This window comes from Cervus canadensis, chromosome 25 (genome assembly GCF_019320065.1).
Source record: "Cervus canadensis isolate Bull #8, Minnesota chromosome 25, ASM1932006v1, whole genome shotgun sequence".
NCBI lineage: Eukaryota > Metazoa > Chordata > Mammalia > Artiodactyla > Cervidae > Cervus > Cervus canadensis.
Window position 1 is genome coordinate 23,283,135 of NC_057410.1, and position 144,179 is coordinate 23,427,313.

General features: G+C 40.9%; 1 protein-coding gene across 1 annotated transcript; it reads right to left on the reverse strand.

Moving 5' to 3' along the window:
* Positions 1–45,976: 45,976 nt before the first annotated feature.
* Positions 45,977–95,186, reverse strand: LOC122427838 (asparagine--tRNA ligase, cytoplasmic-like). Its single transcript, XM_043447550.1, has 2 exons — positions 95,065–95,186; positions 45,977–47,346 (listed from the first exon to the last, which is right to left on the reverse strand). The coding sequence occupies exons 1-2, from the start codon at positions 95,184–95,186 to the stop codon at positions 46,872–46,874; spliced, it is 597 nt and encodes a 198-aa protein (XP_043303485.1). The 3' UTR covers positions 45,977–46,871.
* Between the last annotated feature and the right edge of the window lie 48,993 nt (positions 95,187–144,179).

The window sequence follows — 144,179 nt, forward strand, 5'->3', positions numbered from 1 at the left end:
TAAAGGAACAGGAAAAATATTTTTTCTTGCGATAAGAACTTAGGATTTACTCTCTCAACAACTTTCATATGTAATGCATAGTGCTAATTATATTGATCATGTTGTACATCATACCCCTAGTACTCATTTATCTCATAACTGGAATTGTGTATATTTTGACTTCCTACCACCCCCAACCTCTGGTGACCACAAATCCGACACCGTTCTATGTTTGTTCACGTAGTTTTTTTTGTTTTGAAATATGGTTGACTCTCAACACTCTATTAGATCCTGTAACACAGCATTGTGATTTGATATTTCTATGCTTTTCAAAATGATCAGCATGATAAGTCTAGTTATGCTATATCACCATACAAAGATATATACAGTTATTGACCATATTCTCCTTATATTGCATACTTGTGATTCTTTTGCTACTGGAAGTTTGAACCTCTTAATCTTTCTTGCCTACTTCCTCTCTCTCCCCACACACTCTCCTCTGGCAACTGCCTATTTGGCAACTGTTCTCTTTATCCATGAGTCTGTTTCTGTTTTGTTTATTCATTTGTTTTTTTCAGATACCACATATAAGTGAAATCACACAGCATTTGTCTTCCTCTGCCTAACTTATTTCACTCAGCACAATATCCTCTAGTCCCATTCATGTTGCTGCAAATGGCGAGATTTCATTCTTCTTTATGGCTGAATAGTATTGCATTGTATGTATATATATATATAGTATTGCGCTGTGTGTATACATATTTTTAACATCTTCTTTATTTATTCATCTATTGATGGACACTTATGTTTCTTCCATGTCTTGGCTATTATAAACAGTGCTGCCATGAACACTGTGGTACATCCATCTTTTCAAATTAGAGTTTTCTCAGATACACGACCAGGAGTGGGATTGCAGGATCATATGGTAATTCTATTTTTAGTTTTTTAAGGAACTGCCATTCTGTTCTCCATCATTCTCAAAGATGAAGTGATGTCTCATTGTGGTTTTGATTTGCATTTCCCTGATAATGAGTGATGCTGAGCATCTTTTTATGTGTCCTCTGTCCATTTCACTCCCTTAAATATTTAAAAAAGCTGACAGGAGAGAAAAACAGAGAATGGGGGTGGGGGGAAGCTGTAAGAAAATATACCCAAATGTAAACAGAAAGTCACTCTCGACAGTAGAATTATAAATAATTTTGATGTTTTTCATGATAGTTTTCTGAATTTTCCAAATAATATACAATGAGCACATAGAGGAAATATTTTTAAAAGAACAGGAGAAACTGTTCTTTTAGTAGACACGTTATCTCAAGAACATATCACAATAGTCCTCAGACTATCCTGATAATCAATTGATGAAACAATTGAATAGAGCTAGAGATGGATGAATACTGGAGAACAAACCTAGTTAGCATGTAAGATGAGGGACACAAGGTATTTCTTTACATATTCCCTACTGCAAACTCAAGATAGTCTGAGGCAGCTTAAACATGTAAAAGACAAAGACTTATTATTTATCTCGCTTCCCTATCCATTTTCTAAAGAGGTTGGGCTCCTATGAGAGGACATATTTTTAGTTGATTTCAAATATGGGCTGGGTATGTAGATCCAAGGCGGAACGTGGGGAAGAGCTGTTAATAAATGCTCTGCAGAGAAAAGAGAGGGGTAATCAGAATGAAGGTGAGAAAGACCAGGTGAAAGGAGCTGGGACCCAGAGAGGGAGCTTGGCTGTAGGGAAGCACCAAGGAGAGCAACCCACCACACTGTGCAGATCTAATGGGGAAGAAGGAACCTTGAGAGCTGATAGGTCGGGCAAGAATCCCAGTAGGTGGCTGTGCAGTGGGCAGTGTAACGCCCTTCTCCTTCCATGCCAAACGGTCTTTAGGGAGAACTGCATTCCTCACTCATCTTTTTATTTATTTATATATTTTTAATTGAAGGATAATTGCTTTACAGTATTGCATTGGTTTCTACCAAACACCAACATGACCTCACTCATCTTTTGATGCTGGTGGATTCTTTCTAGGGAATGGGAAGAGGTTTTGTGTTCTGTATCAACATTAATAAAGGGTGAAAACAGACTGTGTATGACAACAGGTTGTCAACATACATGCAATTTTAAAATGTTCATAAGTGGATAAATAAAGCAAGTCAAAGCAAATGTTGGTTTGAATTGTTCTGAATGCACAACCCAGGCATCAAGGGGGCTTATGTCTGGAAACGGTGTCATGTATGGTCAGGAGTTTGGGCCCTGGTACAAAGCAGATCCAGATTCCAGACTAGGCTGTTCACTCACCAATCCTGGATCTTCTGAATGCTCATCCATAAAGGGAGGATAACAATAAAGGTTGAGATAACACAAGTAATGCATTAAGACAATGACTTATTCACTATTGGTAGTTAACATCTCATGATAATCAGTCAAAGGTGTTCAGTCTTCCTATGGTCCCTAATGCTGACTGTCTTTAGAATCTTTAATTTCTTCTTTTTAATATTATTATAAACAACAGCTGTTATTTATAAAGTACCAGGTGTGATGCTAGCACTGGTTATATAATATTTCCAGTGCTCACAACAACACGCAAGATGATTGTTATTTCTCCTTTTTTCAAATGAGGTAACTGAGGCTCAACACAATTAAATTAACTGACCTAAGCACACACAAGCTTGTCTGACTTCACTGCCCAAGCGTCTATCAGTCGGAATCATACCTCAGGGTTCAGTGGGAATTCAGATCACATGATCTACCTTTTACTTAATAAATGTGAGAAATGATTCCTTTTTAATAAATTCTATTCTCCACTTTTAAGTTGCATTCTTAATACAAACTTGAACTACCCCTTCTTCTCTATCTCTGTGTTCTCTTGCCCTCTTCTTGGCCCTTCCTTCCCAGTCACTGGTGGAAATGGGTAATGGGAGAGGACCAGAGGCCAAAGAGGAAAGCTGGATGGAACGACAGGTGGATGTAGAGGCCTCTGTGGTTTAATCCACCCATAATTGCTCAGCTGTGGATATTTCCTCCTCCTTGTCAATGCCTGATTCAAGAATGGCCAATTTTGACCAAGAAACATGTAGGGAAGTCTGCTGGGGTGTTTCTAGAAAAGGTTTCCTCCTTTCTAAGGAAGAGATGAAGGAAGAGGTGACCATTCTTCTACTTCTGAATTTTGTCTCTGGACTTATCTTGCTACCAGCTTGAGATTGGAACAAGCTCTGAGGATGGTCATGGGAAGATGGAGAGACCTCTGTCCCAGGTATATTCTTGGGCCACCAAATCAATCACATGGGTCCAGCACCCACATGACCTGAGGCTTGCAGTTATGAGAAGTAATAAGTTCCCTGACCAACAGTTTGAATTGAGCTTACTGCTAAGTGAAGCCAAAAGCATCCCAATGAAGATGTGGTTTTATGGATGGTGTTGTCCAGATTTGGAGGAAGTGAAGGCTTCATGGAAGCATTAAGTCCTTCAAGAAGATAAGTTTCAGAGAGTTGTATGTGTGTGCTCAGTTGTGTCCGACTCTTTGCGACCCTATGTACTGTAGCCCACCAGGCTCCTCTGTCCATAGGATTTCCCAAGCAAGAACACTGGAGTGGGTTGCCATTTCCTTCTCCAGGGGATCTTTGTGACCCAGGGATCAAACCTGGGTCTCCTGCATTGGCAGGCAGATTTACCACCAGCGCCACCTGGAAGGCCCTTTAAAGAGTTAGTGTGTACTAAAATGAGTTAGTGATGGAGATTTCTTTTCCAGGCTTCTAAAAAATAGGACAGATTCTCATTCTTCTGGTAGAATTTCGATTATGCCCATTGAAACACAGAGAGAAGGACCAGAACAGTTGATCTCTAAAGGGTCAGATTTTGAGAGGTCAAAATGCATGTTTTAATAACACTCTGAAGCCTGAATTTTATCTTTTTAATCTTTCAGCAGCAGATATATCTTGAAGTAGCTTTTTTTAATATTAAAAAGAGAATAAAACAAAACAGAGATGATCAAATTCTACTATTATGTAACCTTAGTGTCAGGGAAATAAAAAATATATATTTTCTAGTGGAAAGTACTTAAATGCCAGAATCTGACTTTGTAATGCTTTCCATGAATTGCCTCCATAAACTATTTCAACTCCAAGCTAATGTAGTCTACCCCACTTCCCTCCCTATATCATATTCCTCGATAGGTAATGGCTAGGTTATGTAAGGCATTTTCTTTAAAAATTATATTAATAAAAGTATGAAGTCTTAATAAACTTTTATTATTATCTTGAGGTACAAGAAATTTCTGTAGCTGGGGGAACTTTGACAAATACTGGATCAATTTAATTGAAGTAATACAGCACTGGACTCTCAAGAACTGGGATGAGCGGAGTTGCCTAGGTTAAGCAACCAGCTGCGTGATTCACATTGTGAACTCCTTGCAGGAAATGGTCAGGAATAGCCCCTTGTGAATTATAAAACAGAGCAATCACCGGTTGCCCGCAACTTGAGACTACTTAGGCAATGTATTCACCAGGAGAGGGCCTGATGAGTGATTAGCCATGACTTCTAATGATTGACTAAACCCCTGAGAATTTTGCTGAAGTATGGCCAATATGGAAATACAGACTATCATGAGGGCTTGAAAGTCTTGTTCATCCAGTGTGTACTATGGAGCTTCTCACAGACATTGAGGCAGGAGATAGATGGGCTCCAGTTTAGGCATTTATAACCAGCCTCTTGATTGCACTTCCTGAGACAGGAGGTAGGTGGGCTCCAGGTTAGGTATTTACAATCAGCCTCCCATTTGCACTTGGAAATAGAAGTAACAGTGGAAACAGGGTAAATAGCCAGGCTTTGTCTCCTGAGGACACTTTAAGATAACAGCTATGGCAGGAACAGAGAGGGGCCAAACCTTGTTTGAATAAAAGATGAAGAGGTCACATATTTCCCATCCCTGGGGCAAGAGAGGCATTGCACATGCGCCAGAAAGATTCCTTAGGGATCAAAAAGAAGAGGGGACCACCCCAGAACAGGTGATGCCAAGGCCCCCTATAGGCCTCTGGGTTGAAATTCATCTTGGAAAGAAAGTTACTCAGGCATGTTGGGGAGAGCACTAGGGCAGGGCAGGTGTGGATAAAGAAACGAGGTAATTGGCCAAAGGTAAAGATGCAGAACTACCCTATATAAATGATTTAACCGCCTGTTTACTGCTTTGGGTAATTTCTCAATGCATTTCTCAACAGAGGCAAGGGCTAGGGGAATTTTGCTTCTAGTCTCTAGCCCCTGCTGTACTAGAGGTTAGGATTCCTGGTTTTCATCCAGGCTACTCAGCTTCAATTCCTGGGCAGGGAACTAAGATCTAGTTTCAAGCCAGGGCTCACTGCTGCCTCTCTGGGATCAGAATCAAGTCACTGTACATGGCACTGGAAACATTGAAACAGAGGGATGGGCTCTCTCTTAAGGATTTCATGGTTTAATGGCAGCATGTGGTATCACACTCCTAATAAAAAAGCTGCTTCAAAACAAATGGAAGGTGTTTTCATGGAGATGCAGATTGTAAGTCATGGGATGGTGGGATGGACAATACCTATCTGTTTAGGGAGGTCAGAGAGGACTTTACAGAGGAGATAACTCTGGAATTGAGATCTATATATTAAGTTTTAGGAGGACTACGTGGAAGAAAACATTTTAACTAGATGGAATAGCATCAGCCAGAAGAAATTGCCTGGAGGTTAAAAAAAAAGTGGATCACATTAATATCGACTCAGTGGGGGCATAGCACACAATGTGAGGGAGATAGAGCTGGAGTGGCAGGAGTTAAGTTCTAGATGGTAAAGGACTTCATAGGACGTGTTACTGAATGCAAATTATTGTACTTGATGCACAGTGAGGACAAACAAACCGAAATGTCAGGTTTGAAGCAGAGAAAGCTTCCTTGCAGGGCCATGAAAGAACAGGTGGCTTATGGCCCCTCCTCCAACCCCTGAAATCCCAGAAAGGTTTTAGCAAAGCATTTTTTTTTGTTGTTGTTGTTTTTTTTAACAAGTGATAAATGAACAAAATGTATTGCATCCATTCAATGAAATATTAATAACAAAAGGAATGAACTTGAGACACATAAAATACCAATAAATCTTTAAAGCAACATTTTTTGTAGAAGAAACCAGAAATGAAAAAGTATACAATATATGGTTCCCCTCACTTGAAATTCTAGAAAAAGACTTAACTAGTTAAGAAAAACAGAAAGTGTATCAGTAATTTCACAGGGTTGTTGCTGTTGTTTATTTGCTAATTCATGTCCAGTTCTCTTTGAGACCCCATGGATTGGGCCTTCCAGATTCCTCTGACCAAGGGGTTTCCAAGGCAAGAATACTGGAGTGGGTTGCCATTTCCTTCTCCAAGCAAAGCATTTTTTAATGTCAGGCAAGGGAGAGGGGTTGCAGGGTGTGTGGTCAGCTCATGCATAATTCTCTGGTTGATGTTGCAGTAACAGGGCAGTTAACATTATTAATCATTGGGCCCCAGAAGGTGTGGGGTCTACCAATCATCACCTAGTTAAATTTTTCCATTTGGCGGTGGTTTTTAGCATCTGAAGAACTCAGGAAATATGAATGAGATACTACTACTGGGTGCTTCAGAAAGGAACTACAGCAGACGATATATGGAAGAGGAATCTGTCCCAGGAAGGCCCCAGAGGGCTCTGTTCAGTTAGAGACATATGAAGGAGTGAAGATTATATTCTAGGGGCAACAGAGAGCTATTGCATAGTAGCATTGCATTTTAGAAAGATTACCCAGTCTGGGGATAGTTTGGAGCATGGATTTTAAGGAGGCTTCATCAAGAGGCGAGGCGATGCCTTGAGGAACTGTTGTATTTCTGAGCCAGGAAAGCAGTGACAGAGGTGGAAAGGAGGAAGCATGTTTTAAAAATACCAGGAGAAAGAATCAGCAGGACCTCTCTAATGCTCAGCAGCATGTGACCAGCGCTTGTTCTCCTTCTTGCAGTGCTCTTCTTACTTGTCTTCCATTCTGGACACTCACTTCTTAGTTTTCCTTGTATTTCACTGATTGATCCCTTTTTGGTTTCAGAGGCCATTTCTTTAGCCTTTTCCTGACCTCTAAATGTTGGCAGAACTTTGAACCCAGTCCTGGGCCTCTTCTCTTCTCTCGCCACTCTCCCTCTCTAGGACATCTCATTGAGCTCCATAGCATTATCTGTATATTGATACATAGCATTATCTGTATATTGATACTGGTTCCAGCCTCTCCCCTCCTCTCTAGTCTTGCCAACCTTTCAAATTTAACATCCCCACAGGAGCACTCCTGGCTTCCCCTGCAAACAAGTTCATTCCTCCCATAGGATTTTGCATGTCACTAAATGATACCACTGTCCACCCAGCTGCTTAGGGAAATAAATTTTTTTTAAAAGCTAATATGTCAATAGAGAAGAGTCTTAGAGTTTCTCTCAAATCAGTGAAGGCTGCCCTGTTGCATAAAGCAGGTGGGCACCACTTTTGTTGCCATCTGTGCAAATGGTACCCCTTTTTCCTGCACAATGCAGTTGCCCTAGCATAATTCTTTCATTAAAAAAAAAAATCAGAGAAATATTTTTAAGTGAAATTTCATTGCTCAGTATTTCACACAAGATGTCACCTGACAAGGTAAAATCAACACTTACCTTATACTTGGACTTCATGAAAACTGAAACCTCCTCCAGTAGTTGCTAGCTGGTAATTGATACTGAATTTTGCTAAAGGTTGCACTATAGGACTCCACTTACACTGGCATTTCAATAAATACTGAAGGATTGGCTCATACGGCAGGCCACAGTCTCATTTAGCTGATAAGAATTATTTTCTCTCATTTCCACATAATGTTATCCCTATTATTTATTCCATTTATGTTTATCCAGGTCTTACTTCTTCATTATTATGAAAGATTCTAATGCCTTGTCTGCAATAGAGAGCCCAGTCTACTAGGACACCTACATTAAAAATCCTTACTAACATTTGTTGATACTAATATCATAGGTACCAACAAAAATATACCATTGCCTGTGACTTACTGACTGGTGATGAAGCTCTGCTTAGTGTGGAGGTATCTGGCTTAAGAATAAAGCAAAGTCAGATTTGCATTTGACTCCAGCACTCAGGGATGTATGACCTGGGCAAGTTAATCTCCGAAACAAGTTCCTTCATCTGAAAATAAGATCAAATTCACTGAATTGTTTTGAAAACTAAATGAGGTTAATACAAATGCCTGGAAACTAGACAGCCCTTCATCACCGGTAGTGGTTTGGTTGAATTATTACTAGTTTTTTTTTTTCATGACTTGAGATTCTCAGGCCACCTAATCAATCAGAAGTGGTGTCATCACAGTTGATCTTCACGGAACATCTTATCCTGGAACACTTAGCTTGAAAAATGGTCAAATTCCAGCTCTCAACACCTAGATTTTGTGATCTGTTCTCATGAGAAGAAGCTAAGCATGACTCAGAAATTAATCCAAATGTGTGGGTGATGAAGTTGTTCCCAATCTGAGAATACATCTACACAGGAAATGAAAAGCTGAGCAAGCGTGGAGTGAATTTAGAGACACGTGTTGCACCAAAATATTAAAAACAGTGTGTGCATCCTTTTGGGCTCTTTATCTCCATCCTTCTTGAAGAACGGGGACAGCATATGCTTCTGAACAGAGTGTGTTCCTCTTGTCAGAACACCAGGAGCATTCCATGAGGAGCAATCAAACTGACATTTTAAAAATCGACTCTGGCTCCCTGTGACACATCCACAAATCAGGAAGGCTTGAATGGTTCCGAATGGAGAATTCCCTATTCACCCAACATTCCAAACAAAGTGCTCTGTTCAAAATTATGAGTCATTTCAGCCCATCCATTTTTTTCAGCTAGATATATTTCTTGTTACAATGCCTTGATGCAAACTATGCTAGGGTTTCCTCTACCAGATCATAGAGTTGTTTGGCCTCTTTGCTTCTAAACATATCAGAGACAAGAAGATTGAGGCTGATGGGGCTGGAAAGTGTAGCTGGCCCACTGGAAAATGTTTCTGTCCAGAGTTCATCATTCCACCACCCATTCTCTGAAAAACAGGTAAGTTTTTATAATTATCCACACAATTGGGAGCAGGAGGGGGAAGTGAGGGGATAACATTATGCATTATATAGTTTATCCTGTGGCTTGGGTATCAAATGAAAGCTCTTTCTGGCTGTAATAGCACTGGAACAAGTGATACACTTGGGGCTTTCCCATTTATTTCTATTTATCCTTAAGCCATCTTATAAAGCTGGTTTGCAGAGTTCTGTTTGAGAACCTAGACTCCAAAGTATAAAATGGTAGGTGGTCTAGATCTTCTCTGCTCCAATTCCAGCCTCCAAATGTTCCTCAGAACCCTTTAAAGATGCCTTGATGGAGCTGGCTCCCACCAGACCCTGCAACTCTGAGAATATCAGGGTTGGAATGTAGGAGAAGAAGGAAACCCAACCATCACCAGCAGCAGCAACAACAACAGAAATGGCTTTAAATCCCTCAGGGAAAACCTAAAATGTTACTTTATTTTTGCTCCCAGAAGAAATACAATAACAACTGGTGTGTAAAACCCACCATGACAGTTGAATTAGCGTTTGTGGAGAGACTTGGCATTTCCCGGTTGTCATGACAACACTGATGCCTCCCCTCAGCTTGCATGCCAGTTCAGGTGTTGTGCCTAATTTAGGATTTGACTTGCAAGCTGACAGAGAGACTTGGTGATCTTGACAGATGTACCTGTTTTATCAATTAAGATGACATGTAAAGGTGGAAAAGAGTCTCAATCGCAAGGAAAGCATTCACCCAAACAGCAGTTTCTAAGGAGATGCTATTCTCAAGCCAGCACTGCCAAAAATAAGTGTTTACTCATACAGAAAAGCCGGAGGAGGGGATTTCTGTGCTGCAGGTGTGAACTGGGGCATCAGGAATAGGAAATTCTGTTTCTCTCATGGCTGTTTGCCAATGTTTCATGAGTGCCTAGCTGAACTACACATAATGAAGTGCATTTTTCAACAAAGAGATGGCATTAGAATTAGGAATTAGGATGCAGAAGTTTGAAGAGTAAGGAAATGAAAAGGACTTCTAGATGGGCCCTTATTTTTCAGATGAGGAACCTATATGAGGCCAGGAGGCAAGCTGACCAGCTGCCAGTCAATGAAATCACTGGGGTCAGAGTGAAATCTGCTCTCCTCCCAGGACCTCATGCAGCCTCTCCTGCACTCACCCGGCAGTCTCTGCATCATCCTTTCCAAATGCTTGAGCAAAAGTTTCAGGTAGAGAAACTTCCAAATATCCCTTTAAGAATGAACAACTTCATCTGGAAAAAAAATCCCTTCCTCTTGAATCATTTAGAAAATGAAAGCTGACTCTGAACAGTGACAGATTTTTCTAATTTCAAATGTGAATTGAAGCACCTTCCAACCCTTCCAGCAGAGTGATGAATATGCAACGTAAAGAATTAAACAAGATACATCCAAAAAAAAAGTTTTGCAATGCAATTTCTATTACTAAAACAGCTTTTTCTCCCTTCATTCAAGTTCTAGGACATAAATCATTTTGTAGCTGATATTATAAAAAGGCAGTTTTTATGAAAAAGATTTTATTTATATTCATTTTTTCCTAACCTCTGGCTGATTAACAAGGTACCTTAACATTTATTAATCTGGAGGAAAAATAGCATGCTCTGCCTGCCATATCCTCTCACTTGGAAGATTCTTTGTTTTAACCACCTTTTTTTAAATGAAAAATTCTTCTGCTAGGACTTTGAATAGCTTAATAAAGAGAAAGAGCAGCATCTTAATAAGAAATTTATCTTGTTCAAGTGTTTGTACTTACCAGTTACTTTCATCTAAAAAGTACTTAAATGTGAAAATTTTAAGAGAATTCTATATTATCAAAAGATGCTCATTTCCTTAACAAGGAACATAATATTATAGTTGTCAATTTACACTTGGAACCTTTGCGATGACCTTATTCCTTAACTGGATACAACTTAGGCAAGGCTGTATTAAGGGCTTCAATTTTGTTGTGGTCAGAACTTCAGAGCACATACCAAACAGAAAAGTAAGGATTATAATGTGGCCAAAACTTAGGAAAAGAAACAAAATGAAGGAAAAGGAACCCCACATATTCAGGGTACTTGTGATGGGTAAGGGCACAGCTTTAGGTGAGCCCTTTAACTATTGTAGAGAATATCTGAAACTTTGGGAGATGGGGCTTCCCTGGTGGTTCAGACAGTGAAAAATCTGCCTGCAATGGAGGAGACCCAAGTTTGATCCCTGGGTTGGGAAGATCTCCAGGAGAACAGAATGGCTACCCACTCCAGTATTCTTGCCTGGAGAATTCCATGGACAAAGGAGCCTGGTGGGCTACGGTCCATGAGGTCACAGAGTCGGACTCGACTGGGTGACTGTCACTTTCACTTTTCAGCATTGAAAATCTTTTGGGTAGAATTCTCCACCTGCCTCAGTCTTGGTAAGAGAGAGACCCCCTTTCGGCTATTGTCTGAAAGGCCAGCCACTCCTCTCCCCATCCCCTTGTAGCTAAACACACTCTTGTGTTTTATACTTAACCAAATGGGTGTTCACATTCAGGACTGGCACTTGAGGCGGCAGTGTGCTGGTAAATGGGTCTTGGGAGAAAACAAAACAAAATCTCAGCCCTGATTTTTAGCATTCACTGATTTATATGGTATAAATAACTTCTGCTGTGGCTGATTTCAAACTAGAAACACTTTAATGCCCCGCTTGCAGAGTTCCTGAATGTTTAGCAGTCATCTCTCACAGTCAGGTTCAATTCAGGTTCAGCAGACCTATGGTTGCCAAGGGGGAAATGGGAAGTGGGGGGATGGAATGGGAAGTTGGGGTTATCAGATACAAACTATCATCTATTTAATGGATAAACAGCAAGGTCATACTGCATAGCTCTGGAAACTATATTCAATATCCTGTGATAAACCATAATGGAAAAGAATAGGAAAAAAAAAGTATATATATGCATAACTGAATCACTTTGCTGGAGAGCAGAAATTAATACAACATTGTAAATCAATTATACTTCAATAAAAATAAAATAAAAACTTAGATTGTCAGCTGAATTGATAAGAAAAAATTCAGGTTTAGGACATCACTGAGAGGGTTCAGTTCATAGATTCAGTGGGATCCAAATCCCATGGCATCAGTGTCTGGCTTAGCCAGGCACTGCTGCAGCAGGAGCTAGGGTCAGTGGTAGAGGAGCCTGTGAGTGTCCCACAACCAGCCATTCCTCCTTTGACCTTGGCCCTTTTCTGTCGATTGGCTTCCCTTAATGCTACTCATTTTCAGGTCCTGGTTCTTTTACTTTCCTGTCAATTCTGTGATCATCTTAATAGCCTCCCAATAATTCCTTTTCTGCTTCAGTCAGCCAGAATTGGTTTCTATTGCTTGCAGTGAAGAACCATTACACACCTTTAATTAAGCATAATGATAACTCCATGATCTTAATCCTATAATTACTACCTCCAATTTACAGATGAATAAATAAGGCTCAGAGAAGTTAAGTAACTTTGTCTAAGGCCACACACAGCTAGTAACAGAACCCAAAGCTCTTCCCACTCAACCAAGTTTCCTTTCACAAAGCCATCTCTCTTCTACATATGCAGTACTGATGGCATGTCTTTGGTTTCAGTCTCTGTTAAGCCTCTATTAACTTAGAAACATTATTTGGGGTATACAAATTTTTAGGAAAATAATTTCTCCAAAAATCATGCCCAAGTGACCACTGTCCTCTAAGGCAAAAAAATAAAAATAAAATTTGAGATATCCATTTGTAGAGTAGTTGATTTCTTTTTATAGTCAATCTGTGAAGGAATTTGCCTTTTTTAATAAATTATATCCCCAAACCTTCAGGGGTAACTCTGGAAAGAGAATTCCCTAGTACTGAGGGACCTCTTAACAAGTGGTCTCAACTTAGTTTCCTGAAATGTACCATCTCCCCTTGGAGTTCTCTTGCCACAACCACGATATCTTCCAAATGTATTCTGATCCAGCTTTAATATTTCAACACAGTATGAACAGAACTTTTTCTCTGTTTATTTTTAGCACAGTGCTTATTCTGGCTGGTCGTCCCTGGTAAAGAATCCCTGAGCTGATAAAGAATCCACCTGCAATGCAGGAGACCTGGTTCGATTCCTGGGTCAGGAAGATCCACTGGAGAAGGGATAGGCTACCCACTCCAGTATTCTCTGGCCTGGAGAATTCCATGGGGTCAGAAAGAGCTGTTCATTGGATCATGGAAAAAGCAAGAGAATTCCAGAAAAACATCTACTTCTGCTTTATGCTAAAGCCTTTGACTGTGTGGATAACAACAAACTGTGGAAAATTCCTAAAGAGATGGGAATACTAGACCACATGACCTGCCTCCTGAGAAATCTGTATGCAGGTCAAGAAGCAACAGCTAGAACGTGACATGGAACAATGAATGGACTGGTTCCAAACTGGAAAAGGAGTACATCAAGACTGTATATTGTCACCCTGCCTGTTTAACTTATATGCAGAGTCCATCATGTGAAAGGCTGGGCTGGATGAAGCACAAGCTGGAATCAAGACTGCCAGAAGAAATATCAACAACCTCAGATGTGCAGATGGCACCACTCTTATGGCAGAAATCGAAGAGGAACTCAAGAGCCTCTTGATGAAGGTGAAAGAGGAGAGTGAAAAAGCTGTCTTAAAACTCATTATTCAAAAAAAGAAGATCACGGCATCTGGTCCTATCACTTCATGGCAAATAGATCGGGAAACTATGGAAACAGTGACAGAATTTATTTTCTTGGACTCCAAAATTACTGCAGATGGCGACCACAACCATGAAATTAAAAGATGCTTGCTCCTTGGAAGGAAAGTTATGACCAACCTAGACAGCATATTAAAAGGCAGAGACATTACTTTGCCAACAAAGGTCCATATAGTCAAAGCTGTGGTTTTCCAGTAGTCATGGATGGATGTGAGAGTTGGACCATAAAGAAAGCTGAGGGCCAAAGAATTGATGCTTTTGAACTGTGGTATTGAAGAAGACTCTTGAGAGTCCCTTGGACAGAAAGGAGATCAAACCAGTCAATGTTAAAGGAAATCAGTCCTGAACATTCATTGGAAGGATTGATGCTGAAGCTGAAGCTCCAATAATTTAACCATCTGATGCGAAGAACTGACCCATTGGAAAAGACCCTGATGCTGGGAAAGATTGAAGGCAGGAGGAAAAGGGGATGACAGAGGGTGAGATGGTTGGATGGCATCACCGACTTGATGGATGTGAGTATGAGCAAGCTCCAGGTGTTGATGATGGACAGGGAAGCCTAGTGTGCTGCAGTCCATGCGGTCTCAAAGAGTCAGACATGACTGAACAACTCAACTGAACTGAACTATTCTAGCTAGAATAAGAAAAGGTGAGTAATTAGGAATATAAATAGTCTCATATACAAAGCAATGAGGTCTGGTTCTACCTTGGCTAGCTGGATCTCAGTACTTGTGAAGGTTTTCAGTTGCAGACAAGAGGGTTCTGTATAGCCAGATGATGCAGAAGAAATTTATTAAAGGATATTAGAAAGCTCACAGAATCACTGAAAGATCTGGAGGAATAGTGCTAAACTAAGCTTCCAGGACAACTCCCAGAACCAGCCCAAGAAATTGTCACCACCATCTCCAGACCCACTCAACCTCTGCTATAATCAGGAAGTTGCCTCTACCACTATTAACCCCAGAAATACAGATCATGCACAATACCACACCAGCAACACAGGTAGACCAGTGCTCTGCCAGGTCCCTCAGGTAGCTGGTCTCCGAATCAGTCTCATGCATCTGTTTGGAAGAATCTAAGGTACATATCTCCATCTTAGGGGCAAGGAAGGTTGAAAAATACAGCTTTTAGCTTTGAGGGGCTCTCAGTAGATAGAGAACTATCAAAATGTGAAGAAAATATTCAAAATATTTTAGAATGTTCACTCCCACAAATGGCACTACTTTTCCACATATCAGAAGACAGAAGCTTCTATTTCCAAATTACTGGCATAATTCACAGGCATGTTGTCTGAGTTTATCACTTTCTTATGAGGAACTGCTTTTCTAAACATCTCAATTCTTCCTTCATTAAATTCCAACATAAATAAAAAAAGAAACCAAGTGAAAGGCAAAATGAATTGCCCTCTGCCCTTTGTCATTTTTGTCTCAGTTCTTGTTTCTGAATAGAAAGCAGCATCTTTCCCATGATGTTTATAGCATAAATGACTCCACACCCATCTTGAGATCTCATCTTCTACCTGTGATGGAGAATGTCTGTGTCCCTTGTTTACAAAAAAATTTATGATTTTTTATCTGGGTGCATAGGTAAATTACATTTCCCAGTGTTCTTTCCAGTTTGGGGGCTTCCCTGGTGGTATGGCCATAGACTGAGTTCTAATCAATGGAAAATATAAAGGATGGAGTTTCTAAGTCAAAGCTTTCACAAAGTGGCTTTGCCTACTTCACCTTCTTTCCCTCCTTCTGTCTGCTAGATGCAGGTGACAGAGAGGACATGGGAGATGAAAGGACCACAGGGTAAAGCCTGGAGGAGATATGAAATACTGCCTGGAGGAGATATGCCTGCCATCTGGAAGCAACCATTTGGATTTTTACTTGGATGAGAGATTAACTTATCTTGTGTTTGAACTATCATTAATTTAGGGGCCTATTTATTACTAAACCTAATCTGTTCCAATTAATGCAATATTTAGAAACAACTCTAGTTCTCTTCTAGTAAGAGTTATAAACTTGTAGACAGGAATTCTTTCTTCACAACACCAAAACATAAATAAATGGTCTTACACTTGGCTATAGCAAATTCCCAGGTGGTGCAAGTGGCAAATTCCCTGCCTGCCAAAGCAGGAGACCTAAGAGATGCGGGTTCGATCCCTGGGTCGGGAAGATCTCCTGGAGGAGGGCATGGCAACCCTCCAGTATTCTTGTCTGGAGAATCCCATGGACAGAGGAGCCTGGCAGGCTTCAGTCCATAGGGTCACAGAGTGGGACAGGACTGAAGCGACTGAGTACACACAAGTTTTGGATCAAGTTTGATTTATTGCATTCTGGTTCTTGGTATATTGCCTGGTGGGCAACAGTCTACAGGGCTGCAAAGAGTCCAGATACAACTAAAGCAGCTTAGCACAAGCATAGCAAATTAAACATCACACTGCCTTTTCTGAATACTTTTCATGGGCTCAATAGCTTTATGTTCTGGATTACAAATGTCAAGACTAAAAGGTCTATACCTTTCATAGACTAGCTAGTCCATTCAGTTCAAAAGACAGATACTTCTGCCTTTCAGCTGTCTGGTAAACATGTCCCCTTGGTCATCAGAAGTCATAGAAGAAGAGCAGAAAAGGAATACTACAAATTTATTATAACTTTTGAAAGAATCTTTTAAAGTTCTCATACTATTTTAAAATCAGTGGCATCACTTTTTACCTGTCATGGGCAGCCATCCTTTTTCTATAATAATGTAAGCTTCATCTAGCAATCCTAGCCAATGAATAGAAAAATAGTTGGGAAAAATATGCATATGGCTCTCACCATAGTTATGAAAGAAGGGTGAATTATCTCCCTTTTGAAGTTGCGTTAACTTGGTAAGATTAACGGGATACTATTCAGTGTGTTGAAGGAGACAGTTTACTGAGCGGGCTTAAGCAGTCTTTCCCAAAAGAATTTAATGCACCTGCAAAAAGTGAGCAATTTAGTCCCTTTTCATCAGGAGGAAAGTTCTCTTAAGAGATAATTTCTCCACTTCTGAAAATGAAAGAAACAAGAGCCATTAGCAATATCTGTTGATTATATCTGTGTGGATTTGAGGATGTATAACAAATGGTCAAACACACTCTACCCTATTTACAAACATGCAAACATATGTGTGTCTTCCCCATGTGTGTCTGTGTGTATGTGCATGTATGTGTGTATGCACATGTACGTGTATATAGTTGATTTATGTTTTGTGGTAGTTATGTTCTATAAAGTAACTGAGAAAAATCGCACCATTGTCCCCAGGGGAAATATCTATATGTTGTGTGCATGCTTACCTAGTCGCCCAGTTGTGTCTGACTCTTTGCAACTCCATGGACTGTAGCCCGCCAGGCTCCTCTATCCATGGGATTCTCCAGGCAAGAATCCTGGAGTGGGTTGCCATGCCCTCCTCCAGGAGATCTTCCCAACGCAAGGATCGAACCCAGGTCTCCTGCATTCCTTGCAGATTCTTTACCATCTGAGCCACCAGGGAAGCCCATCTATATGTTACTCTATGTTATATACATATGTAAGTGTGTGTGTGTAGATATATATATATATATATTATAATCTCAAATCCTAAAACACAGCTCATCCTGGTTGATTCTGTCTTCTTTATTTTGCAAAAGTGAAAATGAAGTTAGAATAGTGAGGATGTCCTACCGACAGGTGCTGGACTTGGGATTCAAACCCAGTCCCACCAGCTCAGAGCCAGAGCTTCTGCCCTACTGTGTACCGTCCCACTGTCTCCATCCAGGGGTCATCTCTTCATGATCCAAACCAAGGCAGAACTGGTGCCTGTTGCACCTCAGCTGAGAACGTGCACGACGGGGCAACTTTGCACATATCTGCGAATAACTAACCAGGAAAGCACGGAGAGTATCGATTTAGGGGTTACAATTTAGTGAGTAGGTGAACTCACAAACAAGGAATCCCCAAATAATGAGCACTGACTGTATATACACAACACCACAGTTCAAAAGCATCAATTCTTCAGTGCTCAGCTTTCTTTATAGTCCAACTCTCATATCCATACACGACTACTGGAGAAACCATGTGAGAGTTGGACTATAAAGAAAGCTGAGTGCCAAAGAATTGATGCTTTTGAACTGTGGTGTTGGAGAAGACTCTTGAGAGTCTCTTGGACTGCAAGAAGTTCCAACTGGTCCATCCTAAAGGAGATCAGTCCTGGGTATTCATTGGAAGGACTGAAGTTGAAGCTGAAACTCCAATACTTTGGCCACCTGATGCGAAGAGCTGACTCATTTGAAAAGATCCTGATATTTGGAAAGATTGAGGGCAGGAGGAAAAGGGGACGACAGAAGATGAGATGGTTGAATGGCATCACCGACTCAATGGACATGAGTTTGGGTAGACTCCGGGAGTTGGTGATGGACAGGGAGGCCTGTCGTGCTGCAGTTCATGGGGTTGTAAAGAGTCAGACACAACCGAGCAACTGAACTGAACTGATACTCTTTTATATGTTTTTGTAAAATATCAGCTTTTATTCATAATCATGTATGTAAAAGTATGTCTATATATGTATATATACTGACATTTTTGGAAGTATCAATAAAACCCTTATTCTCTGGAGAAAATAACAACAGGATCCAGACTAACAACAGAGGATTTAGCTGGTGCAATCCAAGCTGAATGAGTAATGAGGCATATTTGAAAAGGACTGTCAAATTGATACTCCAAGATTTTTGAAACATCAGTAGCAATTTCCTCATGATTAAAGTGATTAGTGGTTCAGAAATTTATCGCATGTACAATGAGATGGGCTTCCCAGGTGGCACAGTGGTAAAGAATCTGCCTGCTGGTGCATATTCCTGCACAGGGTTCAATCCTTGCATTGGGAAGATGCAGCCCACTCCAGTATGGCAACCCACTCCAGTATTCTTGCTTGGAAAATTCCATAGACAGAGAAGACTAGTGGGCTATACAGTCCATGGGGTCGCAAAGAGTCAGACATGACTGAGCAACTGAACATGCATGCACACAATGAGATAAATTGTCTACCTAACCAATTTTTACAACTTTCTCTAATATTAATTTACTTTTACTGTTTTTTATTTGCCTTATAACTATTTTTGCTTTATTGGAACTAAAATTGGAAGTGCATGCCATCTTTTATGTTGCCTTCTGTGAAGTGACAATCAGTTTCGATACAATTGGCACTCAGCTATAGCTGGAAGTGTCATTGCCCGTGAAGTGTGGCTTAAGGGTCACAACTAGACCCCACCTTCTCAAAAACATCTCTCTCAGCCTCTGATGTTCCCACTGAAATGAGAGGTACTCAAAGATTAGCAAGCCTGGCAAGGCCGTCTTAGAAGGATCTTCCCCCGCTTTCTTTATTCCTGGCCATCTCTTAAATGAGACAGTTGTGAAGTCTCAGTGTCCAGGAGGCCATCACGGAAACTCTCCACCAAAAACCCAGCCTTTGGTTAGGTGTCTGACGCAGGTCCACCTTCTTCCCAGCAGCCCCTTCTTGTCACTCTCCATGAGCTTATCATTGTGTACAGTTTCTACCTGTTCACAGTCCATCTCTCTTTCCAGACCCCAAGCTTTCTAGAATGGAGACTGTGCCTTTCACAACAGTGAGCCCTGAACTTAGCACAATGCTGTAGACCTACCTCTGCTGCTTATAAATGCTCTGTGTCTCTCTCCAAACCATCTCTCTCTTTACATTTTTTAAGATTCTATATACAAGTGATATCATATGATATTTGCTTTGTCTGATTTACTTCACTTAGTATAATAAGCTCTAGGTCCATCCAAGTTGTTGCAAATGGCATGATTTCATTTTTTGACTGAGTAATATTCCTCTGTGTGTGTGTCTCTGTGTGTGTGTGTGTGTGTGTATGTATGTGTATACCACTTCTTTATCCATTAATTCTTGCATCCAGTGCTAAGGAACCCAGTTACCTGGGACTGTTGTGCCAAAGTAATTCTGGAAAAGACAGGTTCAACCCTAATTCCATGCCTTGGTTAAGACCAAAGCCCTCCTCCAATTTTCTGCCAATTCCTGGAGGAGTATGGGAAACAATGACATTCTCAAGATCTTCTCTGTGTCCTGGCTCTGTTTACACAGATGCAGTTTCCCAAGTCACATCAGCCTAAACCTGAAACTGATCTCCAAAAATATTCCCGGAAATCCTATCTGTTGAAAATATCCTAGTGCAGTTGACATTTCTGAGGACTTGGGCGCCACTGGAAGGGTTCATATCACACACCAGAGAGCAACCAACTTTAAAGTACAAAACGGCAATTTCTGTTTTGAAGAGTGTCTCAGTCTCCCTGCTTATGGGGCTTCCCATGTGGTGCTAGTGGTAAAGAAAAAGTGTTAGCCACTCAGTCGTGTCCAACTTTTTGGAACCCCATGGACTGTAGACTGCCAGCCTCCTCTATCCATGGAATTCTCCAGGCAAGAATACTGGAGTGGGTGGCCATCCCCTTTTCCAGGGTATCTTCCCAACCTAGGGATTGAACCCAGGTCTCCTGCATTCCATGCAGTTTCTTTACAGTCTGAGCCACCAGGCAGCCACCTGCCAAAGCCAGAGATGTAAGAGACTTGGGTTCAATCCCTGGGTCAGGAAGATCCCCTGGAGGAGGGCAGGGCAACCCACTCTAGTGTTCTTGCTTGGAGAATCCCACTGGACAGCAGAGCCTGTTGGGCTATAGTCCATAGGTTGCAAGGAGTCGGACACAACTGAAGTGACCTAGCATGCACCTTGCTTTTAAGTGTTGCCTTTAAACCCATATTATTTCCTAGCTTCTCCCAGCTCACACTCTCCTCCTCCTAAGGGAAATAAAAAGTAAAATAAAATAATAATTCTTCCTCTTCTTGACATATACAAGACTTTCGGTATCCACATTTGTTACCTTGGTTACTGCCCACACTGAATCCTCAGCCTTTCATTGACACAGCAGGTAGTCTTACCAAAATATTTCCTTGAACAATGACAGTAAATCCTAAAACCAGCAGTTAAGATATTCCATTATATTCTTATCACACTATTCTTATAATAGTTTATAAAGCACTTTCACATCAATTATCTCATTCAACCTTAACAACCTTGTGTGGTAGTTGGGCTGGGTGTCATCGTTAGCCTCAGTTTACAAAAGAGGGAATTGAGGCTCAAAAAGATTAGGTCAGAAAAATGCATGCCTCAAATCTGCATGTTTGGATGGTGTAGCAGGTTTCATAGTGCTCCATGAAAATTCATGTCCACCCAGAATCTCACAGTGTGGGCTTATTTGGAAATAGAGTCTTTGCAGATGTAATTAGTTAAAGAATTTGAGATGAAGTCATCCCAAATTTAGAGTGGACCCTGGATCTAATGACTGGTTTCCTTATCAGAGAAAGGAGAAGGAGATTGGGACACAGAGGCACAGGGAAGAAAGTTTGTGAGACAGGAGCAAATTTGTCCAGTCACAAGCCAGGAAATGCCTAGAGTTACCAGGAACTGAGAGAAGCATGGAAGGCTTCCCCCTAGAACCTTCAGAGGAAGTGTGGCCTTGAGGGCATCTTGATTTTGTCTGTTCCCCAGAGCTGTGGGACAATAAATTTCTGCTGTTTTAAGCTTATAGTTTCCTGGGACTTCCCTGATAGTCCGGTGGTTGAGAAGTCCTCCAACTTAGGGTTTGTGAGTTCAATCCCTGGTTGGGGAGTTAAGATCCCACATGCCTCATGACCGAAAAACTCAAACATAAAACAGAAGCAATGTTGTAACAAATTCAATAAAGACTTTTACAAATGGTCCACATCAAAAAAAAATCTTTTAAAAAAATAAATAAAATTAACAAATGGTTCCCAAAGGTTAAGGGGGTAGAGGAGGGATAAACTAACACTTTGAGACTAATAGGTACACACTGTGTGTGTGCTAAGTCACTTCAGTTGTGTCCGACTCTCTGTGACCCTATGGACTGCAGCCTGCCAGGCTCCTCTGTCCATGGAATTTTTCAGACAAGAATACTGGAGTGGGTTGTCGTGCCCTCCTGCAGGGGCCCAACCCAGGGGTCAAACCCACATCTCTTATGTCCACCTGCATTGACAGGTAGGTTCTTTACTACTAGCGCTGCCTGGGAAGCCCAAGTGCACACTATTGCGTATAAAATGGATAAACAATAAGGCCTGTATAGCACAGAGAACTATAATCGGTATTTTGTAATAACCTATAATGGAAAAGAAATTGAAATCACTTTGCTGTACATCTGAAACTAACACAATATTGTAAATTGACTGCTATGGCTGTGCCAAGTTACTTTAGCCATGCCCAATTCTTTGTGACCCTATGGACCATAGCCCACCAGGCTCCTCTGTCCATGGGATTTATACTTCAATAAAAAGTAATAATAATTTCTGTTGTTGTAAGGCACCAAATTTGTCATAATTTGTTGTAACAGCCACAGGAAAATACACAGATGTCATAAATGGAGATTTTCCCTTACGCATTGATTCCTTCGTATAGAAATGGTGGCCACAGCTCAGAGATGTTCTAAATAACCACTGCCATGAAGAATGAAGCACAGAGTCCAGCTGTGGCTTCTCTAGCTTTGGAAGAAATCACTTCTACTGTCCTAGCCACAGATAATGGGGCAGATCTGCTGAGGCTTCACTAGAAAACACACCAGTGCCACTTCAGCCTCTGGTTAAATGGACAAGAGTTGCAACCTTGCCCAAGAACTCTTACACCCACATGGTTAACACTTCTGAGAAACTTTCATTGGCCAAGAAAGGACATTTTCTTCAGTATTCTTTTCATAATACTACATCTACAGTGACCAGAATTTTCATAAGTCTATGAGCAGGAAAATGCCCTAGAAGAGCAGTTTGGTGTTGAAGCTGGGACCACGCTGAGGGCACACACGTAGGCTGGGTCTTAGTTGGTGTAGATTGAACACAGAACACTGTTCAGTGGAATTACCAACTTTGAGAAAAGGTTAATATGTGTAATTCTCACTGCATGGTGTGAAAAAACCTTGTAGTTCTCAAGCAGGAAACACATGTTTTCTGAGCCAGTGGCTATAAAATTGACTCATGTCTGCATCTTAATTGCATTTTACACATTCTGTGCTTAGCTGCTTATTAATATCAAGGCACAAGACGAATATGATTTGAGAGGCTCCCAGAATCCTTGCTTGGAAGATTTCTTTTTGAGGAGTCTTCATCCAGCTCTCCATAGCCCTTGTGCCTGGTTTTCTTTGGCACACTCCTGTGTTAAGTAGAAAATACAATGCTTACAACTGGACTTACTGATAATATTGATGTCAGGTGGCCTCACATGGCAATAACTTGAAGCAGGACTTCAATTCCTTGGCCAGAGATTGAAGTCCGGTTATGGTGGTGAGAGCACGAAATACTAACCACTAGAGCAGTGGTAAGTGCCCTGGCCCTTCAGCTTTGCAGAAAAAGAATTTCCTCAAAGATGGAAAGTAGTGAAACAAGTAAAGTGTTTATTAGGAGGGAAAAAAGTACAATATGTGTGAACAGACTTGGAGAGAGTCAAGCCCTTGCGGCAGCTTAAATTTCTCATAACGAGGGCGTTTCTTCCAGGTTTCCTTTGGCCAATCATTTTGATCTGCCTGGTTTACAGCCCATATTTAGTCTACCTCAGGATCCTCCCATGTGTGTTATGCATCTCTTAGCCAAGATGAATTCCACTGAAGAGGCCTATGAGTGGTGAACTCTGATTAGCATAACTCCCCTTTTGACCTCCAAGGAATCTTTCTGCACGTGTGTAGTCAGGGAGGTCTCCTGACTTCGAGAATGAGAAATATGTAATCTCTTATCTTCTACCTGGGCAGGGCCCAGCCTCCCCTCTCAATTGTCCTGCTGTTCCAGTCTTGGAGTATCAGTGCACAGGGGATGAATTTCCATTTGTTTTTCCCTGGGGGTCGGGGTGGTGCCTACCTCCTGCCTCAATATGGTGAGCTTTTCTCCTAGCTCAGCCCTGCTTGCCGATGTACATGAAAGCCAAAGCATGGCTACATCCACCACAGAGAATGGAAACTAGTAAGGGGAATTTGCCCCTCCCCCACATCTAGATACAAAACATGCCAACACGGAAACTTAAGAAAGATAAATTAGAGGGCAGGCATTTGCTTTGCACAAGGAGTCTCCAGCAGATCTATCTAAGGAATAAGCTTCCTGCAACAACTTATGACCCCAACTATGCAGAGTTGGGCCAAATTTCTTGAGTGAAGGGCACAGTCCTCCACAAGACTGCCCTTGCTTCTGACACCAGTTGCCAGTTTGGGGCCCCCAGTTTTGTTCTCGCTTCTGATCAGCTGGCTATAAATTCAGGGATTCCAATGAGTCCCTTTAGGTTCAATAATTTGTTAGAGTGATTCATAGAACTCAGGAAACTGCTGTACTCATAATTACAATCTTACAATAGCGAAAGGATACCAATCAGAACCAGCCAAAGAGAAAAACACACAGCGTTCTGAAAGAGTCCCAGACATGAAGCTTCCAGTCATCCTCTCTCCATGGAGTCCTGGACAGCACTGCCTCCTCCTGGCTATGACAATATTCAAGAAACCAACCAGGGAAGCTCGTCTAATCTTTTGTTCACAGAGTTTTACTGGAGTTTCATTACAAAGGCATGAATGATAGAATTACTACCTGGGCAAAAGAATTCAATCTTCAGCCCTCTCCCCTCCATGAAGGTTGGGTTGATATCACAGGACTTGAAGCCCCAACCCTCTAATCACCGGGTTGGTCTTTCTGGCTGGCCAGCCCCCTGGCATCATCTCATTAGCACACACTGTCTAGGGGCCACCACGAGTCACCTCACTGGCAGCCCACCATGAGTAGCAAAGACATTCCTATCACTCAGGGCAACTCCAAGATTTAGAGGTTTCCTCCTAGAAATGGTGGACAAAGGCCAGTCAAATTATTTATTATGTACTCCTATTCTTGCCTGGGAAATCCCATGGACAGAGGATCCTGGTGGGCTACAGTCCTTGGGGTCACAAAGAATCAGACACGACTGAGCACACACACTTGCATACCAAGAAAATTCACCTCTAAATGTGAATAATAGTGTCTCTTGCAAGGGTTTTTAAAATAAGGATTAAATAAAAAATAAATATGTTTCTGGTGTACAGCACTCATTCAATGAAAGTTAGCTACTTTACTGAATTTGTGACCGCTGACCTTCTAAAAATACATCCACTGCTAACTCTGTTTTAAGTTCCTTGAGGGCAGGGGAAATACTTGATTCATTTTTATATGCTTCACAGTAACTAGTTGTGTTTTGCACAAAAGGTTTCCAATCCATATTTGCAGATTTAATCTAAAAATCTACCTTTCTTTAAGATTTTTTCTTTCCTAAGTCTATCTACCTTTCTTCAAGATTAATACTTATTTGAACTTATTTTCTTCAAATACCAGAACTCAGTCATAGGAAGGATCAGAGGAGCAGCAGAAACTGCACTGAAACAAAACAATAGGTATCTTCCAGGGCCACTGCAAACATCGGTGAGTACATCTGACTTCTGGATGAAAGGGACATTTATGGTTATTTCTCCTCATTCTTTCAAAGCTGTCAGGGAAGAGAAATTTCCCCCTTTCCCTTTTGGTTCTTTTCAGCTGGTTGAAGAATGAAATTGACCCAAGACAGATTAACAGGAGAAAAACAAATCTAATTTATACGTACAGGAACTCATAGAAATATGAGAACCAAAGAAGTGACCAAAGTAAGCAGCTTTTATACCTTTTAGACAAAGAAACAATACATTTGTGAAGAACGGACAAGACAGAAATTTACACTTGGGTACTAATTAGAAGAATTGATGCTTTTGAACTGTGGTCTTGGAGAAGACTCTTGAGACCCCCTTGGACAGAAAGGAGATCCAACCAGTCAGTCTTAAAGGAAATCAGTCCTGAATATTCATTGGAAGGACTGATGCTGAAGCTGAAACTCCAATACTTTGGCCAGCTAATGCAAAGAACTGACTCATTAGAAAAGACCCTGATACCGGGAACAATTGAAGGCAGAAGGAGAAGGGGACAACAGAGGATGAGATCATTGGATGGCATCAACGACTCAATGGATATGAGTTTGAGTAAGATCCAGGAGTTGGTGATGAACAGGGAAGCCTGGCGTGCTGCAGTTCATGGGATCGCAAAGAGTTAGACACGACTGAGCGACTGGACTGAACTGAACTGAACTGGTTAGAAGAATCTAAGCAAAGTTATTGTTTACACAAACTCCTCAGTCCTGAATTCCGTATCTCTGGAAGTAAGGGTGTCTCTTTATCTCTTGGTGTGGGGCAGGGGAGTACCTTTCACAATAGAGATTTATTTCCTGCTCTTAGGAGGACAAAGGAGGGTCAGAGTGCCCCTCTTAGACTGATTGTTCTTAAGTAACTTCAATTCAAAATAATCAACATGCCAATGTGGCATATTTGGGGCAGTCTGCCCTGAACCCCATCAAAGCTTCTTCTCAGCACTGAAAAGAGAAAGTCTTCACACAGGAAACTTCTGTCATAAATAAAGGTTTTTGAAAATATGATGCTTTCTATACACCTGTATTCAGCAATTGCAAAGTAACACCATTCATAATGATAACAAAACTATAAAATATCTTGAATAAGGTTATCAAGATGTGAAAGATCCTTTTGAGAAAACTATAAAATATTACTGAAGAGCATATTGGGTTGTGAACCAGAAAATTCCACTTTAATACTCCACAAATTAATCTGTAAATTTAATGCAATCATAATAAAAATCTCCCAATTACTTTTTATGTAATTTGGTAAGAGCGTACTAAAATTCGTGTGAAAAATCCAATGAAAAGCAGCCATCAAGGTAATTTCATAAGTGAAGAACAAATTCCGGGACTTTTCATTTCCTATATCAAGTTTTAAATAAGCTACAGTAACTTACCAGGTGGCACTAGTGGTAAAGAACTCGTCTGCCAACGCAGGAGATGGAAGAGAAGCAAGTTCGGTCCCTGGGTCGGGAAGATCCCCTGAAGGAGGAAACAGCAACCCATTTAGTACTCTTGCTTGGAAAATCCCATGGACAGAAGAGGCCTGGTGGACTACAGTCAATAGGGTTGCAAAGAGTCGGACACGACGGAAGTGACTTGGCACACACACCACAGTAACTTAAGAGACGTAATAAGTCCCTTAAATATGAACTTTCAAGTTGGAACTTTCAAAGATGTGAATGTGTATTTGCATGTTGAATCACGTAAGCTAGTTCCCATGTCTGGTGTACACGATCGTGTGCATCCATCCATGCCGTTGTGCTTTTGTATACTTCATTGTACAGTACTGTTAGCATACAGTAATACAATATCTTTATTTCAAGCCCAGGATGTGAGTGAGTGAAGTTGCAGCTTGCCCTCTGTCTCCGATTGCTGATGATGCTTCATCTCTACCATCTCTCACGTCCTCTCTCTCCTCCAGCCAGTAACTCTTCTTGCCTCTTCATTTGATGCCGCCCCTGTACACCAGCTGTTATGCTGTACTACTGCACTTTTCAACCAGTCGTGTCTGACTCTTTGTGACCCCATGGACTGTAGCCCACCAGGCTCCTCTGTCTATGGGATTTTCCAGGCGAGGATACTGGAATGGGTTGCCATTTCCTTCTCCAGGAGATCTTCCCGACCCAGGGATCAAACCCGGGTCTCCTGCGTTGCAGGTGGATGCTTTACCTTCTGAGTTATTTGTTTGTGTGAAAGCATTACAAACCTACTGCAGTATGGTACTACATAGCCAATTGTGTTACTCGGATACCGAGGCCAACTTTGTTGGACTTATGCACAAATTGGACTGTGCTCTCAGAACAGAACTCGTTCATATGTAGGGGACTTACTCTATAGTATTGAAACAAGAGTAAAGTGGTCTTTGACTAGAATAGAAATTCCACATATAAATTCCATAACACTTGGAAATTTAGTTGTGTGGATCACAAAAAAACTGTGGAAAATTCTGAAAGAGATGGGAATACCAGACCACCTGACCTGCCTCTTGAGAAACCTGTATGCAGGTCAGGAAGCAACAGTTAGGACTGGACATGAAACAACTGACTGGTTCCAAATAGGAAAAGGAGTATGTCAAGGCTGTATATTGTCACCCTGATTATTTAACTTATATGCAGAGTACATCATGAGAAATGCTGGGCTGGAAGAAGCACAAGCTGGAATCAAGATTGCCGGGAGAAATATCAATAACCTCAGATATGCAGATGACACCACCCTTATGGCAGAGAGTGAAGAGGAACTAAAAAGCCTCTTGATAAAAGTGAAAGAGGAGAGTGAAAAAGTTGGCTTAAAGCTTAATATTCAGAAAACTAAGATCATGGCATCTGGTCCCATCACCTCATGGGAAATAGATGGGGAAACAGTGGAAACAGCGTCAGACTTTATTTTTGGGGGCTCCAAAATCACTGTGGATGGTGACTGCAGCCATGAAATTAAAAGACGCTTACTCCTTGGAAGGAAAGTTATGACCAACCTAGATAGCATATTAAAAAGCGGAGACATTACTTTGCCAACAAAGGTCTGTCTAGTCAAGGCTATGGTTTTTCCAGTGGTCATGTATGGATGTGAGAGTTGGACTGTGAAGAGAGCTGAGCACCGAAAAATTGATGCTTTTGAACTGTGATGTTGGAGAAGACTCTTGAGAATCCCTTGGACTGCAAGGAGATCCAACCAGTCCATCCTAAAGGAGATCAGTCCTGGGTGTTCATTGGAAGGACTGATGCTGAAGCTGAAACTCCAGTACTTTGGCCACCTGATGTGAAGAGTTAACTCATTGGAAAAGACACTGATGCTTGGAGGGATTGGGGGCAGGAGGAGAGGGGACGACAGAGGATGAGATGGTTGGATGGCATCACCGACTTGATGAGCATGAGTTTGAGCAAACTGCGGGAGTTGGTGATGGACAGGGAGGCCTGGCATGCTGCGATTCATGGGGTTGCAAAGAGTTGAACACAACTGAGCTATTGAACTGAACTGAACTGAACAGAACTGAAAGTAACATTTCAAATCAGTGGGTCGATATTACTATGTCAGCAAATCTGGAAAACTCAGCAGTGGTCACAGGACTGGAAAAGGTCAGTTTTCATTCCAATTCCAAAGATAAGCAATGCCAAAGAACGTTCGAACTAGCACACAATTGTACTCATTTCACACACTAGTAAATTAATGCTCAAAATTCTCCAAGCTAGACTTCATGAACTACATGAAGTACATGAACTGAGAACTTCCAGATGATCAAGTTGGATTTAGAAAAGGCAGAGGCCAGAGATCAAATAGCCAACATCCATTGGATCGTAGAAAACACAAGAGTTCCAGAAAAATATCTACTTCTGCTTCATTGACTAAAGCCTTTGACTGTGTGGATCACAATAAACTGTGGAAAATTCTTACAGAGATGGGATGACCAGACCACCTTACCTGCCTCCTGAGAAACCTGTATGCAAGTCAAGAAACAAGAATTAGGACCGGACATGGAACAACGGATTGGTTCCAAACTGGAAAAGGAGTATGTCAAGGCTGTATATTGTCACCCTGCTTATTTAACTTATATGCAGAGTACATCATGTGAAAGGCTGGGCTGGAAGAAGGACAAGCTGGGATCAAGATTGCCAGGAAAAATATCAATAACCTCAGATATGCAGATGATACCACCCTTGTGGCAGAAAGTGAAGAGGAACTAAAGAGCCTATTGATGAGAGTGAAAGAGGAGAGTGAAAAAGCTGGTTTAAAACTCAACATTTAAAAAACTAAGTTCATGGCATCTGGTCTCATCACTTCATGGCAAACAGACAGGAAACAGTGGAAACAGTGGCTGACTTTATTTTCTTGGGCTCCAAAATCACTGCAGATGGTGACTACGGCCATGAAATTAAAAGATGCTTGCTCCTTAGAAGAAAAGCTATGACAAACTTATACAGCATATTAAAAAGCAGAGACATTACTTTTCCCACAAAGGTTCATCTAGTCAAACCCATGGTTTTTCCAGTAGTCATGTATGAATGTGAGAGTTAAGCCATAGAGAAGGCTGAGGGCCAAAAAATTGATGATTTTGAACTGTGGTGTTGGAGAAGACTCTTGAAAATCCCTTGGACTGCAAAGGAGTTCCAACCAGTCCATCCTAAAGGAAATCAGTCCTGGGTGTTCATTGGAAGGACTAATGCTAAAGCTAAAGCTACAGTACTTTGGCCACCTGATGCAAAGAGCTGAATAATTGGAAAAGACCCAGATGCTGAGAAAGACTGAAGGCAAGAGGAGAAGGGGATGACAGAGAATGAGATGGTTGGATGGCATCACTGACTTGATGGACATGAGTTTGAACACACTCTGGGAGATGGTGAAGGACAGGGAAGCCTGGTGTGTTGCAGTCCATGGGGTCACAGAGTCGCACACTACTGTGTGACTGAACAACAACAACAAGGTAACATTTCAAATCAGTGGGTAGATTATTTAATAAATGGTATCAGGTTAACTAGATATCAACTGGTAAAAAATAAGATACATCTTAATTTCGTGCTGGTTACAAGCTAAATTCCAATTTTACTAAAATCTTAAAGATAAAAATCATTAAAGTATTCAAAATAAATAAATGAAAATGCATGCATGACCTTGGGTAGGTAGGGCCTTCTTGTTGCTGTTCAGTTGTTAAGTCATGTCCTTTGCAACATTTCGCATCAGGTGGCCAAAGTATTGGAGCTTCAGCTTCAGCACCAGTCCTTCCAAAGAATATTCAGGGTTGATTTCCTTTAGGATTGACTGGTCTGATCTCCTTGCTGTCCAAGGAACTCTCAAGAGTCTTCTCCAACCACAGTTCAAAAGCATCACTTCTTCGGCACTCAGCCTTCTTTATGGTCCAACTCTCACACTCATACATGACTACTGGAAAAATCAAAGCTTTGACTACATAGACCTTTGCAAAGTGATGACTCTGCTTCTTAATACACTGTTTAGGTTTGTTATAGCTATTCTTCCAAGGAGCAAGTGTCTTTTAATTTCATGGCTCTAGTCTCTGTACCCAGTGATTTTGGAGCCCAAGAAAATGAAATCTGACACTGCTTCCACATTTCCCCCGTCTATTTGAAATTAAATGATAGGACTGGATGCCATGATCTTCTTTTTTTGAATGTTGAGTTTTAAGCCGGTTTTTTCACTCTCCTCTTTCACCTCAGGTAATTCAAGATTAAAACCTTTATATGACAAATTATACCATGAAGAAAAGATTTTTTTTTAATGGTATACTAGGAGAAAGATCAGAGAAGGCAATGGCACCCCACTCCAGTACTCTTGCCTGGCAAATCCCATGGACGGAGGAGCTGGTAGGCTGCAGTCCATGGGGTCGTGAAGAGTTGGACATGACTGAGCGACTTCACTTTCACCTTTCACTTTTATGCATTGGAGAAGGAAATGGCAACTCACTCCAGTGTTCTTGCCTGGAGAATCCCAGGGATGGGGTCGCACAGAGTTGGACACGACTGAAGTGACTTAGCAGTAGGAGAAAGATACTTCAACATATGTGAAGATAAAAAATTGCTTTCTGGGATACAAAAGGAAAAATGTCTAAAAATGGGAGTATAAGCAATCCATTGTAAAAACACCTGCCCTGCCCTGCCCCCCACCACCAAAATGCAACAGGCAATTCACAGAAGCAAAATACAAACAGGACATCAAGCACTGGAAAAACAATGCTCAATTCCATTAAAAACCAAGAAAATAAAAACAATGACATAGCATTTTTTAACCATCAAACTGACAAAAAATTAAATGTTTGATAATATCAACTGTAAATAGAGTGTAGGTAAATATGTACTCTGATCTCTAGCTAACAGAATTTATTTATTTATATATTTTGGCTGTGCTGGGTCTTCATTGCTGCATGGACTTTTCTCTAGTTGCTGAGAGAGGGAACTACTCTCTAGTTGCGGTGTACTGCCTTCTCAATTCCTGGCTTCTCTCGTTGCAGTCACGGGATCTTGGGGGCACAGGCTTCAGTAGTTGCAGCGTGTGGGCTCAATAGTTGTGGCACATGGGCTTAGCAATTCCACGGCATGTGGGATCCTCCCAGACCAGGAATTGAACCCTTGTCTCCTTCACTGGCAGGCAGATTCTTTACCACTGAGCCACCAGGGAAGCCGCTCTAGCTAACAGATTTTAAATGGTACATGTCTTATGTCCCAGTAAATTTTTTAGTATCTTCCCTAAAGTGGCAATTTTCACATATGACCAAGAAAGCATATTCAAGATACCTGAGAGTAAAATTGGAAACACCATAAATGTCCTTCAGTAGGGAAATGGTCAGATAACCTAACCCTATCTTCACTGTGGTATATTATGCCTCAGTTAAAAAATAAAAATAGCTGAGACTTATGCCTGCAATTTGAGATATGTACTATCTGAAATAGTGTTGGACATATTGTACTGTTAATGGGAAAAAAAAGTTGCACAACTACACATATAGAATTTACCATTTGTTCTTTTTAAAAATATGCTTACCAAAACAATAATATATATTTTCTCCAGGTAACAAAAGAATATACACAAAACGTTTCCTATGCTGAGCACAGAGGATGTGGGTGGTAGGCCAAGAACTTAACTTCTGCTTCCCAGGTGGCGCTAGTGGTAAAGAATCCACCTGCCCATGTGGATATGTAAGAGATACAGGTTTGATCCCTAGGTTGGGAAGATTCCCTGGAGTAGGACATGGCAACCGACTTCAGTATTCTTGCCTGGAGAATCCCATGGACGGGGGAACCTGGTGGGCTACAGTGCATAGGGTTGCACAAAGCCAAACATGATTGACGCAACTTAGCATGCACACACGCACATAACATTTTTAATCTTTATGAGGTGGAGGATTAACCTATTACATCCATAAAAGCAATAATTGGAAAAAATATATTCAAACTCCTCCCTAGACTTCAGGGCTTTGTTTCCAGCATCCTTGGTTCATTGAATCTTAAATATTGAAGAGCTCTACGAACTCAGTTCTACAATTCTCCTTTACTGATAACTGGATATTGGATTATATTAGGCTTCACTTTTTCCCAATTCCATTCTCTCTCCATCACATTAACATATTCCATAAGGGATTGTGTATCTATCACTCTATTTTAGGAAGAAAGAATAACAGAACTTTTTAATGCCTAATTTTCTCCTCAGCTTGAGTTCACCTGAATTATTCTCTCTCTCTCTTGTGTTGCAATCCAAATGGATTTATCTTAAGAAATAATCTTGAGGAAAAAGAAAATATTATCTGCATCTCAAGAGGCTTCAGCAGAAGGATCATTGTTTTGCTGTTTTCTCTCATGCTTATATTTGTACCTCAAATATTTCACAGCTGTCTTCAGAAACACTGTACCTTAAGGACTTAGAAAATATGTTCTCTTAAAAAAAAAGAGCCATCAACTAGTTTGCTTCCACTCTAGACACAGGTGAAATCTTTCTATGCTGATGCTCTAGAAATGGGGAACCTTCTGGTGAAGATATAATTTGTCCATTAGTTTTCTTTTTCATTCCTCGTGTTTACTTTCCTGCTTTTGTTGCTATACACAGCTGTCTTGAATCAGAGAAAGCTCCATTTTTTATATATCTGTAAAAGATAGGCATATAATTGAACTCTACTGACAGGTTCAGAAAAAATAAACCCACAAATTTAGGCATACCAGGGAAAAGGATAGGAAATGGCTGTTTCTCCTTATTTTAAAAAATAATGCTTTAAGCAGCATATGAAACTGAACTGAGAGGTGATGTACTAACATATGGAAACAGATAGCCAGTGGGAACTTGCTGCATGACTCAGGCAACTCAAGCTGAGGCTCTGTAATAACCTAGAAGAGTAAAAATGGGTGGGAGGGAGATTCAAGAGGGATGGGACATATGTACACCTGTGGTTAATGCATGTTGATGTATGACAGAAATCAAACCAATGTTGTAAACCAATCATCAATCAATTAAAAACAAATATTAAAAAAAGAATAAAGACCTTCCAGCTCAAAAGGTCTTCCTCACCTCCCTGCCATGGGGCTAAGAAAAAAAAAAAAAGAAAAGAAAATGAGGAGAGGGAGATAGATAAGGTCTGAATCATCTCCAAGGCCATTTACCTCCAGGGGGCAGGCCGCACACATCTCCGGACTGTGCCCCTCCATGTAGGGGCTATGAGAAGATGACAGTTCACCCACCAGGAAACAGCATCATGACCACCAAGCGCCCACTGACATTCTAAGGTGGTGTATCTTCTGTCCTCCTTCTACCCCAGGGCCCTGATGCTTTGAACCCTAACAGAGTGCTAGGCTTATACAACTTAATCCTACTCACAGGCTTCTTCACAGCCACCTCAGCATCTGTCACCCACCAATGTTCTTTAAACTCTGTTACAAGGATGACTGGATGCAGTGGTGAAATGCCTTTCTCCCTCTCAGCGTGACCCAGGGTCTCAGATCTGTGCACATTCTATGTCAAAACGGAAATGGGGGCGGGGAAAGGAATTCGGACAAAAGATAGAGACCACAATAGTAGAAATTCTCCTTAAGCAGGAAACCTCCAAATGAACTCAACACCCACCAAACTTGCCTTGGACCTCAACTCTTCCAATCCTGGGCTGCATCAGAATCAGAAATACACGGTTCTGTCTTCCTGCACCCTTGGCTAAAGCAGGCATCACCAATTGATTGCAGCACACTCTTTCCCTTGTCAAAGCACCTAAAGCAGGCATCACCAATTGATTGCAGCACACTTTCCCTTGTCAAAGCGGCTGCTGCTCCCTCTAACTTAATGCTAGAACAATTCCTCTGCCCAAATGCTCTGTCCCAGCTCCACCTACCTGTTCCACTGCTTTAACTCTGCCACTTTTCTACCTCCTATTGAAAAATCCAAACAACCCCAAGAATGATATTGAGCCTCTGTTCACCTTTAATGAGTTTTAAAGCCATGGAGGAGTTAGTCTCTAGGAGGGCAGTTAAAGAGCACTACTCCCCTTCCTGCCAGGACCCGGGAAGTACAAGCCTACCTGGGTTTAGTAAAGAACCCCACGTGGTCATGACACCGGAAGGAGACTGGTACTGGAGAGATCTAGCAAGGTGACGGAGCAAGGGAGAGAAATGAAGAGAGGAAAGGATGAGAGTGCTGAAGAAGGCATACAGCTTGGGCCAAGATTAGCCCAGTTAAAGAGTAGAGAGAGGTCCTCCCACATGGAAAGGAGTTTTGGGAGGTTATGTCAAAGAGGCACTGCAGAGCTTTAAAGTCAGACAGTGCCAGGTTTAGTCCCAACTCAGTCTCTTACTAGTTCATTAACTCTGTAGACTGCAACCCTGTAAAAAATAATAACTCTCCCCACCTCTGGGAGCAGTGAGGAAGACTGAAAAGTGTACAAGGGAGCTGGTACAAGGTCCAGTTCAGTTCAGTTGCTCAGTGGTGTCTGACTCTTTGAGACTCCATGGACTGCAGCATGCCAGGCTTCCCTGGCCATCACCAATCCCGTAGCTTGCTCAAATTCATGTCCATCGAGTCAGTGATGCCATCCAACAATCTCATCCTCTGTTGTCCCCTTCTCCTCCTGCCTTCAATCTTTCCCAGCATCAGAGTCTTTTCAAATGAGTCGTTTCTTCCCATCAGGTGGCCAAAGTATTGGAGCTTCAGCTTCAGCATTAGTCCTTCCAATGAATATTCAGGACTCATTTCCTTTAGGATTGACTGGTTTTATCTCCTCAGTCCAGTCCTCAGTAAAATCCTTATCACTACTGACACCTCAGAAAATTTCTAATGTGATGAGAGAAAGAGATTTCAGAGGGTCTCACTGAAAGATGGAGCCAGCATAAATGACCTTACCAGATTCCCCATATCTTCTCATTTGTGTGCTAACAAACTTGATCATTTTAGGTCAGCTTATCCTTGAGAATCTTTTTAACTAGTAGCACATTATCAGACTTTAAACATTGTGTTATGGGAGCTTGCTTCAATTAATACACAGAGAATCTTTATTAATAGCAACACATTCTTTGTAACTTAAAAGGAGTATTCTGATCTTAAAAACAGATAGTAGTTTAAGCAAGGACTGTTCTCTATTCCAGTTTCTGAGAAAATCATCATCTTTTCATGAATTAGGCCAGGGAGTGACTCATCTTTCAGCACATTTCTGCAAACAAGGGAAAAGAAAGGTCAGGGGAAACAGTTACAGAGCACTATTTGTGGTAATAAAATATTAATATGGCTGGGTACATGACTGTATTGGCTGGGTACATGACTGTAGTTGCTGAAGAATCTTTGAAAAGATTTGGTAGAGAAAAGGGAGAGAGGGACAAGGAAAACATTGTAAGGACAGAGGAAATTTGTTGAGGACGGAATGTTTATATCCTTCCAATTTGGTTATTTCCTTCCTATTTGGTTGCAAACAAATAGTAATGAGACCTTTTGGGGATCACTGGCCAAGAGGTTTTGAATCTACTATGTTGAATTAAAGTCTTGGTACATGTTTTTCACATAAAATGAATGTAATACTAATGAATGCACAGATTCTTATAGCAGCATCTTCATATGCATTTATCCTTATTTCACAACAGTCTTATGATGCTCATTTTACAGAGAAGGAAACTGAGGGTCAGAAACTTTAAATGACTTAGTAAAAGTATGTGAATGTCTTTCTGTCTTATAACACTACATAGTGCTCTACAAGTGACTCAAGTACGCAGCTTGTTATGTAAATAGAGTTGTTAGGCTGCGAGGCTGTCATCAAGTTGTCTAAAGAGTCTAAAGATATTCCCAGGATGCTTTGCTCTAAGACAGAAGCTCATAACAGAATCAGTAATGAAATTCAACCTCTGTTAGCTTTATGGCCTTGTGTTGTCATTTTTTTTTCTATCGTGTCTGTTTCTAAAGAATTGATTTAGCAAAAAACAGTGAACATTTTGTACATTTGTATAACACATCACAATATGCAGAAAAGTGGCCTATGCCATGCTCAGGTCTCTGTGGGTGTTGTATGGATCTAGAAACTTTCTTAATCTCATGCTTTAAGATCCTACTATAGTTCTTCTGAATAGAAGGGGCCTTTATCTTTCATGTGTGTGTGTGTGCATGTGTGCTTGGTCATGTCCGACTCTGCAACTCCATGGACTATAACCCACCAGGCTCCTCTGTCTGTAGAATTTTCTAGGCAAGAATAATGGAGTGGGTTGCCATTCCATTCTCCAGGGTATCTTCCTGACTCAGGGATCATATTCTGGTGTTAACCAAGGTTTCATTATTGTAGACACATCATTCCCTGCTATGGCTAAAATCCTACCCATAAAGACTAAAAACAATGGAAAAGTATTATTTTTTTTTTTGGAAAATTATTTTAAATAGTAGAAAGCAGAATATGATGGAATTCAACATGAAAGTAGCCTAATAATTATACCTTTTCTTTTGAGCTTCAAAGCTTACAAATGACATATAAAACAAGATCAAAGTATCCCTTTTCATCCCCTAAAATAGGATACTAAAATATAAAGCAGCCCTTACAGATTGTTTTTGTTTTAACTATTTGGGAGGCAGTATAGCACCTTAGTCAAGAACGTAGGCCCTTGATTAAGAATCTAAGCTGCCTGGATTCAAATTGCAGCTTTACCATTTAAATATTCACCTGGGCAAGTTATTTCAGCCATTTAAATCCAGTTTATTCGGGACTTCCCTAGTGGTCCAGTGGCTGAGACTCTGAGTTCCCAATGCGGGGAGTCTGGGTTTGATCCCTGGTCAGGGAACTGGATCCCATATGCCTCAAGGAAGAGTTCATATATCACAACTAAAGATCCTGAATGCTGCAACTAAGATTGAAGATCCCACATGCCACAACTGACACCTAGTGCAGCCAAATAAATAAATATTTTTTTAAAAAATAAAATAAAATAAATCCAGTTTATTCATCTGTAACATGAGCATCAGAGCAGTGTTCTCCTCATAGAGTCACAGGCAGAATTTTAAAAGTTCATCCGTGAAGAGATCTTGACTTAGTTCCCGGACTGTGTTGGTTCTGTCCATGTCATTGTGTGTTGAAGCATTTAAGCAATCAAAAAGAAATTTGTGAAGAAAGAATCATATTAGCTGAGCAGGAAGTTGTAAGCCTGTCCTTTTCTTGCATGCCACAGACTTTTATCTCTGTGTTGCTTTCTAGAAAAGGAGGAAAGAAGCTGTTCCTGCCTTTCGGTGAGTGGATGTAGTTTATTTAACTTAATGAACTTGCCACTGTGATTCTTGTTTGTTTGTTTTCCCTAGATTCAGCCAGGAAGAATAATCCTTCTTAATTCTTGCCTAAAACGTTCTCTAGAGCTTGTGTAGAACATTCTTCCTTAGAGCACAGTGCATGCGTGTATGCTTAGCTGCTTCAGTCATGTCTGACTCTTGGTGACCCCATGAACTGTAGCCCATCAGGCTCCTCTGTCCATGGGATTTTCCAGGCAAGAATACTGGAGTGGGTTGCCATGTCCTCCTCCAGGGAATCTTCCTCTTTCAGGCATCGAACCTGAGTCTCTTATGTCTCCTGCATTGGCAGGTGGGTTCTTTACCACTAGCGCCACCTGGGAGGCCCCTAAAGCACAGTAGGCTTTCTGTCAAATATGCATGAAAATGAGATTTTTAATATCTTGATTTTATTATATACAAAATCAGGTTGATTTTGCAGTATATAACAAAACATTTCCAAACATAGAGGCTTAAAACTAATTATGTATTAGTTCAAAATTCTCTAAGTCAGATTCGGGTTGGACTTGTTTAAGTGGTTTCTCCACTGGTCTTACCTAGGCTCACTCGTGTGGTTGCTGTCACTTATGTGGTGGACTAGCTGGGGACTAGCTGGTGCTTGATGGCTCGCTTGCATATCTGGTGGTTGGCTGGGGCAACAGACTAGCTGGGTCACATGTCTCCAGTGTCCAGCAGGCTACTCTGGGCTTTTTCACATGGTAACTGCGTTCCAAAAACAGTAAGACAGAGGACAACTCCTGGTGAACAAGCATTTGTCAAGCCTCTGCTTATGCCATGCTTGCTAATGTCCTGTTGGCCAAAATAAATCATATGACCAAACCAAGATTCAAAGCATGGAGAAATAGACTCCATCTCTTGATGGTAAAAACTGCAAAATAATGTTGCCATTTTTTCCTTAGTATTGAATTATAATCCTCCTCAGGAAAAATTAAATCCATTTGGTTGCAAATAGCATGGAACATAAAAATTGAACTATAAAGACTGAAATTTTCATCTCTAACTTTTGGCTACAGTGAAGTCTCATATAAGATATGGAATAAGGACAGAGAGTGGAATCAGTCAATAGTTATGCATGTTGTACCTACCAAGCTAGGGTAGTATACATAATTTAATAGTGGAAGAAGAGGGCTTCGTTCAGTTCACAGAAATCATACTCCCCTCACTCAAGGATATTGTAGTCAGCTGATTTCAGAGATGCAGAAGACCATACTACAAGGTAGTTTGTGATAACATTATGGCAATGATGCAGCTAAGAAGTATTGGAGTTCTGTGGAATGTGTGTTTAAGGGATAGAAAACTCCTAGGAGGAGGAAGTGAGGCTTCAGTTCATTCAGTTCAGTTCATTTGCTCAGTTGTCTGACTCTTTGCCACCCCATGGACTGCAGCAAGCCAGGTCTCCCCATCCATCACCAACTCCCAGAATTTACTCAAACTCATGTCCATTGACTCAGTGATGCCATCCAACCATCTCATCCTCTGTTGTCCCCTTCTGCCTTCAATCTTTCCCAGCATCGGGATCTTTTCAAAAGAGTCAGTTCTTTGCAGTTCTTTGGCCAAAGTATTGCAGTTTCAGCTTCAGCATCAGTTCTACCAATGAATATTCAGGACTTATTTCCTTTAGGATGGACTGGTTGGATCTCCTTTCTGTCCAAGTGACTCTCAAGAGTCTTCTCCAACACCACAGTTTAAAAGTATCAATTCTTTGGCACTCAGCTGTCTTTACAGCCCAACTCTCACATCCATACATGACTACTGGAAAAAACATGGCTTTGACTAGATGGACCTTTATTGGCAAAGTAATGTCTCTGCTTTTAAATATGCTGTCTAGGTTGGTCATAACTTTCCTTCCAAGAAGCAAGCATCTTTTAATTTCGTGGCTACCATCATGCCAAGTGAGGCTTAAACAAAGCTAAAGATATGGACAAATTTGCAAATAAAACAATAATGTGTTCCAAGGAATAAATGTCAAGAAATGGATGCTAGCATGGGAATGAATTCTGCATATTTGGAAATAGTAAGGATCCCTAAAGGGCTGGAAGAGATGATACAGCAACTTGGATTTGTAATGCATAGTAGGTCAATTGCTTTCCATGCCTAAATTAAACCTAGCACTGAAATTAATGATTTCAGGTCTCTGAAGGCCAGATTTATCTTCCTAAAATACTGTTCCCATCCCATTCCTCTTTTGCTCATTGCAAATCTTTGATGGCTACCCTTGGTACACAAGAATGAGTTTGTACTGCAGAGCTTAGCATTAAACCAACTCTTGCAATATGCCTCAAATCACATTTTTAGTCTTCTCTCTCACTCCTCCTCTATTATATTTTTTTCTCTGGAGCTGTAGCCATTAAATATTGTATGAAATCTCTCTTTACCCAGCTTAAAAATTCTTAGGCTTTTTAGATTTTCAAACTTAATGTTGGGTTTTGAATAATAACAATAGTGAATTCTAGGCCTTTACAAGCAGAATTTAAAATGAAATCACAAGTGTTCTTTAAGAATAGTAATCACAGATATCTCTACCATGTAGCTTTTAGTTTAAATTTCAAGTATTTTCCTAAAGATTTCTTTTACTACATAGGTTCTAGCAAAGGATGGTTACCATCAATCAAAATTATTTCCCACTGAGTACCCAGCACTGTCAGGAGCTATTTTTAAATCCTATCTACCTCTTATTTGGCCTGGACTATCTAAACCTTTTATTGCATTTATTTTTTTAAAAAGAAGAAGTACATCTTTCACTGTTCCAGAGATATACCCCATGAGCCAAATATGAGTTTCATGTACGTATCCTAGTATTTAGCCTGTGAGTGGCAGGACATATCTCCTTCACTATATATGTTCTAAATCAAGCAGTAAAGCAAAAGGAATTTTTCTGATGTTCAGAGTTGTGAGATATTTCAAGATGGACAGTCTTCAGTTTTAAAATATAACAAAATCATCTTTACCCAAGACGGAAAACAAAGTTTGATAAAGCAGTTTCTCAAATTGCCTAGGAGTTTGGCAGTGAAATTCTTTTGGTGTAAAATCATTAAAATAATATAATTTATTTTGGATGACTTCTCAAAGTTCTTGAAAGGGATAGCTTTAATGTAAATTTAGATTCCCTCACTATTTTTGACCAAAACACATGAGCACAAATCAAGAACCCTCTTCTGGACTTCCCTGATGGTGCAGTGGGTAAGAATCTGCCTGCTAATGCAGGGGACACAGGGTCAATCCTTGATCCAGAAAGACCCCACATGCCATGGAGCAGCTAAGCCCGTGCACGGCAGCTGCTGAGCCTGTGTTCTAGAGCCCAAGAGACGCAACTACTGAAGCCCAAAGGCTGAGAGCCTGTGCTCCACAAGAGAAGCCACCACAGTGAGAAGCCCCCACTCACTGAGACTAGCCCAAACAAAGCAACGAAGGCCCAGGAGAGCCAGAAATTAATTTTTTTAAAAAAAGAACCATTTTCTAAGACTCAAAAGCCCCAAACCTTCACATGTGCCTACAGGATGTGTTTATCTCCTCTCAGAAATCAACTGACTACCATGTCTTGAGTGAAGGGACCATGACTTTATCATGAATTAAACACAACCTTCACCAGATAGTGTAGAGTTACATACTCCAAGGAATAACAATCCAATTACTGTCCTTTTAACCTAAAAATCCCTGTCATTTCTGTGAATTTTATTCTAAACTTCCCCGGAAATTGAATTCACTGCATCTAAAAAGAAAATCAGTTTGATGACCCAGCCCTTTGGAAAAGTTCAGCTATATCCAGTATCATGTTTTGGAACCAATATAAAAGAAGCTGAAAAGGCCATTAGTATGGGTTTCTATCAGCTGAATACCACAGGCAAATTGAATCTCCAAAGTGCACAGTGTTTAACGGGAAGCTTAAAATCATTACACCAAAAATGTCACACCAGGGAGCTTCAGTTCATGTAACTGATTCTGAAACAATATTCTTTTTTGCTTAAATGTCATTCTGTTTAATCATTCTTTTCTCCACTGGTCAGTTTAACCATCATTTACCCTTTTTGCTGTAAACCTTTGATATTAATGGCAAAAAGGGCTCCCGGTTCTGAGTTCCATTTAAGCCAAATCTTGAACAAATATTTCAATGTCATATTTGTTCTTCCTCTTTGATATGATAGGCTATGTATGGTAACATAATTGTTCATTGTTTTTGTTTGTTTGTTTCAGGTGGAAAGAGAAGGAGACTTTTAGAAGATGGTAAACAAAGCCTTGATAGTTTTTTATATTAAGCCATGACTGTAGGAGTCAAGACTTGGCATTTACTCCTGAGTGTATAGGTATTTTTCTCACACTTTGGTCATGCCTTTTTAAGTTACAGTGACTCGTTCTGTGCTTAAAAGGGGTTTTATGTGTTGTTGTTGTTTTTTAATAAGCTTTGCAAGATTTAAAAAAAATTTATTAATTAATTTATTTTTGGCTGCACTGGGTCTTCATTGCTGTGTGCGGACTTTCTCTGGTTGCAGTAAGCTGGGGCTACTCTGTTTTTGGTGCACCAATATGATTTAGTGACAAAACCACCATCCACCACTCAAAACAAAGACTATAGACAGATGATTTTAAGGAATCAGACAATAATTCTAAACATCTCTGTCACTAACCACGTTCTAAACAAACTCAGGTGAAAGAGGCCCATATTTGGGCATACCCTGTGGAAAATACAGAATACAAGGATAAAGGAGAGGGAAAAACACATTTCCCAAGTGCCAAAACAAAGAAAAGAATAATAGAAATCAAGCTAACTTTAGATCTGTTCTCAGGTTCAGATACTGAACCTGTCAGATTAGAATGCCAGGGAGTTGTTGTTGTTTTTTTTTTTAAGTTCAGATATATTCATGCCTATTTGGGTTGGGAATCTGAAACATTAGAAGTTCTTCTGATTTATCAGAAAAAAAAGTACTAACCATCTCTGAATGTAAGGTATGAGCATTCATTTGCAGAAAATTAAGACAAATATTTTATTTTGAACAAGAAGTTGTGTAAATAATGAAGAGTGTGTCAATTATCTCTTCTCCTCATCCCCTCAACCCAAAGGAAAAGAGGGGTGGAAGGTAGAAATGTCTTGTATTTGGTTGCTTGTGTTAATATTCATTCTTCTTCTTTTTCTTTTTTTAATTTTAGGACTTTTATTGATCATTCTTACAACTGAATTTCAATTTACTTAATTTATACCTCTAGAGGAAAGTAAATTTTATTTATTATTTAAAATTTTTAGGAATTTTTTAGCTCTTTTTTAAATTAATTTTTTGATTGAAGGATAATTGCTTTACAGAATTTTGTTGTTTTCTGTCAAACCTCAGCATGAATCAGCCATCAGTTCAGTTCAGTTCAGTCACTCAGTCGTGTCTGACTCTTTGCATGAATCACAGCACGCCAGGCCTCCCTGTCCATCACAAACTCCCAGAGTTTACTCAAACTCATGCCCATCGAGTCGGTGATGCCATCCAGCCATCTCATCCTCTGTCATCCCCTTCTCCTCCTGCCCCCAATCCCTCCAAGCATCAGGGTCTAGGTATACATATATCCCCTCCCTTTTGAACCTCCCTCCCATCTCCCTCCCCATTCCACCCCTCTAGACTGATACATAGCTCCTGTTTGACTTTCCTGAGCCATACAGCAAATTCCTGTATTTGGCTATCTATCCTGTAAATTGGCTATCTATTTTACATATGGTGATGTGAGTTTCCATGTTACTCTTTCCATACATCTCACCCTCTCCTCCCCTCTCCCCATGTCCATAAATCTACTCTCTATGGTTGTTTCTCCATTGCTGCCCTGTAAATACATTCTTCAGTACCATTTTTCTAGATTCCATATATATGTGTTAGAATACAATATTTATCTTTCTCATTCTGACTTACTTCACTCAGTATAATAAGCTCTAGGTTCATCAACTTCATAGAACTGACTCAAATGCATTCCTTTTTATGGCTGGTAATATTCCATTGTGTGTATGTACCGCAACATCTTTACCATTCATCTGTCAATGGACATCTAGGTTGCTTCATGTTTTAGCTATTGCAAACTGTGCTGCAATGAACAATGGGATACATGAGTCTTTTTAAATTTTGGTTTCCTCAGGGTATATGCCTAGGAGTGGGATTGCTTGGTCATACGGTGGTTTTATTCCTAATTTTTTTTTTTTTTTTATCAGCAGGAGGATGAAAAGCTTGTTTTTTAATTTTATTGAAGTATAATTGATTTACAATATTGTGTTAATTTCTGCATAGCTAAGTGATTCAGTTATACATACATGTATATATTCTTTTTCATATTCTTATCAGTCATGGTTTATTACAGGATATTGAATATAGTCCCCTGTGCTATAAAGTTGGACCTTGTTTATCCATGCTAAATGTAATAGTTTGCATCTACTAACTCCAAACTCCCAGTCCATCCCTCCTCTTTCCCTTTTCTCCTTGGCATTCCCAAGTCTGTTCTCTATGTCTGTGAGTCGGTTTTGTATGTGCATGCTCAGTTGTGTCCAACTCTTTGCAACCCCAGGGACTGCAGCCCACCAGTTTCCTCTGTCCATGGAAATTTCCAGGCAAGAATACTGGAGTGGGTTGCCATTTCCTACTCCATCCTAATTTTTTAAGGAATCTCCATACCTTCTTCCTTAGTGGCTGTATCAATTTACATTCCCACCGACAGTGCAAGAGTGTTCCCTTTTCTCCACACCCTCTTCAGCATTTAATGTTCGTAAACTTTTTGATGAGGGCTATTCTGACTGGTGTGAAGTGATATCTCATTGAGTTTTGATTTGCATTTCTCTAAAAATGAGCGATGTTGAACATCTTTTCATGTGTTTCTTAGCCATCTGTATGTCTTCTCTGGAGAAATGTCTGTTTGGGCCGTTTTCCCACTTTTTGATTGGGTTGTTTGTTTTTCTGGCATTGAGTTGTATAAGCTGCTTGTGTATTTTGGAAATTAATCCTTTGTCAGTTGTTTCAGTTGCTATTATTTTCTCCCATTCCAAGGATTGTCTTTTCACCTTTCTTATAGTTTCCTTTGCTGTGCAAAAGCTTCTAAGTTTAATCAGGTCCCACTTGTTTACTTTGGTTTTTATTTCCTTTACTGTAGGAGTTGGGTCATAAAGGATCTTGCTTTGATTTATGTTATCGAGTGTTCTGCCTATGTTTTCCTCTAAGGGTTTTATAGTTTCTGGTCTTACTTTTAGATCTTTAATGCATTTTGAGGTTATCTTTGTGTATGGTGTTAGGAAGTGTTCTAATTTCATTCTTTTACATGTCGCTGTCTGGTTTTCCCAGCACAATTTATTGAAGAGGTTGTCTTTGCCACATTGTATATTCTTGCCTCCTTTGTCAAAAATAAGGTACCCATAGATGCATGTGTTTATTTCTGGGCTTTCTATCTTGTTCCATTGGTCTATACTTCTGTTTTTGTGTCAGTACCATACTGTCTTGATGACTGTAGCTTTGTAGTATACTGTGAAGTCAGGAAGGTTGATTTCTTCAGCTGCATTCTTCTTTCTCAAAACTGCTTTGGCTATTCGGGGATCTTTTGTGTTTCCATATGAATTGTGAATTTTTTTGTTCTCATTCTGTGAAAAATGCCATTGGTAATTTGATAGGGATCACATTGAATCTGTAGATTTCGTTTGGTAGTATGGTCATTTTCACAGTATTGATTCTTCCTACCCAGGAACATGGAATATCTCTCCATCTGTTTATGTTGTCTTCAATTTCTTTCATTAGTGTCTTATAATTTTCTGTGTACAATTCTTTTTTCTCCTTAGGTAAGTGTATTCCTAGATATTTAATTCTTTTTGTTGCAATGGTGAATAGGATTGATTCATTAATTTTTTTTTTTTTTTTTTTTTTATGTGTGGCCATTTATTGATTTCTGGGAATACAGCTTACTGAGAATACATTGACATGCATTTGAGGGGAGAAATTAACCAAACCTGAAAGGAAGCCATTCAATAAGCCTGAGAGTTAATAAGGTAAGAGAGATTAGATCTAAAGACACAGTGTGTGGGGTGACTCCAACAACCACGGAGGGTTGTCCTTAAGATGGCAGCTGCAAACACTTTGGGAACTTCTGTTCTGAACTACTCTGGAACTATCAGGATAGACAGAAGATCACCCTGCCTCTTTAGTTTAAACTAATGCAACAAAGAAAGCTGCTCACTGATGTGCCAGAAAACAAAAAATTTGCTGTCACTTCGAACTGTTCAAGGCAATTCCATTTTTACAAATTCTTCCACACCAGTTTGTATGCTTTAGAGTTATACGCAGCTATGAGATTTAGAAAAGATTCACAACTGATGCAAAAGACTGTAGTCATATCATTCCCATATCTGCTGATTTATGCTCTGTTCTAATACTAGCAGATTTTTACAGCATATTGTCAATTTTTCCCCAAGGTGTTGAACTCATTGATACAATAAAGTGATATAAATTAAAAGAATTCCAGTTACACTTAAAAGGACAGAGATTAAATTACTGGAATGTCTCAGATCATAATTTAAAATTATTTAATGATATATGTGGTACATACGACATAAAGATTACAACCTAAAGGTGGATAAAGCACTGAGACATACTCCTAACTGCAGAGTTACATGCCAGAGTTTCTCCCAAACTTTTTAACGGGTATTTTTTTCTTAAAATGGTAACATCGATGTTACTTGATATTCAAAATGTTCTGAATTGCTTTCTGTGGTAGCAGGAATAAAAAAGAAAACAGAAACGGACATACCCCAGTGAAATTAAAAAAAGGCGGGGGGAAGATTTTGTTTTTTTGTTTTTAAGAGGCAGTCTGTTCCTTCCATGAACCATGCTCTTTCCTTAAAGCTCTGGGGGGTCGAGGGGCGGAGGGGGGAACCGGTCACGGCTTGCAGCGCTGGACAAACCGAGGGTACAAGCACACATCTCGGATGTGGTATCTGTCCAGAATCCAGGTCAAGAATCGTTCCAAGCCCAGGCCATAGCCACCATGTGGACACGTGCCATACTTTCTCTGGTCCGTGTACCAGTAATAGGGAGTGGGGTCAATCCCTTCTCTTTTGTAACCTGCCAGGATCTCTTCATTATCCCAGATACGCATGGAGCCGCCCACAATCTCACCAACGTTGGGCATCAACACGTCGACAGATTCGGTGAGGCGGGGGTCCTCGGGACAGCGCTGCATGTAGAAGGACTTGATCTCCACGGGAAAGCGACACAGCAGGATGGGCTCGTTGATGGTGTCCGTCATCAGCCTCTCCGGAGCTTCCGGGATGTCCTCTCCAAATTCATAGAAGGTTCCATCTTCTTTCTTTATGTTGTGTTCTTTCAGCCACACAATAGCATAATTTTTCTTTCTGAATTTTCATTGTTAGTATAGAGAAATACAAGTGATTTCTGTGTATTGATTTTGTATCCTGCAACTTTGCTAAATTCACTGATTAGCTCTAGTAATTTTCTGATACTATCTTTAGGGTTTTCTATGTACAGTATCATGCCATCTGCAAACAGTGATAGCTTACTTCTTTTCTGCTCTGGATTCTTTTTTTTTATTATTCCTTTTATTTCTTTTTCTTCTCTGATTAGTGTAGCTAGGACTTCCAGAACTATGTTGAATAATAGTGGTGAAAGTGGACACTCTTGTCTTGTTCCTGATCTTAGAGGGGAATGCTTTCAGTTTTTCACCATTGAGAATAATGTTTGTTATAAGCTTATCACATATGGCCCTTACTATGTTGAGATAGGTTCCTTCTATGCCCACTTTTTGAAGAGTTTTAATCATAAATGAGTGTTGAATTTTGTCAAAGGCTTTTTCTGCATCTATTAGATTATCATATGGTTTTTGTCTTTCAATTTGTTAATATGGTGTATCACACTGATTGATTTGCATATATTGAAGAATCCTTGCATCCCTGGAATAAACCCAACTTGATCACGGTATATGAGTTTTTTTAATGTGCTGCTGAATTCTGTTTGCTAAAATTTTGTTGAGGATCTTTGCATCTATATTCATCATAGTTTTCTTCTTTTGTGTTGTCTTTGTCTGGTTTTGGTATCAGGGTAATGGTGGCCTTGTAGAATGAGTTTGGAAGTGTTCCTTCCTCTGCAATTTTTTGAGTTTTAGAAGGATAGGCATTAACTCTTCTCTAAATGTTTGATAGAATTCTCCTGTGAAGCTATCTGGTCCTGGGCTTTTGATTTTTGGGAGATTTTTGATCACAGCTTCAATTTCAGTGCTTGTAATTGGGTTGTTCATAATTTCTATTTCTTCCTGGTTCAGTCTTAGAAGATTGAACTTTTCTAAAAATCTGTCCACTTCTTCCAGGTTTTCCATTTTATTGCCATATAGTTGTTCATAATAGTCTCTTATAATCTTTTGTATTTCTGCATTGTCTGTTGTAACCTTTCCTTTTGCATTTCTAATTTTGTTGGTTTGATTCTTCTCTTTTTTTCTTGATGAGTCTGGATAAAGGTTTGTCAGTTTTGTTTATCTTCTCAAAGAATCAGCTTTTAGTTTTATTAATCTTTACTATTGTTCCTTTCATTTCTTTTTCATTTATTTCTGCTCAGAGCTTTATGATTTCTTTCTGTCTGCTAATTTTGGGGTGTTTTTGTTCTTCATTGCCCAGATGTTCTAGGTGTAAAGTTAGGTTGTCTATTCAATGTTTTTTCTTGTTTCTTGAGGTAGGATTGTATTGCTATAAACTTCCTTCTTAGAACTGCTTTTGCTGCATCCCATAGGTTTTGAGTTGTCATGCTTTCATTGTCATTTGTTTCTAGAAATTTTTTTATTTCCCTTTTGATTTCTTCAGTAACCTGTTAGTTATTTAGAAACATGTTGTTTAATCTCCATGTGTTTGAGTTTCTTACGGTTTTTTTCTTGTAATTGGTAACTAGTTTCATAGCATTGTGGTCAGAGAAGATGCTTGATACGATTTCAATTTTCTTAAATTTACTGAGGTTTGGTTTGTGACCCAAGATGTGGTCTATCCTGGAGAATGTTCCATGTGCACTTGAGAAAAAGGTGTATTCTGCATTTGGATGGAATGTCCTGAAGATATCATTGAGGTCCATCTATCTCATCTCATGTATCATTTAAGACTTGTGTTTCCTTATTAATTTTTTGTTTTGATGATCTATACATTGGCGTGAGTGGAATGTTAAAGTCTCCTACTATTATTGTGTTACTGTCAATCTCCCCTTTAATGTCGGTTAGTGTTTTTTTTATGTATTGACGTGCTCCTATGTTTGATGTGTAGATATTTACAATTGTTATGTCTTCCTCTTGGATTGATCCCTTGATCATTATGTTGTATCCTTCCTTATCTCTTATAATCTTCTTTATTTTAAGGTCTATTTTGTCTGATATGAGGATTGCTACTCCAGCTTTCTTTTGCTTCCCGTTTGCATGGAATATATTTTTCCATCCTCTCACTTTCAGTCTATATGTGTCTTAAGATCTGAAGTGGGTTTCTTGTATACATACATATTGGTCTTGTTTTTGTCTCCATTCAGCCCGTCTGTGTCTTTCAGTTGGAGTATTTAATCCATTTACATTTAAAGTAATTATTGATATATGTGTTCCTATTGCCAATTTCATAATCGCTTGGTGTTGATTTTGTAGGTCTTTTTCTTCTCTTGCATTTCTTGACTATATAAGTCCCTTTAACATTTGTTGTAAAACTGGTTTGGTGGTACTGAATTCTCCTAACTTTTGCTTGTCTGAAAGGCTTTTTATTTCTCCATCAATTTTGAATGAGATCCTTGCAGGGTACAGTAATCTTGGTTGTAGATTTTTCCCTTTCAGTACTTTAAGTATGTCCTGCCATTCCCTTCTAGCCCGCAGAGTTTCTGCTGAAAGATCAGCTGTTAAGCGTATGGGATTTCTCTTGTATGTTACTTGCTGCATTTCCCTTGCTGCTTTTAATATTCTTTCATTTTGTTTAGTCTTTGTTAGTTTGATTAGTATGTGTCTTGGCCTGTTTCTCCTTGGGTGTATCCTGTATGGGACTCTTTGTGCCTCTTGGACTTGATTGACTATTTCCTTTTCCATGTTGGGGAAATTTTCAACTATTATCTCTTCAAAAATCTTCTCATACCCTTTCTTTTTCTCTTCTTCTTCTGGGATCCCTATAATTCAAATGATGGTGCATTTGATATTGTCCCAGAGGTCTCTGAGACTATCCTCAGTTCTTTTAATTCTTTTTACTTTATTCTGTTCTTCAGAAGTTATTTCCACCATTTTATCTTCCAGCTCATTGATTCGTTCTTCTGCTTCAGAAATTCTGCTATTGATTCTTTCTAGAGTATTTTTAATTTCAGTAATTGTGCTGTTTGTCTCTGTATGTTTATTCTTTAATTCTTCTAGGTCTTTGTTAATTGATTCTTGCATTGTCTACATTCTGTTTTCAAAGGTTTTGATCATCTTTACTATCATTATCTGAATTCTTTTTCAGGTAGTTTGCCTATTTCCTCTTCATTTATTTGAACTCCTGTGTTTCTAGTTTATTTCTTCATCTGTGTAGTACTTCTCTGCCTTTTCATTATTTTTTTTTTAACTTATTGTGCTTGAGGTCTCCTTTTCCCAGGCTTCAAGGTTGAATTCTTTCTTCCTTTTGGTTTCTGCCCTCCTAAGGTTGGTCCAGTGGTTTGTTTAAGCTTCATATAGGGTGAGATTTGTGCTGAGTTTTGTTTGGTTGTTTTTCCTCTGATGGGCAAGGCTGAGTGAGGTGGTAATCCTGTCTGTTGATGATTGGGTTTGTATTTTTGTTTTGTTTATTATTTAGATGAGGCATCCTGCACAGGGTGGTGGTTGGCTGATACCAGGTCTTGTATTCAAGTGGTTTCCTTTGCGTGAGTTCTCACTGCTTGATACTCCCTAGGGTTAGTTCTCTGGTAGTCTGGGGTCTTGGAGTCAGCGCTCCCACTCCAAAGGTTCAGGGCTTGATCTCTGGTCAGGAACAAAGGTTCCACAAGTGGTTTGTTTTGGCATTCAGTGAGATTGAAACAAATACCCAAAACCAAAAAACCAAAGATGAACCCCAGACAAATGGCAGTTACAAAATCAGGCAAATAATAATTAAAATAATGGGATATACACATATACATATACTCCCATAAACAAAATCAAAACAGTCCAACAAAAATAAAGTACAGTAGATTGATCCAGTGATCAAAGGAAATCAAAAATTATACCTACCAGTTAAAAACAAAACTAACTAAAGCACAAACTGGAAAACAAAACTAAAGCAAGGTGCCAAGTGGGGAATAAAGCAACAAAGAAAAAGCTAACAATTATGTTAAGAGGAAAGGAAAGAAAGAAAGAATAGATATGCAAAGTTAAATAGAGGTAGATAAAGAAGATTTATATACATTAAAGATTAACTGCAAGGGGGAAAGAACAGTAGGAAAAGCAAACAAAGGAATAAATGTAGAAAAAATAATAATAGGTTTTTGGTTTTTTTTTTAGATTTTTTTTTTTTTTTATTAGTTGGAGGCTAATTACTTCACAACATTTCAGTGGGTTTTGTCATACATTGATATGAATCAGCCATAGAGTTACATGTATTCCGCATCCCGATCCCCCTTCCCACCTTACGCCGGCTGGAGAAAGCTTTCTCCTGTGCCAGATACCTTCCTGCTTCACAGCAGGGCCCCAGAATTACTCTGGGCTTTTCCTGTGCCAGATACCTTCCTGCTTCACAGCAGGGCCCCAGAATTACTCTGGGCTTTTCCTGTGCCAGATACCCTCCTGCTTTGCAGCAGGGCCCCGGAATTACTCTGGACTTTTCCTGTGCCAGATACCTCCCTGCTTTACAGCAGAGCCCCGGTTTTACTCTGGACTTCCTGTCCTGCCTGAGACAATGCCGGCACACACACAAACACGGAGAGCCAAAGACAAACACACGGACAGCTGACAACACAGCGCTGGGTTTTCGGGCCCCCTGAGTTTTCCTGAGCACCGGTGCTATTATCTATCCTTCCCCTCTGTCCTGGAAGTGTTCTCTTCCCCTGATAAAGGGATCCCGGACGAGCCCCCAGATGTTATGCCCGGTGTCCGAATCCCCGAGCGGGAAGAGAGAAGGCCTCCAAGACAACACAACTCGCAGGAAGGGAAGTTTATTACTGACTCGAGCCAGGACTCTCCGCCCGCAACCAACGCAGTGGTGCGGGTCAGAGAGCCCCAAGCCCAAGCTGTTACACAAATTTATAGGGTGAGAAGCAGATTGGTTACACGTTTGCAAAGCAATTTCATTGGTCAATACTTTCGCGCGCGTGGGACTTTCCTGGGGGTTTCCGCCCCGTTCCTAATTTCCTAATTGGCAAACATCGGTCAATGTTAAGTGAAAGCTAATTGGTCCTAATTGGCAAACAGTGGTCATTGTCAAGCGAAAGCTACCTGATAATCTTACCAAGTAGGAAGGCCTACTCTTAATCTAAGTTGCGTTCTCTCCTCACACTCCCCTCTGAACCTACTCCCATACCAAGCTTCCTACACTCCCCTCTGCTGGCGCAACTCTACAATGCCCTCTGGAAATACATCAATCACAACTTGCCTGCCCCTGCCCCCCAAGCCTCCCTGCCCCCTTTACAAACTGGGGACATGGTCTATCTGTCTGATAATCCCCAGGGTGACCTAACCCTAAAAGTGACAGGGACCATTCAAAATCATCCTCCTTACCCCAACTGCAGCTAAACTTGAGAAGGTCACCTCCTGGGTACACCTCTCTCACTTAAAATGGGTCAGCTCCAACCCTGCGCTGCCCTCCTTAAATGATCCCTATTAGGTCTCCCTCACAGGACCTACCTCCTTAAAACTCACCTGGCAACAACCTCTGTCAACCATCCAAGAAGACACTGAATGACCTGGACTCTCTTCAACCTACAACTGTTACTGACCCAACTACTGCAAGACCTCTGGACCAGCGCCCCGACAGGAACCTCCTTCAAAGACCTGACTACACTGGTGTCTCAACTGTGGCTCCAGGGAACCTTCTACAACCTGACTCCAGATGAAATCGATTTCTTTACTCTCATTCTCTACATCATTCTGCATCCTAATGAGCACTGTTCCTCCTAGATTCAAACAACCACCAACTTGGGGCCTTCTGCCCCCCCTGACTGGCCTCTCCCTGTCTCTCTAACTATAACTGCACTCCTAATCTTAATCCTTGCTATAGGCGTAGTAACCGTCTCCCCTCAAGACTGGCCACCTATCCTTCGTCTTTCCGTGGGTATCGCCTACGTTGCTAGCTGTGTTCTGCTCCTAGGGCGCTATTTCCTCTGCACTGCCTAACTAACAGCCCCATGACTCCTCTGCTCCTTATCCTGGCTGCACTCCCCAGCCTTCTGGCCACTCCCTGCCCCTGCTCAGACATGTATTCTTATGTACATTCCTCATGTTATAATACAGCTCCAAAACCATGCACCATGAACCTCGGGGGCGGGAAGTCCAAATCCCTACTCACTGTCAAAGTATAAAAGAGAGGGAGTTTCCTGAGTACCTGCCATAAGCCAAATGGAAGAAACATATGTTTCTATCCCATTACCCACTGGGGGTACTCAGACAGGGGGTGTGGTACTAGATCAAAATCAGGAAAAGAAACAAGAACAAGTTATAAAGAACATAATTTCCCGGTTACAGGCGACCCCTGAGCCTTACAAACACCTAGACCTCCTTTCCCAATTACGGCCTCTCCTAAAACCTCCACTGGCAACCAACACCTTACCCGCCTTCTCAACTCTTCCTTCCAATTCTTCCAGTACACACAACACACATCCCAGTGTTGGATATGCATGTCACTGTTTCCCTCACTACACATAGCAATTCCCTTACCCTCAACCTGGCTGTCACAGGGCAACTATACCTCCCCTTCCCAACAGAAAACTACACCACTCATTGGGCCAGTCTCTGACAATGTCCTACTCTCAGCCTCTTCAAACCTAACCTGTATTAACTACTCTAGTCCCAACTACACTGGTCTTACAAACTCGGCTCCCTCCTTCTGTTCCACTTGGGTTCTCTGGAACAGTACAAATAATTGCACCAATCCAGAAATTTTCATTCTCTGTGGAACCTATGCATATTCATGCCTCCCCTTAGACCACCCTGGACCCTGCATCTTGGTCTTCCTGACCCCAGGCCTAACATTCCTCAAAGAGGAAGAGATAGAACAAATAGTTTACCCCCAAGGGGAACTTTCCCACAGAAAAAGAAGAGCTGTCATAGCCCCCCTCCTGATTGGGACTGGCATAGCAGCAGCCCTAGGCACCGGGATTGGAGGCATCTCGACCTCTGCCCATTTCTACTATAAGCTGTCCCAAGAACTTAATGAAGACATGGAGCAGGTAGTAGAGTCCTTCGTTTCAATCCAAAAACAAATTAACTCATTAGCTTCTGTGGCCCTACAAAATAGGCGAGCCCTGGACCTTCTCACCACAGAAAAGGGAGGGACCTGCCTTTTCCTAGGAGAGGACTGCTGCTATTTTGTTAATGAAATGGGCATAGTCCAGGGCCAAGTCAAAGAACTTAGAGACAGAATTGAACACCACAGAGAAGAGTAACAAAACCTTTACACTCCCCAAAACCTGTTCCAACAGATACTCCCTTGGTTGCTCCCTTTCCTGGGACCATTGGTGCTTATCATTCTATTCCTCTTATTTGGACCCTGTCTCTTTAATCTCTTTCAAAGGTTTCTCCAAGAACGGATTCGGGCCATCTCTCGAGATCAGGTCAAGACCATTCTTCTTCTCGAGAGCCTCACCTCAAGCTCAGAAAAAAGAGACTGTGGGCCCTAGGACGATCCTCCATTCCAGACCCAAAACCGTCGCCCCTATCCAGCAGGAAGTAGCCAGAGAGATACGGCGCCCTTTTTCCCATTTTTTTTTATGATTTCAGGGTCTGGAATGAAGGAGTCTTTTGGGCCTAGAAAAGAGAACAACAGTCTCTTTCTCAACAGTCCCCTTGCTGAATCATCTAACTTCGGAGAAAACAGAGCATAACTTTAGTTCCATCCTGATGCTCCAGGCCAGTTGCATCTACCTGGGACTTATCACCCTCTGTCCGGAAACCTACCACCCCCTACACCCGCCCAGAAGACTTATCACCCCCCTGCCCAACTACAAGTGTCATCTCAACAAAATAATACTCAAAATATCCCACTTGACTGACGTTTCCCTTATCGCTTCCACAAACCTCCCTATAAGTATGAAGCCTCTCTGATCCCTTTCGGCGCTCAGCCTGGTCGTTAGGACAACTGTCACCCCTCCTTGCCTGAATAAAGGTAACCTACTTCTGTTGAGGTCGTCTTTCCTTTTCTGCCTCGCTGGAACTATGCCTTACAACCTAGACAAAAAACTAGAAAAGGGTTAAAGAAGGAAAGGGACAGTGGTAGTTTTCCTGGAAGCAGAAACAGGAAAGATGGGGGGAGCAGAGAAAAGTGGGGACCCCTGAGTGGATGACACCAAGCAGAACTTGTGCAGTGAGCATAATACCAATGTGCAGTATTTCGTCATTTTTATTTCTTTTTAAAATTGTATCTATTTATTTGGCTGCATAGGGTCTTAGTTGCGCTGCGTGGGATCTTCACTGCATCTCGGAGGATCTTTCAGTTGTGGCATAGGGACTCTCTAGCTGTGGCTCCAGGCTTACTTACTCATTCCCAGGCAGGTGGGGTCTTAGTTTTCCGATCTGGGATGGAACCCTTGTCATTACCATTGCTAGGTGGATTCTTAACCACTGGACCCCCAGAGAAGTCACCCATTATTTTTAAATCCTTAAAATACTGGTTCTTCAGTATTAAAAAAATCTTTTATCTTAGTCATTTACATACAGATGTCCCCAGAGAGAGGCAATTGTTTTCAAAGTATTCTCACCACAATCCTTCCTTGGTTTAAACCCTTTCAAGGTATTTTATTGTACTAATGATTAGTATAACTCTTATTTCTTGGATTTCTATTGAGGTTGAGAACATTTTCTTCGGTTTACTTGTCATTTCCTTCCCAGACAAGTTTGGATCCCAGCCTGCCTTCACAGCTCCTAGTGCTGTCATCTGGGAATGGGTGTGGGGCGGGTGGAGTCGGGGTACTACTCCTTAGCAGAGGTTCACAAAATGTGGCCCCCTCCTTTGAATAAGAACTATTTTTAATGGCCTTCAAATGGATTTCTGAGCTATGACTGGGGAGATTCTATATCTCACACCCTTCAGGGTGTCCCAGGGATTCCTACCAGCAAACACAACCCAGTGCAAATATATGACAGTCAGCTTCGTGGCTGCTGTGAGCCATCTCCTGGGGCTGGAGTGCTGAGCCAAGATGCCATGCACAGGATCCTGCTCATTGCACAGGCGTTCAGCCCCTGTGGAGCTCATCTGGACATGCCTCCCCCACCCTGTCTGCTACAGTTTTTTCCTTCTAATTAAGGAAACTCTCCTGCCTCAGTTTCTTCTTAATAAGTTAACTGCAGCTATAGATTAATGTACTTGACCTGCCAAGAGTCCTATTTACATTTTAATACGATAGAAACAGCTTAACCCAAAGGAATTATTTCAACAGTAATAATGTAGTTCAGTCACTCAGCTGTGTCCAATTCTGTGACCCCATGGACTGCAGCATGCCAGGCTTCCCTGTCCTTCATCATCTTCCAGAGCTTGATCAAACTCATGTCCATTGAGTCAGTGATAGCTTCCAGTCATCTCATCCTCTGTCATCACTTTCTCCTCCTGCCTTCAGTCTTTCCCAGCATCAGGGTTTTTGCAATGAGTAGGCTCTTCACATCAGGTGGCCAAAGTATTGGAGTTTCAGCTTCAGCATCAGTTCTTCCAATGAAAATTCAGGATTGATTTCCTTTAGGATTGACTGGTTTGATCTCCTTGCAGTCCAAGGGACTCTCAAGAGTCTTCTCCAACACCACAGTTCAAAAGCATTAATTCTTCAGCGCTCAGCTTTCTTTATGGTCCAACCCTCACATCCATACATGACTACTGGAAAAGCCATAGCCTTGATGAGATGGACCTTTACCGGCAAAGTAATGTCTCTGCTTTTTAATATGCTGTCTAGGTTGGTCATAGCTTTTCTTCCAAGGAGCAAGCGTCTTTTAATGTTATGGCTATAGTCACCATCTGCAGTAATTTTGGAGCCAAAGAAAATAAAGTCTGTCACTGTTTCCATTGTTTCCCCATCTATTAGTGGTTAACATATGCTAAGTACTTTAAAGACGTTATTTAAATCACATGAAGCCCCGGAGTTAGGTTATAATTTTCTCAGTTTTCTACTTGAAGAAGATGAAAAGTAGAGAGCCAAGTTACTTGTCCAAAGTCACACAGTTGGTGGCACTAGCTGTCACCATTTTGGGTCATCTGTGCCTGAAATTGTGCCATTTCACTGCATCCTAGTCAACTGCAGGAGGTGAAAGAAGGAAAAGTTTTCTACAACCCAAAGAAACACAACACATGGAATTAGAAAATCTGAATTCTAATCTTTGCATCTGCCCATATTTCTTTTAAAATCTTGGCTAGATTTCAACTTCTCTGGCCTTGATTTCCTCTTCTGAAAATTTGGATAGCAACATCTATTTACAACTTAAAGGACTGGAAATATTCCAGTGAGATGAGAGGTAAGAGCAACTTGTTAGCTGTAAAATTTTACAGGAAGGTCAGATGTTTTTCTTCGGGGGTCAAAGCTTGTAGGCCCAGTGCTGGTCAACCATTTAATTTACCAAGTCTCTGAGCTCAAGATGCTGATCTTTGGTGGAAAAGCATTTGTGATCTGATTTCCAATTTCTTGTACTTTTCCCCCTTTTTACATTCATAAGTAGGACACTTGATATTACAGCATTTCTTCTAGTGGTGACAGCCAAGTTTATACGTTTTCCCTGAATTGTGCTCATATTACAGATAAAACAAAGACATCAAATGAAACTATTTCTTGTCTCTTGTTTTCTCCACTTCAACGGACCTCAAAACTTACATTTTTGTTCTGAGATGAATTCAGAAATTAAAGAGAAAGAGGAGACTAAGAATAGGTCTATAAATATAAATTTATTGGGATTGTAATTACAAACAGAGATAAATCTCCCCCTCCCCTCCAGAAAAGCATTGAATTCTCACTCTGTCACTGGCCCCTTGGTCTCCTTTTGGAAACAGCCATAGAAGTGAAGCTGCTTCTGAACAAACATCTTGGGAATGGACCTGAAACATTGAGAAGGCAACTCAGGTAAAATCTTTGGGCTGTTACTTCCTCTAATGTGATCCCTCTTGGTCACATAGAATTAGATAAAATGATGGCCCTTGATCCACAGTCAGACAAACAACAGGCTAGACAGGGTGCAAAGGGATAGATGTTGACTTCTTGGACCAATTAGATTTTCTCTCTTCAGAAATTTGAAAATGATTCCATAGTGAGAGAGCTAGTAGTTGATGCTGGAAGAAAAAATAGAAAAATCACAGATGGACAGTGCTCATAGTAAGGATACAAGGAAGCAGCAGATTTGCGTCAAGAGAGGTGTCCACGTGGCCAGATTGAACGAGCGTCCCACTGACTCTGCTGGGCAAGTGTTGAGGTGGAAACAAACTCTTAATGCTGCACCACTGAGTTTCTGCAGTTGTTTTTATTACAGAATAACCTGGTCTGATACAGTTCTTTTATCTCCTTTTACTCTCAAACTAGAAATGGCCCCAAAGAGTTGTCCTCTTGCTCTTTTATTCTTGCTCTATATTTACCCTCAAGTGTGATCATCCTTTCATGGCTTTTAAGTACCTTTTTTAAAGGAATGCCTCCCCAAAGAAGCCATATTTCCAGATGCCTATAGCTTCACTCAACGTTCCAGCCACCACCTTAAACTCTACTCAGTTTGATTCAGTGAATAGTCGCCGAGTAGTCACTAAGCACCTGGCTTTGTGCTGGATGCTGAAGATGCTGAGGTTAATGACAAAAAAGTCTCCTGTCCTCCTGGCACTTACAGCCTATCAGGGAAGGTTTTAAATAGGTAGTTAAGTAGGGCACTTTAATTTAGACTCAATAGCTTTAAAGAAAACTCATCATACCTACTCTACAAATAGATGTTGTTCTTGTTTAGTCGCTAAGCAGTGTCTGACTCTTTTCAACCCCATGGATTGTAGCCCACAAGGCTCCTCTGTCCATGGGGTTTCCCAGGCAAGCATATTGGAGTGGGTTGCCATTTCCTTCTCCAAGATCTCCAGGGGATCTCCCTGACCCAGGAATCGAACCCGTATCTTCTGCATTGCATGTGAATTGTTAACTGCTGAGCCACTGGGGAAGCTCACACAAATAGATGCATTTATCTAAATACCAGATTGTCACCATGGACAGTTCTTTTTCCACATCCCAGGTTAGTGAATGTGAGATAACAGTGTTGGCTATCTTCTCATCCTCATTTCCTAAATCAAAACGGATACCAAGTCTCTTTGTTTCATCGGAGGAAATGCTACTCAGAGAGGCCCTTTACTCTCTTTCCTTCAGACACATTTGAGACCCTCTTCCTCACACCACCTCTAGCTGGCTTCTCTGCTTCTCACATCTACCTGGCCGAGGTCTTACCTGGACTAGACTAGGGTTTCTAAAACACCACTGCCATAATATCACCCACGCAAGCACATTAAATGACTTACTTAATGTTCCAAAGACTTCCCTGGTGACTCAGCAGTAAAGAATCCACTTGCCAATGCAGGAGACACGGATTCAAACCCTGGGTCAGGAATATCTCCTGGAGAAGGAAATGGCAACCCACTTCAGTATTCTTGCCTGGAGAATCCCATGGACAGAGGAGCCTGGTGGGCTACAGTCCATGGGGTCACAAACAGTCAGACATGATTGAGTGACTAAACAACAAATTTTCCAAACCCCATTACATCTAAATTCCTCATTGCAGGTTTCATAGTCCACCCCAAGTATATTTTTCTATTTCTCTAAATAACTATAGTCATGTTAGGTAAATTTGTTAAGTATTTACCCTCTGACACTATACTCTTTTTTTTTTTCACTCTTTCAATGACTCCTTAATAAAATTCCTTGAAACAGAAAGACTATTATTGCCAGAAACTGGCAAGGAAACTAAGGCTTGGAGAGATAAAGCAAACGAGTTTAAATAGTAACTGATTTTGAACTTAGATCCTAAATCACGTTCCCTTCTGTAACACGGGAGCAGAGATCATGCTTCCTACTTGCTGTGAAACTATGGTTTTGAGCACAATGCTAAGAAAATATTAATTATATTTGTAGTAGCTATTGATCAACTGACATTCTCTCTCTGATCTATTCTGGTAAAGGATAAGGTAATCTTAGAAATGTGTCTGAGAGAAAAAAAAAAAAAAGAAACGTGTCTGAGATCACTTCTGTACAGAATATGGTTTCAAAGCAATCTGTGTTGATTTTTTTCCCTGAAAGGGGGAAGACCCATGAGAGATTAGAAGAATGGGTCTAAGTCAGTAGCCTAAAAGGAGGAAAAAAAAAAAAGACAACATAATAATAAAGGAGCCAGAGTTAGTTTTATTCTCTCAACTATTTTTTTTTTAATGTTAAGCAATTTTATAAATCAGAGCCTGTCTTGGAGAACTCCACAGAAGAACTGAGGAGGTTGAAAGATTGGTTGACAGAGGTGGGGGCAGCCAGAAGGTGAGGTGCAATCCTGCTTGTGAGCAAAGCAGAGGGACCCAAGAGCCGAGGTGAGATTCTTGGCTTTATCCATACTCCAGCAGCTGCCTGCACCCTGACCACACGTCCTAATAAACATCTAAAAAATTCTAATGAAGCACTTGCAGTGTGGGGGAACAAAGGATTTCCTGCCTGCCCAACAGAAGAGGTACTGTGAGTTTCACTGAGAAAAAAGGGGAATGGCCAGCAGGAAGGAAGATGTGAGGAATCCTCCCAAGGTGCCTCCTATGCAGACTGAAATGAGGCTGTGTGGTTAGGAAGGCTTGCCCGTATACTTTATAAGAATTGCCAGTGTTCAGAAATTAGCACGTGATAGAATAAACTAATGCTCAACATGGTTTTACCCGTTGGTCTCTTGGGTCATCACTAGAGACATCACCTGGGCTCCCCAACTGGCTCAGTGGTTAAAGAACCCACCTGCAACGTAGCAGACACAGGAGACTCGGGTTCAATCCCTGGATCAGGAAGATCCCCTGGAGGATCTTCAGTATTCTTGCCTGGAGACCCATGGACAGAGGAGACTGGCAGGCTATAGCCCATAGGGTTGGCAAGAGTCAGACATGGCTGGAGTGACTGAGCACGAAGCATACACGCAGAGACATCAACTATCCTGGGACAAGTGAAATATAAAATGCCAACTAATAGATTCCCATCTGATGGATGCTGAATGGAAGAGTAAGGGCAGTTATGGAAAGAGATTGGACCCAGACAGGAGCACAGGGGTTGTGTGTGTAGCTTGCTGGATGGCCGCATGCCTGTCACTCAGAGGTGTCGTTTTCCACATGCGAAAACAGGAAGGTTGGCCAGCCTCAAACATTTCTTCCAACTCAAAAAGCACATTAAGATATTTTAAAACATGTTTCTTTAAAAATTGAAGGGACTAGAATTAAGAATTAAGCAGGTATAGAACATTTTGATTTCCCTCCTTTCATTTCCCAAATTACTTGATGCCATTTGAGGAAGGATATCAAAACCTTTCAGCAAATTATGGAAACAACATATAGATAACATTTCCCCAGGAAATATATTGTAAATAAAGTGGAGAGAAGAAGAATGGGAAGGTAAGATACAAAAAGACTTGAGAGACATACCAATCAATTGCAGAGTATGGACCTTGTTTCCATCATGATTCAAACAAACTACAATAAATATTGAGAAAAATTGGGAAAATATGTATATTGACTGTATACTGGATGATACTGAGGATGTTTGTTAGACTCATGTATAATAATTTTGATTTTTAAACACGGTTACTTTCAAAGATATTGAAATATTTACTGATTTCATGGCATGTCTGAAATTTGCTTCAGAATAGTCCATTGAGGAGAGGGGAAAGTGGGGCTATAGATGAAACAGGATGGGCCATGAGTTGTTCATTGTTAAGGCTGGTATGCAAGTGTAGGGTACTACATTAGTATATGGTTAGAATTTTCCCTCATAAAAAGTTTACATAGAGAAGGCGGGATGAATTGAGAGAATAGCACTGATGTGCATACACTACCATGAGTAAAACAGAGAGCTAGTGAGAAGCTGCTATATTGCACAGGAAGCCTGGTGCTCTGTGATGACCTAGAGGGGTAGGATGTAGGGGGTGAATGGGAGGCTCAAGAGGGAGGGGGTATATGTTTACACTGTGCATGGGTGTGTGCTATGTCGCTTCAGTAGTGTCTGACTCTGTGCGACCCTATGGACGGTAGCCCACTAGGCTCCTCTGTCCATGGGATTCTCCAGGCAAGAACACTGGAGTGGGTTGCCATGCCCTCCTCCAGGGGATCTTCCTAACTCAGGGATCGAATCTTAGTCACTTAAATCTCCTGAATTGGCAGGTGTGTTTTTTACCTCTTGTACCGCCTGGGAAGCCTCGGGTTTACACTCCTTATAGCTAATTCACATTGTTATCCAGCAGAAACTAACTACAACATTGAAAGCAAATTATACTCCAATTTTTTTAAGGAAGCTTAAATAAACATCGTTACTTTTACTAAAAGGGCTTCCCAAGTGGCACAGTGGTAAAGATTTGACCTGCCAATGGAGGAGGCACAAGAGATGTGGGTTCGATCCCTGGGTCAGGAAGATGCCCTGGAGTCGGAAATACTGCAACCTGCTCCAGTATTCCTTACTGGAAAATTCAATGAGCAGAGGAGCCTGGCGGGCTACAGTCCATGGGATGAGGAAAAGTCAGACGCGACTAAGCCCACACACACACTTTTACTAAAATATGAGACATTAATATTTTATTACCAACTAGCTTGTTATTTGTGAGATATAGTGGGATGTGTGAGAGAGAGTTAGGAGGTAGAATGGGATTAGATGGGGTTTACAGATGGATTGGCTTCGGGGCTGGGGAGCAGGAGGGGTCGAGGATGAGTCTCAGGCTTTCAACTTTCAAAACTGCCAAGTGGTGGTGTCACCTACTGATAGAGATCAATACTTACGGACACAGAGAACATCAGAAGAGAACACAGAGAGAGGTTTGCACGGGAAGATCCTGACTCGGGTTTTGGATGTGTTGAACTTTAAATGCCTCTGAAGTGTCAAGGAAGTGCGATAAATGTCTGTTTAATGAATGAAGAAACTAGCTCAGCCAGTGCTGCAGGAATGTGAAATTCAACAGCAGCTCTTCTTACAGGGTTTTTGGGTCATGAGTTCCCTTGTGAATATATTGAAAGCTGTAAGACTTTATTCTCACATAAGGACAAAGTTTCACACATAACTTCAGAACCCCAAAGGGTATTCACACCCCAGATGCAGAACTTCTGTTGCCTTTCGTTATAACAATTATACCTCCTTTGTCTGAAACTTGATAGTTCTGTCTGTAAAATGTAAATAGCAGAATCTTGAATGTTTTTTGTTGCCTTTCTTGCTTTCTCATGCTGTAATACAACATAAGCCTCAAAACTTAAGGTAGGGACTTCCCTGATGGTCCAGAGGCTAAGACTCTGCTCCTTATGCAGTAGGTTCAGGTTTGATCTCTGATCAGGGAACTAGATCCCACATGCCGCAACTAAAATATCCCACGTACTGCAACTAAGACCCAGCACAGCCAAATAAATAAATAAAAATAAATATTAAAAAAACAGGGGAAAGTTAGTAAGCTCTTCAACATCAGTTTCAGCAATATTTTTTTGGATCTGTCTCCTCAGGCAAGGGCAACAAATCAAAAATAAGCAAATGGGACCTAATCAAACTCAAAAGATTTTGTCCAGAAAAGGAAACCAACAACAAAATAAAAAGGAAATCTGCTGAATGGAAGAGACATTTGCAAATGATATGTCCCATAAGGTTAATATTCAAAATATACAAAGAACTTATACAACTCAATATAAAACAAAAAAACAATCCAATGAAAAAGTGAGCAGAGAACCTGAATTGACATCTTTCCAAAAAAGACATACAGATGGCCAACAGGTACATGAAAATTGGCTCAACGTCACTAATCAATAAGGAAGTAAAAATCAAAAACCACAATGAGATATCACTTCACATCTGACAGAATGGCTATTGTCCAAAAGACAGCAAATTACAAGTGTTGGAGGCCATGTGAAGAAAAGGGAACATTTGTGCACTACTGTGGGTGGGGAATGTAAACTGTTGCAGCCACTATGGAAAACAGTATGGAGGGCCCTCAAAAAATTAAAAATAGAACTACTATACAATTCAGCAATTCCACTCCTGAGAATTTCATCCAAAGAAAATGAAAACACTACTTTGAAAAGATATATGCACTGCTATGTTCATTGCAGCATTATTTACAATAGCCAAGATATGAAAGCAAACTAAGTGCCCATCAACAGATGAATGGATAAAGAAATGCTATACATATTCAATGAATTCTTAGTCATAAAACAACGAAATCTTACCATTTGTACAACATGGATGGACCTGGAAGGTATTATGTTTAGTGAAATAAGTCAGAGAAAGACAAATACCATATGATTTCACTTATATGAAGAATCTAAAAAACAAACACGTATAGCAAAACAGAAACAGACTCACAAATATAGAGGAAAAACTAGTGGTTGCCAGAGGGGAGAGTGTTTGGGGGAAGGGTGAAATAAGTGAAGGAGATTAAGAGGAAAAAACTACCAGTTATAAAATAAATAAGTCACAGGGATGCTGTGTACAACACAGGGAATACAGTCATATTTTATAACAACTTTGTGTGGTGTATAATTTATAGAAACATCACATCATTACATTGTACACTAATATAATATTATAAGTCAACTATACTTCAATTAAAAATAAAATATAAAGTAAATTTTTTAAAAATTAAGAGAAAATTGCAAACCTTCCTTTTGCCCTTTTACCAAATAACCCAGTAACTAGAGGCTCACAAACTTGAGAGATTTACCTATTTTTTTAGCACAGCCACCTCTGTAAAAGAAGAGAATGTGCCAGGAGAGGGGTGAGGAGTTTTGGTTAACTGGCTATGACCTCGGGCAGGCCACTTGTCCTCCATATGCTATGCAAGATACTTGGTGTTGTCTCTTACATCTCCTACATGGGCAGGCAGGCTCTTTACCACTAGCATCACTTGGGAAGTCCTTTGGTTGTATGGCCACAAGCTAAGACCCAGAGTTTAAGAAGCTGTTGCTGCCAATGAGGGATCAGAAAGCTTTTGAGTCACTGCTGAAATCAACATTGCCTTCCAGCCCCAAAGCCAGGGACAGGCAGAGGGATGCAGAGTCTGGCCAGACACTGAACTTTTTATCCATGAAGCCACCACCAGGCTGGAGAATGAACAGTTTCCACTTCGTTCTGCCTCCCAAATATCAATGTCTGATCCTTTGACGTCAGCTCTTCCTATCATTGTGAAGCGGAATTCACCAAGCATTGGATTGTTCACACACTAATTCACAGTGATGTCGTTTTTGATCAGTTCACTGGCTGAATCTAAATTATATCCAGAATCCTGCTGGGAAGGAATTCTGGGAAATGTAGTTCCTCACAAAAGGAAGCATAGAGGGGAGTGGAAATAGTTGCCAGATGGCAAGTATACTAAAGAGAAAATATCCAACACCGCTGGAGAGGATGTGGTAACCAGCCTCCAAGTTGGCCTTCAGTGATCTCAACTTCCAAGTGTTTATACCCTTGTGTAGACCAACCTGCATTTTACCAGGGTCAGTCCCTCTGGCCGATATAATATGGCAGAAGTGATATGTCACTGAGATTAGGCTTTGAGAAAACTACCTCTCTGCTTTCAGAGTTCCCTCTCTCTCTCAGCTCTCTGGCTCTGGGGAAAGCAGGCTGCCATGCTATAGAGAGAATGAAGCAGGGCTAAGGAAAGGAAAAGCAGATGATTCACAAAGAGGAGCACAGAGGAAAGGCGAGGCGCTGAGTCCCAGGACTTGGAGAACATTCCAGTGAAGACCAGAGAATCCCAGGGCTTGAGTACCTAGAGTTGCCATGTCCCTGGAGTGGTCACATGCCCTACTGTAGACTGGTTGGTTTATCATATCTCAGTGCCCTTGAGGCCTGGCCATGTGGCTAAATCCCTGATCCTCCCTAGAGTCCCACGTGCAGAGTGCCCACCTCTTGAGGAAGCACACGTGAGTGTGTGCTCTCCCAGCAGGACAGCCTCACCAGCACAGACCATTGACATGACTGCTGTCCTTCGTCACATTTTCAGGACAACCTCTGAGCCTTTAGTGATTCGGCTGCCAGAAAATCCATGCTTGGAACACGTCTCCTTAGCCGCTGGCACAGAGTGGGACTGAAAGAGTTGGCCTGGCTTCTTCAGGGCTCCGCTCCCAAGGGTGCGGCCCTCTCTGCAGGAGAAAGATTTCCCTCCAACAGGTGAGAAGAAAGAACCCAGAGCTGGTGTTCTCTGAAACCAGAAGAGCATGTCCGGCCACTAACTTCATGAAATCACTCAGTTTCCTTCTGTACTGAAAGCTCAAACGGGTACACAAGTGACCTTGATCAAAATCTGTACCATGACGCATCGTCCTCCTGAAGGCTTCACCTGTGCCTTGGTAATCTCTGTCTTTTCAGGGATCCGGCATTGTTTTTTCTGCGAGCATACCTAGAACACAGCGTGACGCTTTCACTGCTTTTCTTTATCCCCAACTGCCTTGAGGCTTCACCTCCGCTCTCATCCTTCCTCCCAGGCTCTCCGCAAGCACAATACCACTGTTGTTATGACAACGGTTCTCCTTCCATGCCCTGAGTGCTATCCACAGGAAGATAAAGCTGTGAGAACTATCTGAAGATGAGGGGGTAAAAACAAAAATGAGGAATGCAGAGGAAAGGCATAAGAGGACAGAGGGAGAAAGAAGGTAGATTTCCCCACCTGAGCCAAGTTACCCAAGAGCAACTCGCAGCCCACCACCGGACTCAGCTGGGTCATTCTTCTTAAAGCCCTCCTCTGCTTTGTCAGTGTTTTAAAAGGCTGTGCTATTATTACAGGTTCTGCTCTTCACCTATCAGGGAAGCGATAGCCACATTACCAGTCCTGGTGTCTTTCTGCCTGGTCATGCCATTTCCTTATTGTTCCTCAGGGAAAGGTCCAGATAAGTGGAGGGATTCAGGTTCCCAGGGGAAGAGGCCGGGTACATTCTAGTCCTGCACTTCTGCTTGTTGAAAGGACCACCAAGACTCCTGATGAGCATGGAAGGATGGAGGGCACAGTCTGTGTGGGTCTGGAGTGAAAAGGGTCTCCAACACCGTCTAGGCTTCTTGTCTCTTTCAGCACTGCAGCTGCCCGTGTCAGCTTGGAGAGTGGGTGATTATCTTGGAAACTGCCTATTTTTGTAATTATACTGTTTTCAGTATATTAATTTTGTTTTTCACATGTTCAGCTTATTCATCAGGTTATAAATTTGCAGATCTAGAAATACATATAATTTTAAACACCTCCCTTTACAAGGAAGTGAAAGCATTTTTTTCTCTTTCTACTTCCAAGAAGAACCAGCTTGGTGTGGGGAGATCTGAGAAAGTGGCCAATATGCAGGCCCCACCCTAGCCAGACAGGACTTACTCTCTGCCTCTGGTGAAGTGCTAAGGGATCCGATTGACACTCCCCCAGCAGAAAGGGCCAGGCTGGGCATGAGGGGCAGAGCTGCCAGCTGGGACAGAGGGGCCCTGACCTCTTGCCTTGTAACTGCAGCACGACCTGTCAAACAGCAGGCCTGCTTACAATTTTAGCCATGGCCCTGTCACCAGAGGGTGGATGTAGGCAGAGCCACCCAGTGGGTACCACCAAGAAGCATATCTCCAGCTTGATGACACGGAGAGAGATTCCTGAACAATGAGAAGAGGCTCCTCGGGGAGAGCTGAGTCATCACGCAGGGGAAGGGCGGCGGTGCAGACAAAGGGACTTTAGTTCTGACCTTCATGAAAGAATCCAGGTGATGGGAGTGGGCCCAGGAAGGGCCCACAGTATTAACACCAGGACAGCAGTGGAGGCCAGGCAAAGACTGGAATCTTGTCAATCAACTCCTGAATCCATATTCCTTCATTATATGCATTTTTCCATTTTAATTAACATTTGCATTATTGTACTTGTAACTTGTGTGTGCATCATAGAAAATTTGAAATTTGGTGCCTATATTTTTCAGACTTACATCCTTCCAGACTAGGCTTTGGCATCCCTGTGCCCATACTGTCTGGTTCAGTCCTAACCCAGCACCAGTGACCATAGCACTACACCAGGTTTCACAAAGTCACTGAATATAGGGGTGCAGAAGGCCTCAAGAGGGATCACACCACCAAGCTACACGTCGGTTCACTTTAGAAATCCCTCTCTTTGAAACTGGAGCCCATTATACAGAGTGAAGTAAGCCAGAAAGATAAAGAACATTACAGCATACTAACACATATATATGGAATTTAGAAAGATGGTAATGATAACCCTATATGCAAAACAGAAAAAGAGACACAGAAGTACAGAACAGACTTTTGAACTCTGGGAGAAGGTGAGGGTGGGATGTTTCAAAAGAACAGCATGTATATTATCTATAGTGAAACAGATCACCAGCCCAGGTGGGATGCATGAGACAAGTGCTCGTGCCTGGTGCACTGGGAAGACCCAGAGGAATCGGGGGGAGAGGGAGGTGGGAGGGGGGATCGGGATGGGGAATACGTGTAACTCCATGGCTGAATCATGTCAGTGTATGACAAAACCCAAAAAAAAAAGAAAAGAAATCCCTCTCTTGCCTTTTTCTCTCCAGCACATTCCCTTTCGTGATGCTACTTGGGATCTCCACTCCCACTTTGCTTCTCCCTTCCTCCTCTCTTCAAAGAGAACACCTTTCTTTCCTCATTTCACACACAACAGCCACCATCCACCCATGGCACCCCCTCCCTCACTGCACAGGCCGCTTCTCTAAAAGCACAGAGCGGATCAACGCTCAGGAGGCTCAGAGTCCCCACCGAGGCAAGCTTATCATGGTGTCTTCTCCACAAACAGGGGTGTCTCCATAAAGGGATCCGCAAACCGCTTGTGATGGGGCTGGAGATTTCTCTATCACGTTGTATTTCTAATCATCTTGGGGTAAGAGTTACAGCTCTTATGTTTGTTGTTCCCCTCCTCTTCCACACTTCAAAGGTTTTCAGCACAAGGAGAGGAAGAAATATGTCTACAAAGATAATATTCCATTCTATGACATAATTACCCGGGAAACTCGCACGTCAATATGTATTAGAGTCATTGAAGAGGCAGTATGGCAGGTTGTGATTATGATGGCCAAGGATGAAATGCTTATCATTGCCGCCTACTAGCTGCACAAAGTGGACAAGTTACTTAACGTCATTGTACCTCAGCTTCCTCATCTGTAAACTGGGTGTATTATTTGTTTACCTTCTACATAGGTTTATGAGAATTGAGGTAGTAAAGTGCTTAGAACATTATCTACCACATAGTAAATGCTTAAATGTTAGCTATTACTATTATTACTATCTGTCTTCATATTATTTTATTTTGGGGGGCTCCAAAATCACTACAGATGATGACTGCAGCCATGAAATTAAAAGACGCTTACTCCTTGGAAGAATAGCTATGACCAACCTAGAAAGCTTATTTAAAGCAGAGACATTACTTTGACAATAAAGGTCCATCTAGTCAAGGCTATGGTTTTTCCAGTAGTCATGTATGGATGTGAGAGTTGGACTGTAAAGAAAGCTGAGCACCGAAGAATTGATGCTTTTGAACTGTGGTGTTGGAGAAAACTTTTGTGAATCCCTTGGCTTGCAAGGAGATCCAACCAGTCCATCCTAAAGGAAATCAGTCCTGAATATTCATTGGAAGGACTGATGCTGAAGCTGAAACTCCAATACTTGGGCCACCTGATGTGAAGAACTGACTCATTTGAAAAGACTCTAATGCGGGGAAAGATTGAAGGCAGGAGGAAAAGGGGATGACAGAGGATGAAATGGTTGGATGGTACCACTGACTCAATGGACATGAGTTTGGGTAAACTCCGGGAGTTGGTGATGGACAGAGAGGCCTGGCGTACTGCAGTCCATGGGGTCACAAAGAGTCAGACACGACTGAGCAACTGAACTGAACTGAACTGATTCATATTAATATACTTAATTCCTTCCAGGATAAGTTACACAGTTTTTCTGTATGGGGGAATGTGATAGCGACAAGGATAACCTTATTTTCTCAGCTGCCATGGGGAACTGAATTTGTGATTGTCTCACTCCACAGAGCATCAGGTAGGGATCTCTAAGACCGCACTAACCTACCTAACTGGGATGTGCCTTTGGTGACAGGATACAGGGAGTTTCAGCATTAGAAGACTGGCTAAATCTTTAGTTTTTAATCATTAGTTGGCTTATTTCATATCTACACAACACATTTTTCATTTGTTATTTCAATATCTGACTTCACTAGAAATCATTTTAACACTTGTTCTCCCTCCTGTCACAAAAAACAGTAGATTATTTACTTTTAAAGAAACAACTCCATGAGTGTGAACTGGACTTAGTGACTCACTTCCAAAGAATAGAGAGTGAAAATGTGCATAGTAACTTTATGTCAGAGAAACCTGGAGACCAAATGATCAAGATCAACACCAGCTGTGTGTAAGTCATGTTGCTGTCATGCAGCCCCCCACAATATGATGTGATGAGGAGGACACCTCATTTTTGTGGAATTCTTCCCAGAAGCCATGAACTACAGTTTATCCATAGGGAAAATATCAGACAAAGTCAACTTGGGGTCATTCCACGAAATAGCTGATTTTCACTTTTCAAAATTGTCAAAAGTCATGAAAAACAAAGGAAATCTGAGAAGTTGTCACAGATTCAAGAAGACTAAGGAGACACCATGACTAAATTCAAAGAGATTTTGGCATGGAGTAGTGGGGGAAATACCCAATAATTAAAAAAAATAAACAAACAAACAAAAACATAGTAAAAGGTTACCAATTTCTACCCAAGAAGCATAACCATCCTCTAACTAAAGAAATCAACACATTGTTAACACATAAATAAAAATTACTAAAGAAAAAAGAGAGGAATTTAGTGTAAAACTGGTGAGATCCAAATAAAGTCTGAAATTTAGTTAATAGTAATAAACCAGTGTTTCTTGGTTTTGACAAGTGTACTATGGCTATTTAAGATGCTAATATCAGGAGAAACTGGGTGAGACATAAACAAGAACTCTCTGCACTACTTTTGTAACTTTTCTGTTAAGTGTAAAATTATTTCAGAATCAAAAGTTTACTTATAAAATAATACTAAAAATAGAAAAAGAGCTTCCCTCATAGCTTAGTTGGTAAAGAATCCGCCTGCAATGCAGGAGACCCCAGTTCAATTCCTGGGTCAGGAAGATCCCCTGGAGAAGGGATAGGCTACCCCCTCCAGTATTCTTGGGCTTCCCTTGTGGCTTAGCTGATAAAGAATCCACCTGCAATGCAGAAGACCTGGGTTCGATCCCTGGGTTGGGAAGACCCCTGGAGAAGGGAAAGGCTACCCACTCCAGTATTCTGGCCTGGAGAATTCGGTGGACTGTATAGTCCATGGGGTCACAAAAAGTCAGAAACGACTAAGTGACTTTCACTTTCACTTTCAAAAATAGAAAAACCAGTGCCTGATGTTGAATAAGTGTTCAATGAGCATTAGTTATTATTATTAGTAGTAGTATTATTCTCTCATATCACCTGTTCTCTTGACAAGTCCATTTCTTCCCACTCACTCTCTTGCAGACTGGCTTTCTCTGTTTTTCAAGCACATGGTGGAGGATGGTCACACTGCAGCTTGACACCTACACAATTCAATTCATGAAACCAGCAGAAAATGAACTAGCATCTCCAAGTCTCACTCACAAATTCCCAAGAGGAAAAATCTGGTTGGTCCAGTTTGGGTCAGGCACCCTCCTATGGTCCAGTAGCCCATGGCTGAGGGAAGCAGTCGTGGAATCCACACATTGTCACAGGATCCTAGTATTCTGGAAAAGAAGAGGAGGGTCTCATAATAGGAGTTTAGGGATGGAGCAGACACTCAATGGGCTTCCCCAGTGGTCCAGTGTAAAGAATCCACCTGCAATGCAGGAGCCACAGGTTCAATCCCTAGGTCAGGAAGATCCCCTGGAAAAGGGAATGGAAATCCACTCCTGTATTCTTGGAGGATTCCATAGACAGAGGAGCCTGGCAGGCTATGGTTCATAGGGTCGCAAAGTGTTGGACACGACTGAAGTGACTTAACACACATGCTCACAGACACTCAATAAGCTGTCTGTGTCAGCAGTACTATTCAAAGTGTGGTCTTTTGGATGCTCAACATCACTCATTATCAAAGAAATGCAAATCAAAACCACAATGAGGTACCATTACACGCCAGTCAGGATGGCTGCTATCCAAAAGTCTACAAGCAATAAATGCTGGAGAGGGTGTGGAGAAAAGAGAACCCTCTTACACTGTTGGTGGGAATGCAAACTAGTACAGCCACTGTGGAGAACAGTGTGGAGATTTCTTAAAAAACTGGAAGTAGTACTGCCATATGACCCAGCAATCCCACTTCTGGGCATACACACCGAGGAAACCAGATCTGAAAGAGACACATGCACCCCAATGTTCATCGCAGCACTGTTTATAATAGCCAGGACATGGAAGCAACCTAGATATCCATGAGCAGACAAATGGATAAGGAAGCTGTGGTACATATACACCATGGAATATTACTCAGCCATTAAAAAGAATTCATTTGAATCAGTTCTAATGAGATGGATGAAACTGGAGCCCCTTATACAGAGTGAAGTAAGCCAAAAAGATAAAGACCAATACAGTATACTAACGCATATATATGGAATTTAGAAAGATGGTAACGATAACCCTATATGCAAAACAGAAAAAGAGACACAGATGCACAGAACAGAATTTTGGACTCTGTGGGAGAAGGCGAGGGTGGGATGTTCCGAGAGAACAGCATCGAAACATGCATATTATCAAGGGTGAAACAGATCACTAGCCCAGGTTGGATGCATGAGACAAGTGCTCGGGGCTGGTGCACTGGGAAGACCCAGAGGGATCAGGTGGAGAGGGAGGTGGGAGGGGTGATCGGGATGGGGAATACATGTAAATCCATGGCTGATTCATGTCAATGTATGCCAAAAAACTACAATATTTTAAAGTAATTAGCCTCCAACTAATAACAATAAATGGAAAAAAAAAAAGTGTGGTCTTTGTGTCAATATTGGCATCACCTGAGAGTTGCTTAGAAATGCAAATTCTTGGTCTTACTCTAGAACCTCTGAGTCAGAATCTAGAAAAAGAGAGATAAGGGAGACCATAAATCTGTTTTAGTGCAAACTCTCTAAGTAATTCTTTCTTGTGCATGCTAGATTTTGCAACACACTATAGAACAGGATTATTCAGCCCAGGACAAAAAAAAGCATAGTGTTAATAACATCCTCTAACAGAGTTGGATGATAATTAGACCATTATATAAATTAATATAAATTAAACAATTGTGATGGCTCAACAGGAGAGACAAGCAACTCAATTTGAAACATGGGTAAAGGACTTGAAAAGACAATTCTCCAAAGAAGATACAAATGGCCAACAAAAACATAAAAAGATGCTCAACATTGTTAGTCATCAAGGAAATATAACTCAAAACCACAATGATATACTACCACACACCCACTAGGATGGCAAGAATCAAAAATTCAGATGATACAGTATAACCATTGTGGGCAAACATGTAGAGAAATCGGAACCCTAGTACAACACTGGCTAGATCATCGACAAAGCAAGAGAGTTCCAGAAAAACATCTATTTCTGCTTTATTGACTATGCCAAAGCGCTTGACTGTGTGGATCACAATAAACTGTGGAAAATTCTGAAAGAGATGGGAATACCAGACCACCTGACCTGCTTCTTGAGAAACCTGTATGCAGGTCAGGAAGCAACAGTTAGAACTGGACATGGAACAACAGACTGGTTCCAAACAGGAAAAGGAGTACGTCAAGGCTGTATATTGTCACCCTGCTTATTTAACTTATATGCAGAGTACATCATGAGAAACGCTGGGCTGGAGGAAGCACAAGCTGGAATCAAAATTGCCGGGAGAAATATCAATATCAGATATCAATATCAACCTCAGATATGCAGATGACACCACCCTTATGGCAGAGAGTGAAGAAGAACTAAAGAGCCTCTTGATGAAAGTGAAAGAGGAGAGTGAAACAGTTGGCTTAAAGCTCAACATTCAGAAAACTAAGATCATGGCATCTGGTCCCATCACTTCATGGCAGACAGATGGGGAAACAGTGGAAACAGTGGCTGACTTTATTTTTCTGGGCTCCAAAATCACAGCAGATGGTGATAGCAGCCATGAAATTAAAAGACACTTACTCCTTGGAAGGAAAGTTATGACCAACCTAGATAGCATATTAAAAAGCAGAGACATTACTTTGCCAACAAAGGTCCGTCTAGTCAAGGCTATGGTTTTTCCAGTGGTCATGTATGGATGTGAGAGTTGGACTATAAAGAAAGCTGAGGGCCGGAGAATTGATGCTTTTGAACTGCGGTGTTGGAGAAGACTCTTGAGAAGACTCCCTTGGACTACAAGGAACCCAACCAGTCCATCCTGCAGGAGATCAGTCCTGGGTGTTCATTGGAAGGACTGATGTTGAAGCTGAAACTCCAATACTTTGGCCACCTGATGTGAAGAGCTGACTCATTTGAAAAGACCCTGACGTTGGGAAAGACTGAGGGCAGGAGGAGAAAGGGAGGACAGAGGATGAGATGGTTGGGTGGCATCACCGACTCAATGGACATGGGTTTGGGTAAACTCTGGGAGTTGGTGATGGACAGGGAGGCCTGGCGTGCTTCGGTTCATGGGGTCACAAAGAGTCAGACGCTACTGAGCAACTGAACTGAACTGAACTGAGTACATTACCGCTGGGACTATAAATGTAGAAAATAGTTTGGCAGTTCCTCAAAAAGTTAAACTTAGAATTACCATATGACCCCACAGTTTAACTTGTATGAAGGTAACCAGAGAACTGAAAACAGGTATTCAAACAAATATGTGTACACACATGTTCACAGATGCACTGTTCACAAAAGCCAAAAGGTAGAAACAGCCCAAACACCTATCAGCTGATGAATGGATAAACAAAGAGTGGTATATACATACCATACATACATACAACAGAATATTACTAAGCCGTTAAAAAGAATGGAGTAATCATACAAGCTACAAGGTTGGTGAACCTTGAAAACACCTTGCCAAATGAAAGAAACCAGACACAAAAATCATACATTGCATAATTCCATTTATACGAAGTATCCAGAATATATAAATCTATACAGAATGTACATTGGTGGTTACCAGTGGAGGAGTAGGGTGGAGAGGAGAATATGGAGAAACTGCCAAATGGGTAAGGGGTTTTCCTTGGAATCGATGGTCATATTTTGAACCTAGATAGAGGTGGTCACACAATATAGTGAATGTACTAAACCCACTGAACTGTTCACTTTAAAGTGATTAACTTTATATTACATGGATTTCATGTCAATAAATTGTTTTTTAATATTCTGGTGGTGTTTTTCCTGATTCACCTTCCATATGATAGGTGGGAAAAGACTGCGTTTATGTGATTTTTACCATAGCCAGGACTGACCTTAGCTCAAGTATCACTCAATTTAAGACAACAGCCTCCCAAACTCTTTCCCACCAGCCTTATCCTAACTTCCAGAGTCATTATTAGACACTTATTCCTTCTGGTTAGAGATAAAGGATGAAATGGAGACAATATCTTGCAAGGATGGTGCCAGGCTTCTACACAGTACTTGGGGGGAAAATTACTTTAAATATCACATAGCACTTTCTATACTTACCATGATGATCAAGAGGCATTCCTTCCTGCAGTTGAAGTTGATTTTCCCTTAGCCCTCTTTTGGGGTAAAGAGCCAAAGCAGTGATCTTAGCAGTGCCTTAAATATGAGACAGCTATTAAATCACTTCCAATCCTTCTCTTTTCCAGGCTAACAACTGTCAAGCCCTTTAGCCTTTTATTCAGAGGAGTGATTTTCTAGCCCTTAATTACCGGTGTGGCCTTTCTCTGGTCCTCACTCCTGTTTCACTGCTGAGATAAACTGCTTATTGAGTGTCTTTGCATGCATGTGTATTAAGTCACCTCAGTCGTGTCCGACACTTTGTGACCCTATGAACTGTAGCCTACCAGGCTCCTCAGCTGTCAAATTGTGGGGCTATAAACAATACAAAGTTCTTGTGCAGGTTTCAAACTAATGCCAAGAGAAGTGTACAGAACATTGCCCAGCTCTTGCATGTTACATTCCTGTTGACACAACCCAGTAAGACTTTCACTTGAAATATTTATCTTCTCTTAGTTTTCAAAACTCCAGCATCTCTTCCAGCTGGCTCTGGAGCACAGGAGTCAATTTCTCGTGGTTAAGGTCAATTATTGGACTCCTTACCAGAGAGAGTTGGTTGTTGTTGTGATTCAATAGCAAGGCAAATATTTGACATTACAGTTCTAAGGAAAAGTGGTGGTCATAAATGCATTGAAGAGTAATGTCAATGTACTTTCATTTTACATCTCAAAAGGGCTCTAACTCAATCCTTGCTTTTATACATTGAGTTAAACCATTTGCATTCAGATTTTTGTGGACAAAAAATGGTCAAAAATCACCAATTTCATATTGATTAATCAAAGAAAACATGAGCAATAATTCACAGGCAGTAACATAGCTTTATGTGGCAACTCCTCAGGAATGCAGGCAGAGCTGAGCTGGAACAGCAGATGGGTACCATATCGGTATAATCACAGGGCTTCTGCGAAGCTTCCTGTCCCTCTAAAAGGCTCCCCTACCTATGCCCAGAGAGCTGAAATTCAACTCAGCCTTTTGGGGATTAGTGACCCCTTTTATAATCTGCTGAAAGCTATGGACACTCTTCATAGTGATTACCTTGAAAATATAATTACCACTGAGATGAATAGTAAACAGTGACTTCATTTAGCCAACATATGAATTATACATGCAATACTCAATGCTTATAAACTTTAATTTATAATGCAAATAAAAACACAAGATAGATTTATTTAAATGAGCCACAAGATAGTCACTATGGTAAATTAGGAGTCAGCAATGCTCTGAGAACGACCTTTGTGTAAGACAAACCACATATACAACTGTCGGAGACAGTCTGATGACTCACCCCTCCTGGCATTCAGCAGTTCACATGTCTCCTGAATGCAAACTGGTCGTCATCTACCCTAAGAAATGCCTCTGAAGCCAAAGTAAGGGGCTTAAATTGTATAGCCTGTGAAGCTGCATTTTTCAATCCAAATGGACATTATTAGGACATAACTGAGTATGTCAAAACCTAGGAAACTGCAAAATTCACTATGATCCTAAGGTACTAAACTTGGAAACAAGATCTCTTAATGCTAATTGCCCCCATTCCATGAGCACTCAGCACCCCAGCAGGTCTAGAAACATCAGTAGATACAGACTGGGGCTCAGGGCCAGGATCTGCTTTGGAGGTACAGGACAAGAAAGTATCTGCTTATCAACCCCACTCTGCTGAGGCAGCCACCTTTAACAGCACAATTTCAATTCTCTGTTTCAACTTGTTTGAATCTCACAAACTCATAATAGAGGAAATGAGGCATAAATTTGACTTTTCCATGCAGGAATTTTTTTCCCCTTTTAGACGCATTTTTTGTTTTGTTCCTCTTCTTCTCTGCATCTGCTTCACATTTTATATTACTGTGGCTATTTGTCTACCTGACTATCTTCTCCAGATACAATTTCCTGTTGCAGTGCAACCCTATCACACTATCTTCAACCCTTCCTATCAACTTTCGTATAAACCAGATGCTAAAAACGTCTTTCAAATAAATACATAAATAAGTGAAAGAGTAAATATGAAAGTTGCACATCTTGAAAATAATCACTGTTGAGAAGCAAGAAGATTTAAGCAGGTCAGCTGTTAAATTTGGCTTTCATTACGAGCCTTGCCTTAAGTATTCTTTTTCAGTTTTGCATATTAAAGATACTAATTTGTGCTGATATTATTCAGTCAGAGCTAGTTGTAAACTCTAATATCACCTGCCTCTGATTCACAATTCTAAAGGAGTCTACTGAAATAAGCCCAAGAAAAATAGGAAGTCTTTCTTACAGCCCTGTCCTGCTAAGAATTCCTTGAGAGATTTCATTTTAGGAAACAGGGGCAAGTCAATTTTAAACAGTCTTAACGTTTTTACCAATTTCCTTTTCTAGCCAAGAAGTGTCATCTGGCAAGCAATAGAACACCTCACTCCCTCCTGGCCTAATTAAAATGTGTGGCTCTCCTGAGGGGAAGGTAACATTTGGCAACAGATTATTGCCACATTTAAGCTCCAGCAAATAGACATGGTATTCAAACAAGTCTGCAGTACCCACTCCTCACTTTAGTAATAATTGGTACCCACACTAGACTCAAAAACTCAAAAGCTAAAGCAAAGATGCTTTATGACTCTCACCATTTTTTCATTCAACAGTAATTTGATTGGAACCACAGTAGCACATCAAAATCCTATTTCCAGAGAATTCTCTTTTTGCAATTTTTTCCTCCCCAGCATGCTCATCATGGCCACCATGTTCATAAACATCTTTAGAACAGAAGAATCTCAGACTTCACGGTACACTGAAGCTAGTCCAACCAAATGTGGTAAGTTGGAAATAAGCATTTGGTCAAATCTGTATTTAAAACAAGTGTTTTTTGCCAATAAATGCATGGGAAAATATTCAACATCATTTTAACCAGAGAAATACACTTTAAAATGAGATACAATATAGGCCAATTAAGATGGCAAGGGAAATTAAGTATTGTATGCAAAGTAGTCCAAAGGTTTGGAGAGTGTAACTGATACGGTCTTTGTGTCAGATAATTTATCAATATTGATAAAAGCCTTTTGAAAGCCTCATGCCTCTGACCCAGTAATTACATTTATAGGGATTTTTCTGAGGGAGCGATTAGAAATGTGAATAAGAGATTTAACTAGAAGAGAGTTCATTGCAGCACTGCAGCAAAAAGATGAAACCCACCTAAATATCCAATAATAGAGGATTTATTGGGTACGTTGTGCCACAATGAAACACTGTATGGCCATTACAGAAACATTATCAAATTGTCTCTAAGCACTCGGGGAGACGTGTATGCTATACTGTGAATGCAGAAACCAATTCATGGAGAATTCACAGCAAATTAAGTATGGTAAGATCATAAATATGAAAGCTATACTATAAAATAGATAGTGATAATATATCTGAGAAGTGGTATTATGGCTGCTTTTTAATCTATTTTGGTTTGTTTGATTACATTATTTCCCTACAATGAATATGAATCCCAAGTGTAATAAAAGTTATTCAAAACCAAATGTATTATGTTGCAGCTCACATGCCCTGGAATTTCCCAATAAGCCAAAGAGATTCACAGCCTCTGAAATCCGATAATGACTGAGGAGGACATCCCACAAATCCCCTTATGCTAGGGATGATGACATTATCTGGAACAATTACGGAAACCCTGTGAGTGAGTTCTGCCCTGGTTAGTGACCAAAGCAAAGCCCTCAGAATAAGAGGCAGCTTCCAGAGTAATATTCAAGGGTGAACATTTCCATGCTCTCTGCACATTTTATCAGTCAACCCTTTTGTCAACCCATTAAGTCCTTAAAATTGACTCTTTAAAAGTATAATAATGTTTATACTTTTACATTAGAAAAATCTACAAAATTCCATGTGAAATTAATTACTATGTATGCTATCAGAATAGAGATGAAATACAAAGACTCACACTGTTGACAGACTACAAGGTTGCACAATCTTTGGGGGAAACAGTTTAGCAAATACCTGTATATAAAGAGGAACTGGGTAGCCTAATGGGAACCCATGAGCTTTGAAGTCAGGTCGACCTCAGTTTGAACCCCAGCTTGGCCTCTAAATAGCTATGTGACCTTGAGCAAGTTACTTAACTTCTCTGAGCCTCATTTTTTTTCATCTGCAAAATAGAAATGTAATAGTGCTACCTCTAGTGATATGGAGGAATTAAAGTAATATATGTAAACACCTGGTAGCATAGTGCCTGGCACTGAACAGAAACTTCATAAATGAGGTTATTGTTATAACATATGTCTAGTTTTGCCACTAGATGCTGAATTCACTGAGTGCAGTCTCTACCCATCACTTTTGTTTGCCATGATTCAGGACACAGCACAGCAGATTCTCAGAAAGAGGGCTTTTTTTTCTTCCTTCAATAAATTGCACATCGCCGAAAGTGTTTCTAGCCTTTGACCCCTTCATTCAACACTTTGGAATTTATTTTGTGGAAATCTTTCAAAAGGAGAAAAGAATTGAAGGTATCTGTTTTTCAAAGCAACGTCATGGAGAAAAATCAGAAATAACCCACACATCCAAAAAAAGGAGAATGGTTAGAAAAATCATGATAAAGCCAGGGTATGAAATATCATCTGATCATTAAATATGGTGATTCTAAAATCCATGTAGCAATAGGGCAAACTAATATAATGTTACTGATAAAAGCAGAGAGCTGAGTGGTAGATGTGCTAGTAATGGTAGTCACTACTCTAAAAAACATGTAGCATATGGGCAAAGCCTAGCAGGGAAAGCAAAACTGAAAACAGTTGGCATGTTAGAGGGTGGAACTGTGGGTGGATTTTCTTTCATTTACTGTTATCATTATACTGTTTTACAATATATAAAATTCAAGACAGAGATGCAGTTCCCATGTGGAACAAAAAAGACATTAGGTAATTAATCTCCTTTAAATTCTCAGAGTTCAGGACACTGTCTTCCAGAGCAGAGTCCTGTAGAAATGAATGACAGGGACTAATTGTTGGGCAAAGAGAGAGAGTCAGGAAAGGTTTGAATCATAGGAATTTCTCAAAAGTTGCCTCAAGATGCCAGAATAACACTGATTGGAGTTGGGGATGGATAAAGGAAGAAAAGTCATCAAAACAAAGAGACACCAAAATACTTAGGACGATACCCCAAAGATGAATGTGTCCTTATTGTGTCCTGTGTGCATGCCAAGTCACTTTAGTCATGGCCAACTCTGTGTGACAGTATGGATTGTAGCCTGCCAGGCTCCTCTGTCCATAGGATTCTCCAGGCAAGAATTCTGGAGTGGGATGCCATCTCCTCCTCTAGGGGATCTTCCCGATCCAGGGATGGAACTCAGGTCTCTTAGGTCTCCTGCATGGGCAGGCAGATTCTTTACCACTAGCACCACCTAGAACACACCCTTATTGTGTCCTAGACCTGTCTTTTATTATCTCCTAATCATAGTCTCCAGAGTTAATAGGAAGGGAGAAACACAGTCTTTATACTAATACTCTGCTCCCTCTTGCCAACAAACAATTTCTCCTATTAGAAACATTTGAAAAATAACTCATCTTCTAAATGCTGGGCAGCCAAGGCAGGACTTGAGTTGCCCTGAGATAATCTTATCAGGGGGCTTCCCAGATAGCACTAGTGGGGGAAAAAAAAAAAACAAAAAACCGTCTGCCAATGCAGATAGACAAAAAGAGACATGGGTTCGATCCCTGGGTCAGGAAGATCCCCTGGAGAAGGAAATGGCAACCCACTCCAGTATTCTTGCCTGAAGAATCCCTTGGACAGGGAGCCTGGTGGGCTGCAAAGAGTCAGAAAACTGAAGTGACTTAGCACACAGCATGATCCTATCAAGAGAGTTGAGTTGGGCTATTCACCTTCCTCTGAGGTCCAGCCTACCACAGGGTGGAGTCAACATCACAGATGGAGGGAAGACCCATGACCAAGCATCAGGGACCTGGGATACAGTTCTGGCTCTGCCCTGTTGACACTTTGCCCTGGGACAATCACCACCCTCAGTTTTCCCATCTGTAAATGGAATAATTGGGCTAGAACCTTGATGATCTCCAAGGATCCTGTCAGCTTCAACATTCTATGTGTTTAAATGTTTTCTTAATCCCTAAAAAAAAAAAACACAACACTTTCTATATATCTACCCCTGGCCCATAGACAGAATTAATGAAGTCACCACCTCAGTGACAAGGAGTGTAAATCTGAGTACTTCTCTTAATGCCAGATGCCTTGCACTTTTATGGGTCTAAAAAACTTAGAAAGCACATCCACAGACATTATCATTCATCATGATTCTAGGATTGTAAGGACCCACTTTTAATCCACTTCCCAGTTGGAAAAACAGAAGATAAAGCAGTTTAAATGTCAGGGTCAAGGCTCCAACCCAGGTCCTCCACACCTAACTGAACCTTCTGTTCATGACAAATTGGAGTCTCAGAAACTAGGAGAACCAGTGAGTGTTTCCGGAGAATCTTGTTGTGCTGAGGACAAGACTCAAGAGGAAGACAAAAGGAAAAAAAAAAAAAAAAGATGGGAAATTAAGGCAAGGAGAGAGTCTTGAGGGAAATCAAAGATGTCAAGGTAAGTCCCAACAACAAAGAAGCCACAGTTAACCTCAAGTCTTTTCTTTTCCCAAGGGTTTGGGACATTTGATGATCCAGCAATAGAGCCCTTTTTGAGTCAGGTGATATTTTTGCAGAGGCCTCCTGTGGATGGAAAAATTGAGCACATAATTTTAAAGCCTCACATTTAATTTGACAGGCTTGCAACACATTTTGTTCTGAATCAGATGCCCCATTGTCCTTTTGTTCAAAGAGGAAATTAAAGTATAGGAAAGAAGACAAGCTCTGGTTTGTTGATATGTTTTGTATTTGGCCACAGGAAGGTCATTAAAATGCACTTCCAGCTCCTTGCAGGAAAATTTACATTTGAAGCAAAGTTAATTTACTTCTTTGCCTGGTGATATCCATTCTTTTCATCTATAATGAGTGATATACCCTTAAATTCTGGACTGGCACGTCACTCACCATCATCAGAAAGTTGTGATGAACTCATTCTAAGCCCTGATGGGAAATACATCTAAGACAGAACACCCAGGGAAAACACTAAGGTGCTGAAGAATATGTGTAACACAATCTCATCCAGGTGATTCAACTGGCCCCCAGGTCTGCAGCCTTCTGGGGTCATCCTGTAGTCAAGCTCAGTTCATGTGCCCAATGCTGACAGCTTTTGAAAGGTCTATTTTTTTTTTCTGTTTCTGCTAAAACTATATACAGATCTAGAAAGCAACAATCACATTTGAACAGAAGAGAGTTTAAGACTCCAAAGCCACCTTTTATGGGTGACTTATTTAACTCTTGAAAAAAGGACGGGGATAGATACTACTATTTTATTTGACACTCTCCATGTCTGAGTTGTCATAGAATAAAAGATTAAATTATAAATGTATAGCTTACTATTTACCCTCTCCTCTCTTTTAAGGAAGTTCAGCCTAGAGATTGCATCATTTGGGGAAAAAAAGGTTTTAGCCAGGGAGAGTTGGTAGCACTGTTTGGAGATGATAAAGAAGACAGGAAGAAGGAGAAAGAATGGGTGAGGAAGCTTCTGTAAGAACTTTGAGGGAGGGAGAGACCTCCAAATGTGAATGGCTAAGTAAACTGTGATACATCTAACAATGAAATATTATTTAGTGCTAAAAAGAAAGGAGTTATCAAGCCATGTAAAAATGAAACCACACCTCAAATGGGACCTGAATCCACAACCTTCCAACTGAAACTGCACAACTCATCTCAGGACTTAATGAAGCTCAAGTTCTTTATGTCTCAAAACAGAAGGAATTCAATGAGAGTCAAAGTGATAGGTTAAGAAGTGAATTTACTAATATAGGACACTCGTGAAGGATACATGTGGACAGGGAAGAGGGCCTTGTCCTGAGAACTAAGTGGGTTACATTTTTATAATTAAAGAAAAAAGTGGAGAGAGAGAGAAAACCACCTTCTTCTCTTCCTTTGTAGAGACATTGCAGGAAAATGGGACATGAGAGGATGATCTATCCCAGCTCTTGGGTGAGTTCCTGAGCTAGACTATCAAGTAGGGCTCTTAGCTTTGTGCAGGAAAGAATTTAAAACCAAGCCATAATAAAGTGAAAGAAGGTTCATTGAGAAGGAAACACATTTCACAGGCAGAATGCAGTCATCTCAAAAGGCAAGAGTGGTGCCAAAATACAGGGTGGTTAGTTTATATGGGCCAGGTAATTTCATAGGTTAATGAGTGGGAGGTTAACGAGTGGTTATTCCAACTACTTGGGGGAAGGGGCAGAGATTTCCAAGAATTGGGCCATCAACACCCACTTATCGGCCTTTTACACCTTTTACGGTAGGCCTTGGAATCCTCATGGTGCCTGGGGCTACATCATTTAGCATGCTGATGTATTACAATGAGCATATAATAAAGCTCAAGGTCTCCTGGAAGTCAAATCTTCCACCATCTTGGCCCTAATTAGTTCTGACCAGTTATTCTCATATACTCAATGGCTATCTCATTCTTTCAAAAGTTGTGCCCTGCCTCCTTCCTCCTGCCTTAAAATCAGTATCCAAACAAGATGCATAAGTTGCAACTATCTGACATTTATATAAAGTCTACTTTAATCTATAGATTAAATTATAGACTTCTCAGTTCAGTTCAATCATTCAGTCGTGTCCACTCAGTTGCTTTGCGACCCCATGGACTGCAGTACGCCAGCCCTCCCTGTCCATCACCAACTCCCGGAGTTTACCCAAACTCGTGTCGATGGAGTCAGTGATGCCATCCAACCATCTCATCCTATGTTGTCCCCTTCTCCTCCTGCCCTCAATCTTTCCCAACATCAGGGTCTTTCAAAATGAGTCAGTTCTTCACATCAGGTGGCCAAAGTATTCAGCTTCAACATCAGTCCTTCCAATGAACACTCAGGACTGATCTCCTTTAGGATGGACTGCTTGGATCTCCTTGCAGTCCAAGGGACTCCTCTGAAAAGTCTTCTCCAACACCACAGTTCAAAAGCACCAATTCTTCTGCACTCAGCTTTCTTTATAGTCCAACTCTCACATCCATACATGACTACTGGAAACACCATAGCCTTGACAAGATGGATCTTTGTTGGCAAAGTAATGTCTCTGCTTTTTAATATGCTGTCTAGGTGGGTCATAACTTTTCTTCCAAGGAGGAAGTATCTTTTTATTTTATGGCTGCAATCACCATCTGCTGTGATTTTGGAGCCCAGAAAAATAAAGTCAGCCACTGTTTCCACTGTTTCCCCATCTGTCTGCCATGAAGTGATGGGACCAGATGCCATGATCTTAGTTTTCTGAATGTTGAGCTTTAAGCCAAATTTTTCATTCACCTCTTTCACTTTCATCGAGAGGCTGTTCAGTTCTTCTTTGCTTTTTGCCATAAGGATGGTGACATCTGCATCTGTGAGGTTATTGATATTTCCCTGGGCAATCTTGATTCCAGCTTGTGCTTCATCCAGTCCAGTGTTTCTCATGATGTACCCTGCAGACATCCTTGTATGTGAAGTCAGGTGGGCCTTAGGAAGAAGCATCACTACAAACAAAGCTAGTGGAGGTGATGGAATTCCATTGAACTATTTCAAATCCTAAAAGATGATGCTGTGAAAGCGCTGCACTCACTATGCCAGCAAATTTGGAAACTCAGCAGCGGCCACAGGACTGGAAAAAGTCAGTTTTCATTCCAATCCCAAAGAAAGGCAATGGCAAAGAATGCTCAAACTACCTCACAGTTGCACTCATCTCACCTCTAGTAAAGTAATGCTCAAAATTCTCCAAGCCAGGCTTCAGCAATACGTGAACTGTGAACTTCCAGATGTTCAAGCTGGTTTTAGAAAAGGCAGAGGAAACAGAGAGCAAATTGCCAACATCCACTGGAGCATCGAAAAACAAGAGAGTTCCAGAAAAACATCTATTTCTGCTTTATGGACTATGCCAAAGCCTTTGACTGTGTGGATCACAACAAACTAAGGAAAATTCTGAGAGAGATGGGAATACCAGACCACCTGACCTGCCTCTTGAGAAACCTGTATGCAGGTCAGGAAGCAACAGTTAGAACTGGACATGGAACAACAGACTGGTTCCAAATAGGAAAAGGAGTATGTCAAGGTTCTATATTGTCACCCTGCTTATTTAACTTATATGCACATTACAACATGAGAAATGCTGGGCTGGATGAAGCACAAGCTGGAATCAAGATTGCCAGGAGAAATATCAATAACCTCAGATATGCAGATGACACTACCCTTGTGGCAGAAAGGAAAGAAGAACTAAAGAACCTCTTTGATGAAAGTGAAAGAGGATAGTGAAAAAGTTGACTGAAAGCTCAGCATTCAGAAAACTAAGATCATGGCATTCAGTCCCATCACTTCATGGCAAAGAGAAGGGGAAACAGTGGATGACTTTATTTTGGGGGGCTCCAAAATCACTGCAGATAGCGATTGAAGCCATGAAATTAAAAGATGCTTCCTCTTTGGAAGAAAAGTTATGACCCACCTAGACAGCATATTAAAAAGCAGAGACATTACTTTGTCAACAAAAGTCCGTCTAGTCAAGGCTATGGTTTTTCCAGTGGTCATGTATGGATGTGAGAGTTGGACTATAAAGAAAGCTGAGTGCAGCAGAATTGATGCTTTTGAACTGTGGTGTTGGAGAAGACTCTTGAGGGTCCCTTGGACTGCAAGGAGATCCAAGCAGTCCATCCTAAAGGAGATCAGTCCTGAATATTTATTGGTAGGACTGATGCTGAAGATGAAACTCCAAACTTTGGCCATCTGATGTGAAGAACTGACTCATTTGAAAAGACCCTGATGCTGGGAAAGATTGAGGGCAGGAGGAGAAGGGGACAACAGAGTACGAGACGGTTGGATGGCATCACTAACTCCATGGACATGAGTTTGGGTAAACTCCAGGAGCTGGTGATGGACAGGGAGGCCTGGCATGCTGTGGTTCATGGGGTCACAAAGAGTCGGACATGACTGAGTGACCGAACTGAACTGAACCGTGCATATAAGTTAAATAAGCAGGGTGACAATATACAGCCTCGATGTACTCCGTTCCCAATATGGAACCAGTCTGTTGTTCCATGTCCAGTTCTAACTGTTGCTTCCTGACCTGCATACAGATTTCTCAAGAGGCATGTCAGGTGGTCTGGTATTCCCATCTCTTGAAGAATTTTCCACAGTTTGCTTGATCCACACAGTCAAAGGCTTTGGCATTGTCAATAACAGAGAAGTAGATATTTTTCTGAAACTCTCTTGCTTTTTTGATAATCCAACAGATGTTGAACAATTGATCCCTGGTTCCTCTGCCTTTTCTAAATCCAGCTTGAACATCTGGAACTTCACAGCTCATGTATTGTTGAAGCCTGGATTGGAGAATTTTGAGCATTACTTTACTAGCAGGTGAGATGAGTGCAATTATGCAGTAGTTTGAGCATTCTTTGGCATTGCCTTTCTTTGGGATTGGAATGAAAACTGACCTTTTCTAGTCCTGTGGCCCCTTTTGAGTTTTCCAAATTTGCTGACATAGTGAGTGCAGCGCTTTCACAGCATCATCTTTTAGGATTTGAAATAGCTCAACTAGAATTCTATCACCTCCACTAGCTTTGTTAGTAGTAATGCTTCCTTAGGCCCACTTGACTTCATTTTCCAGGTTGTCTGACTCTAGGTGAGTGATCACACCATCATGGTTATCTGGGTCATTAAGATCTTTTTTGTACAGTTCTTCTGTGTATTCTTGCCACCTCTTCTTAATATCTTCTGCTTCTGTTAGGTCCATACCATTTCTGTCCTTTATTGAGACCAACTTTGCGTGAAATGTTCCCTTGGTATCTCTAATTTTCTTGAAGAGATCTCTAGTCTTTCCCATTCTATTGTTTTCCTCTATTTCTTTGCACTGATCACTGAGGAAGGCGTTCTCATCTCTCGTTGATTTTCTGCACTCAAATGGGTGTGTCTTTCCTTTTCTCCTTGCCTTCCACTTCTCTTCTTTTCACTGCTATTTGTAAGGCCTCCTCAGACAGCCATTTTGCTTTTTAGCATTTCTTTTTCTTGGGGATGGTCTTGACCCCTGTCTCCTGTACAATGTCACGAAACTCCATAGTTCATCAGACACTCTGTCTATCAGATCTAGTCCCTTAAATCGATTTCTCACTTCCACTGTATAATCATAAAGGATTTGATTTAGGTCATACCTGAATACTCTAGTGGTTTTCCCTACTTTCCTCAAATTAAATCTGAATTTGGCAATAAGGAGTTCATGACCTGAGCCACAGTCAGCTCCTGGTCTTGTTTTTGTTGACTGTATAGAGCTTCTCCATCTTTGGCCACAAAGAATATAATCAATATGATTTCGGTATTGACCATCTGCCAATGTCCATGTGTAGAGTCTTCTCTTGTGTTGTTGGAAGAGGGTGTTTTCTATGACTAGTGCATTTTCTTGGCAGAACTCTATGAGCCTTTGCCCTGCTTCATTCTGTACTCCAAGGCCAAACTTGCCTCTTACTCCAGGTGTTTCTTGACTTCCTACTTATGCATTCCAGTCCCCTATAATGAAAAGGATATCTTTTTTGGGTGTTAGTTCTAAAAGGTCTTGTAAGTCTTCATAGAACCGTTCAACTTCAGCTTCTTCAGCATTACTGGTCGGGTATTGAATGATTTGCCTTGGAAACGAACAGAGATAATTCTGTCGTTTTTGAGATTGCATCCAAGTACTGCATTTCAGACTCTTTTGTTGACTATGATGGCTACTCCATTTCTTCTTAGAGATTCTTGCCCACCGTAGTAGATATAATGGTCATCTGAGTTAAATTCACCCATTCCAGTCCATTTTAGTTTGCCGATTCCTGAAATATCGACATTCACTCTTGCCATCTCCTGTTTAGCCACTTCCAATTTGCCTGGATTCATCGACCAAACATTTCAGGTTCCTATGCAATATTGCTCTTTACAGCATTGGACCTTGCTTCCATGACCAGCTAGGTGGTTTTTTTTTTTTTTGCTTTCACTCTGTCTCTTCATTCTTTCTGGAGTTATTTCTCCACCGACTTCCAGTAGCATATTGGGCACCTACTGACCTGGGGAGTTCATCTTTCAGTGTCCTGTCTTTTGCCTTTTCATACTGTCCATGGGGTTCTCAAGGCAAGAATACTGAAGTGGTTTGCCATTCCCTTCTCCAGTGGACCACATTTTGTCAGAACTCTCCACCATGACCCGTCTGTCTTGGGAGCATGCATGGCTCATAGTTTCATGAGTTAGACAAGGCTATGGTCCATGTGATCAGATTGGTTAGTTTTCTGTGATTGTGGTTTCTGTCTGTCTGCCCCCCTGATGCCCTCTCTCAGGGCCTACTGTCTTATTGGGGTTTCTCTGACCTTGGACATGGGGTATCTCCTCTTGGCCGCTCACTGCTCCAGCGCTAAGGATAATTTAAATGATTTTCTTAAAATTTAATAAGTATAAATCTGTAGGTAGCTTTGTTAGTTTAGGACCATAAATAGGGACAATTTGATTTGTTCACAAATTGTTTGGCAAATACAGTTATGTCAGATAAAACAAATTTTATAATTTTAATTATAAAGTGATTTATGTAATAAATCAAAAGGTTGCTGATCTCTAAGGAAGATATAATCTCTAATTTTCACCAAACTGTGAAAAGCAAGAAAAGCTTTGGAAATGAAGAAACTATCAGTTTTAGAGCAAAGAAAAAGAAGTTTTGCTTTCCAAACATAATTCATCTTGTCATACAAAACTAAACACACGTCAGAAAAGAGAAAGAGACAAATAAACACACAATTATTTACATTCAACTTTCGTTACATAAAGGTTTGCCTAATTTCCACCCCCTTTTGAGTTATCACAACACATAACATATAGCAGGTATCAGTTCGAAATAAATACATTTAGCCACAAATAACAGAAAATCCAACAAAGAGAAGCTTATATACACAGGGATTTGTTTTCTCTCAAGTTACAAGGACTCCAGGGTTCTTCAGTCCAAGGTTGGGATAACTATATTATGGAGTCATCAGGGACCTAAGCTCCTTCTAACTTTCTTCTCTGTCATCTTTTGTTTGTGGCTTTAGTCTTTGTGGTCACAAAATAAAGTTGTTGCACCACCAAGCATAGTATCCACATTCTAAGTAGGAAGAAGTGTGAAGGGAAAAGGTTTAAAGGCAGAGGTTTTTCTCTTAATGTGCTTTTGCCCTTTTGTTTGGAAAAGATATTCCTCCCTGCAGGGCAATCCTGATGCTAACTACCTGGAGTGAGGTCAGACTTCATAGGTTAAGGGCATCGTCCTCCTTAGACTACCCTCATGTCACACATCGGCCACAAGCTTGCAGGGTCCCAGGCCACCTGTACTTCCAAATACCTGAATACGAATTCAGAGGTTCCCACTATCCTCTTGGGTTCAGTAATTTGCTAGAATGACTCATAGAACCAAGGAAATAACTATACTTATCATTATAGTAGTATTAGAGCAAAATAATAGAAATCAAAACCAGTCAAAAGAAGAGACCCTAGACCCAGAGGGAGCTGGCAGAGAGGGAGGTGGGAGGGGGGATCGGGATGGGGAATACATGTAACTCCATGGCTGATTCATGTCAATGTATGACAAAACCCACTGCAATGTTGTGAAGTAATTAGCCTCCAACTAGTAAAAATAAATGGAAAAAAAAAAAAAGAAGAGACCCATAAGGCAAGGTCTGAGAGGATCCTATGCCTCATCCTCCTGGCACTTCAATGTGTATCACCAGCCAGAGAACCCGCCCCATCTTTGGAGAGCCAGAGTTTTTATTGGAGTTTTATTAAAGAGAGTGATTGATTGAATCATTTGACCATCTAACTGAACTTCAATGCTCCTCCTCTCCCTGGAAGTCTGGCTAACCTCCTGTGGCTCAAAGCCCCAACCCTTCAATCACAAGATTGGTCTTTCTAGCGTGGCCAGCTCCCATCCTGAAATTACTTAGGGGAAGACCCTGAGTCACTTCATTAGCATAACTCAGGTGTGGTTTAAAGGGTTTACCATGAAAAACAGATCCTTCTACCACATAGGAAATCCCAAGGGTTAAAAGGCTCCCCAGGAACCAAGGACAAAAGCCAGCTAAATTCTGTTTTATAGGACACTCCTTAGCTCCTCACTAAAGCCTGGAACTGTGTTCCATGGCCACCCCTGTTGTAAGGGAGGCTGGGAAACAAGGTTTTAAGTTTTACAGCCTCTAAGACAGAAACAGACAAGGAAAATATGGTTGGAAATTGAGTTGAGTCAGCCCAGAATGTCTGCCATAATCATCAGCAATTTGGACATTTGAAAACTGAAGTTTTGCTCAGATTAAAACAAACTCCCTTTCCTTTTACATGGGACTTTATTTTCTAAAGTGTTAATTTTCTAACCATAAGACTGCTTTCTCTCACTTGTTGCAGAAATCCTAACAGTCTCCAAACCTGTGAATCTCAAGGAAGCAGCTTGGACTATGTGTGATTCATTTTGGTTGAATTAAAAGAAGAGTAATTTCTTAGGTTTACACAGCCTTTTTAGAATTTACAAAACATACACTGCCCCATGTAAAGACATGCAGCACAGAGGAACATGCCAGGCAGATCTAACCATGTGAGGTTAAGCAAACCTTTCTGAGGTTAATAACACCTCCTAGAATCAGTATGTGGAGAAGGCAATGGCAACCCACTCCAGTACTCTTGCCTGGAAAATCCCACGGACAGAGGGGCCTGGTAGGCTGTAGTCCATGGGGTCGCTGGGAGTCAGACACGACTGAGTGACTTCACTTTCACTTTCATGCATTGGAGAAGGAAATGGCAACCTACTCCAGTATTCTTGCCTGGAGAATCCCAGGGATGGGGGAGCCTGGTGGGCTGCCGTTTATGGGGTCGCACAGAGTCGGACACGACTGAAGTGACTTAGCAGCAGAATCAGTATGAGAATTAAATAATAGAGCATAGCTGAAACACTTGAGTCAATGCCTGACACTCAAAGCTGTTTATCACGAATCCCATAATGATCCTTATCAAGTTCACTCTTCATGCTTAATCAAGGTTACTTCAATTCCCAAGGCAGGGCTTAACCAAATCTAAACCCAATATCTCTCCACTACATTGCTCTGGTTCTGCATATTTACCACTCAGGGAATCAAGAATCAACCCCTCCCCATAAAAGGCATCTAGGTAAAGATATAATCCTCCCAATTGCTTATATGTTTATTATCTCTAGAGGTAATAAATATCCCCAACATGTGATGAAGCTGTCAACATTTTAGTAGGCATGTACTTTGACCAATTAATTGTTAATCCTATTAAGAAGACCAAACACATTCTATTCAAGTCTCAGATGACTTTTGTCATTTTTATCCTCCCAAGTGAACTACTGAGAAATAAAGATAGAGTAGCCTGTACATGGTAATCAACCACTATTACAGCTCAACTTTGAGGGAGGAGGGAAGTTGCATTTAACGATGTGAAAAGTACTTTTTAGTGCCTCGGCTTAAAGACTCAGGCTGTCAAAACAACCATTAATTTTCCCCAGCACCCCCAGCGCTGCTTGAAGTGGACGCTCTACAGATGTTTTACAAAAATGCTTCCCCTTCTGCTCACTGTTGTCAGCGGTTTACATGATTTGGCCAGCAGTTTCCAAAGAAACAACTGAGATAGGAATTGCCCACAACTGAAGAGGAAGTTTCTGGGCCTCATGGGCTTCTCCCTCTGAAACAGTGTGCCCCTTTTTATCAAGTCAGAGACACAGAAAGCTCAAAGAACCCATTGAACTTATTCCTGCCATCCCCATATTTGGAAGCTGGCTATGTTGAACATAAACAAATAAAAGACAGCCCCCATAGGTCCAAAAGCAGAAATGAAGGTGTATTTATTCTAAGCTGCTACTGAACTTCCACCTTCATGTAAAAACTGCCCTACTTAAAAGTCCAGACCTAGGCAACCTCAACCAGAGATGAGCACAAGTCAGCAAATGACCCCCTGGACATGGCTAAATATTGCTTTAAATTTAGCCACACATCAAGGCACATTGTAATCAAAATGACAAAAATTAAAGAGAGAATATTAAAATCAGCAAAGGAAAAGCAACAAATAACATACAAGGGAACTCCTATATCAGCTGACTTTTTATTTAGACACAGTTGGCTTTAAAAAGTAGTTGTGAAGTAGTGCATGTCAACTAGGTCTCTCTGCCAGCACACAGCATCTTGATGGAAGGAAGGGAGGAAGAAGGAAGAGAGGATGGCAGGTGAGCTTTGACTGTGTGTTGACTACTTATTGAAACCTTTAACATGTCCCATCTGATCCTCACAGCAAGAATGTGGCAAACTCAAGCCTATCTGACCCAAGCCCACACTATTTCAACCATGGTTCAATAAATTATTATGGTTTTAATAAAATGACTTAGAATTTTCATTCTAAATTGATTAATAAATATTTACTCCTCCTAGACCTTATATTGTTAAATAAAACAGAAAACATAACCCCTCCCAACAAATATTAGTGCACCTTACCCAAGGATCCAGCAGTAATTCAAGCCAATATGAGTCCTATGAGGCACTAACTGATAATCTCTCTTTAAATTCAGCTGAAGATTGGTGGCCCCTCCCGGTTAGAAGGATATGGCAGAGACTGTTAGCTGTCACTCAGTATTCTTTAGTAACAGAACCCTAATTTTTGCAGGGCACATTACCACCTAGCTTAGATTACATTTCTTAGTCTTCTTTGGTTATGTGACTAGTTTTTGGTAAATGAGACGGAAGAAGCATTACATATTATTTCCAAGGAGTCTCCTTTTTAAGAAAAGGACCAGATATTCTCTTTCTTTTTCTCAGTCCTACTACCTGGACCTCAGATGTGATGGCTGAAGCTCTGGCAGCCATTTTCAACCATGAGAACAATTGCTAAAACCTAGGGATGACAGAAGAGTGGGCTGGTAAGAAATTTATAATTTTTAGACTCCTTGTACACAGAAAAAATAAAATCTTAAGTGGCTAAGCCACTGTTATTTTGGCTAGGCAGAATCATTCATCTTAGAAATGTCAGCATGTCAAATAGCCATTTCATATCTTTAAGATACTAAAAGCACGGAAAGACATGGTTATAATTTATGTAACAATGGGCAACACAAGCTGGGGAGAGGGTCCTGGCAAAATACATTGGATTATAAAACAGAGTCCTGAGTAGTCTGCTGACCCAGCCAAATAGCGAGGAGCTGACATTCCCTGCTCTGTGGCTCCATATGGTAGGGCTTTCATCATCAAATGCAATGCAAGATCCCTGATAGACTCTTGAGTGAAAAAGATAAGTAGTTGTAAAGGGCAGAGAAGGCAACTGGGGAAATCAGAATAAGGGCTGTATCTCAAACAATATTATGTATCACTGTTGATTTTTTTTGAAATAATAATAAAAACTTGGGGGAGGAATCTGGGTGAAAGTATTCTAGGTGTTCACTGTATTATTCTTTCAACTTTTCTTTTTTCAAAGAATTTTGAAAATTTTTATTCTGAAATGTTTTTGTTTCATTTTTTTCAAAATAAAAGGGTAGAAATGGGAAGACAGAAGAAAAAGGACTGAGTAGAAATGGACCCAAGGTAAGAATCTCTCCCTATCATCTTACTATTTGGGGAGAAAATACTATTTCAAACCTTTGGTGACAGTCACTGCATCTGGCTCATGTTATTTTTTTTAATTTGAAGCTATTAAAAATCACTTTAATCCCAGTGAAAAGCATTTATTCATATTACATTTATTTATTGAGCAGCTATTATCTTGTACTATGGATCACCATCTGTGCCTGTTTTAGAGAATGAAAAGTGAAGTGAGGGGCAACCTCTATCCATATTCCTTTGTCCAGTAGCAAAGACAAACATTAAAAGAGAAAGCAATTTCTGAGAAGATGGTAAGCTGAGGTAAGCGACTTTTGTCTTAGCTCCCAAAAGATTATTAAAGACACCTCAGTGTCAGTTTAGAAATGGAAACTAGGAAGGAGATAGACCAGCAGCCGAGAACTAGAAAACAGAACCCACGTTCTCATTGCACTTGGATAGCGCCCAGTCAGGAGCTGGGCAAATGACAGATATGCCTTGAGGACCTGGAGGGCTTGAACAGCCATTATCTTGTGGAAGAGTTCACTGCTGTCTGAGGCCATTAGGGAACTGGAAGAGAAATTCTTGCTCCCCTCATAGTGGTTCACCACGAAAATCAGGCACCAACAGAGACCAGAGGAGTAGGTCTGCTGTCTGAAAAGTTTAGGCACATGGCAGTTGAAACAGGACAGACTTGCCATGCAATGGTCCCCATGAAGGCTTCTCACAGAGAAAGACATGTTCCAGAATAAACCATGTCCTAATTCTGAGCGACTGAAGAGGATCTTTTCAGAGTGAATAGAAAAGGACCAGAGTCTTTAAATTTCATTCTAACTCATATAGCATCTACTTCTTCCTATGTCTTATAGAAATGAGCTCCATAAGTATTGTGGTTATATGTTAATAAAGAGAGATTTTCTGGCCAGTATATCCCAAAGAGTTCTTGAGCTTTTCATGTGTTTTTTTTTGGGGGGTGGGGGTGGGGGGGAATATGGTATGGTCAAGAAAATTTGAGAAGTATCAGATTAAATAAAGACAAAGACATTTATTTACTACAAGATTTTTCAGAGCCTTCAATATGCTAATATTCACTGAATTTCTGTGAATAGAATATACTAATGATGTTGCATCTCCCAAATGTATTTGATGATGGAACTCTTGTATCACAAAGCAGACTCATAAAATTGATGCTCTTTCTTTTAGATCATTGATTATGTTGCCACCTATTTCAGTAACTCTAGCTGTCCAGCTTGTTGCAGCTTACTGGCCTTCATACCTAGTACATCAAATCCTGACTAGGGTGTACAATGAAAAGAGCATTATAAGTTCAAGCTTTGCAGTTTTCCTTGCCTCTCCCCTTTCTCTTCAAGTACTTATGAAAATATTAAGAGAACATTAAAAAGACTTTGTCAGATTCAAAAACAAGATCAACATTTCTGTGGGCACCGAGTGGTACACAGGAATAAAATCACAAGGCTGCCAGGCTCTGTTCACAGAGTAAGCCAACCAGCTAGAGATTTTAGGTCCCATGGAATCAAAGAGGCTAACAGTGCTTCGGGCAAGATAGGGATTCAGGGCCAGACTTGATTCTTAAAACTCAGGGTTTGGAGTAGAGCTGTTCTAATAAAAGAATGCTGAAAATAAAAGCTACCACCAGATATTTCCTGGGGACTAGAGGTTACATAAAACTGTACACTTAGCAAAAGCAGGCAGGACCTGGCTCAAGATTCACTCTACTCTATGCAGGATCTACTTGTTCCCCCAAGAACTGCATGGACCTACAATACTGCCAATGACTTCATGGGAAGAGAGGCCTGAGCTGACAAAATAAACTGCTAGAGGTTGGGAGTAAATGAGGGTGGTGGGCACAGAGAAAGACAGGAAAAATCACTTCTCCACAAGAGGAGGCAGCAAATCCAATAAAGAAGCAAACAGAGATGACGAATGTTAAGAAAGACTGCCAACAGATCAATCAGCAGATAAGTTCGCTCTGATGAAAGGAAAAAAATATAAAATAAGGATATCTGGATACTGACGGAAATCAAGAAATAAGACATTTTTTTTTAAAGAATGATATTTCATGAAGAGAAGAGGGTAAAATAAAATGAGAACTGATGGGTGTTTAAAAAAAGAAAGACCAATTAAAAATTCTGAAAAAATTCCCAGAATGTGGCATTGACTGATAATAAAAACAAGCATTTAAAAGATGTGATGCTCACATTCAAGTCTAACAGGATTTCCAGAACAACAGAAAACTGGAAAAGAGAGAAAGAATATTCAAGGAGACAGTAACCAAGAAGTCTCCACAACTAAGGAAAAATGTGAACCCTCTCACTGAAAGTTCACATTGAGTGCTGAGCAGCATAAATAAAAATAAACTGATACCTCAGTACATTACAGTAAAACTATAGTACATCAAGAGTAAAAAAGAAAACTTTAAAAACTGCCAAAGGGAAAAGCCAAATTAACTACAAAACAAAAACAAAACCAACCCTATTAGACTATCAGATTTCTCATTAGCAATGACACATGTCAGAAGACTAGAGAGTGTTTTGAAGTGTTGAGAGAAAATAACTGTCAACCAAGATTCTATACCCAAACAAGCTAGTTATCCAAGATTAAGGGATAAAGACATTTTAAGATATACAAAGATGAAAAATGTTTCTACATTCTGACATTGGCTGAACAACTACTAAAGGGTTTGCTTCAATAAAAAGAAAAAATATCCAAAAGAACTGAGAGTCAAGAAATAGTCATGATCAGAAAAATTGATAAAGATATTACACGGTTATTGACTATGTTCCATATTACATAGATATTACATAGTTACTGTAGTCATACAAAGATATTACATAGTTATTGACTACATTCCTGACATTGTACATTTCATACCCATGACTCATTTACTTTGCAACTGGAAGTTTGTACCTCTTGATCTCCCTCATCTATTTATTTTCTCCTTCATCCCCCTCTCCTCTGGTACCCATATGCTTGTTCTCTTTATCCACCAGTCTGTTTCTCTTTTGTTGTGTTTGTTCATTTATTTTGTTTTTTAGATTCTTCATATAAGGAAATCATACATTTTTCTTTCTGTATGACTTACTTTACTTACCATAATACCCTCTAGGTCCATCCACATGGTCACAAATGGCAAGATTTCATTCTTTTTTATAGCTGAATAATACTCCATTGTGTGTATGTATAGAAAATACATACTACATCGCTTTTATCTATTCACCTATTGACGTACACTAGGTTACTTTTCATATCTTGGCTATTGCAAATAATGCTAATATGAACATAGGGGGGCATATATCTTTTCTAATTACTTCAGATAAATACTCAGGAGTGGAATTGCTAGATCATATGATAGCTCTATTTTTAATATTTTTGAGGAACCTCTAATGGGCTTCCCTGGTAGCTCAGATGGTAAAGCGTCTGCCTACAATGCGGGAGACCCGGTTCGATCCCTGGGTCGGGAAAATCCCCTGGAGAAGGAAATGGCAACCCACTCCAGTATTCTTGCCTTGAAAATCCCATGGACTGAGGATCCTGGTAGGCTACAGTCCATGGGGTCACAAAGAGTCAGACATGACTGAGCGACTTCACTTCACATACTATTTTCCATAGTGGCTGCACCAGTTTACATTCCCACCAACAGTGCACAAGAGTTCTCCTTTCTCCACATTCTCATGAACACTTGTTACTTGTTGTCTTTTTGATAACAGCTGTTCTGACAGGTATGAAGAGATATCTCATTATGGTTTTGATTTGCATTTCCCTGATGGTTAGAGATGTTGAGCATCTTTTCATGGGTATGTCTTCTTTAGAAACTTGTGTATTTATATCCTCTATTTTTCAATCATGTTGTTTGCTCATTTTTTCATATTGAGTTGTATGACTTCTTTGTATGTTTTGAATATTAACCCCTTATGAAATATATCATTCACAAATATCTTCTCCCACTCAGGAGAGTGGCCATTTTGTTTTGTCAACAGCTTCTTTCATTGTACAAAAGGTATTTAGTTTGATTAGGTCCCATTTATCTGTTTTTGCTTTTGTGTCCCTTGCCTGAGATAACAGATCCAAAAAAGCACTGCTAAGACTAATGTCATAGAGCTTACTGCCTATGTTTTCTTCTGTGAAATTTTATGGTTTCAGGTGTACTTTTATATCTTTAGTTCATTTCAAATTTATTTTGTGCATAGTGTGGGAGCTTTGCCTAGTTTGATTTTTTTGCAAGTAGCTGTCCAGTTTTCCCAACACCATTTATTGAAGATGCTGTCTTTTCCCCATTATATATTCTTGCCTCTTTTGTCATAGATTAATTTCCCATGTAAGTGTAGGTCTATTTCTGGGCTCTGTTCTGTCCTGTTGATTTTTGTGTCTGTTTTTATGCCAGTACCACACTGTTTTGATTACTGTAGCTTTGTAGTTTAGTTTGAAATCAGAGAGTGAGTTTTAAGATTGTTTGGCTATTTGGGGTCTTGTGTTTTCATACAATTTTTAAAATAATTTGTTCTATAAAACTCTGTAAAGCAATTATCCTTCAATTAAAAAATAAATAAATTTTAAAAAATGATTTGTTCTAGTTCTGTGGAAAATGCCAATCATATTTTGATAGAGATTGAATTGAACCTGTAGATTGACTTGGTAGTATGGTCATTTTAACAATATTAATTTCTTTAGTACAAGAAAGAGTATATATTTCCATGTGTTCATGATGTCTTCAATTTTTTTCATCAGTGTCTTATAGTTTTCTGAGTACAGGTCTTTTCCTTCTTATTTAGATTTATGCTTAGGTATTTTATTCTTTTGATGTTGCTGTAAACAAGATTTTTTAAATTAATTTCTCTTTCTGACAGTTTGTTAGTGTATAGAAATTCAACAGACTTCTATGTATTAATTTTGTATCCTGCAACTTCACCAAATTCATAATGAGCTCTAGTAGCTTTCTTCTTTCCGGGTAGCTCAGTGGTAAAGAACCCACCTGCCAATCAGCAGACATGGGTTCTATTCTTGGGTCGGGAAGATACCCTGGAGAAGGAAATAGCAACCCACTCCAGTAGTCTTGCCTGGGAAATCCCATGAACAGAGATGCCTGGTGGGCTACAGTCTATGGGATCACAGAAGAGTCAGACACAACTTGATGACTAAACAATAACAACAACAAAAATTTTCTGGTAGCATCTTTAGGATTTTTTATGTATGATATCATGTCATCTGCAAATAATGACAGTGTCACTTCTTCCTTTCCATCTTGGTTTCTTTGCTTTTTCTTGTTTGATGGCAGTGGCTAGGACTTCCACAACTATGTTGAAAACAGTGCCAAGAGTGTGCATCCTTGTCTTGTTCCTGATCTTAGAGGAAATGTTTTTAGTTTTTCATCATTGAGTATGATGTTAGCTATGAACTTGTCATAGATGACCTTTATTATGCTGAGATATGTTCCTTTGTATATGTTCCTTTATATACCCACTTTGTTGAAAATTTTTTAATTATAAATGGATGTTGAATTTTGTCAAAACTTTGCCTGCGTCAGTTGAGATGATCATATGGTTTTTATTCTTCAATTTGTCAAGGCAATTTATCACATTGATTAATTTGTGGAAATCAAACATCTTTGTATCCTGGGATAAATTCTACTTAACCATGATGTATGCTTCCTGATTGGAATGCATGACTAAATCCCATTTACTTATACTTTGTTGAGGATTTTTACATCTATTTTTTTTTTTTTACATCTATTTTTATCAGTGATATTGGCCTTTAATTTTTCCAGGGTCATGGAAAGAAAGATCTTGACTTCCATGGATGGGGCTTTCTATAGTTTCTCTGCCATGTTCTCTGTGGAGAAATGGTATTGTCTCTTCAAAAAAAATGGCTTTTTATATGTGGAGTGTATCTCTATTAGTTAGTTATTCAATCATGATAAGTCACTCTAAAATGTAGTGACTCAAAACAGCCATGTTTATTATCCCACAGCTTCTACGAGTCAGGAGTCTAAGAAAAGATTAGCTGCGTCCTTTGCTTCAATATCTCCTATGTGCCTGCAATCAAGACATCAGTCTGGGCTACAGTCATCTCAAGGTTTTACTGGGAAAGGATATGGTTCCCAACTCACTCGTGTGGCTGTTGGCAGGATTTAGTTCTTTATCAGTTGTTGAACTGAAATCTTCACTTCCTTACTGCTTGCTGCTGGTTGGAGCTGCTCATCAATTCTTTGTCACGTAGGTCTCTTCATAGGGCAGCTCACAACATGGCAGTTGGCTTTATCAATATGAGAGTGCTAGCCAAGCAGAAGTCACAGTCTTGAATGACAATCTCAGAAGTGACATCACATTACTTTTGCCATATGCATTAGAAGCAAGTCCCTAGATCCAGCTCACATGCAAGAGGAGGAGATTCCACAAGGGCTTGAGTATCAGGAGACAGTAATCTTTGGGGGCATCTGCCTACCATTGCATTTGAATATTACTCCATCAATACAGGGGTCAGAGAAACATAACCCTTCCTCATTTTCCTGTAACAAGTCCTATTCTGAGCTTCATTCCTAAAAGATGAAAGTTTGATCTTTGTTAAGTCAGAACTCTCTGACCCATTCCTCAAGGTTGAAATTTCAGGGAGATTATAAAGGGGAGTTATAGTCTTGCATGGGGAGTGAGGGCTGATGAGTCCTCAGTGTCAACTGTCCTCATGGGTCACTGCTGCCATTCATGGTTTCACAGTCCTTCTAGGCCCAGTTGACCTCCTAAAACCTCTGCACCCAGCTTTAGAGCATCTTTCTGCTTCTTTCCTGGCCAATCATGAACAAAAGGACTCTATAGGCCTCATTGAACCTACTGCCTAACCATTCACTGAAGCATTCCCTTTTGGAGTTCTGGAAATGTCTTACAATGACTATTATAGAAAGCAATTGCAGAAACTCAGCCCTCTGAATTTCATATCCCTCTCTGTCTTGCCTTCTCTGCTAGATGCTGCCAGGAATCAGCAGCCCGTGTCCTTCTCTCTGAAGGAATACAAGTTCAGCTAGGTTCAACCTTCTGATGGAAGGAGTGACATTTTAATCCATCACACTCACTAAAGTTCCTTTATTCCCTCCTCTTGAGAATCTAAGTGACATCTTCACATAGCTTTCCTTCCTCACTCTTCTTTACTTGAAACTTCAGGCACTGCATTTTCTTGGGAAGATAAGAACATATCAAGATCATCTGCTCTGGATTTATAAACTTCTACCCAAGGAAAAGAAAGAAACTAAATAAATTTTACTCTCAGAAGATAAGTAGAAATGTCAGATCGGGGCAATGATAAAGTACAACTTATTGTTTGGTATCAGCTCCCATAAACGTAATCGCAAAGATTGTAAATAGAATTCAGTTTCTTCTGTTTTTTGTTTGAAGTCTGGTATTTCTCCTAACTAATTGCATTTACGTGATCTATTTGTTAATTGTTTAGAAGCAGCTGGTCCAAAATAAATGCAGACAATGATAGTAATTTGCATATGGTTTTTTAAAAATTATAATTAAAGTTCCAGAAAAAAGTTTGAACCTTTACAATGTAGAAGAGTTATGCAAGACTGTGTTTTGCAGAACATGCCCATGGAAAGTAAAGAATGTGAACACACTGGATTTGTCCAATTGACTACCTGAGTTGGGAAAATCCCCTGAAAGGGAATGGCAACCCACCCTGGTATTCTTGCCTGGAAAATCCCATGACAGAGGAGTCTGGTAGTAGCAGTCCATGGGGTCACAAAGAGTCGGACAGGACTAAACAACTAATACTTCACTTTCTGTCTTCACTAAAACATTAAAGTTAACTGGAGTTTTTGGCACTTCATTGTGGGAAAGAAAGAAGCAAATCATTAGAAAACATTAACAGCTGATTCATTGAAGCAAAACAAAACTTTGTTCTAGAAGCAGTACACATTCAATTTTAATCTCTTGCAATTAGAGAGATGCACTCAGTCCTGTAAATCAAAAAATAAAAAAGGTTCAAATTTAATCAGCACAGGGACAGATGAGGCATATTTAAAAGATTTCAGCATCAGAATGGAAACAAAGTGTCCTTTGCCACTCAATTAACCAGAGAAATCAATTGATAGCCTGAACAATCCAATAATGCAAGTGAGCTAGCATCTGTTTTTATTTAGAGTCAATTTTATTGTTATTAATAATAATAACTATGATATATCAAATATTATCACATGCTTTAGTGTATTAAGTAAATTATTTAATTCTCACAATAACTCTATGGATTAGTCTTCTTGGGCTGCCTTAGCAAAATACCACATTTTGAGTGGCTTAAACCAGCAGTCCCCAACAGTTTTGGTACGAGGGACCGGTTTCATGGAAGACAATTCTTCCATGGACTGTGGGGTATGGAGATGGTTTCCAGATAATTCAAGCACATTACATTTACTACGCCGCCCCACTGCTGATCTGAAGGAAGCAGAGCTTAGGAGGTAATGCGAGCAATGGGGAGCAGCTATAAATACAGATGAAGCTTCACTCACCTGCCTGCCATTCACCTCCTGCTCTGCAGCCTGGTTCCAACAGGCCAGGAACCAGTAGCAATCTGTGGCCCAGGGGTGGGGGACCACTGGCTTAAACAACAGAGATTTATTTTCTCACAGTTCTAGAGTCTAGAATTCCAAGATCATGTCTGCAAGGTTTCTGTCTTCTGAGGACTGTGAGGGAAGGAGCTGTCCCCGGCCTCTCAGCTTGTAGACAGCCACCTTCTCCCTGTGTCTTCACGTCATCTTCTCTCTGTATGTGTCTGCATCCACATTTCCTCCTCTTCTAAAGACACCAGTCACGGTGCACGAGGGCCCATCCTAATGGTCTTATTTTAACTTAATCATCTCCTTAAAGATCCTGTCTCTAAATACCACCACATTCTGGAGACCCTATTTCCAAATTCAGTACTAGGGGTTAGGATTCAACAGATAGATTTTGGAGGAAGGTACAATTCAACTGATAACAGATTTATATTCCCCAGTTTACAGCTAAGGAAATAGGCCCAGAACGATTGCTACTTGTTCAAATCTCCAGTTAGTAGCAGCGGAGCCAAAACAAACCCAGACCTGTCGAAGTCCAAAGCCCAGCTCTTAACCATGATACTACACTGCTGCTTTTAATAATAACCATAGGGATTTGGCAGAAAATAAAATTCTATACAGCAATTATCCTTCAATTAAAATAAATAAATAAAATTAAAAATAATAGCCATATGGATCTTTTCCCATCTTCCATGGGGGTCCCTAAGTGGTTCCTCCCCTCCATTCCCAACCTTCACCACACCTACTTCTATCACTACCACCTCCACCTTCCAAGTGCTCACAAGGGAGACACCCCTGGATTTCTCTGAATTATATTTATGCTAAATTTCACAGAGGCTCCCTCGTCTTCTCAACCCACCAGCCAATAAATCAAGCCAAGACGACGAGCTCAGGTGAGAATATAAAAGGCCTCCAAAGTAATATATATGCTCATTGCACAACTGTCTCTCTCTCACAGCTCACCTCCTTCACGAGTGTCTCCTAATCCCTTACATACCTTCCCAGTAGAACAACTTGCCCCTGTCTTATGCCCCAGAGAGGCTTTACTCAAACAACTACACTTTATTATGAGTATTTATTTTCATATCTGCTTCTCTACCAGATTGCAAGGAAGAAGCTATTCCTTATTCATTTCTGAGTCTCTGGTATTTAGCATTTTTCAGTACTTATTGGTGATTACTTACTAAGTTCTTGATGAGTGAATGAATGAATGAATTCTCTACCCTACACTTTAAGATACTTCCCCTACCCAGCCAAGTGATGCGTAAAATTGTAATACCAGGTATTATAATATGAGTTTTTGGTTTAAGAACTTGTGCCTTACTAGAGGATTAAAGCTCTTTGGTTGCTTAAGCCTCGGTGTGAATGATATCCTCAGGGGGAGGAGTATAGGGATGTTAGGAGAGATGATTGCGTGGGGTGCCTAATAAGGGGCGAAGGAAGGGAAAGATACAGAAAGATAGATCAAAAGACCAGAGGAGCCTTTTGTCTTTAACAGCTTTTCTGAGGAGCAGCACTGGTTGCCATAGCAACAGCAGCAATTTGTGGTAGTTCCTTCCAGCATCCTACCTGCCTGTGAGGAGGACCTGAAAGCTACAACCTCTTAACCCAGCAGGACATTCTCCTGGCATCTCTTGAGAGTGGGAGTCAGCATAAGACTCAGGGAGATGGCAACCTGGGCTGAACTAGCTTGAAGAAAAGAAGCTGAGGGGGGCGGGGCAGGACCATACTGCTGCCAGGAGGTGAAGGCTACGGCGTGGGCGCAAGTGACACAGGAATAAAGGAGGAAGCTGCCACAGGCGGCAAATAATCGCAGCTGGGGCCACAGTTTTCGGAGCTGATTACCTAGCGATCCTCTTACTTAATTGATTTTATACAACCTCCTGACTGCGAAATTGGGAGCCTCAAACAATAAAGGCAATTTTCAAAGGACAGCTGCTTGCTCAAATGGACACCCCACACGGAGTTGTTTACTGGATTTCTGATGACTTATTCTTCTCAACTAAGCCAGAAAATAAACAAGAAATGGGAAGAATGCCAGGTCTATGAAGAGAAGATTGTGCATGAGGGTGTTGCTACAGTATGTAATTAGTAGTCTTCCTAATCAAATCAGCAGCTTTGTTGTAAGATTTGCCCATTTCTGCAGCAGAAATATGATTTGGAAATACTAACAAAACAGAATAGTCTTTCTAGGTTCTTCTTTCTTCTCAGTCTAAGCCTTTAGCATAACTCAGATCAACGGTATTTTTTTTGCAAATTATAAGGAAAGGGGAGACTTAGAAGTAAACATAAATCCTATTTGGTACATTTATTAAATCAATTTCACTTATTTGTTGCTATGCAATAACCAAACATGAAGACATAAGAATTGTAAATTCACAAAAAAATATTGGGGCTTCTACAGGTTTTCTTTTACAGAGATCTTTTTTATCAACACCAAGGGGAAAATTTATCCAAACAATTCCTAGAGTTGATCACGGTTCATTGAGGAACAAAAGAACAGAAACGTGCAATTTCATGGCAACTCCCACCAAGCGCAGCCTCTCATTACCAACAACAAGCCAAATAATTTACTTAGCAACCATGCTAGTGGCATTTAGCCTTTGTCTTTCTCACATCTGGTGCTCCAAGTATGATGCATTTAATAAACATGTTTATAAGGGGTAATTTATTTCTGGCACTATTTTTGCTTCTTTTTACACCAAACTTCATTCATGGGGAGGAGCATGTGAATTGTCTCATTGTTAAGTGACCTTCCTTACTATATTGTTATGAGATTTTACAAAGCTCGTGAACGAGAACAGTCTTAGAAATCAAGCCTAGTATAAGCTGCAGGTTGACATTTTGTACAACAGTCAGAAGTGAAGCATCAAGTCAAGGAGCTGGGGGTGAGGAGAGAAGATCCTTCTCAGAACATTCCCTGGAGGATTCCCAGAGTCAAAACAACATCAGGAAATCACTCTGATGTGTCTCATGACCTCTAGATGACAGTGCATAGTGTTTCATTTTACTGCCACATATTAAGATGGAAAATCAAATAGAGCTAATTTGATTTGGTTTACAAAAATTTTATATAAAAAAGCAGGCATATGGAGATGCTGGATAGTTACACAACATCCAAAGCTTATTTGGTATGTCTTCAAAAAGAGAGGCTCATTTTACAAAGTCTAAATCCATCTCCTTTGCAGAAGAACGTCATCCATGTATCCTTGTGGCCATTGTTGACTCCCTGAAGGGGTAGACTGCACCAGAGGTTACTTCTCAGAGGACAGAGGATCACCTCATCAAGTAGGGGGGTGGGTAGATGGCTTCAGTAGTCCTGTATGGTAGAAAATTCCTAGACTGGGAATAAGAAGCAGCTTGAGTCCACTCCAAGGTCTGCCACCAATAGCCTCTGTCATATAACCTGAATCTATATGTCTCTATCAGTTAGCTAATTGCCACGTGGCGACAAACCACACCTCAAAACTTAGCAGCTAAGGAAAGAAGCCACTTCTGATTTCTTGCAAATCAATGCTGATCTGGGACAGGCTCCACTGAGCTCAGATGGGCAATGCTCCTCTCTCTGGGGTCAACTGGTGGATCTCCTGGGAACTGCTGGTTCCAGGATGGCATCTGCTGTGACAGACTGCTTCAGTGTCATAGTCTATCTGGACCGTCAGCAGCTTAGCTCAGAATTGTTATGATAGGGGGAGTTGGGGGTGGGCAGAGGAGAAATAGAGGAAGAGGGAAGGGAGGAGCAGGGAGGGGGACGAGCAGAAGTAAGAGGAAGAGTGAGGAAGGGAGGGGCTGGGGCAGGGAGAGAGAAAGAAAGAAGGCGGTGTCTTGAGTCTTGAGATCCAGGGTTGGAACTGGCCCTCTGGTTCATCTCCCACATTCTCTTGGTCTGCCCTTTCTACATTTATCTTGAGAACTAAATGAGATGGTCTTTGTGTGGATTTTACAAGTCATCAAGTGTCATAAAGCAGATGTAATATAATGAGACATCACTGACACATCCTGTCTGAGTGCTGACCTTCATAAGATACACAAACTTACACCCTCATTAGAGATAAAGCCAGAGATGATACTGGGGCAGGGAATGTCATGTGAGATATTCTATGTATTTATGTCCTAGTTCCACAAGCTTTGAGGTAGCTTGCTACAGAAATGCATATGCAAACATACCAGCATACCATAAATAAGAACAAAGAATCAGGACTGTTCTGTTTCTGTTTGTAGAACTTTGTGTGCACCAGGACCCAGGAGAAAGGAGCAGTGGCCGCACAAAAGGCTGACCCAGACTTGCCCAGGAGTGTCCAGAGTCTCCAGTGAAAGGTGGGTCAGTGGTGACCTGCTGCAGGGTTGGGGGCACTGAGTGTAGCAATGCATGCATGGGACCTTTTGAAGGAGGTCGCCATTATCTTCATTACCTCCACCATAGTTTGGTCCCAGATAAATAACAGGGAGGGAACACAACTCCACCCATCAACAGAAAATTGGATTAAAGATTTACTGAGCATGGCCCTGCCCATCAGAACAAGATCCAGTTTCCCCCTCAGTCAGTCTCTCCCACCAGGGAGCTTCCATACGCCTCTAATCCTTCTCCATCAGAGGGCAAACAGACTGAAAACCACAATCACAGAAAACTAACCAATCTGATCACATGGATCACAGCCTTGTATAACTCAATGAAACTATGAGCCATGCCGTGTAGGGCCACCGAAGACAGATGGGTCATGGTGGAGAGTTCTGAAAAAATGTGGTCCACTGGAGAAGGGAATGGCAAGCCACTTCAGTATTCTTGCCTCGAGAACCCCATGAACAGTATGAAAAGGCAAATAGACAGGACACTGAAAGATGAACTCCCCAGGTCGGTAGGTGCCCAATATGCTACTGGAGATCAGTGGGGAAATAACTCCAAAAAGAATGAAGAGACAGAGCCAAAGCAAAAACACCAGTTGTGGATGTGACTGGTCATGGAAGCAAAGTCCAATGCTGTAAAGAGCAATATTGCATAGGAACCTGGAATGTTTGGTCCGTGAATCAAGGCAAATTGGAAGTAGTGAAACAGGAGATGGCGAGTGTGAACATCGACATTTTAGGAATCAGCAAACTAAAATGGACTGGAATGGGTGAATTTAACTCAGATGACCATTATATCTACTACTGTGGGCAAGAATCCCTTAGAAGAAATGGAATAACCATCATAGTCAACAAAAAAGTCCAAAATACAGTACTTGGATGCAGTCTCAAAAATGACAGAATGATCTCTGTTCATTTCGAAGGCAAACCATTCAATATCAGAGTAATCCAAGTCTATGCCCTGACTAGTAATGCTGAAGAAGTGGAAGTTGAATGGTTCTATGAAGACCTACAAGATCTTCTAGAACTAACACCCAAAAAAGATATTCTTTTCATTATAGGGGACTGGAATGCAAAAGTAGGAAGTCAAGAAACACCTGGAATAAGAGGCAAGTTTGGCCTTGGAGTACAGAATGAAGCAGGGCAAAGGCTCATAGACTTCTGCCAAGAGAAGGCAGTGGTCATAGAAAAACCCTCTTCCAACAACACAAGAGAAGACTCTACACATGGACGTCAACAGATGGTCAACACCAAAATCATATTGATTATATTCTTTGTGGCCAAAGATGGAGAAGCTCTATACAGTTAGCAAAAATAAGACCAGGAGCTGACTGTGGCTCAGATCATGAACTCCTTATTGCCAAATTCAGATTTAATTTAAGGAAAGTAGGGAAAACCACTAGACCATTCAGGTATGACCTAAATCAAATCTCTTATGATTATATAGTGGAAGTGACAAGTAGATTCAAGGGATTAGATCTTATACAGTACCTGAAGAACTATGGATAGAGGTTCGTGATATTGTACAGGAGACAGGGATCAAGACCATCCCCAAGAAAAAGAAATGCAAAAAAGCAAAATGGCTGTCTGAGGAGGCCTTACAAATAGCTGAGAAAAGAAGAGAAGCAAAAGGCAGAGGAGAAAAGGAACGATATACCCCTTTGAATGCAGGTTTCCAATGAATAACAAGGAGAGATAAGAAAGCCTTCCTCAGTGATCAGGGCAAAGAAATAGAGGAAAACAATAGAATGGGAAAGACTAGAGATCTCTTCAAGAAAATTAGAGATACCAAGGGAATATTTCATGCAAAGATGGGCACAATAAAGGACAGAAATGGTATGGACCTAAAAGAAGCAGAAGATATTAAGAAGAGGTGGCAGGAATACACAGAAGAATTACACAAAAAAAATCTTCACGACCCAGATAATCATGATGGTGTGATCACTCACCTAGAACCAGACATCCTGGATAATGAAGTCAACTGGGCCTTAGGAAGCATCACTATGAACAAAGCTAGTGGAGGTGATGGAATTCCAGTTGAGCTATTTCAAATCCTGAAAGATGATTCTGTGAAAGTGCTGCATTCAATACGTCAGCAAATTTGGAAAACTCAACAGTGGCCACAGGACTGGAAAAGGTCAGTTTTCACTCCAATCCCAAAGAAAGGCAATGCCAAAGAATGCTCAAACTACCATACAATTGCACACATCTCACACACTAGTAAAGTAATGCTCAAAATCTCCAATTCAGGCTTCAACAATATGTGAACCATGAACTTCCAGGTGTTCAAGCTGGATTTAGAAAAGGCAGAGGAACCAGGGATCATACTGGCAACATCTGTTGGATCATCGAAAAAGCAAGAGAGTTCCAGAAAAACATCTATTTCTGCTTTATTGACTGTGCCAAAGCCTTTGACTTTGTGGATCAAACAAACTGTGGAAAATTCTTAAAGCAATGGGAATACCAGACCACCTGACCTGTCCCTTGAGAAACCTGTACAGGTCAGGAAGCAACGGTTAGAACTGGACACGGAACAACAGACTGGTTCCATATCGGGAAAGGAGTTCGTCAAGGCTGTACATTGTCACCCTGCTTATTTAACTTATATGCAGAGTACATCATGAGAAACGCTGGGCTGGATGAAGCACAAGCTGGAATCAAGATTGCCAAGAGAAATATCAACAACCTCAGATATGCACCACCCTTATGGGAGAAAGTGAAGAAGAACTAAAGAGCCTCTTGATGAAAGTGAAAGAGGAGAGTGACAAAGTTGGCTTAAAACTCAACATTCAGAAAACTAAGATCATGGCATCCAGTCCCATCACTTCATGGCAAATAGATGGGGAAACAGTGGAAACAGTGACAGACTTTATTTTGGGGGGGGGGCTCCAAAATCACTGCAGATGGTGACTGCAGCCATGAAATTAAAAGACACTTACTCTTTGAAAGATATACCAACCTAGACAGTATATTAAAAAGCAGAGACATTACTTTGCCAACAAAGGTCCGTCTAGTCAAAGCTGTGGTTTTTCCAGTAGTCACATATGGACGTGAGAGTTGGACTATAAAGAAAGCTGAGTGCTGAAGAATTGATGCTTTTGAACTGTGGTGTTGGAGAAGACTCTTGAGAGTCCCTTGGACTGTGAGGAGATCCAGCCAATCCACCCTAAAGGAAATCAGCCCTGAATATTCATTGGAAGGACTGATGCTGAAGCTGAAACTCCAATATTTTGGCTACCTGATGCGAAGAACTGACTCATTTGAAAAGACCCTGATGCTGGGAAAGATTAAAGGAGGGAGGATAAGGGGACAACAGAGGATGAGATGGTTGGACAGCATCACCGACTCAATGGACATGAGTTTGAGTCAACTCTGGGAGTTGGTGATGGACAGGGAGGCCTGGCATGCTGCAGTCCATGGAGTCGCAACAAGTCGGACATGACTGAGCAACTGAACTGAACTGAATCAGGACTAGGAAAAATATAATTGATAATAGAAAGTTAAGACCCAGAGTTAGAAGTGCTAAGAGATACAACCCCAAATATGCAAGCCTAAGGACAATGCCATGACCATATCTGAGTCATATTTGGCTCTGTAGTTCCTGGAAGTAAAGCAGAAAGAGATGTGTTTGCCCAAATAGAAGTGTGTGTGTGAGTGCTTAGTCATGTCTGACTCTTTGTGACCTCACGGACTGTAGCCCACCAGGCTCCTGTGTCCATAGGATTCTCCAGGCAAGAATACTGGAGTGGGTAGCCATTGCCTTCTCCCGGGGATCTTCCTGATCCAGGGATCAAACCCAGGTCCCCTGCACTCCAGGCAGATATTTCTACCATCTGAGCCATAGAGAAGCCCTTCCCCAAGTACAGTACCCAAGTTGGTCTGCAGTTGTACAAGGTTGCTGGCCTGCGGCCTCACCCACCCTCCACACCCTCTGTGGACCGGTTGCTGAGGAGTCTTTCGGTGGGGGGCAATGCAATGCAGTTCCTGTCCAGGTCTCCCCTCACCCCACTGATTGCTCTGCATTGCCGGGAGAGGAGCAAAGAGCCCTCTGGGCCCTCAGCTGTGAGGCGTGGGGAGCTCACCAAAGGCCGCAGCAGAGGCTGTGTCAGGCCATGGTGAGAAGAACCGGGATTTGTGAGATAGGATGAAGGACAAATGATAGCGATTCTTCCATTCGTGCCACTGACACATTTCCTTTTAAATAAACAAGTTTAAATGTAAGTTAATAAGTATTAAGGTATATGAATGGGATCTAGAAAGATGGTATAGATGAGCCTGTTTGCAGGGCAGGAATAGAGGTACAGACATAGAAAATGGACACGTGGACATGGGGTTGTGGGAAGGGGAGGGTGAGACAAACTGGGAGAGTAGGACTGACATATGTACACCACCGTGTGTGTAATAGATAGCTAGCAGAAAGCTGCTGTATACAGCATAGGGAGCTCCGCTTGGCGCTCTGTGATAACCTAGGAGGGTAGGGTAGGGCCTAGGGTGGGAAGGAGGCTCAAGAGTGAGGGGACATATGTGTCCATATAGCTGATTCATGCTGTTATACAGCACAAACTAACACGACATGTCAAGTTGTTGTAAAGTAACTGTACTCCAATTAAAGAAATAAATAGCTAAAAAAGAAAAGTAAGTTAACAGAGGCATCAGTGTTAACTAACTAACGGTATAGATGATGTAGAGGTCAGGCACACTGGTGAGGGTCTGATGTGATCACCAGCTGGTGTTTGGGAAGCAGCTCTCAAAAATCTATTTATGAGCAGCTGTGGTTCCCAGTCAGACTTCCCTGTAGCTCAAATGGCAAAGAATCTACCTGTGAGCCAGGAGACCAGGGTTCGATCCCTGGGTTGGGAAGTTCCTCTGGAGAAGGTAATGGCAATCCACTCCAGTATTCTTGCCTGGAGAATTCCATGGACAGAGAAGCCTGGCACATGGGGTCTGTGGGGTTGCAAAGAGTTGGACATGACTGAGCGTCTAACACACTGGTTCCCAGTGAACTTCCCAGGATGGATTAGTAGCAAATATCTCTTGGAAGAGTCTGCACACTACAGGGGCCGTGTAAGACTGGCATGCAGGAAGAAAACATTAGAAATGTATTTAGATGTAATAATACGAAAGGAATCAAGCTTTAATAGCACTGAAAGATTCCAACTGAGACAAGCACGTCACCTGCTCGGTCAGCTGGCTAGATGTCCCCTGCGGGGTTGCCCCCTGTGGTTCTCAGGGTGTCTTTGGGATAAAAAAATTTCCCTAGCTAGAGAGTTGACACATTTTTGTTCAGTGTCACCAAACGGCCACATGTTGGAGTTCAGACGCGCCTAATTAAGCAGCTGTATGGAATGCAGCATCTAGTTTCAACTAAACTACCTTTCATAAAATGGAGAGGATTAAAGAAATGTAAGTAATAAACATAAGCAATAAAAATGAAATGGCAGAGCCTGCAGTTCTCTGATTCTTAGAATAGACAAGCTTTTTATGAGCTGCATATGGGTCAAAATAAGGATTTGATCACATCTGACAAAAAGTCAATCTCCAAATTAAAAATTCATAAAAAGACTACTTAAAATACAGGCTTACCTGCACTCTTGTTAATGATGCACCTTGCCTTGAGTTTTTATTGTGCCTTTGATATTATCTAATGGAAATATGCAACCATCAGGATTAGCAAGACATCTTTAAAAGAAAGCAGTCAGAACATTCATCATTATAATTGAGAGATATTGTTCTGTTAGTAAATAAAATAAGAAAAAAAGTCACATTTCGTCTTCATCTCATCCTTTTAAATTGCTATTTTATGTATGCTTTATAATACAGATAACATAGTAATATAATAGCATGTGTATGGAACTTATAAATAAATCATACACATCGGGAGAGCATGCTGACACATATTTTCACTAATGAGGTGTGTAATTAAAACAGTTGGGATACCACTACTTAAAATAGCTTAAAAAATTATCTGAATGGAATTATTAGAATCACTACATTTGGAGAACACCCACATGATAATTATTTTCATTGTAAAGTGGTTGGTCTAAGACCAGTCTTTCTGTTCGTGGTCTGATCACAAGCTGTGTCACCCAGAGGCCACTTCCAGGTTGTGACACTGAGGTCAGTGCAGAGGGAGAAACTCATTCAACTATTTCCTGTGGTCAATGGACAGGCATCTAAATAAACCAAAGTCAGCTTCAAATCATTTTTATTTAACTCATACAAAAGACAGCTGCAAAACATAATCCTACTTTATACCATTGGACATTGTTAGTTGAATCATCAAAACTTAAGCCAGAAACAACCTAAGCATTCATCAATAGATGAATGGTAAAGAAAATGTTATATATAATACATATAATAATATTTAGCCATGAGAAAGAAGGAAATCCTGCCATTTGCGATGACATGGATAGAGCTTAAAGGCATTATGCTACACAAGATAAGTCAGACAGAGAAAGACAAATACCACACAATATCACTTACATGCAGAATCTTTAAAAAATCAGAACTCACATAAACAGAGAGTAGCATGGTGGTTATCAGGGATTGGGGAATAGGGGAATAGGAGAAAAGTTGTTTAATAGTACAAATGTGCAACTAGTGAATAAATAGGTTCCAGAGATCTAGTGCACAGTGTAGTGATTATAGACAAAAAGGCTGACATAAAAGCATCAAACTTGCTAAGAGACTAGATCTTAATTATTCCCACCACAAAAAAAAAAAAAAAAACCAATGATAAATATGTGATAGCCCACCAAGGCTCTTCTGTTCATGGAATTCTCCAGGCAAGAATACTGGAGTGGGTAGCCATTCCCTTCTCCAGGGGATCTTCCCGACCCAGGGATAAAACCCAGGTCTCTTACATTGCAAGCAGGTTCTTTACCATCTGAGCCATGAGGGAAGCCCCTGATAGAGGTCACAAAGGTCTGACTCTTTGCGACCCCGTGGACTGTAGCCTACCAGGCTCCTCCATCCATGGGATTTTCCAGACAAGAATACTGGAGTGGGTTGCCATTTCCTTCTCCAGATCTTCCCAACACAGGGATTAAACCCGGGTCTCCTACATTGTAGGCAGACGCTTTACCGTCTGAGACACCAGAGAAGTCCAATAGAGGTGCTACCTCGCTAAAATAACAATCATGGACATCAAAAACTGTGAATCCATATGGAACTCATTCAGCCTGACCCAAAGCTGGCTTCTGTCATAGTGCCACATTTTGAGGAAAGGTCAGTAAAAGCTCAAGCAAATTGGGGAGTGCACAGTGGCCATGAATGAACAGGCCAAGATGAAGCTCATTGGCTCCTCGTATAAAATGTTGGACCTGGAAACACAGAACTGCAGGACAGAGAGAAGAGAGCTGTAACATTGAGGTGAAAGGCCTGTGGTCCATGAAATGGTTGTCATTTTTCAAAATGTTCTCTGGGTCTACCCAGATAGGATGATATCTATTGCTATGGTCTGAGTTTTTGTGCATTTTCAAAATTCATATGTTGAATTCTAACCCCCAAATGTGATGGTACAGGAGGTGGGGGTGTTGGGGGGTGATTAGTGCCTTTACATGAGAGGGTCTATGGAGATCCTTCACTCGTTCCATCACATGAGGATACAGGGAGAAAGAGCTGGTTATGAAACAGATCAGGATCCTCCCCAGAGCACAGCCATGCTGGCACCTTGTTCTTGGACTTCCCAGCCTCCATATTTGTAAAAAATACATTTGTGTTGATTATAAGCCACATAGTCTATGGGATTTGTCATAGCAGCCTGAAAGGAGTAAGACATCTGGTCATTAAAGCTTTCAGGTTGATAAGGACTAGTGCTTACCAGTATGAAAAATCTGAGACTATTTCCAAAGGCAAAAGGTATTCATCTGCCATTTATTGAATTTGAGCAAGAGTGATGTTACCAGATCTCAGCTGAAAAGTTCCTGACTGTCTATTACATTTGAAACACTTTGAAGGCTTTGAGGACTTTGAGAGATAGGTCTCTTAGGGAAGACCAACTGAAATAGAACCAGAGCAAGATAGTCTGTAACCTTTAAGGTATGTAACTTGAAAGGAAGGGAGCTCTCACGGCAAATGCAAGCAAAGGAGATGCCCACCACTCCCCCTCCCTACAAACACAGAACTTGCAGAGTCAGAAAGTAAGAGATTGTGGTAGTTTTTCAGAATCATCCAAAGAAAAGGGTATCTTATATTTTATTATTCTTTAGACCAAAGTACCCATAAGTACTTTGGTCTAAATGACGCTGAAACTGGAGCTCCAATACTTTCGCCTCCTGATGAGAACAGCCAACCCATTAGAAAAGAACCTGATGCTGGGAAAGATTGAAGGTAGGAGGAGAAGGGGACAACAGAGGACAAAACAGTTGGATGGCATCACTGCCTCAATGGACATGAGTTTGAGCAAGCTCCAGAAGATGATGAAGGACAGGGAAGACTGGCGTGCTGCAGTCCAAGGGGTCACAAAGAGCTGGACATGACTGAGCAACTGAACAACAGCTGTAATTACAGATGATCACCAGTGAGAGGTATCTTTTGAGAATAACCAGCTCTCTTTGCTCTAGTTCTTTATACATCGAGAAGTATCCTGAGGAGTCTTTTGGCTCCTGAACAGATGTAAGTGGCAGTAAGGGGGCTCCTTCCTCCACAGACTGGAGCTGGATCCAGGGTAGATATGGCTCATTGTTAACAAATGACTAGGACAGACTTGCTGCCTGTTAATTTAGTTCTGGTGGCATTCCTCCAAATCTGATCTTTCTCCTTGTGTACAAATACAGCTGAGCTTCTTCACCAGCAAACTGAGGCTCAAATCATCACAAGATCACATCCCTCACAATAATCTGCCCACTTTTGCCATTTCCTCTCTTGTTCGTTTATTCACTTGTCATTCTACTGAATGTCACTGTGTGCCAAGCAGTGTTTTAGGTGCCAGAGAGAACAAAAGAGATGAAAATTCGGACACTGACAAAAAATACAATAAGTAGGTATAGCGTTAGAAGGTGATATGTACTGTGAGCACCATGGAGGAGGGGAGCGTACACAGGGAAGCAGAGCGTCAGTTGGGGGAGGGGCAGCATCTTGCATAAAGTGGCCAAGGAAGGCCTCACTGAGGATCACACATGTGAGCAAATTCTTGAAGAAGGTGGGAAAGAGCGAGGTGATATTTGAGCAGAGAGAATTCCAGGGCAAAGCCCTAAGGTGGGAGCATGCGTGACAGAAGGAAGAGCTCAGGAGGAATAAGGCCAGAACGCCCAAGGGAATGTGGTGGAGGAGGGGCAGGTTGTGCAGGACCTCGCTTATGTATTTCAGCTTTTACTCAGGGTGAGATGGGAACCTTCTAAAGGGATTAAAACAAAGGAGTAAAAAAATAAATATATAAAATAAAACAAAGGAGTGGTGTGATCTAAATTAACATTTTACATGTAACTGTGGAGCATCCCGGCTTCCCAGATGGCGCTAGTGGTAAAGAGCCTGCCTGCTAATGCAGGAGACATAAGAGAAACCAGCTCGATCCCTGGGCCTCAAAGATCCCATAGAGGAGGGCATGGCAACCCACTCCAGTATTCTTGCCTGGAGAATCCCATGGACAGAGGAGGCTGGCGGTCTACAGTCCTTGTGATCCCAGAGTCGGACACAACTGAAGCGACCTAGCACACACACATGTACTTGGAGGATCCAGAGCCATCCAACACCCATTTGTTGTTCAGTCACTCAGTCATGTCCAACTCTGTGACCCCATTGGCTGCAGCACGCCAGGCTCCTCTGTCCTCCACTATCTCTCGGAGTTTGCTCAGATTCATATCCATTGAGTCAGTGATGCTATCCAAGCATTCTCATCCTTTGCCGCCCCCTTCTCCTTTTGCCTTCAGTCTTTCCCAGCCTCAGAGTCTTTTCCAATGAGTCAGCTCTTCCCATCAAGTGGTCAAAATATTGGTGCTTAAGCTTAAGCACCCGTTAGGAAAAGGCTAATCTGGTTCCTGTAGGAAAGACGATGGTGACTTGGACCAGAAAGAGCTCAGTGGTAGAAGTGAGATGTGGTCAGATTCTGCATGTTTGATTGTTTGTTTGTTTAAGGAACAAACAATCAAGTTCGTGATGAAAGAACAGTCAAGCATGACCCCAAAGTTTTTAGCCTGACCTGGAAGAATGGAGTTGCCCTTACCTAATGGGGAAGATGGTGGGGAGAGCAGGCTGGGAGCTGGGGCAGGATCAGAAGTTCAGTTCTGGACAGGTTAAGTTTATGACGCCTGCTGGAATCCAAGGGGAGGTGCCAGGTGGGCAGATAATGTATGAATATGCGGGCTGGAGATGTAAATTTAGGAGTGTTGGCAGGCCAATGATCTCAAAGCCATAAGACAAACAAGATCACAAGTCAGTGTAGATGGAAACGGCAACTGAAGGGCCAAGGCTGAGGCCCAGGGCACCCCGCTGCCTAGGGGGCCAGAGACAAAGAAGCCGGCAAAGGAGACTGAAATGATGAAAGAGCAAAATTGGGAGAGTGTGGTGCCCAGAATCCAAGCTAGAAAGTGGTTCACAGCGGAGGGGAGAGCTGTGTGTGTCACAGCCAGGCGACACTTCTCAATGGCTACTGCACTGACAGTGCAGAAGTCGTGGTTGGCAGCAAAAGCAGGTTCAGTGAAGCCGGGAGAGCAAAAGCCAGAGCCAGGCAAGTTCAGGAAAGAAGTAAAGGAGGAGAACTGAACCGGGCGCACAGAGAACAGCCTGGGGAGCTCTGCTGCGAATGGGAGAAGAAGGTGGCACCTTTTAATTTGCTTGATTTGTATTTTAAGAAGGGAGTAACAACAATGTGTTTACAAGAGGAAGTGATCATACAGATCATACATGGTCAGATTGACAAGGAAGGATGTGGGGGTAGAACTGCTAGAATGATGTCCTTAAAGACATGAGAGGAGATGGTATCCTAAGAACTTAATAAGGAAAATCATCATGCCAACTGACATTCAGTGAGTGCTTACAATGCACGAAGCACGGTTCTAAATACTCAGCAAACACTGTCTCATTTAATCCTCACAGTAGCCCTCTGAAATGGGGATAATTACAGATGAAGAAACACAGGCTCACAAAGCCTCTGACTTAACTCAAGGTCACAAACCAAGAGGCGGGCCCAGGTGCTTTGAATTCAGAGTCCAGGCTCCTGGTCCTCAGGCCACACGGCCTGGTTTTGTTTTTGTTTCAACGCCCCCAGGAGGGACCCACTGCATCCTCAGAAGGCAGGCTCCAGCACCGCCCTCCTCAGGCTTCCCTCCGTGGGTGGACATAGACGACCGGTGAGAACTTGAGTCAAGGGCTCAGGGACCAGACACACTCATCACAGAAAAAGCAGGATGGGGGCAGGGGAGTTGATAACAGGGGGCCCCCAGCACAGAAGCCAGGCTAGGGGCCCGACTCCACCTTCCAGGCCAGTGACTGTCAGACACGGTCTGCATTGCTCTGCTCTTGGGCAGTGGGACTCCTGATAAAATGAAATGTTACATGTGAAGTCCATAAATGGACTAGGAGAAGAGGGGAGACTACATTTCTGCAGATGTGGCCCCTCACTGGAGAGTCAGTGGGGCAGGTGGAAGGGGGTGTTCCAGACCCAGCTGTGGAGCCCTTGAGAGACATGGGGAGTGACGGGGCGGGGGGTGGGGGGGCTAGGGGTGGGGAACAGGGGACAGAAGGAGATTGCTATGACTGATAATTCAAGACATTTTCTTCCTTCCTTCCTTCTTTCCTTTCTTCCTTCCTAATATATCAGGCAAGAAGTACTAAAGCCTGAGTACAAGGACCCCCGCCTTTCTGATCACCACCACAGTGGGTAAACACTGCTCTGGGTATATGGGATGGAGCAGTTCCTGCCCCGGTGCCATGTCAGCAAACCAAAACTCAGCTGGCATGTCCTTGTAAAGGCTCCATTTGACCAGAAGCGCTGTCTGTCTAGTCAGCCAGTCCCCACACAGCAAGCCAGCTCTGGACTCTACATCACTTCCTTGTTCCTTACTCATTTTCTTTTTTTCTCTTCCTTATACCTTATTCTTTATCCTATAAAAGTTTCCTGACTTCCACCCCATTTCCTAGTTCTCTAGACCCTTGGGAATAGAGACCACCAGCTGCATAAAGCCTGTTAAATAAAGCTTGTTGCATCCTCTAAATTTTCTTCTTGAATCCTTTTTAGTACAGGTGCAGAAGGGAGCTCTCCTCCTCCCCTTCCTCCTCCTCTTCTTTCTCCTCCTCTCACTTCTCCTCCTCTTTCTCCAAATCCATCTTTGTTTTTCCCTTCCTTTTTTCAATATTAGCAAAGCATTCAATACTTACCAAAGAACACACTGTCTTTTCAAGTGTTGGTGTTTGTACTGTGAGCACGTAGGGTAGAAGCCAGTTGTGATGTGCATGGAAGTCTGGGGTCTGGTCAGAATCCAGTGTGAAGCAGGTACCCAAGAAATGGCTGTTGAGTTATCAATGACACAAGGGATAATATGTAGGATTTTTAAAAGTTTATTAATCTCAGATACTAAGTTCCTTTACTCTAATTTAAAAAAGAAAGAAAAAATGAAAGAAAGAATGGGAGGGAAAGAGAGAAAAAGAAAAAGAAAGAAAGGAAGGAAGGAAGGAAGAGGTGAAATAGCAGCAGTGTTTTCAGGTATGCTGATGCCGATGATTGATTTTGATGTTCTCTCGGTCCACACTTCTAATAACCAGCACTATCTGATTTCTATAGGATAATGGTCATTTAACAAAGAGCCTGCAGCTCTGAAAAACTCTGAGTCACTACAGAAGCACAAATTATGTTCAGTGGGATTTTAGAGCTGCCCACTGCGTTGTCCCTGGCATATGCTGGTACTGACTATAATATCCCCTGGAACTATCAGACCAAAGATTGAATGACGATCAGATGTAGGTAGTAGGGACTCCTACAACTGCTAGGGGAGGAGAGGGGCAGACTGGATGGTGCTGTGACCCACTGATGTGATAGTCCATGGTCATGATTTGTAGTTCTTAAAAACTGGCCAAGTTTTATATCAGTAGGAAACTGGTTAAAGGTTTTCTGTCCTACCCATTGGAGCACCACACAGGGAGGAGGTGCTCTTATATACACTGACATGGAAAGAAGCCCAAGACCTATTTTTTGCTATAAAAGCAAATTACAGAATTATGTATATATATATATATAATTTAATTTTAATTTTTAAAAGTAAATTGTGTGTGTTTGTGGGGAAAGAGGAGTTTTAAATATGCCTAGAAAAATCCAGATGGCTATAGACCAAGCCATTGGTGGTAAAGCTCTGAGGAATAAGGTTGAAGGAGGCCCAGAAGTAGTAGGCTTTCGCTTCTGTGTCCTTTTATACACTTCATATTGCGGTTTGAATTTTTTATAAGCATGGGGCATTATAAAAATAATTGGTCACCCATATGTAGGCTATCACCAGTGCATGATAACTCTTAACCAACATGTGAAAATCCTGTTTCTTACACAAGGGAGCTTGCAGCATTTGGAGCAAGAACAACAGCCCTGTCAGAAAGCCAAGGGCCCCTGTCTTATTCCTCCTATGCCCCAGCCACCTGTATTCCCTTAGGCAAGTTACTTCGTCTTTTGGACCAAGAGGATGGAATCAAATTTCCTCGCAACTTCTTTCTAAGCTCAACATTTCTAAAGAGGAAATAGAGTCCATCTAAGTGTCCATTTGAAAACCTGATTCACCTGCAACTTTCCAAATATGATATTTCTTTGGTGAAGCAAACAGTTCAAAATTTTGAAGGAAAACGATTCGGTGAGTATTGAAAAAAATCTATTGGACTGTTACGTTCAATGTTGATTTTTCAATAAACAACTATGCTTATTGCCCATGAGATTGCACTTTTCTCAGTTCTCTGATGCTGTTTGTGGTTTGCCCAAAGTTACAAAGAACTGTAAATTGCTTTTCCCCACAGCTTCCTGCTCCATGCATAATTATAACTTTGGGGAAAAGCATGGAGTTACAAAAGGATTCACTGTGGGGGAAACCTAAGTGGCCAGTAAGCCAAACAAACTTAATGACAAAGTAAGAGTTAGGAAGGGGGACAAAATGATTTATTTTGAACCTAACTAAACATTTAAATATTCAAGTGGATAATACATCAACACCATGAGACTTCATGTAAACCCAAGAAACCAGAAAATTAGTTAAATTTCAGTACTATTCTGTAATAAATGAATTTTAGATCAAGCCAGCTTAACAGGTTGTGTTTATCAGTCAGATGGAGCAGAAATAATAAACAAACCCCTTAAACACCTTTAATCAAATGACTTGACTACCACTTTAAGAAATACAGCCTACATTGGGGTGCACGTGTCTCTTTCAGATCTGGTTTCCTCGGTGTGTATGCCCAGGAGTGGGATTGCTGGGTCATATGGCAGTTCTATTTCCAGTTTTTTAAGAAATCTCCACACTGTTCTCCATAGCGGCTGTACTAGTTTGCATTCCCACCAACAGTGTAAGAGGGTTCCCTTTTCTCCACACCCTCTCCAGCATTTATTGCTTGTAGAGGTGGGAGGGGGGATCAGGATGGGGAATACATGTAAATCCATGGCTGATTCATGTCAATGTATGACAAAACCCACTACAATATTGTAAAGTAATTAGCCTCCAACTAATAAAAATAAATGGAAAAGAAAAAGAAAAAAAATAAAAATATCTTTTTGAAAAAAAAAAAGAAATCCAGCCTAGAGAAGAGATGTTAAATCTTCAACAGTAACATGAGCACAGGGTCTCCTTGAATCTGCATAAAGACGGTCCATGAAGGAAAGTTGCTGGATACTGGGAAAATTAGGCTGGAACAGCACAACCACTCCAGTCAAGACTACCCTTGTTTCAGGGAAGCCGTTTTACTGGCCCCACTGGAAAAGTCTAGTTGAGGATTGTACTCCATGTTCTCTGGCCGTTCTATGCTTTGGAATAAGAGAAGATAAAGATTAAATCTATCTCCATTTCTTACTAGGGCAAGCCACATAAGTAAACCTCAATTCTCTCATCTGTAAAATGGGATAATACATAAAAACACAGAAACATAGTCATACACAATGAAAGAATACAGGTAAAGCAACCTACCACTGATGCTTCAGAGGAAACACTCAATAAATATCCATCTCCTTCCTTCCAAATAAAACATCTATCTCTATGGCTAACAAACACATGAAAAGATGCTCAACATCACTCATTATCAGAGAAATGCAAATCAAAACCACAATGAGGTACCATTACACGCCAGTCAGGATGGCTGCTATCCAAAAGTCTACAAGCAATAAATGCTGGAGAGGGTGTGGAGAAAAGGGAACCCTCTTACACTGTTGGTGGGAATGCAAACTAGTACAGCCGCTATGGAGAACAGTGTGAAGATTCCTTAAAAAACTGGAAATAGAACTGCCATATGACCCAGCAATCCCACTTCTGGGCATACACACTGAGGAAACCAGATCTGAAAGAGACACGTCCACCCCAATGTTCATCGCAGCACTGTTTATAATAGCCAGGACATGGAAGCAACCTAGATGCCCATCAGCAGATGAATGGATAAGGAAGCTGTGGTACATATACACCATGGAATATTACTCAGCCATTAAAAAGAATTCATTTGAATCAGTTCTAATGAGATGGATGAAACTGGAGCCCATTATACAGAGTGAAGTAAGCCAGAAAGATAAAGACCAATACAGTATATTAACGCATATATATGGAATTTAAAAAGATGGTAATGATAACCCTATATGCAAAACAGAAAAAGAGACACAGATGTACAGAACAGACTTTTGAACTCTGTGGGAAAAGGTGAGGGTGGGATGTTCTGAGAGAACAGCATTGAAACAAGTATACTATCAAGGGTGAAACAGATCACCAGCCCAGGTTGGATGCATGAGACAAGTGCTCAGGGCTGGTGCACTGGGAAGACCCAGAGGGATGGGATGGGGAGAGAGGCGGGAGAGGGGATCGGGATGGGGAATACATGTAAATCCATGGCTGATTCATGTCAATGTATGACAAAACCCACTACAATATTGTAAAGTAATTAGCCTCCAACTAATAAAAATAAATGAAAAAAAAATTCTATCTCTAAAACCACTGGATATCAGCATGAACTCAGGAGCTATTTGACATTCCTGGTCTGGTGATTTTACTGAGGCAAAATTGACCATCTTTGTGAGTTTCTTAAGATGCTCTCTAAATCTATTTTATTATTTTTAAAACTGGAATAACATCTCCTTGCCAACCTACTGCATAAGGATGTCATGAAGACAGATTTTTCTATTTCTGCAAGTAATGAAGTATTCATACAAGTGTAAACGGTAACACCATTATTACTATACCCTCCAGTGAAATGGCAGGTACTACTTAAAACTCTGAGGAGGGCATGGCAAGCCACTCCAGTATTTTTGCCTGGAGAATCCCATGGACAGAGGAGCCTGGAGGGCTCCAGTCCATAGGACCCCAAAGAGTTGGACATGACAGAAGCAACTTAGCACCCACATGCACTTAAAACTATAAGATGAGAAGGAACCTTATAGAATATATAACCTCTCTCTTAGGTTTTGCTATTGGAAAATTAAATCCAGAGAGGTGAAGCAACCTATTCAAGATCACACAGCTTGTTAGGGGCAGAGCTAATATTAGAACTCAGTCTCCTGAAGCTCAGAAAAGTGCAGATACCCCTGGACCTCAGCCAGGAAGGGGACTCTGTACCTTAAAACCTCTATATACACCAAACTACAGAGTTTACTTCTAGACAGCTCAGCCTGTAATACTCAGCTACTCAGATGGCTAAAAAATGTAGTATTTTAGCCTATGGCCGTATGTATTCTATACCATCCCCATAGTAGGCTTTGCACATGTCTGATATAAAGGAGGCATTCAAAATGTTTATTGAATGAATGAATGAGAGAGTGATTGAGTGGATGAAAGAATAACAGGAATCCCCAGGGAAAGGACAAAGGGACAAATTAAATGTATTAGTTATACACATATTGGGTCTTTTTTTTTTTTTTCACATATTGGGTCTTATGGGTATATACATAAACTCCTTAGATATCAATAATCAGAAAAGTACAAATATATTTTAAGACACTTCTTCTAATTTTACCTGAAGAAAGAGAAGAGAAAAACAGTTTCAAAGGGATCTTATCATATTTGCAAGAAAAGAAGAAATTTTTGTGTCTTATGTTCAGTGAGAATTGCTAATACATCACACAGGTAGTTGAGAAGAGTTCTTTTTATGTTTTATTTGTTTGCTCGCTTGTTTTTGCCAAAGCAAAGAGAGCTTGGAAAAGAAGCCTGCAAGCTTGTGGAACCTTAAATTCCCTGGCACAGAAGGAGATCAAAAATCTTGTACTTTTCAACAAATTTCATGTGCCACAGGGTTTTACAAGGAAAGAGGAAGAAATTAATCTATAAAATGTATTTTACAAAGAGAAAAACATATATATTTTTCTTGGAGGACTATAAGGTCAGCAGACTCAACAGTAAAGGATCTGTGGAGGAAACATAGCTGAGCAGGGAGTGAGGAGGAGGGAGGGGAGATAGGGATATGTGGTCGAAGGAGAGCCCTAAGGCCACAAGGGCGGAGCCTGCGAGCCTGGTGGGGAGGAGTCTGAGGAGCCTGCAGCCAGGGCCCATGACACTCTCCAAAGAAGGGGACTAAGTCCCTGGAACACAATACCTCCCATGTAATATTATACCAGTGCCCTTCTGGGGATCATGGCTGGTGACAGAACTTTAAGTCAGTGGACAAAGAAGACATGTGGGCTAGATGAGCATCCTCAGAGCAGCCTGAGTCCCTCTAGTCCTTGGGCACACATCCTGCATCCAAATGAGGACCTAGAAGAGAAACTAATGAAGGTAGGATTCAACTTGAGGACAGAGCCAAATAGCTTTTTGATACAACAGGCTGTCAGTGAAAATAATCAATAAACAGTCCATAGTAGAAATAGAAAAGGGTTTTATCTGGGTCAGACTGAGGACTAGAGCCCAGAAGACAGCCTCTCAGATAACGCTGAGGAATTGCTCCAGAGAAGCACGGTTATCAGCATAGTTTCATATCTTGTCAGAACAAAGAATATCAAACAATTCAGGGATACTTTCCTTCAAGGTTTCAAAAAATCAGACCAGCACATGGACAGTGGATCAATGTGGCCATGGCACCTGGGAAGGGAGTCCTTTCATCGAAGGAGGACCAGCATTGCATCCCAGGAAGACGGGCACTTAGCCTTTATTTTTATTTTATTTTTTATGTTTGTAATTGAAATCTAGTTGATTTACAATGTTGTATTAGTTTCAGGTATACAGCAAAGTGATTCAGTTTTATATATACATACACATACATACTCTTTTCCAGATTCTTTTCCCTGCTAGGTTATTACAAAACATTGAGTATAGTTCCCTATGTGGTACAGTAGGTCCTTGCTGGTTATCTATTGTATATATAGTAGTGTGTGTGTATTAATCCCAATGTCTTAACTTATCCCTATGCCCACTTTCCCCTTGATAACCACAAGTTTGTTTTCTATGTGCATCTTGTCTATGTCTATGGGTCTATTTCCATTTTATATATAAGTTCATTTATATCATTCTTTCTTTTTATATTCCACATATAGGTGATATCATACATTTGCCTTGGGGGCTTCCCTGGTGGCTCAGAAGGTAAAGAATCTACCTGCAATGCAGCAGACACAGGTTTGATCCCTGAGTTGGGAAGATCTTTTGGAGAAAGGGAATGGCAATCCACTCCAGTATTCTTGCCTGGAGAATTCCACGTACAAAGGAGCCTGGCAGGCTATAATGTTCATGGGGTTGCAAAGAGTCAGACACGACTGAGCAACTAACACTTTCACTTTCCAATAGAGCTGTCTTTCTCTGTCTGGCTTGTTTCATTTAGCATGATAATCTCTAGATCCATCCGTGTTGCTCAAATGGATGTCTTTATTTTTAACACGGACATTCTTTACTTCTGTGCCCTTTTCATTAAAAATTAAAGCAGATGTACAATATCACAAACAGGCTGGTCTAGTTAGCATCAAATTCAACTTAACTCACATAGAAGCCAGAATGACTTCCCCATACCTGAGTATGTGAACACTTCTTTTATTAAGACCCCTGAAGAGACTTCCATAAAGAAACAGCCTGTGCCCCTGCTGTGAAGAGTTGCACTTCCCAGGGCCTCGGGGACCAGGAAAATCATATCTGAAACCCCATAGCCAAAACAAAACCTTTTTGCTGACATTCAGTTTCAATTTGACTGTTTCTATTTAATGTCCAGACCAAGATGGACAAGATGATACACTTTTATTTCTCTTCCAGAGAGCAAACAAATATAAGGTTTGACACAAGAAAAAAATATAAAGCTAAATGTGGCTATTATTTCTCATTAAAAGTTGAAGTGTCAAGTTTTAAACCCTGAGGAAGCTGCTGAGAGGCCATAGCTGAGAGACGTTTATGGACTAGAGAAAGGAGGTGATAGAGAGAAAAGTCATACAAATTGTGCTTTCCTCATCTCTCTGCTATTTTCCTATTATTCAGGCTGAGGGGCTCCTGGGCTGTATCAGGAGTTTCCATTGTCGACTAAAACAATGTACAATGTGAGAGGTGTGAGTTAAGTTTTCTTTGGGGCAAAATGAGTCCTAAAGTCTGGTAGCTCAAAGAAGCAGTGGGGGACGGTCAAAATATAAGATTCTGGTGAAGGAGGAGCTCAGGGCAAACAAGCCTTTTTCCAAAAGGCTTTCTGCTAGTCACAAGGAGTTGATGTCACCATGAAGGGAGTTGGTGCTTTTCTAGACATGAGGAGATGCAGGAATTGGGACCATGAAATCAGCTCCTAAAAATATCTAACTATCTCAAAACCTGTACCACCAGTTTCTCGGGGGCGCAGAGTGCCTCACTCTCCACCGTGGGCTCCCTTCCAGGAGTGCGGGAGGTCAGCAGCTGCAGCAGGGCAGGCAGATGGCAAATGCCCTGTTGTTGCTGTTCAGTCACTGGCAAACACTCTCGGCAAGTGCCAATTTGTAGCTGACACCGTCACAGGCCAAAGGCCACAACTGTCTTCCTCTAGCCCCAGCTGTTCCCCTCAAGAGAAAACCAAGAAAACGCCTTCCCTTTGCTCACACCAGGAGGGCTGTGGTGGGGAAACATGGGGTATCGCAGTGGCCGCCCCGCGGGCAGCTGGGCCTCAGACAAGACCTTCCACAACAAACAGACTTGCCACCACTAATAAAAACCAAAATGCATCATCTCATTTAATCCTCACTACAACCACTAGAAAGGTATTATTTTAATCCCCATTTTATATGTGAGAAAATTAAGGTTGAGAGAGATCAAGTAACTCGAAAGAGGTTTCAAACTATCAAAGCAGGACGGAGCATGCCTCTCGTGGGGTCGGTGGGATGGAGCTGGGTGTGGAAATGGCAAAGCGCCCCCAGTAAAAAAAAAAAAAAAAAACTTACGTCTCCTATGTTTTCTAGTTGCTCATGAGTAACCTGAGGAGGGCAGTATGTTGAGAGGAACACGTGAGATAGCAGATGTCAGGACACAGCGGTCCACAGTGAGCACTAAGTCAATGATAAGCATCACCATTAATCCTCCCAGCATCCCTGGAAAAAAGTGGTATCTCCCCCCATTTACCCATGAAGAGACTAAGGCTTCACCACATGGAGACAGACCCAAGGCCATCCAGATAAGAAACAGCTGCAGGAAGAAGAGCCCAATTCCCACCCAGTCTGGAATCCTTCCCACCCAACTCAGCTCCTCCCTAACCCTTCCTGCACTCCTGGGGTGTGCCCCAAGCTGCTGTGTATGCTTATTATGTTATTTAATGCACAGAATGCCCTGGTAAAGGTGATACATTACCATGCATTAAAAACCACCTAGCATTAGAGCTTTGAGACTCCCAAATGAGACACATGTATCTTTACTTTTCAACCTCTGCATTGTTACCAAGATTTGAACCTTCTGAGAACAAGCAAGGAACACATCATTCATTTCAGCTCTGGCTCTGGAAGACCTAAATTAAAAGAGAGAAGAAATCACATAAAGAGAAGATTAAAGTTCTCTGAGTGTTAAGGGAAAAAAAAAAAGGTGAAAACTTATTTCTCATTTTGATTCAACCATCCCAGGTAACAAGCAATGCCTCTGGCCACCTTTTAACATCACTACAACATAATGACTCTGCAGACAGTCCCTGGAGACCTAAACTTTACTCATTCAAAGTTGACTCTGAGGTTATTTTAAATAATGTTTTAATTTCTTCATCCCATCATGATAGAATTATGTTTTTGCATCTGTAGATCCTTTATGACATTATGTTCTCAGCATTAGCTGTGAATAAGGAATGAGTCTGCCCCAGAGCAGCTCTATTTCCTTCATATTATAAAGTGAAAATCGCATATCTAATAATGCATAACTGAGTTGTACTCTTTTGTAAAACTTTGAGACAAAAAACCTTTAGAACCAAAGTAAAAATGTAAAATCTCACTTTGCCGGGGGCTGGGGGGCAGACGGGATTGAGTAATACAAGAATATCAAGCGCAGGGTTCTGAACTTTGTCTTCGATCCTTAATAGCATCCTATATATACTGGGGGCGGATGCAGAGAGCCATGTTGTGACTGGGCGGTGGAAGCCGGGGGAATAGAAGACTCCTGACTCCTGTTGGGGTGGGGGCATGCTGTCTAACAATTCTTTAAACTGTGCACCTGTTTTGTGTGGTTTTCCACATTTGTGTTATAGTTAATGATTCAACCAGGAGACTCTGGTTGAATCCCTGGGTGGGGAAGATCCTTTGCAGAAGGAAATGGCAACCCATTCCAATATTCTTGCCTGGGAAATCCCATGGACAGAGGAGCCTGGTGGTCTACAGTTCATATGGTCACAAAAGAGTCACACGACTGAGTGACGAACTAATGATTTTCTAAAAGCTTGCTTGTTTGTTTTAAAGAGGCCTATTCTGCACATGAAAATATGTTAAACATCACTAATTATTAGAAAAACACAAATCAAAACCACAAATGAGGTACCACTTCACACAGATCAGAATGACCATCATTGAAAAAGTCTACAAATAGGGATCTCTCTGCTTGATCTGGTGGCTGGGACTCTCCGCTCCCAATGCAAAGGGCCAGGGTTTGATCCCTGATCAGGGAAGTAGATCCCACATGCCACAATTGAGACCCAGAGCAGTCAAATAAATTAAAAAAAAAAATTTAAGTCTACATATAACAAAGGTATGTTACATATAACAAAGAGGGTATGGAGAAAAGGGAGCCCTCCTACACTGTTGGTGGGAATGTAAATTGGTGAAGTCACCACAGAAAGCAGTATGGAGGTTCCTCAGAAAACTAAAAATTGAACTACCATATGATCCAACAGTCCCACTCCTGGGCACATACTCAGACAAAGCTACAGTTCAAAACTATACATGTACCCTTATGTTCATAGCAGCACCATTTACAATAGTCAAAATGTGGAAACAGCCTAAATGCCCATGTATGGGCATGAACAGATAAAGAAGATGTTTCATATATATATATATACATATATGTATATATATATATAATGGAATACTACTCAGTCATCAAAAAGAACAAAATAATGCCATTTGCAGCAACATGGATGTAACTAGAGATTATCATACCAAGGGAAGTAAGTTAGAAAGAGAAAGACAAATACCATATGATATCACTTACATGTGGAACCTAAAATATGGCAAATGAACCTATCTATAAAACAGAAACAGATTCACAGACATAGAGAGTAGACTTGTGCTTGCCAAGGGAAAGGGATAATCTGGGAGTTTGGGGTTGGTAGATGCAAACTAATACATCTAGAATGGATAAACAAATATCCTAATGTATAACATTCAATACCCCATGACAAACCATATGGAAAAGAATATAAAAAAAGAAGGCATAGATGTCTATAATCGAGTCACTATACTGTACAGCCGAGATTGGCACAACATTGTAAATCAATTATATTTCAGTTAAAAAAAGAAAAAGAAAGGAGCCTACTATGGACCGGGCAGGGTTTAAGATCCCTTGTATCCGTTTTGTTCACTGTTGAATCTCAGTACCTAGAAGAGTGCTCAGCTCACAGTAAGGACCTGATAAATATTTGTTATTTTTTAAAAAAGATTACACATAGGAAGAAGACATTCATTCATCCATTCCTTTATTGAGATAGGATACTTGAAAAAAATGCAGACACTAACTAGGGTTTAGGCTCATTTAGGGCTGGTTTGGGATGTAGGAATCAATATTGTTTTTAGCTATTTTGTTATAATTATTTTCAAGCATAAAGAAAAAAGGAGAATGGTATACATACCACCTATATACCCATTTCCTAGACTAATAGTTGTTAACATTTTTACCATGTTTGCCTCATCAATCTTTTTGTCAAAGTATTCTAAATAAGTTATACTGACACCATGAAGATAAGAACATCTTTCTTCTTAAAGTCAATATCATTATGTAGCTAACAAAATTAATTAAAATTCTTTGTCATCCTCTAATTCCTGATCCATATTCAAATTTTGTCAAATGCTCCAAAAATATATGTTACTCTCACTTTAGTCCTACCAGGATCCAGTCCACATTATATTGATATTTGGTTGTTATATCTCATAAATCACTTGTAACCCAGAACAATGCCCCTCTTCCATTTCTTTAGCCAGACCACTTGTTCCTCAGAATGGTCTACTCTCTAAATTTGTCCAGCTGTTAAATTTGCAGTGTCATTTAATTTATTCCAGTTACCCACACATTTCGTGCAAACTACAGTTTGGAGCTAGAGGCCAGATTACATTCAGGTTAAACATTTTATGCAAGATATCATTATTGATGCTGTATAATATTGCAACACATTGCAAAATACATCATATCTAATTGACTCATTATCAGTAAGCCAGAGACAGCTTCAAGCCTCCATCATACGGTTCCATTTTTCTTTTCAAATCATTGAATAATCTGCGGAGTAATATTTCAGCAGCATTGGAGCATCCAGTTCTCCATTAGTATATATATATAATGGCTTTATCATTCACTGATCATTCTTGCCTCAATCAGTGACTTCATTACAGGTTGCAATATGATGATTTTTCTATCATTCGTTCTACATTTATCACCTGACAATAGGAGAGAGAAAGAAAGAGTGAGAGAAAGGGAGATTTATCTCATCACCTGTTCCTTTTGGAAAGGCAAGATAAATAATGATTTATTTAAATTATCAGTTTTCAGAGTAAGGGGTAGGTGACAAATGGTGTTTTGTTTTGTCTTTGGTTTTCTTTTTTTCTGAGTATCATTTTATAGACTTGCAGATTTGTATCTATTCAGTATTTTATTCCACTGAAGTCTTTCTTTTTGAAGCTCAAATTGTCCCATCCCTGGTCAGTGACAGCCCTTATTGACACAACAATGTATCTCAGGCTCACCTTGTACCCTGACCCCAAATCAGCCATTTCTTGAAAGAGTCCTGATTTCTTCCAGTGAGAATACTGGTTAGAGTTCAAAATCTGGGGGCTAGGGGTACATACAGCTACTGACCTGCTTCTAGGTCCTTCCAGTGGATAGAGGTGGGGGGAAATATACATGCATATATTTTTTTAATCGCATGTTCATACTGAAATGTCCAATTCATATTTAACAATACAAAAGTCTTTAACTTTTTTGATTTTTATACTCAACATTGCTTTTCTCTTACAATAAAAATTTAGTTGCTAACAGCATTAACATATCACTTTTTTTGTTTTATCTTACAATATAAATTAGTTTCAAAATTAAAACAGCAGTATTATAACTTATTTTAAAATCCTGAATTAAATTTGAGGTTTTTTTGTTCTGAGAGTGTATTCTACTAAACATGTTAAAATATTGTCTTCCAGACCTAAATAGACATTTCTCCAAAGAAGACTGACAGATGACCAACAGGCACAAGTAAGATGTTCAACATTGTTAATTATTAGAGAAATGCAAATAAAAACTGGTATGAGGAGATGCCACCTCATACCAATCAGAATGGCCATCACTAAAATATCTACAAACAACAAATGTTGGAGAGGGTGTGGAGAAAAGGGAATCCTCCCACACTGTTGGTAGGAATGTAAGCTGGTACAGCCACTATGAAAAATAGTATGGAGGTTCTCAAAAAATCAAAAGTAGAGTTGCCATATAATCCCACAGTCCCACTCCTGGGTATATATCTGGAGAAAACTATAATTCTTAAAGGTATATGCACCCCAATATTCACCACAGCACTATTTGCAATAGCCAAGACATCGAACAACATTTAGGTTGTTCTAAATGTTGATTAACATTCACCAACAGATGAATGGGTAAAGAAGATGTGGTACATATATACAAAGGAATACTGCTCAGCCATAAAAAAGAATGAAATAATGTCATTTGTAGCAACATAGATGGTCCTTGAGATTATTATACAAAGTGAAGCAGGTCAGAAAGAGAAAGACAAATACCATATGATATCACTTATATGTGGAAGCTAAAATATGGCACAAATGAACTTATCTACGAAACACAAGCAGACTCACAGACATAGAGAAGAGACTTATGGTTGCCAAGGGAGAGTGGGGATGGGAGAGGGATGTATTGGGAGTTGGGGATTAGCAGATGCTAACTAGTACATACAGAATGAATAAACGACGTTTTAATGTATAGCACAGGGAACTATATTCAATACTTTTCCATAATGGAAAAGGGCATGAAAAAGAACATATATATGCAAAACTGAATCATTTTGCTGTATAGTAGAGATTAACACAACATTGTAAATCAACTATATGTCAATAAAATAAATTTTAAAATATTATCTTCTAAAGCATTTAAAAGAATTTAATTTTCTTGGTGTGTTACCTGTTTGATATACAATTATATTTATTTTCTATTTTAAGAATTCCTTTTGTATATTAAAAGATTTACTTGATCAAAACATCAGAATTAAATTAAAGTGTACATGAGATAATTCCATCTCTGTCTCTTCCTTCTTGTAATTTTTTTAAAAAGTTGCTTACCTTCTTGCTCTTTCTTTCTTCCTCCACTTCTTCCTCCCAACCTTGCCTCTCTGAACTATTCAGTCCTAAAACTCTTAAGCAGGTCAGAGTAAAGCAGCTGGCTACGAGGAAGGCAGGCAGAGCTGTGATGGCCCATAACAGGGGCCCGCAGCTCAGGTGGGGTAAGAAGGGCATCCGCAAGGGGCAGGGTCTGGGCACGGGTCATCAGAGCCTGAGCAGGCAAGGAAGGCGTTCACCTGGGAGGGCTACTTGGTTCAGGGTGCTGGAACCCCAGCAAGGTGGGAGCTTCTGGGCAGTGGTTCCAACTGATACAAATGTCAGAGCACAGGTGGGGTGAGAGGAACACCTTCACAGACAGGAGGGCAGAGATGGCTTACACCAGGAGGAACGATCAAATACATGACTATATTAAGGAAAATGAGAGTTAAGTTTTTCAGTGTCAGAGAAGGGAGTTATAAATAATTAAACTAGAATAAAAAAATAGAAAACTAGAATGAATCCTATGATATTAGACAGAAATTGAAGATATCAAGGTGAACTCGGTTTTGAAATTTAGACATAGACATAGAAATAAATACAGATGTAAATGTATAAACACAAACACACATATATATCCATCCTTTCACCCAGAGAGCCTGAGAACAGTGCTACCGCAACAGGAATGGACACAGTTCAGTTCAGTTCAGCTCAGTCACTCAGTCGTGTCCAACTCTTTGCAACCCCATGAATCGGAGCACGCCATGCCTCCCTGTTGATCACCAACTCCCAGAGTTTACTGAAACTCATGTCCATCGAGTCGCTGATGCCATCCAGCCATCTCATCCTCTGTTGTCCCCTCCTCCTGCCCCCAAATCCCTCCCAGCATCAGGGTCTTTTCCAATGAGTCAACTCTTCACATGAGGTAGCCAAAGTATTAGAGTTGCAGCTTCAACATAGATCCTTCTATGAACACTCAGGACTGATCTCCTTTAGGATGGACTGGGTGGATCGCCTTGCAGTCCAAGGGACTCTCAACAGTCTTCTCCAACACCACAGTTCAAAAGCATCAATTTTTCAGTGCTCAGCTTTCTTCACAGTCCAACTCTCACATCCATACATGACTACTGGAAAAACCATAGCCTTGACTAGACGGACCTTTGTTGACAAAGTAATGTCTCTGCTTTTTAATATGCTATCTAGGTTGGTCATAACTTTCCTTCTAAGGAGTAAGCGTCTTTTAATTTCATGGCTGCAATCACCATCTGCAGTGATTTTGGAGCCCCCAGAAAATAAAATCTGACACTGTTTCCACTGTTTCCCCATCTATTTCCCATGAAGTGATGGGACCAGATGCCATGATATTAGTTTTCTGAATGTTGAGCTTTAAGCCAACTTTTTCACTCTCCTCTTTCACTTTCATCAAGAGACTTTTTAGTTCCTCTTCACTCTCTGCCATAAGGGTGGTGTCATCTGCATATCTGAGGAATGGGCACAAGTAGCACATAAATCTTAGTTTCTAAACACCATTCACCATGAAAAGGAACCAGAGGTCCTTGGAGAAGTGATCAATTCCAGGGTTGGGGCAGGTCAAGTCCAACATTAGAATATCTTGTGCCAGAAAGCATGGAAGTATTCCAAGAGCAATGACACCTCTCAAAAGGATGAAGAAGCCAGCTTAAAGAGGACCCTGCTGACTCTGAAGCCCACATCTAAACCATTACATTTCCTTCCTAAATTTTCATAGATACTATGCTCTATGCTATTTAATATATAATCTTACCCTAATATGTGATAAATAGTAAGTCTCTAGGAATATGTTAGATACTGTATAGTAGTGCCTAGTATTAGTAAGCAGTAAATAAAAGTTAACATTATTTTGCAATATGTTCGTTGCCTTTGAAGACCATCTTGTGGAAGAGACAGGCTCAATATGGACAGAAGCTTTACATAAGGGTAGAATTAAATGATAAAATTAATTGTTCAACTATAAGTTTTATATGAATAGAGAAAAGAATCATAATTAAAATAAAATATAACTTACTGTTATAAAAAAAAGAGTCTCCTACCAGTCCAATCTGGGACAACTTGGGCCTCCAAGTAAGTAATGATAGGAAAATTATAATCCATGAATAAAATAGAGAATTATGATATTAATTACTTAATCAAAAGTTTGTTGAGAAACAGAATATTCACACAGCTTCAAAGTCCCTTCCCACAGATACTCAAAAATTGCAAAAGAAGGGATGGAGGAAAAGAGAAAGAAAAGAAAATCAAAAAGAACTGTGCATGTCACTCTGCATTTATGCATGTCAATGCATAGAATACATTTCTAGGAGTAGAATTGCTGAGTCAAAGAATAAGTGCTTCTTTAATTTATTATCCCATAATGTATTGCTACATCCCCCTGCATAGTGTCATTGCATTCCTACCACCAGTATACAAAAGGACCTGTTTCTCTGATAGCCTCACAAATAGAACAGGTCTTGGATTTTCATCAATGTGACAAGTAATTCTCATTCTTTGTGGGTGTAAGCGTGGTTGAGAGTCTTTTCATATGTTTCAAGGTCACAGAAATTCTGTTACAAGCAAATCTGATGAGTGCCAGGTTTGGAAATGGCTCCATTGTCCTCTGTGGTTTATGTAGTTAATAAGAAGCACTGAACTGGCAAATATTGTTTATGTTTATTGGTTTTCATTGCAGTTTAGACAGACAAGGGAAGATAAGTTTAATCTGTTCAATTATCATCTCTGCTATGAAGCATCACTTCCCCAACTTCACTGAGCTGGTCTTAGCACAGTTCCTTCTAGCGTTTTGTACATATTAATACATCTATTAGCACTTATCTTACTGGATTAAATTTATCTGTTTAAATGACTGTTCCCACTGGGGTTTTGAGTTTGGAAAATAAAACCTTATTCCTTATTCATCTTCAGATCCTTAGAATTAAGCCTAGTTGGTGGCAGGCACATGGATAGATACTCAAGTAGTATGACTATGAATAAATGAATACACAAAATGAAGAAGATAAATAAACACTAGGGATGTAATGTACAACATGATTAATATAATCAACACTGCTGTATGTTTCATATGAAAGTTATTAAGAGGGTAAACCCTGAGTTCTCATTGCAAGGAAAAAACCTTTTTTCCTTTTATTTTGCTTAATGATGGATGTTCACTAAACTTATGGTGGTAAAAACTACAAGATGCATGTAAGTCAAGCCATTAAACTGTATACCTTAAATTTACACAATGTCAATTATGGGTTTCCCTGGTGACTCAGTGGTAAAGAATCCACTTGCAATGCAAGAGACATGGGTTCAATCCCTGGGTGGGGAAGATCCCCTGGAGAAGAGCATGGCAACCCACTCCAGTGTTCTTGCCTGGAGAATACTATGGACAGAGGAGCCTGGTGGGCTACAGGCCCTGGGGTCACAAAGAGTCAGACACAACTGAAGCAATGGCGCATGTACCCAAGCATGTCAGTTACCTCAATAAAACTGGAAAAAAGAATAAAACAAAAATCGACTGGAAAAATAATTATTAATTATTAACATGCATTAAATTCACACTCATATCTAGCATGCCACTTCTGTATAAACACACACAGCACAAATGGAAAAGATCTTTCTTTCTCTGACACTTTGAACTTTAAAAGAATGTTTATTTCTGGCTTCTGATCTCTGCCTCCTTTTGCTCAGCTTCATTAAGTAAACAAGTAAGTCCCCAGAGTACCTGATCACTTCGCTTCCCCAGGGCTAGGGTAGGAGCTCAGCTCCTTCCACAGGAACATCTGGGGCTGCTCAGGGGGAGGATCCCACCATCTGCACCCCTGTCTCAGCAGCACATCTGTCTCATTTCCAGGATATCCAGAGTGAGTAGAGTGGTCATGGATTCACTCTGATGCCTCTCCTTCCTCCTTCCGCACTCTAAGGAGATACATTTCTGGCAACTCACTTCTTTGAAATTTTCATTACATTCAGGTTAGAGCCCAGTCATTTGAATCCAGAAGGTGATAAACGTGATGTTCTGCCTTGACTACTGTCATTCCATTTTTCTCCCTAAGGGAGAAGTTCTTACACAGTTAACAGTTGCCACTAATGATACACCTAAGGAAACTAAACTCTCCTTTTAACAATCTCCTTCCCTGTTGATGGTCATATTTATTCTGAGAAATATTTTAAGTCTTAGAAGACAGCCATGTTTCTACTGCTAAGAGTTGCTATAAAATTGTATGCTAAAAACACCAGGAGCCACAGCCACAAAGTAGATATGTTTGGTCACATCCTTTGCAAGTTAATTTAAAAGCATTTGAAGATTACAGCTCTGGTCTTCAGGAAAGCTGTTCTGTATAATAATAATTGCATATGTCACCTCAATATTCTTTTCTTTCCTATTCCCCCCAATATATCTATTCACTTCTAACAGAATAGTGAATCAGTTCTAAACTATCCATTTTTTTAAAGTTTAGTTCCAAATCAGAGATACTAGCTAGAATTCTAAGTGATATTTTCCAACTATGGTGCTGGAGAAGATTCTTGAGAGTCCCTTATACAGGAAAGAGATCAAACCAGTCAATCTCAAAGAAAATCAACACTGAATATCCATTGGAAAGACTGATGCTGAAACTGAAACTCCAATACTTTGGCCATCTGATGTCAAGAGCAGACTCACTGGAAAAGATTCTGATGCTGGGAAATATTGAAGGCAAAAGGAGAAGGGATGCCAGAGGATGAGACGTTAGATAACATCACTGACTCAATGTACATGTATCTGAGCAAACTCTGAGAGATAGTAGAGGACAGAGGAGCCTGGCATGCTGCAGTCCACGGGGTGGCAAAGAGTTGGACATGACTTAGGGACTGAACAACAACAACGTGAATGTTTGATCATCTTGAGAGATGAAAGAAAATGAAATGTGATGACATGGAAAGAAAGGAGTGGGTGGTATGATTCTGGCTCCAGCCTGGCTTAGGCAGGTGAGCCCACAGAAGGCTGTCAGGCATTTCCCTGTGCTGTCCTGGGCCAGTATCCTGGTCAGGCAACTTTAAGAGCCACTAGCAACCAGCACAGATGCAGGATGGCAATATGCATTTTCTGCAAAGGGCATGCGCTCTGCTATCTGGCAGTCTTTAGTTCCATCAATTTCTAGGTTTACAGTCTCAGGCAAGTAACTTGATCTCTTTGACCTCAGTTTCACCACCTTAATATGGAGATAATAACACCTACTGTGCAAGCAGTGTGTATTATTGTTATTGTTATGTGCTCAGAATATGTGGATACTGTTATCTAACAGCATGTAACAACAACCATAAGAGTAACCATGGTTTGAGCTCTTAATATGGAATTGACATTATACAAAGTGCTTTCCATCCATCATTTCATTTAGCAATCTAGATATGGCTACAGGTAAATTGCATTGAACTGAATCACCATTTTACAGGTGAGAAAATGAAGCTGGGAAATGTTACATTCTTTTCCCCCAAAATCATGTAGCTAGTAAGTAGTAGCTGACTTCCAGGGGCATGCTGGGAAACCAGCTCACTGGGCAAAAATAAACAAACTGTCAAATTCATAGTCAAAAAGTACACTGGTGGATGCCAGGGGCTGGGGAGTGGGAAGGTAGGAAGGGGGATGGGCAGCTGGTGTTTAATGGGGACAAAATCTCAGTTTGGAAGGGTAAGAAACTCTGGAAATGGATGATGGGGAGAGTTGTGTAACAATGTGAATGCACACAGTGCCACTGAACTGTACAGTTGTATATGGTTAAAATACTATGCTTAATGTTATGTGGCTTTAACCACAATAAAAAAATATTTTTAATTTAATAAACAAATGAACAAATAAGTAGAAGCCTGATTTGTAACACTTGTCGAGTTCCAAGATGTAAATACTCCCCTACTGTGGCTGATTTCAAGCTACCAGTGGTTTAACATGCACCTTGCAAAATTCCTGAATATTTAAGTATTAGTTCTGGGGAGCCTTTCCAAGCTGAAACCCAAGTCTGATTCCAAACTTTGCTCCGCTGAACCTTAATCTGCTGCCTTTCCAGTCACCCAACACTGTGACATGTTCGAGTGTAGTATCTGTCAGGCTGTAAGAAGTGGGAGGTTTCTATTATAAAGAGCTCATACAAGCCAACCTTTTCTCAGTGATTTCTCTTCTCCCTCTGTATCACTATGGACCAGCCTGCATGGTGCACAACTGACCTCTACCAACCTCTGAGAGCCCACAAATACAATATGTGATTACAAAATTCTGTGATCTAGTTCAGGGGTCCCCAACTCCTGGGCCACGGATGGGCACCAGTCCATAACCTGTCAGGAACCCGGCCATACAGCAGGAGGTGAGCAGTGGGTGAGTGAAGCTTCATCTGAATTTATAGCCACTCCCCATCACTCGCATTACTGCCTGAGCTCTGCGTCCTGTCAGATCAGTGGTAACATTAAATTCTCATAGGAGCATGAACTCTTCTGTGAACTGTACTTGTGAGTGATCCAGGCTGTGGACTCCTTGAAAGTGAAAGTGAAAGTCGCTCAGTCATGTCCAACTCTTTGTGACCCCGTGGATTTAGTCCATGAAATTCTCAAGGCCAGAATACTGGAGTGGGTAGCTTTTCCCTTCTCCAGGGGATCTTCCCAACCCAGGGATCAAACCTAGGTTTCCCACATTGTAGGCAGATTCTTTACCAGCTGAGCCACAAGAGAAGCCCAAGAATACTGGAGAGGGTAGTCTATCCCTTCCCCAGTGGATCTTCCTGACCCAGGAATTGAACTGGGGTCTCCTGTATCACAGGCAGATTCTTTACCAACTGAGCGCACTCCTTATGAGAAGCTAATGCCTGATGATAGGAGGTGGAGCTGAGGTGGTGATGCTAGCGCTGGGGAGCAGCTGCAAATACAAATTATCATTAGCAGAGAGGTTTGGCTGCACAGAGACCATAATAAATCAATTACTTGCAGACTCATATCAAAACCCTATCAGTGAGTGGCAAGTGACAATTAAGCTGCATCTGGTGGCAGGCTTTAAGCATCTGGTGGCAGGCTTTAAGTCAGATTCTGACAATTATTCTACTCCATGAGTGGCCCGCCTATTATTTTATCTACCACTTCCATCCTTGTCTCTTTCCTACAGTGCACACTTGTCTCTGGGGTAAGCCCAGTTTGGGTAAGCCCACAAGCTAACCCTAGCCAAAATGATAAAAAAAAACAAACGTCACTGGAGAGCTTCTTTGAAAAGGGGGATGACCCAGTGATGAGATAGATAACAGAAGACTCTAAGACTGCAAACAGAGTTCTACTTAAATTACAGGTTCATTGCAACAGGTGATTCACATTTTCCAAGTATGTTTTGTATAATATGTGGCGGCTGGCTATCCAATGAAACCTTCAAAACTACTTTGCCTCATGGAGACCAAGCACCCTGCTTTAAAAGATAAGCCTTTAGAGTTTTTTGAAAGAAAAAACATGAAGAAAAGAAGCAATTATCGAATGCCACCACTTCATCAAATATGTCTGCACTGAGAGCATCATTCTTAGTGGCTGACCACATTACCAAAATGAAGAAGTCCTTTACTATTGGTGAAGAGTTGATCCTGCCTGCTGCTAAGAATATTTGTTGTGGACTTTTAGGAAAGGGTGCAGTTCAAAAGGAGGCCTGGGCTCCTCTTTTGGCTGGCATCATAATTAAGTGAATTGATGAGCTAGCAGAAGCTACTGAGGCACAATTGTTAGAGAGGATTAATGAGTCACCATGGTATGCAACCCAGGTTGACAAGTCTACCAGTGTTGACAACAAGGCAATAATACTTGTTTTTATACAATATATTTTTCAGGAGAATGTGCACAAGTATATGTTATGTGCATTTTTGATGTCAACCAACACCACGGATGCAGAACTATTCATCTCTGAATGATTGTTGCTGCTGTTTCAATAGTCAGTCATGTCTGACTCTTTGTGACCCCATGGACTGCAGCAAGTCAGGCTTTCCTGTCCTTCACCATCTCCCAGAGTTTGCTCAAACTCATGTCCATTGAGTCTGTGATGCCATCCAACCATCTCATCCTCTGTTGCCCGCTTCGCCTCCTGCCCTCAATCTCTCCCAGCATCAGGCTCTTTTCCAATGAGTCGGCTCTTTGAATCAGGTGGCCAAAGCTTCAGCTTCAGAGCTTGGAGCTGAAGCATGGAGCTTCAGCTTCAGCATCTGTCCTTCCAACAAATATTCAGGGTTTATTTCCTTTAGGATTGACTGGTTTGATCTCCTCATGGTCCAAAGGACTCTCAAGAGTCTTTTCCGGCACCACAGTTTGAAAGTATCAATTCTTCACACTCTGCCTTCTTTTTTTTTTTTTTTCATTTATTTTTATTAGTTGGAGGCTAATTACTTTACAATATTGTAGTGGTTTTTGTCATACATTGACATGAATCAGCCATGGATTTACATGTATTCCCCATCCTGATGCCCCCTCCCACCTCCCTCTCCACCCGATTCCTCTGGGTCTTCCCAGTGCACCAGGCCCGAGCACTTGTCTCATGCATCCAGCCTGGGCTGGTGATCTGTTTCACCCTAGATAATATACATGTTTCGATGCTGTTCTCTCTAAACATCCCACCCTCACCTTCTCCCACAGAGTCTAAAATTCTGTTCTGTACATCTATGTCTCTTTTTCTGTTTTGCATATAGGGTTATCATTCCATCTTTTTAAATTCCATATGCGTTAGTATACTGTATTCGTCTTTATCTTTCTGGCTTACTTCACTCTGTATAATGGGCTCCAGTTTCATCCATCTCATTAGAACTGATTCAAATGAATTCTTTTTAATGGCTGAGTAATATTCCATGGTGTATATGTACCACAGCTTCCTTATCCATTCGTCTGCTGATGGGCATCTAGGTTGCTTCCATGTCCTGGCTATTATAAATAGTGCTGCGATGAACATTGGGGTGCATGTGTCTCTTTCAGATCTGGTTTCCTCAGTGTGTATGTCCAGAAGTGGGATTGCTGGGTCATATGGCAGTTCTATTTCCAGTTTTTTAAGAAATCTCCACACTGTTCTCCATAGCGGCTATACTAGTTTGCATTCCCACCAACACTGTGTTCTTTATGGTCTAACGCTCACATCCATACATGACTACTGGAAAAACCATAGCTTTAATTATACAAACCTTACATATCAGGAAAACTGAATTGATCATTTTGTGTCAGAGCAGACCAAGTGTCTGCCATGACTGGACAGATTTCTGGTTTCACTACTCAGGTCAAAGAGATTGCTTTTGAATGAGAGTCTATGCACTGTGTCATCCATTGAGACATGCTGCCTAGCCGAAAAACATCACCTGAACTTAAAAACAATTTGCAAGATGTAATTAAAACTATCAACTACATTGAAGTGCATACCCTTAACTCAATCTATTCATGCAGCTCTGTGAGATGGACACAGAGCACACACATCTTCTCTTATACACAGAAGTGATATTATTTCTAAAGGTAGATTACTGGCCAGGGTTTTTGAGTTATGAGAGCTGCTCCAGAGATTTCTTTTAGAAAATAGAAAAACAGTCACCTTTGGCACAAATTTCAGTGACACGAAATGGGTCACAAAACTTGCCTACTTGTGTGACATATGCAACCTACTCAGTGAATTCAATCTGTCACTTCAGGGGAGAAGCACAACTATGTTCAAGTTGGCAGATTAAGTGGCTGCATTCAAAGCCAAACTGGAATTACGGAGGTGATACATGAACACTGGGATTTTGACATGTTTCAAATATTAGCAGAGATTTTGAAAGAGACTGAGCCAAGGCTTTCTTTCTTGCAACTGGCACATGATTACCTATTTTAGCTTTCAAAAAAGTTTAAGCATTACTTCCCAACCACAGAAGACCCCCGACCTGGGAAGGAATGGATCCACAACCCATTTGTGAATAAGCCAGGCAAATCGACTTTGTCCATGCTAGAAGAAGATCAACTGCTTGATATCGAAAATGATAATGGCATTAAAAGTATGTTTGAGACAACTTCAAACCTCCAAATGTTCTGGATTCAAGTCAAAAAAGAATACCCTGAGATTGCCACAAAAGCACTGAAAAGCCTGCTTCCCTTTCCAACATCCTATCTTCGTGAAGCAGGGTTTTCTACAATGACAGCCTCCATCCCCACCTTCACCCTCCACCCTTTGCCCCAACCCTACTTAAATACCTGTGGCTCCCCAACACGACACGCTGATGTTTTGAGTTGTGTGCTTACTGGCTTGTTTATTTATGGTTTGTTGCTCTTCATTAAAATGTAGGGTCATGAAAATGGGAAAGCCAGAACTTGTCTGGCTTTTGTATAGTGCATTTCCAGCATTTGGAATAATTCTTGGCACCTTAAGGCAATTTCACAGAGATTTGTTGCATAGATGGATAAATGAATGTCACAGTGATTTTGTACATGCTGTTTCTTCTATTTAAACTGTTCTTCTCCACTATTCTTTATGATATAGATCCTACTGATCTTCCAAAACTTGATTTAAAAATTAATCCTCTGAGGGGCTTTTACTATCAATTCCCTACCCTCCTCCCGCCCCCCACCATACACACACTTGCATTTCTCTTGCTTTCTAAGCTCCCACTACACTCCTCCTCACTGTATAAGTCC

Bases quoted from the DNA above. Each gene is read 5' to 3' on its own strand.
- LOC122427838 (XM_043447550.1), bottom strand. From the start codon at position 95,186: ATGGCCTCAGACAGCAGTGAACTCTTCCACAAGATAATGGCTGTTCAA. The intron at 47,347-95,064 runs GTGGGTTCTGTT...ATGAAAATTCAG, and splicing joins TATCCAAGTGCAATGAGAAC to AAAGAAAAATTATGCTATTG.